General features: G+C 45.0%; 7 protein-coding genes and 4 non-coding genes across 23 annotated transcripts; 5 read left to right on the forward strand and 6 right to left on the reverse strand.

The window, feature by feature from the left end:
* Positions 1-948: 948 nt before the first annotated feature.
* LOC137789502 (hemoglobin subunit beta-1-like) lies at positions 949-1766 on the forward strand. The gene is made up of 3 exons (XM_068583163.1): positions 949-1117; positions 1217-1439; positions 1528-1766. Exons 1-3 carry the CDS (start codon positions 1026-1028, stop codon positions 1654-1656), a joined length of 444 nt encoding a protein of 147 aa, XP_068439264.1. The 5' UTR covers positions 949-1025; the 3' UTR covers positions 1657-1766.
* Positions 1767-4073: 2307 nt separating this feature from the next.
* hbae4 (hemoglobin alpha embryonic-4) lies at positions 4074-7398 on the reverse strand. Of its 2 annotated transcripts, XM_068583564.1 has the most exons (4): positions 7348-7398; positions 6099-6222; positions 5214-5418; positions 4074-4348 (listed from the first exon to the last, which is right to left on the reverse strand). In XM_068583564.1, exons 2-4 carry the CDS (start codon positions 6188-6190, stop codon positions 4220-4222), a joined length of 426 nt encoding a protein of 141 aa, XP_068439665.1. In that variant the 5' UTR covers positions 6191-6222; positions 7348-7398; the 3' UTR covers positions 4074-4219. The 2 variants fall into 2 exon arrangements, with proteins under 2 accessions (XP_068439665.1, XP_068439664.1); XM_068583563.1 differs by lacking the exon at positions 7348-7398 and having other exon boundaries at positions 4075-4348; positions 6099-6396.
* A 4386-nt stretch (positions 7399-11784) lies between these two features.
* rhbdf1b (rhomboid 5 homolog 1b (Drosophila)) lies at positions 11785-42614 on the forward strand. 2 transcript variants are annotated; one of them, XM_068583035.1, is made up of 20 exons: positions 11785-12124; positions 29280-29418; positions 29612-29745; positions 30061-30207; positions 34782-34998; positions 35679-35885; positions 36735-36857; positions 37110-37252; positions 37347-37601; positions 37688-37799; positions 37930-38004; positions 38657-38818; positions 39202-39302; positions 39509-39572; positions 39765-39859; positions 39962-40037; positions 40286-40386; positions 40525-40678; positions 40771-40994; positions 41505-42614. In XM_068583035.1, exons 2-20 carry the CDS (start codon positions 29311-29313, stop codon positions 41698-41700), a joined length of 2694 nt encoding a protein of 897 aa, XP_068439136.1. In that variant the 5' UTR covers positions 11785-12124; positions 29280-29310; the 3' UTR covers positions 41701-42614. The 2 variants fall into 2 exon arrangements, with proteins under 2 accessions (XP_068439136.1, XP_068439137.1); XM_068583036.1 differs by lacking the exon at positions 30061-30207.
* On the forward strand, positions 27609-27702 carry trnai-uau (transfer RNA isoleucine (anticodon UAU)). Its single transcript has 2 exons — positions 27609-27646; positions 27667-27702. It is a non-coding gene; the product is annotated as a tRNA-Ile (tRNA).
* Positions 28547-28637, forward strand: trnai-uau (transfer RNA isoleucine (anticodon UAU)). The gene is given in 2 exon segments: positions 28547-28584; positions 28602-28637. It is a non-coding gene; the product is annotated as a tRNA-Ile (tRNA).
* On the reverse strand, positions 40082-40175 carry trnai-uau (transfer RNA isoleucine (anticodon UAU)). Its single transcript has 2 exons — positions 40138-40175; positions 40082-40117 (listed from the first exon to the last, which is right to left on the reverse strand). It is a non-coding gene; the product is annotated as a tRNA-Ile (tRNA).
* Positions 42615-42678: 64 nt separating the features above from the next.
* trnai-uau (transfer RNA isoleucine (anticodon UAU)) lies at positions 42679-42772 on the reverse strand. Its single transcript has 2 exons — positions 42735-42772; positions 42679-42714 (listed from the first exon to the last, which is right to left on the reverse strand). It is a non-coding gene; the product is annotated as a tRNA-Ile (tRNA).
* A 27502-nt stretch (positions 42773-70274) lies between these two features.
* Positions 70275-74564, reverse strand: foxj1b (forkhead box J1b). The gene is made up of 3 exons (XM_068583510.1): positions 74282-74564; positions 73476-74133; positions 70275-72826 (listed from the first exon to the last, which is right to left on the reverse strand). The coding sequence occupies exons 2-3, from the start codon at positions 74067-74069 to the stop codon at positions 71882-71884; spliced, it is 1539 nt and encodes a 512-aa protein (XP_068439611.1). The 5' UTR covers positions 74070-74133; positions 74282-74564; the 3' UTR covers positions 70275-71881.
* A 3962-nt stretch (positions 74565-78526) lies between these two features.
* ubald1a (UBA-like domain containing 1a) lies at positions 78527-95066 on the forward strand. Its single transcript, XM_068583212.1, has 3 exons — positions 78527-78775; positions 79518-79577; positions 94690-95066. The coding sequence occupies exons 1-3, from the start codon at positions 78668-78670 to the stop codon at positions 95008-95010; spliced, it is 489 nt and encodes a 162-aa protein (XP_068439313.1). The 5' UTR covers positions 78527-78667; the 3' UTR covers positions 95011-95066.
* Positions 95067-109084: 14018 nt separating this feature from the next.
* Positions 109085-132332, reverse strand: mrtfba (myocardin related transcription factor Ba). 11 transcript variants are annotated; one of them, XR_011077825.1, is made up of 19 exons: positions 132197-132332; positions 127334-127409; positions 124581-124819; positions 121283-121360; positions 120425-120490; positions 120192-120247; positions 119999-120074; positions 119612-119791; positions 119239-119432; positions 118955-119098; positions 118614-118861; positions 117922-118093; positions 116407-117426; positions 116171-116290; positions 115133-115282; positions 114873-115007; positions 114708-114768; positions 113702-114271; positions 109085-109776 (listed from the first exon to the last, which is right to left on the reverse strand). XR_011077825.1 is itself a non-coding variant. In XM_068582707.1 (18 exons), exons 3-18 carry the CDS (start codon positions 124732-124734, stop codon positions 113763-113765), a joined length of 3342 nt encoding a protein of 1113 aa, XP_068438808.1. In that variant the 5' UTR covers positions 124735-124819; positions 127334-127409; positions 132197-132332; the 3' UTR covers positions 109085-113762. The 11 variants fall into 11 exon arrangements, 10 of the variants coding, with proteins under 10 accessions (XP_068438808.1, XP_068438807.1, XP_068438805.1 ...); XM_068582707.1 differs by having other exon boundaries at positions 109085-114271; positions 119239-119429; positions 119630-119791; XM_068582706.1 differs by having other exon boundaries at positions 109085-114271; positions 119630-119791.
* Positions 132333-133131: 799 nt separating this feature from the next.
* On the reverse strand, positions 133132-138745 carry ercc4 (excision repair cross-complementation group 4). Its single transcript, XM_068583268.1, has 10 exons — positions 138471-138745; positions 137845-138025; positions 137002-137197; positions 136651-136858; positions 136047-136227; positions 135808-135939; positions 135580-135684; positions 134479-135142; positions 134265-134377; positions 133132-134142 (listed from the first exon to the last, which is right to left on the reverse strand). Exons 1-10 carry the CDS (start codon positions 138645-138647, stop codon positions 133403-133405), a joined length of 2697 nt encoding a protein of 898 aa, XP_068439369.1. The 5' UTR covers positions 138648-138745; the 3' UTR covers positions 133132-133402.
* Positions 138746-142098: the final 3353 nt, after the last annotated feature.

The following is a 142098-nucleotide window of genomic DNA, read 5'->3' on the forward strand; positions in this document are numbered from 1 at the left end:
GTTATTTTCTTCACTAAAACTTATGGTGAAGTTTGGCATCTGGTGCCAAGGGTGGATGGTGTGCTACTGGAGATAAAACCAGACTGGTTCGTCGATAAAACCAAACTAGTTTATCGATAAAAACCACACTAGTTTATCATGAAACCAGTCTAGTTTATAGATAACAGCTGGCATGCGACACTCTCCAAATGACAAACTCAGTGACCTTTGAAATGAAGCCTCATAGACACAAATGAAGACATTACACTTGTTTATATCCTTATCATATTAATACACTGCAAATAATAATACATTCATAACTACATGTATTTACCTATTAATTAAATAAACAGTGTTTATTAACTTATATGTTTTAATAAATAGCTATTTGAATAATTAACATGGTATAAGCATGCTGATACCAGGCAATACTGCTTTCAGTAAAATAGCATAAAATACCAAGATGAACAGATTAGTAATTTAATATTATTAATGAATGTCCTGACTGCTGATTGGCCCATCCTGCAGCTTATGTCCACAGTTTAGAAAGTTTTTGAAATGTGTCAATTTATAATGTGTTTTTCTCTTCAGATTTGTAGTATGGAAGATGTCACCTTCCAAGGAAACAAACGACCTAAATGAAGTGTACTGATATATTTCATTTTACCACAAGTTTGTGACCAAATCTCCTCCAGTGAGTGAAAAGGTTCATCCCGAAAACACTTTGCTCATATTGACTTATTTAAACTGAACCTTAACAGTTGACGTCAAACTTTGCAAATATATAATTTAATCAAGTAAAAATAATACATAAATAAAAAATTCCGTTATGATTACAATATCTCTTTTCCTGGCATTGAATAAACTTCTGGAGGGTTCTGCAGTTTATCTGACGCTCTTCATCTCCAGCCAATCACAGCAGTTGGGGGCGTGGCGTGCTGGTGACCTTAAAAAGACGCGGTACTCAGAAACACACATTACAGAAAAGCTTTCCCGCTTTTCCCCCCTCTCTATCAAGCCTAAACTCAAATTAAACAAGTGCAGCGATGGTGGTTTGGACTGCTGGGGAGCGCGCTGCCATCAACAGCATCTTTTCCAAACTGGACTATGATGACGTCGGTCCCAAAGCTCTGAGCAGGTACGGACGACTCCTGACACGCAACACTGATTTATTAAGTTAATAAAACAAACGAACTCCAGGAACATTGTCTGAACATCCACTGCTCTCACCCCACAGGTGTCTGATCGTCTACCCGTGGACTCAGAGACACTTCGAGTCCTTCGGCAACCTCTCCAATGCGGCGGCCATCCAGGGCAACCCGAAGATCGCAGCCCACGGCATCAAGGTGCTGCACGGGCTGGACCGGGCTCTGAAGAACATGGACAACATCAAGGCCACGTACGCTGAGCTGAGCATCCTGCACTCCGAGACGCTGCACGTCGACCCCGACAACTTCAAGGTACCTTTTGTCTCTCACTTTACGAGTCAGTGCGCGCGCACTTCCTGGACTTCAGTTTGACTTCAGCGGTTGTGTTGCCTCCGTATAGTTGCTGTCCGACTGCCTGACCATCGTTGTCGCAGCCAAGATGGGAGCCGCCTTCACACCAGATACCCAGTCGGCCTTCCAGAAGTTCCTGGCCGTGGTGGTGTCCGCTCTGGGAAAGCAGTACCACTAAACCCAGCAGGCAGCTCGCGCACCTGGACTCCAGGACGCAGATCTGACGTCTGTTTACCTGGCGCTTGTTTCCCTGATAATGAAATAAAGTCAAGCTGAAGCAAAGTGTAATGGTTGTCGTGCGTATTTTCCGCATAGCCATCGAGCCCTAGCACACAGGTTTGGTACCGGTTGACCAAAAGCAAAATTAGAGGCTCCAAGAAGAACTTTCCAGGATAAAAAAATTCAACAGTATTAAAAAAGCAACACAAATAGAGTTTATGATAAACTTTATAATTAAAGTATGCTCCAGTAGAGCTGTATTTAACGGATTACTGCGGGATGCAAACCAAATGATAAAGTCACATTGGCTTTATGTGATTATTTGGCAATTATGTAATTATCAATTAAGGAATGTTGCTTTGAACGTAAAGTGATATGCATGTACCACATGCAGTTGTATAATGCTTGCTTCTTTCTGAAAACAGAACATCACCTTTTTTCTCATCGTTTTAATCAAACTTATCAGATGCAAACAATTAAAAAAAAAAAAACGTCCTAAAAGATTCTATTGGATGAATATGGGAGATAGAATATGACAGAGTGCATTATGAAAAAATAATGTTTTTTTGTTGTTGTGGCAGTTAATTTATTATTCTCGTACCAAAAGCAGAGTCCAAGGTGTCAAATTCAAAGCAACAGTTGTGCCTTTTTTTTATCTGCCAGAAAGATTAATGTGAAAGTCCAATATTATCACAGAACCAAAATAAAGTACAGGTCTACACAATCCAGTGCTTAACTTATTTGATTTAACTGTCTTCTAGATTATTTGGATTGTCAACTGATCATGGGGTGCAATTACACAACTAAGAAAAAAGGTATTAAAGTTTTCAAAAGTATATGTTATTTTTGAGCTGGCACATGCGCACGCTGTTTATTTCAGCACCAAGGACAGCGTCATATTTACTGACGCAGCTCCCTTGAGCAGCAGCATTCCTTTCCTTTAAAAGGTGAAACATTTTGGACTATGGCCACCGATACGTTTTTACCGGATTGATTGATACTATATTATACTACATTGGATCAATGGATATTGATTCACCTCACACGTGTCCTTGCTTGCTTTGCAGCTTCCTCATTGGTTTAAGATTTGACATATTACTGCTGTTGTATTTTTTCAAAAGTATTGTCTGACTCGAAAAATACAAAGACATAAACGCATTATCTATGAGCAAAATATAGACATGCCAGATGTGTTTACATGTACAAGTAAATAATACTATATGGTGAACTGATGTGACCGCATCAGCCAGATTGTTATATTATCAGTGAGGAGTGTTGACGTACATGCTCAACACCACTACTGCTGTCACCAAATCTTAATACAAAATAACGCTCATTTCAACATAACTGTAAGTTATAAGTTGCAAATGCACTTTTGTATAATGTGTTAATTGTGTATGCTTTTTGTATATTTTAGACTCAAGTCTGTCCGGGGTGGATAACTTCTTCTTTGTATTTATTGGCGGCAGGAAGACTTCTTGGTGCCGGTTCATCCGGCTGAAGGCAATGCGGAAGTCTAACAGCATGCATTCTCTCCACTGGCCAGCAGGGGCGACTCCCTGTTGCAACAAGAAGTCTGATTGTATGGAAGTCGATGAGAACATGACTTTACTTCTCACCAGGCTTATTGCCTCAGTAACCTTTGTAAACATGAGTCTAATGGCTCAATCGCTAGTTTCAAGTCTTCTGCAATACAGCATGAAGTTCATTTAGGTCAATTATGTTCTAGTTTAGAGTTAAATAGACCACAAGCATGCTTTATTAGGGCGGGCTTACTGTGATTGACAGGTTGCTATCGGTGTCATCATGCCACCAAATGCTGTAACTTCCACTCATTGGTGGCAAAAAAAAGTCAAGATGGCGACAGCCGAATCGCAGATCTGGAAGCTTCAAAACGCCCACAAACCAGTGTGTGACGTCACAATGGCAACGCCCACATGTAGGATTGCTGCTTTACCAACACCGCTGAATTAGAGTGTGAAGCCGTAAATACAAAATTAAAAAAATACTCCAACTAATTTATTGAAATTTCCTTTTATTGCTTATCATTTCAGAATTGTGTATGTGCCTTCATCATGACGAGTGTCTACGGCCCTTTTCACAGCAGCCTTTAGAGCGCAGGATGAACACAGGTGTGAATCAAATTAAATATGGTTTTATTTTAGTTGGTGTGTCAGTCAGCTAATATATGCAATACCAGGTCCGTGGCCCACATACATGGAACAAGACCATAATTAATATCATCAATCACATCTGTGTTTACCCTGCAATGCCATGTCAGCTGAGAGAAGGCCTTATTTACACATAGCATACACTTTATTCATATATTTGAAAATGGGAAGCATCATTTGTAATAAACTGGATAAATCATGCAATGTCCTACAAGGCTGTATACAACACAACACAACATCAAAAGGTGTTAATTGCACATTTTATTATTACAAAATATTGTATTATGACAACTACAAGTACATAAATATTGAATGTCATATGGCATCATGGCTCATTTACGCAGCTGGGTCTTATCTGTATTTCTCGGCGAGTACGGCTGCGAAAGCCGACAGGTACTTGTCCATGGCGGCGTGCGCCACCGGCGTGAAGTCCTCCCCCATGTGACAGGCCAGGGCCACGAGCATACAGTGAGAGAAGAGCTGCAGAGAGGGCGGGGCTCGTTAATCACAACGCTGACTGCAGCTGAGGCTCAGTCCCCTTAGAAATAGTCAGATCGAAAAAGGTCAACTGGTTCACGGCAAAATCTTTCCATTCAAATGAATTTGCTTTGGTTTCATGGACATGACAGGATGGTGTGAAGCTATGAGCTGTTGGTAGGAATATGACAACGTGCTTGTTTTGAAGCTGAACAGATGGCGTCAGGTTGATCTGATATGGACTTGAGACGACGTCACTTTCAAACCGCTGAGAACGCAACAATGCTGGGAGCAAACTTCACCAACATTTCAATAAGCAGTGGAATGTAAATAAGTATATTTACTTAAGTGCTGCATCAAGTTACATTTGACACACTTGTACATGTACTTTTCTTCTCATAATTCTACTTTATTACAATTCAGAGAGAAAAGTGTACTTTATACTTCAAAACATTACGTGAAAACATTTAGATTATTACACACTAAACACAAGGACATGTACAAGTACAGCGACTACTTTGATAATCATTTTGTCATTTTTCTTAATTTATTTTTGAATAACTTTGAGGCTCGGTCTCTCGGTTAGACAAAAGAAGTATTCATAAAATAAATGTATACATCATTAGTTGCAATCCTTTCCAAAGTGGTAAGAAATTAGCTCCACCTCAACCTGCTTTTACAATAAGGCGTGAGTAATAATAATCTAATTATATAAAATATTTGAATTACAATCACAGGGGCCTTTTTTTTCTGTATTTGCTATTTTTACTTTTAATGTAAGTGCATCTCCCTGAATACACAAGTAAATACTAGTTTGCTGAATGGAGTACTACAGCTACAAATAGTCCCCTGACTGGCTCTAAGGCACCTTGAAGTTGGTGGGGTCAATCCGGAGCTGGTAGGCGTGCAGCGTCTGCAGAGGAGCCAGAGTGACGGTCAGCTGGCTGATGTCTTTGGCTCCCTCCGCTATGGCCAGGACGATCTTCTTCCCGTGAGAGAGCAGGTGAGCGGAGCGATGGCTGATGTCCAGGTGGGAAAAGTAGGTCTTGGTACCCGGATAAGAGGCAAACATCCTGCGGAGGGATTTTGGGAGTGGCGTTGCGATGACGTACATTTGTAATCGGAACACAGAAAACATTATCAATAATGTGGAGTGTGGCGAGATTGGCAACTCATCATCATCATCATCATCATCATCATCATCATCATCATCATCATCATCGTCTCTGTCAACTCACAGCCCTCTCATTTGAACATTTCACTACCGACCCCGCACTATCTGAAGTTTGATGAGTCAGCAAAAGTATGAGTATGCAGTGTCATGATGATGTTTATGTTTATCAATAGACAAACCAACCGTTAATAATCCATAATGTATCGATGCTTCATCGGGAATAAATGTCAATAACGTATTGATAAACGGTAATAAACCATCAATTATGTAGTACCACGTGTCGATTAAGTCATTAAAAAAAAGAGAGAGAACACGTTTTCAATTTCTTATAAGACAGGAAGTTATGACGTCATTAGCAAGGGCCCAAACGTACAGCGTATGTTTATTCTTTGAAGTTAGCAGCCACGATGAATGTATCTTTGGGACATTTCTAAACACACATCGGACCTTCGTGGCAGAGGGCTGGCCTCCATCCATCCCGCTGTCTCTCTCACGCAGCCATACTCGCTGCAACACGCACTTACTTTCATGTACGTCACAGTTGTTGAAGGAAAAGTGCCAAACAGAGCAAGAACCCACCTAAGAAGCGCGTCGGCTCCGATATCTTCCGCCACAGGAGTCAGGCTCCCCCAGATATTTGCAATGAGCTCTTTCTGCTTCTTTGAGAGCATCGCAGCCTGACGTTAGAGGATTCACTCTGGAGCTGAACGTTCAGATTCAGATTCACAGCAGGGGGGGGGGGGAGACAAACGTGTGCGCAAAAACAAAACAAAAACCGCGTTAGTCGACCATTTCATTATCCCCAAAACGCAGGAACGGATGAGTAGAAGTTCAGAAGATCTTTCTGCATGAAGGTCTCAGCGGCTGTGTTGTTGCCCTGCTGTGTGTTATCGGGCAGCAGACAGCAGACAGCTGGGTGGGGGCTGCGCACCTCTGCGCTATCTGCTGCTTTACGTGCGTCACGATGGAGATTTCTACCATAATATGGATGCATGTGCCCGGCCGTCAAAGTCCAACACTGTGAGAAGGTTGGAGTAGGTTGTACATGCTTTATAGGGCTGCACACTCAGAACTAAGTAGGTCAAAGTCAAGCTGTGAATTCATTAAATGTATCTCTAAATAAGTAAGTAATGTTTCTTTGGAAATAGAGCTGCTACTTCTTAGAGCTGAATTGTTCCACATGTCTGTGTGTCTCCTGACTGCCTCATCTCATTCTAGACTATGACAAGGAAGAAACATGTCAAAATGGGAGTCAGAGGTTTCCCTGCCAAATATATTTTACAGTTTATGAGGCTTTTCAGATAAAGTCTTTCAGCCGCTGCTATCTGCAGCTCCATAAGCTGCTGATCACCACAGTGGGCGTGAGGCCAGCTGGCTCCAGATACCATTTGGAGAGCCACGGAGACGCATTAGAGACACAATATGTGGTTTTATTAATGCATTTGAACACAATCTATAACCACTTTGAAGAAGCAACAGGTGGTTTTCTTTCTTGATACATCAGTAGTGCGTATTTCCCAAAAATTCCACCAAAAACATATTTTACATACAAAATGCCAGCCCTGGGCTTCTGGGGGTCTGGGGCTCCAGGACGGTTGCCCACCAAACCAGTCTAAAGGTTTTGGCTCAGGGTTTTGTCTGCATGGAGCTGCAGCAAACAGCCAAGGGACATTTTGATGAACACGTTTTTGTCACTTGGACCATTCAAACACGAAATAAATACTAAACATGAAACCACAGAACTTAAAAAAGTGAGTTATTCCAGTCGTGGAATGAACAAAAACTACAGAAACAGGTTTGAAGACACACTTTCAGAAGATGGGCTCACCGGAAATCCTCTTCCATCTTCATTCTGGACTGGAGAATAAAGGAGGGAAAGCTTCCGATGTCGTGTGTAACTTTTCATACATCTTTGCAATGCGCAATGCATTCGATCATCTCTGGTTATTAATGCGGCTTTTGTCAAAAGCTGCATGGATTGTCATGAAGTTGAGAAATTGCCAAAACAGGGAAATGGTGTTTCTCGTAGAGGGTTGTCTGAGGACGTCTGTGCAACAAGACGAGAGAGTAAAAGCTTTGGGGCGAGTGAGAGGTGAGAGAGGTCACTGCCAGTCACGTAGGACTTTGTTTTTTTTTATCATGCTTTGCCAGTTGTGTTTAATGCTGTATAATCTCACAGCGTATTCATTCATGTTTCATTCATATTCGCAATGACTGCGTCAGAAACAGAGATTCAACAGGTTGATCTTCTGAGTTGAGGTCACATGAGCACGTGAGTACAAATGAACTGCATGTTTCACCTTAAAATGTTTCGCTTGTATTTATTTGAATCGTTGCCAGACCCCAGATCTGTGTGGGCCGTCACCCTGATGAGGGCTGACTCAGCATTATTTAGAGATCTCTTGACCTCACATGCACTTCTGTAAAAATGCACTGTCATGCTGTTTGTATCAATGTGGGAGGCTGACGCAGCAGAACTTTGTCAACCAGCAACAAAACTGAATTTATATTATTTATCATGTTACCTATTCAACTTTTAAAATAATTCTGCTCATTAAGATGGTATATCACAAAAGAGATGCTGATCTGGAGTCAGTTTACCTGTTTGCAATTGTAGAGAAACACATTGAGGCGTGTGTTAACTTGCTGAGTGTCTGAATAGTGACACATCATCTGGGTGATCATATGTATTACTGCACTATATTCATTGTTTTATGATAGTGTTATTGTTTTATTCTATGTCTATGAGTCAAATCCTCATAGGTTCAACGTGCATTGGCAAATAAACAACTCTACATTCACTTCACCTGCCACAGGTAACGCTTCCCTGCTCCTGGAGGGACTTGAACTCACAACCTCTGCATCACTCTGCAAGTTACTGAGCCCATCTTTGGCAGTTCACTCTCTTGATTTAACCCACGCAATGAACGAACCACGCAGTCCCACTGAGCAACAGAGGATTAACAAGAGAAACGCATCATTACAGACACTTCCTTGCATTAAACGGGTCAAAACCTAAAACCTGTTGTATCTGCCACGTTCACTCATTAGATTGTAATACCATTTAATCTTGATAATAATCAATTTGCATTCGTCAGAATACAAACGAGTCTTCGTCTTAATTCACAAGTGACTGTCCAGAAAAGCCAGTCAGTGTAACATCGACCATGACCGGTGAGGCCTGTTGGCGCCTCCTGCTGTCACGCAGCCACAGATCCTCCAGTCACAGAGACACCAACAGCGTCGCCTGCTGGCGTCCCGCTGTACTGAACAAGTATTACTTTCTCCTAAAAGTTATCTTCATATGAGCACATGGGAATTTAACCACAGGAAGAGACCGTATTCATTCATCACATTGTAAACGAATACAACCCAATCCCTGTGAAGTATTGTCTGTTACAATACTGCCATTACTCCACAAGGTGGAGCTACGAGGTCAAAAATATCGTTAAAATATACACGTTTTCATATTTTCTTCTATTGTCTCAGTGTCTTTTATTATACTTAAAGGTGGTAATAAATGTTTTTCTGATGTTAAATTCAAAGCTCAACAGAATGATAGAGTTTGCATTAAAGTTTATTTTAGCTGAGTTTGATTTGTTGATTTGAGAGTTTAGATTACAGTCGTTCATCACAGTGATCATTTATTTCCCAAACAGTTCCCCTGTTATCATAAAGGTAAATGTAAGTGTCATTTATTTAATTTTCTTTAGAAATCTGCACCACACTACAGTTCATCAGTTTGTTGTTAATTGGCCAGCAGTAAAGTGTAATGAACTATAACATGCACACATTAACATGATCTCTGTTACTTCCTGGTTTCCCATTTGGATTAAATCCTCTGCACCCAACTTGAACCGACATTTATGAAACATTTATAAGGGGAAAAAAAGACCAAAAGCAGGTTGAAAAGGTTAATCAATTCCTCTTTTTAATGAAACCCTTTGATTCCCTTTGTCTTCCGGCACAGCTGATTATCCTTAAAGCTTATTTCCTGCAGCTTCGCATTGTAAGCAGTTCCTACAAAAGGAAAGCAGGTCTCTGTATGTGCTGCACGTAACGTGACTCTCACTCAGTGTGCGACGCAACAAAGAGCAAATTAGTGTTGCAGTTAATAGTGTTTAGAAACAAGCCTCAAGGCGCATGAGACAGATGTGTGTGTGTGTGTGTGTGTGTGTGTGAGTATATTTATGTCATTTATTCTGCAATTACCAACATGCTAAACACATTGAATGCACTACAGGCATAAGGGAGACTTTCAGCACACGTCTGCCCTCCTAAACATTTCCCACTGCATGACTTCTGAATTTTTATTTTAGAGTTAATTCATTTTTCTTCCTCACAATTCCTCCTCTGTCGGATTAAACAGGATGGGCTGTTCTGCTTTTACTTCCACTTAATTAGAAGCAGCTGAACTGGTTTTCACTTCAACTTTGTGATTTAAAAAATAGAAATGTAACTAAATGTATCTTCCAGTTGGACCCATGACAAGCTGCAAACTGCACACTGCCGGCAGAAGGAATCTAAAACAAATGTCTGCTGCTCTTTGTGTTTTCTAAAACGAGTCAAACGCTGTTCGACTGCTGCTTTTTATGAAAGGTCAAGCTTCTGACTCTTCTTGTGACCACTTCCTGTGGGCAATGGTTGAGCTGTAAGTAAGGGGTGTCATGTGACGACAAATGTGCGGGTTGTATTTCTATACTGAGACTAAAATGTTTGTGAGAAAGGTTTCACACCCACGCCATGAGCTCTGAGTTATCATGCAGCGCCAGTCCACTCACAATCCCACCATGCTTTCTTTCCTTCCCTCGGTCCGTCTTCCTTTTTTCCTACGATTGAAAGTCAAATATGGATCATTTGGAAAACAAACAGAAAATGTGCACGAATTGCTGAAAAATACTTGTGAAACCAAGGAACTGCATAAGCCATAAATGACATCCTTTTCCAGGTATTCCATCACCGCAGCAAAAGTGGGAATTCATCCCCACCGCGCCCAAAAGCACCTGGCCAGGCTTGTATGGAGCACAATCCAATCTCACAACCACAAATATGATGCTTTTGTGCCGAGCTGTATCCTGCGCGCTCTTTTCTTCTCACATCTGACGACCGCATCGCTGCACTGACTGAACATTTTGTGGCGAGCGGCGGCGATGAGAGCCGGTGGTCGGAGGAAGCCGAGAAAGGTTCCTCTTCACTGTGTGGTGGGTGAGGACAGTAAGGAGATATGTTTGGGCTGTGTGAGCAACCAGACACCGAGCCTGCAGGGGAAAACTGCTTCGACTGAAAAAGAAGGTCGTGTAGCATTTTCTAAAGGGCCAAAAGGACATTACTATAAATTAATACACAATGTTGCCTTCATGCACGTCCTCTGGAGCAAGCACATCAGATGTTTCCCCATTAAATCTGTAAATGTGTGTTTACGTGTGTGTGTGTGTGTGTGTGTGTGTGTGTGTGTGTGTGTGTGTGTGTGTGTGTGTGTGTGTGTGTGTGTGTGTGTGTGCGCAGCAGTCGGTTACTAGCATCTGACTGAAAAGTACCCAACTTGTACCTGCTCATCTGTTCAACATTACATCATGCAGAGCAAACATGGAGCAACAAAAACAGGTACTTCTTGTGAACATGTTGCGTGTGTGTGTGTGTGCATGTGTGTGTGCGTGTGCGTGTGTCACAGACTGCGAATAATGGAATGTGGGAAATAAATGAACACCAGGTGACCAGTGGACTCGGACATCTGTGTCTGGCTCTTTTTGTCCATAAAGCCTGTGTCAATTAAAGACCGTTTGGACAGTTTAAGATTACATTTTCATTCCTGTGGCTTTGAAGCATCTTTCAATAAGTGTAATATCTGAAACAGCTGAGGATTCAGCTTTGATTCAGGCCAAAATGTGGAATACACTATCTCCAGCGGAAATTCTTCAAACTCAAATTTGCCTGCAAGAGCAAAAAGTGAGAACTCATCCTGACAGCCTGCTGACCAACATATCAATACACGAGCTGCCATTTAAAAAAGTAAACGCGAACAAACATAAAATAAAATGTGACATAAGATATGCATATATGTATAATGCATTCTTGACGTTTACCAACCAGTATGGCCAGATGGGACGTCTTCGTTATCACAGCAAAGCCTGCACACTTGGACCAGGTTGCCCTCAGCCCACTTCAACAGCTCCCTGCAGGTACTCGGTGTCACCGGTAGGCGGCGCCGTGAGGTCGACCTGCGGACATGCAGTCAGGAGGCGAGCGGTCGGTCGGTGTTGTGACATCAGGCGGCGGCAGCGCGGGCGGACCGGGAGCCTCCGGTCACACCGACACTCAGAGCCGGTGCGGCGGGCGGACAGCGGCGGAGGACCCGCGGCGCTTCAACCGGGACACCGGTTCCATCCGGCTGACATTTGTAGCCGCCTCATGAAGAAACCTCTTTGAAGATACATCTCCGCGCCGCCCTCGCTGACATCTGGAGCTCGCGCTTGTCAGTGAAACTGCTCCTTCCTCGCGCTCGCGTCATGCGTGGTGGGGGCAACTTATGAAGTGACCGGCTGTCGGCAGCTCACCGGGAGGAGCCGTCGGCGCGGTGCTGCGGGAGCCGGAGGGGCTGTTGGAGGGTAAGTGCGGGAGCCGCCGGGTGTCACACCGAGCATGTCTCTTCCCACACCGGCTGTCGGTCCGTGCTCACCCCGCTGTGTGTGCGGCGCGAGCACCGGGCTGGCCAGCTTCAGGGTCTCAGCGCAGGTATGCAGGCTTTTAAAATATATATATATATATTTAACGGCGCTGCAGCACACAGGGGGCTCGGGCTCAGGGTGCGGGGACCCCGTGGGTGACAGTTTCAGGTCATGCGTGACGTGCACTCAAGAGCTGGTCACATCTGGAGTGGCTGAAGCCTTTTAAATGAAGTCCAATGACAAGATCAAGATTGTTGAAAATGAGAGCAACAAGAGTGTGTGTGTGTGTGTGTGTGTGTGTGTGTGTGTGTGTGTGTGTGTGTGTGTGTGTGTGTGTGCGCGTGCGTGCGTGTGTGTGTGCTAGGCTTAACTAGTTGGCTCTTTTCTGCTAGAGTAAGACTTGGATGAACTCTTGAACTTATTTTTTTCCTTCCCATGATTCACCTTGCTTTAATGATGCCTTGCTCTACTGCTGGAAGGTCATGGCAGAGGAAACTTCATCAATGAGGGATGTGTGTGTGTGTGTGTGTGTATGTGTGTGTGTTTGTGTGGCATTCCATATCTCATGACCCAGAGGCAAGATCTCATCTTCATATTATGCTCCAAAAGGCTAAATCAAGTTGCATGCATGTACATTACACAACACACACACACACACACACACACACACACACACACACACACACACACACACACACGCGCACACGCGCACACACACACCTGGACGATGGGTCCTGAGGGAAACAGGACCAGTGACCAGGTTTGAACCTGTGTCTTGCTCCAAAATGAATAAAAGTTGCTTCGAGCAAAGGAGCAGTACTTTGACAAATTCCAGCTTTCTCTTCTTTTTCATTTCACACCACTGTAGCTGGTGGAAGCATCTTGTCTGGTAGACTCATAGGATCTCGTGAACCTACAGAGAACGTTCGCTGTGAACTGAATGCTTTTAGTAAACATTATTTGTACATCTCACTATAAAGCAAGTAATCCACGTCTGCATGTTCTTGGCATATCTCAAGAACTGCCCACCTGACCTCACACGTGGCGAGGTGTTTTGCATGGGGATCCCCATGGAGAGCTGGTCAACGGGTGCAAATCGCATGCAACACATTTAATCTTAGTGAACTGTGATGACACGAGCACCCGCTGTGCCGCTGCAGCTGGGGGGCGGAGCTTCAGGGCTCTTCAGCATGTCATCATCATCATCATCATCATCATCATCAGATCAGCGCTCACTGACTTGCAGCTCACGTTGGCTGCTGCATCGTGGATGTAAAGTTCTGCAGGAATGAGTTCTCAAACCACAACGTGAGTAAGTATTTTGCACTTCTGCTTCCTTCGTCTTGATGTCAAAGTTCTTTTTTTTTGTAATGGGTTTTGGTTAAATAGCTGAAATAAGGTTGGTGGTTAACACAGGATTGTTGTGTATTCTTTCAGGGCTTCACGGGCCTTTTGTCATTTCACGGTACAATGAGTTGGATTCTTAATATTATTCAATGCTTATTATATCTAACCATAATAATTCCTCTATAGCTGTTAGGGCGCAGGTCGGCTCTGGTGTTTTTATTTTACTGTGAACCAGACTGCAGGTGTATTTCAAAGGTGTTTATGAGTAACTGCGGCGACTTGGGTGTGTGATGGTGTATTACTCAGAACCAAAGGAGACGCAGTGTTGTGTGTGAAGTGTGTGTTAAGTGTGTGACATATTTCAATAGGGTCATCAACATTTTATGGTATACAGTAATTAATTGATTGGACCAAATTCAATCTCTTATCTTCTGCTTTTAGGAACTAAATGATTGAGGGCTTTTGGAGCAAGCATGTAAAAGGCGTGACAATTAATGCTGTAAACTGACTATTATTTTTATTATCAATTAACCTGCTGCTGATTTTCTTGATTAATCTATATTTGTGTATGTAAACAAGTAAAAAGAGGCCAAAACCGTAGAGATATTCAAAAAAACAAAACAGTCAATCCTCTCATTTGACTTTGATAACTGTAATATTTTGGTATTTTTTGATTTAAGATTCCAAAAGGAGTATCAAAGATTTAGAAAATACCTTTTAAAGAAAAGTAAAAACTCAGATCACAGTAAAAGTAGAAATGGTCCTTTAACCGCCCCTGAGTGAACCTAAAACTCTTCTTGATCCTTTTACCCGTAAACTGCTTTGCAATAAAACAAGTCCTGACTTTGACACGCGAAATTACAAGTGAAAGTGCTTCACATGGTCTGAGGTCGACACAGACACACACACACACACACACACACACACACACACACACACACAGCTCTGAACAGGAAGTTGACGGCGTCCTGTAAGATGTTAAGTGTGAACACGGTATCTGTGACATTTTGCAGGTGTGTTTTCTTGACGTCTCCGTCTCTCTCCCCCCTGGCACACTGAGGCTGCCGTGTCAGCGTGTTGCAACAGGCTGGATAGAAAAAGCAGCAGTGACAATAGCAGGTTTATTTCTGGGCCGCTGCTCTGAGAAATGAAACGCACCTTCATGTTTACGTGGAGCTCTGTAATGTGTGCATCCGGATGGAAAACTGGTTGCTTTCCCCAGGAGCCCTGCGGCATCTTTCACAATGGCCTTTTTCATGGCGGTTTGCCCACGTGTGGATCTTCTCCAGCGCCTACGAGCTTGTCTTCCTTGCTTGTGTTTTAGGACAATGCTTGTCACTGCACAAGTAGTTCTTACATCTCAGGATGCTGTTCAAAATTTTGACAAGTGATCGCAACGAAAGCAAGGAGAGCAGGAGACAACAGCATGTGGAGGATTGTACTGAACTGCCATGTTGTGCTAGTTCCAACTTTAAACTGATGCTTGTACCGGGTTGTTGACAGAACTGAGGCTTTTGGATGATTATTTCATTTTCTTTGAGTTTGTTATAACGAGGTCATGTTGTCAGGCATTGGAAAATAGTGAAAAATGGCCATCACAACTTCTGCAGGTCCAAGTTTTTTAATCTCTCTAGCGCTGGGATTTATGACCCAATACCAAAACTAGTGGCTTTCCCATCAGCCGCCTCTGTAGTTAGCACTTTAGAGCTAATTAGTAGATGTTAGCGGGCTTACACACTAATCTAAGATGGTGAACCAGATAAACATTGTACCTGCGAAACATTAGCGTCCTTAACATGTTAGCCAGCGTCGCTCCAGGCGAAATCTGGCCAGACCTGCAGATGGCACAGTCACGGGCAGTCCTGAGGGAGAGAGGGAAGTTTGAATTGGCTCGTGCAACTGTGTGAACTATTTCCCAACGTATCGGGTTCCAACAGGCTCGTTGATTTAAAAGTCCATTGCAAACAAACACAGCATCACGGACCCCCCGGCAGATTTGCACATACGGACGGAGGTGTCTGTCGTTATCGTGCAACCATCTGGTGCCGGTTGCGCAAGATGTATCACTGTCACGGTGACATCAGAGCTGCGGTGAGAGAGCGCAGATGGAGCAGATACCTGCCGCCATCAGACGGCTGCGGAGAGAGTCACCAGTGTGTGAAGGAAAGGCAGTCGCTTTCGCTGTTATCAGCTGTCGTGGACAGCACATTGTCGGGCGGATTCAAAACCAGGGCGGCCTTATCAGAGGGGCCGATACACGCGTGTCACACGTGATAGAAAAGGACAAAAAGCAAGTTCGTACTTGCTTCCTATTTTTACGTTACAGGACAAAATAACATGCAAAAAAAAAAAACAATGTGTCAGGATCACACTCAGTTCTGTTGCTCTCATTGACGTGACTTTTCATTTGCAGTCACACTGATCCCTCTTCCAACAGCCAGTAGCGTTTTAATTCGTCCTCCGTGTCCTCGAGACAGAGACATACATATAACTGTAATTTAAGCAGATTGTCGAGGGTTCAACAGACTGAAGGATCAGCAACAGTGGAAGTGTGCGCCGTGGGGTCGCTGAGAGTTCATCAGTGGATCATTAAACCTGGGTATGATGGAGGATATGGATAACGAGCAGATTTACTGTCATTCAGTTACTTTTTAACATCCGCACTGTGAATCTTTTCGATAAAATGCAAACGTGGTTTTCATCAGCTGGGTTGAAGCTGCATGAGGAGGTTTTGAGGGAAACGTCAGCGAAATCTGTGCAGAGTTGATGTCCACTGGGAGAATCTGCGTCTGAATAAGTCAGCTGCTACTGGAGATATTTTACTGTCACAACTAATGTTTATACAGCCGAGCGGCGCCACCACAGACCCGCTAAAGCAGGTCGTTCTTTTTAAAAGACCCATATTTGATGGATATTTTGTCGAGGGAGGTGTCTGAACGCTGAAGAACCGTTCCAAGAATATTTATTTCCAACAAACAAAACGAGGACCAGCTTCAAAACAGACTGGGTCCAAAAAGGCGAAAGAACAAAACGGGAATCAAGATGGGACTCGAACAGAAATTAAAAACTGAAATACGACAGGACATCTCCACCCAGTTCACACAGCAGCGTAACACAGTGCAAGCCGACGAGGGGACAGGAGACAAACAGGGTTTAAATACAAGGAGAAGGAAATGAGACACAGGTGGGAACAACGAGGAAACACAGGTGACGACAATCAGACAATCAGGAAGCATGCACAAGGAACAAGGCACACAGGGGCAGGAAGTGCAGAGACACAGAGGACAAACTACAAAATAAAACCGGAAGCCACCCAACACCGTGACATATTTGTGCATTTTAGTTTTTTCCTCAGGCAATTGGTTGGGCGGTTGGTATTTGCTTCTCTCTGCTTTATGTTCTTACTATAAATGAGTCAATGTTTGGATCAACCATTCATTCATTACTTTAACTGATAATATATCTGCTTGCTTGCTAACTAGTTCATGCTCATGAACTCCAAAATGCTAATAAATAAATTGCTCTGGTCACGCTGAAGTTGATCTTTTCATGTCGACCCTGGCAACTGCAAAAGTGTCACAGATACAATATAAGTACTGGCTGTTTTTAAGAAATATACTATTTTACTTGTGTGTTCCCATAACATATTACACATTAATTCATCAAAGCAACAATGAAAAGTGTTAAACCATGGATGAATTGTTCCCATATATGAAGCCTGACTTCAGTGAGCCCCATTGTTGCACAGAGTGACTTGTAATGTAGTTGTTGTGTGTATATCCTTCACTCGAGCCCTAAATACAAAAGTCCTTTTCACTCCTGTTTCAGTTTAAAACTACGGTCTCCAGGGGGAATTATATGCCAGTTGAAAGTAGGGAGATCCAAAAGAAGCATTGTTGGTTTTCATGGTATTTGTCGACTTTAAGGAATGAATCAATCTGGAAGTTTGTCATCAGAACTTCTTGAATGGGAGCCCTTTGTCTTTTTCTTGAACTTGTCCCAAAAGGTCTGGATGAATAGCAAGCTGTCTATCAAAAAGGAATTTTAATCTGCCCATTATGTGGCATACACTGGTTTCCAAACTTTAATGTCCGCTTGATGACAATGCTGTCCGCCGGCCAGAGTTCTCCTGAGGGACTCCAGACTCCTCCATGAAGATCCTCAATGACTCTTTCTCTTTCTCTGTCGCTTTGAAACCGCAATTATGATCTCCATTTTTCCCTCTTAATATTCTTTTCAGAGCCAATTCTCTACCCCACTCACTTTCTTGCCTAATGTGGCATCTGTGGGCAATTACATTACGTTTTCATACAAGGCCAGCCAACACAGGAAGCTGTTGTATTGGCGCTCTCAGCAGGAGTTTGCTGGCTGCGCCGAAGGACGGCAGGAAGGAGGGGCGCTGCGAGGCATGGATGGCAGCTGAGGAGTCTATTCATGTCTCCAGGCGAGGCCGTACTTGAGTAGACTCTCATTGTGGCGGTGCCCTTCCTGTCACCATGCGGCCGACACAAAGCGGCTTCCTATGAGGGTCAGCTGGGCTGCTCTCTTTGTTACTCCCCCTGCCTGTCAGCTCTGTCTCTCTTTCCACGGCTCTTCACTCCGTTTGATCGATTTCTCCCCTGCACTATCTCTCCAGCAGCCATTCCTTCTTAAGCGACAGATTTAATTGACCACAGTGGGCTTTACTGACTTACATTACAAGACAAAGACCCATAAAATACATCGTAAAACCTTAACGAAGAGATCGTAGCGACATTTACGACTATATTTAAACCCAAAGAGTGGTTGCGTGACCTTTTCACTTTTTTTGGTACGGTAATCAGAAGATGACCGTTTGGGGTCTTAAATCTTTAATGAGAAATTCTTTTCATTTTTTTCTTTTGTACTGTGTCCTTGAGAATCTCTTCCAGTGGATAAATAGAGTTTGAATATGTTTGAAGCCTAACCCGTCTCTTTTAATGGGATGAGGAAAGTTATTGCGCCACAGGAAAAGGTATCGGCAGGTAGTCGGTGGAGAGGATGGTTGTGCCAAGCGAAGGACTTTGACACCGGAGACCAGGGTTTGTTGGAGCTCTGCGTGGCGTTTAGCTTTAGCTAATCACTCTCTTTGTCGCTCTGGTTTGGTCTCCACCAACTCCTTAAAGGAAATATCTGTCTCTTCAGCTGCTAAACGCTCCACTATGCTCTTTATCTGTGTCCCGTGTTCACCGCATTGTTTCTCTATGACTCATGGGGCTTATTCTACAGATGTGGTCAACATGTGGTCAATCAACTCCTCTCCTGTTATCGTTTAATAATTTTTAGTTTCAGAGTGATGCCTGTCCTCAACAAACACAATGTTGAGCTGTTGTTGATTTGATGGTTATGTTAGACCTCAGTACAAACAGCAATTCTCATGAAGTAAAAAAAAAAAGACTTAACCTCAATTGCATAAACCTCATGATTATACGTTTAGCCCTGTTTTGTTACAAAAGAGTTTTCGTGTTCTGCCTTTTCTTGGATGTTTTGGAGCTCAGTTTGTATTTCTTGGCCGCGCAGCAGCCAGAAGGTCGTGCACAGAGTTCAGCAGCGATCTGCAGGAGCAGTGATGTGTCCCGACTCCCGAGCAGCGCTCTGGAGGCTCGATGCTTGAGTGTACATCCCAGGTTTCAGAAGTGTATATATAATCTGGGAGGTTCATTAAATGTGCCATATTACACACTCTAGTCTCTCTATATCTCAGACTCTTGTCTAGTTTGCAGCTGTAATATAATCCATAAGGCCTGGTAAGTCCTCATAGGGCCCTTTGGCCTCAATCACTCGACTACTTAGGAAGGTTAATGCTGAGAATATAGAACAAAATGCCATAATGCTAACGCTGAATGAAGTAAGCACTAGAAGGCATTTCAAACAGACACATACATGTTTATTCAGGGCAAAGCTAGAAGGATAAAAAACTCAATCGGTTTATTATAACGAATCAGCTGGGCAGTATATCAATATTTTATGGATATTATTGTTTTTTAAGGCTGCATCACATTAAAGTGATGCATTTTTTAATGAACTTTCTGGACTGTTCTAGCTGTTTTATTGTTTGCCATCCCCCACCTTTCGTCATCATATCCACAACATAAATGATTATTTTCATCATATTGCTCAGCACTGCTGAGAAGTTTAAAAAAAGCGTGCATGTCTGAGCGTACTTTTACTCTTTCATGTCTGCTCCGTTAGTGCTGCGTCAGCACAAGGTGTGCTATGCTTGTTGAGGCCGTGCTTCAAAAGATTGAGTAAGATAAAGGGTGGGCCGGAAAAATGATAAAAGACGCGCGCATAGTACACAGAAACAAAAAAAAGAAAAGACAGAGTTCCTGTCTCTCTTCCTCTGCCGCTCTCTATCGTCCCTCATCTCCCACCACGCCATGCCGCAGTCTCCAGCGTCTACTTCATAAGAGACTCGACTGGCTGAAGGGAACCAGACGTTCTCTCTGCGGAGAAAACTTTCCTCTCAAGTCCTCCACCTGGCACAGCAGCTGAGCAACCGTTACTCTCTCCAGCGCCATGTCTGGCACTCAAATGTGCCATCAGGCGTTGGAACAGTTGGAGTGATGAATAGCTATGCTGGATTTTTCTTTAGGGACTTTCTTTCCATTAAGTCATTCATATTGTAATGCAGTTGGCGGTGATTATTGACTGTTTAACGATGCTACATATTCAGAGCATGCCCATTGCCTCCCACACACTTTTCCACTGGACAATGGGCTGAGCTAGCGGCTCGCGGCTAACGGTGGTAACAGTGCAAACAACGACGACGGAGCCGGCGGTGTTATTTGCTTTCATCTCATAGATTTGGTTTCGAGGTCCATTCATCTGTCTTTCCCCTCCACACAGCATCACGCTGTTTATCCTCCGGTGTGCATGCAATGGATTTACTTTTGTTTTTCTTTCCTCCTTGCTCCCTTCATCTCATCCCAACATGGCATACACGTTTCTCTGCTTTTTCCATCACCCTCCATGTGTTGCTGTATTTTCCTCTTCCCCCGGCCTCGACACACGTCAGGTCATCTGCAGACGAGTCGCGCAGTGCGGCCGCAGCTTTGTAGTCATGTCAACACAGCGGTAGAACATTTACAACTTTTCAAACCTTTTTTTTTAAACTTCTCCGGAGTTGATTGTCGACATTTTTGTTCTGTTGAGCTCTTTACAGAAGACAACAACAATAACCTTGAGAACAAAGCCCTGCAAAGATCACATTACTTTCTTTTCTTGTCGTCCGGTGCAGGCTGCTTTGGAAGACGTGTGTGTGAGAAACAAAGTGCCGTGGGCCGTGGTGTGAATGTTATCAGCAGCTTTCCCACAGGCCACACACCAATCCAGAGAAAAGGAAGCACATGATAGCCTCTGCCAGTCCTTTTAACATCTCTTAATTTCTGTCATGGGAGACTTCTTGATTTTGCAACAAACAAAAGTGGAGGAAAAGTTTATCCGAGGATAACTTCCGCTGCTTACGTCTCAGCTTCAAGTTGCCAATTAAATCTCCTGCTGACACAGCGGAGTAGTGGAGTCGAGAGAGAGAGATGATTGTGCTGAGAGACAGACGGAGAAAGCCGGCCTGACATCTCATCGGCTCTGATTGTGTGTGCTACTGTTTATCTCTGTGTCGTTAAGCAGCTTTTTATGCTGTGCCCTTATTTATTAAGGCCAAAGGACATTATCCCGGAAGAGAAAACACATCTTTCTTAAACTAATGCTTTTTAAAAAAAAATCATATTGCAAAAAGCATATACTGCAACTATTCATTCATATTTTCATTATCAGCTAATCTGGCATTTATTTTCTCTCTCAATCAGTTCATCTATGCAGCAGTACTGTATCATGTATTATTCACTATCAAGTTGAGCAGACGGACCCAAAATGGACAACCATAACAACAAAGGGTCTCTCACATTCATGAGATGAAGAAGTCACTGACATTGTAAGCTGGATAGATAATCCATTGGCAATAAGTGACACGGCCCGTCCTATGGTTTAGGACTTACTGTGTGCATTGGCAGCACGGCCGTAGATCTAATCTTCGGGCATTCGACTTCTCGCACTTTGGAAGAAAAAAGAGAAAGTTACGCTAATGTTGCGTGTTAATTACTGATGATGTGCTGAACCGAAGTGCCACACAGAGCAGCTGATAGCAGACAGCACGTCTTTGTTATCCTGCAGCTTTTAGCAATAAACAATCACAAATGTTAGCGTCAACGTGAAGACTTGGAGCTCCTGCAACGCCGCCAGATTGCGGTTTTTGACTGTTTTTTTGTGTGTCACAGAGCAGAACAGGATGAGGGCACTGGTTCTCTCCAAAAGTGGATTTCAAGCTTTTGAGAGTTTCTCTCAATAGCAGATGGTGTTAGGATTGAAAGGCATGATGGAAAAAAACAAAACACTTGAATGAGAAAACCAAGTGTCACGAGGGAGCGCCGAGGGCATGCGGCGCTTCAAAGGCCTTTTTGTGAAGGCGCTTAAGAGGAGTCTTGAAAAAACACGAGCAGTGACAACGATACTGGCTTTTTTCGGCGTTGATTATACCTTTGTTTCACTTTTGTTGCTAAATTTAGGGAAGTAGCTTTAAGTAATCGCTTCCTGTGTGCGTGGTTTTGCAGTTTGTGTGTGTACGACAGTGGGTCGGCGCACCGAAGTGAGTCGAAGGCGTCGCGTCACAGCTGCTGATTGACGAACTAACCGCGCCCCCTCACTCTTTATCAAGATGGTAGACAGACGCCACAAGACAACCACAGCCGTTTCAAAACCTTTAAACTCCAGATGGATGTTCGCGTTTTGAATCAGGAGGGTTGTATCATGTATCATCAGACAAAGGAATTGGCTTTTCCAACATGAATACACAAAATGTTGCTATATATGATTTTTTAAAATATGATAATGAGTAGTCACGAAATCCTCAGGAAGTCAAGAAGTCAAATTGGACTTTGGATGAGATTTTGGTCGGGCAAAGATAAATTGAGGAGATGACGATTGCTATCATGGACTGCTCGTTTTGTATTATTGTTGATTTGCACACACACGCACACACACACACACTCATGATACTACACACATAGGATATGACATATTGTGCTGTGACTGTAACATCTGGCGCAGATGAGAGCCCAGAGCATACGTGGTCCTATGGTGGTGGTGGTGGGGAGCACACAGCATAACTCTCTTAATCTATGTGACCTACTCGTGCTTAGTTACATCACAGCCAACAGGATGATGGAGGGAGAAAAAATGCAGATGTGCAGTCTTTTAGAAGATCCCAACGGAACGAGAACAGATGATGAGAAGCATTTGATTCATTTCTAAATGCCCCAAATAAGTTCCTGTTGTAAAGCATTGTCTCTTCTCTGGAGACAATGAACTCAAATTTCGGAGGAGACTATCCTGTAACAAGATTACATGTTTCCCTTCATACACTTCACTGCAAAGCACCACAGATTACGATAGCAGGCTGCATGCAGCGTGCTTGGCCAGTGTGAAGTTCAAGACTCGGGCTTTCACCTGGAGCAGGCGGTCAGTTCCCAGGACCACAGCTTCTGAAAGCACCATCCTAAAAAGACTGCCTTCACCCTGAAGTTAGAAAGGACCCAGTGGTGTTGTCGGGCAGGTTGTTGAGCCTGTTAGAGCAGAGCAGCGCCGGCGTGATGAAGTTCAAACCGAGCTGAGCATTAATCTGCTGCTCAGTCCCCAACCAATTAACTTGGAAGTGCTCTGGTAATTGACAGTTTTACAGCACCTTCCTCTTAGAGTGCAAAAAAAAGAAGAGAAAAGACTACGACTCGTCCCCCGTTCACCGTTCCCCTAAATGACAAAACACATCAGTTTGAACCTCTAATCAGAGCCTGCTCAAATGAAGCCAGAGCAGCCAGGGTTATTGAGATTTCTATTGGCTCGTACTGTGCCTAAATCAGCTTTTTCTGTTGTCGTAATAAACAGATTTTAATCGCCGTTGCTGCTTGATGAGAATCCAATTTGACTAAATAGCTTCAGAATAACCTGCCTCTATGAGCGAGGTGGAGCAGGAACACGAGCAGACAGGAAGAGAAAGGAAGAGAGGAACAGGAGAAGGTTCAGAGAACGAAAGGAGACGGAGCAGAGATCACGTCGTTGACATCCATTCACCCATCCGCTGAATATCAAAGCGTGTTTACATGCAGTCGCAGTGAGTTTCCGTGCCACAGCGGCTGTGGGCCTCGGCTTCAAAGAGCAGAATCAGGGAGCAGCGTCGGGACAAGTCTCGCTCTGCTGCCGGAGGGATGCCTGCGTTTAATTGTGTCCTGGCATGTCAGGAAATGTACCCCCCCCCAAATGTGAAAATGATCCAATTACGCTGCTGTTCTGCTACAATCCCCGACAGGCACACGAGGCACACAAGATCCTTTCCTGGGATACTTCTCAATACATCAGCCATCACCCATTGTTCAGACATTAAAGCCCGGCAGTTGACTCCCTACCAGGCGATCGTGTGATGACTTTCACTTCTTCGGCGTTGAGTGTGAATATCTTCCCGCTCGGCAATATCGCCGTCCAATCAAGGGTCAGCATGAGCCTCTGTGGCCGGACAGCAGGAGCGATGTCATGTGGTGTACAGCGGCAGGGATTACAGGCCCTAATCTGCCTGTCATGAAAACCCAGCTGGAGGGGGAAAAAAAATGAAGAGAGATCATGATGTAGGATTTTGGAAACAAGACGAGATCCCCCCCCCCGCGTCATCTCGTCTTCAGCCGTATGGAGGATTGCAAAACAAGACGCTTGCCCCTGAGAGGCTGAAGCAAAGGCTGTCAAGTGAGTGTTGACTGTATGAGACTGTATGCGTGGGTGCAGGTTTGCATGTGCATCATGCTTTATTGTGTCAGTACATCTGAGTCTGCGCTGCTGTCACTGTGCACGTCAACACACACACTGAGTATCTCCAGCGCAGAGCAAGCAAAGGATGTGGTGATGGATTGTCCCGCTGAAGGTTTCTATTTGCAGGGGTGTGTTTATCCTCAGTGACCGTAAGAGGACGCACCGGCTTCCACATGTGGCCGCAGAGACCAAAACACACACTGACGGGCAGCCGAGAGGCCAAAAGGCTCACGGTGTTGTGCCTTTTAGTGTCGGTCTACGGGAATAATTCACATTTCTTTCTATTCAAAAGGTATTTGTTTCGTCAGGCCTCAGAGTTTACAGCTACGAAGCATATTTCTTCAATATATATACTATATATAACGTGTACCATGTTTACCATCTTAGTTCAGTGTGTTGGCACGCTCAGATTTGGAAAATTAGCATTAAACTGAAAGTGCAGCCGGTGGAAACGCATTTCGTCACAAACGAAAGTAAAAGTGCGACAATGTCGTTTGTGCGAGAGGAAGAGCGAAGGGGTCGCCACAGTCATCGGGAGAGTAAAGCGATGCGGTATGAAACGCTACACCTAAATTCACAGAGTCAAATCCATTGTCGACATTGTAATCCACACCCACCGGTAACCTCAGTAGATCAGTATGTAATGAACAAGCCGTGATGTGTTTGACAGCTTTGCTGCGCTGCTGGGTGGAAACACACGCTCAGCTCTCGCTGTGCGCTACTGCTTCCGTCCACAGCTGAGTAATCACACCTCTTATTTGTCCCAACACCCACGTTTCACTGAGGGCTACAAGTTCACACCTGTTCTGCAGGCATTGCTGCACAGCTTGCTGGGAAATGTAGGCGATGTAGGTCCAACACACGAAAAAGAGAATGATATCACTTATTGCACTCAGACTGATTGTACTGTATTAAGTGAGAGAAATCGTTTGACTCGGCTGACGCCAGATGTTTAAGTATCGCGGCTCGTTTGACGGAGGAGATGACTGTTCAGCTGAAGATGGCTTTTTGGAAAGGGAGGGGAGGGCCTGTAATTTCTCGCAGAGCAATGATTGACATTGATTCACAGCTGAGGTCTACAGGAGCTCCTTGTTGGCGCTCGGTCCTAACGTCTCGCCAGCGCCCCATGCAGATGTCCTGTTATCCAGTAAGAGCCCCCTCTCTGCTCAAGGACTTCCCCTTGGGCCATGCGCTGTAACCAGACTACTGCAGCACAGACTGCTGCAGCACAGACTGCTGCAGCACAGACTGCTGCAGCACAGACACATTGTTTCACACTAAATGTCATTTGAAAAAAAAATACTCAAGACAAGACACGCTATAAAACTACCAAACAAGGCTTTTATTCACCACCTCAACAGCCCGTAGCTCGAGGTATAACTGCACCTTTTGTCTGGTCCATGACCTGCTCGCCTTAAAGAAATTGAATTTACAATTTTCATTATTTGATCAGTCGCTTAAACTGACAGCCAATATTTGCTCATTGCAGGTATATTGATACGAGCTATGGCTGGTTATTAAAAGTAAACTGTAGCACAGACCAAATATGAGATTATAGAAACACTGTCACAACTCATTAATAACCACATTTAAGGCATTTGTATTGAAATTGTTTCTGTGTGATGTGAAATGTGTTAAAGAATAACGGCCAATTAATCTTCATCAGATTTTCTCAAATATGAATACTGTATTTATTATTGGTTTCAACATGTAGTATTGGTCAGGCTATATGGAAATTATTACTATAATCCAGTGATGTGCTAAAATGCTGATGATAGCACGCCCAGCTCACGAGCTAACAGTGGAAACTGAGCACTACTTTCAAGCCTAAGGAGCCATATATTATGTTAGCGTGTTATTATTTATGTTGTGGGGTTTTTGGTGAAGTTAGAAATCAATCCCTTCCCCTGTGTTTTTATCTCCTATGAGAAATATGTTCCAAGGTGTTATGACTGCAGCAAAAATGAACAGCAATCTTTCTTTTTCGACTCGCAACCCCGACCAAAGTCCCAGCTGCATTATGTGCCGAGTAAGAACGGAGATGATGGTCAATTGGACTTCGTGTTGGTCATTGAAAAAGCCTTTTTGTGTGGTGGCCGTCAGCACTTTTGGCACAATAAGGTGAGGAGCTGTTCAGTGCATGATGAAGAGCTACTGATACCACAGGAAGGTGCTGAGGTTTGGAGTTCGTGCCTCACCTGACCAGCTCAGCAGCTTCTCAGTGCATAACCCCACAGGAAAAGGAATGATTATTGTACGTGTTGGCACTCCATATTAAAAGTTGCCACTGCAAACTGCCTCATTTTCACTGCTCGCCTCTCTAGAGATGCAGAGATGTCTCACTTCTGCTTCAGCAGAAACGGTGAAGCAGGAAAACCCCTTTCTCTCTCTTCTACCCTTAAACCAGGAAACAACAGGACGAGTGCAGGCCTTGGATTGCTATCCTGTGGTTTTCCCTTTATTCATGTCGCTCACGTGAAGCTCTCTCTGTCTGACTGTTAGCATGTAGCTCGCTGCATTTAGACCACTCGCACTCGGATATGAAGTCTGGTTAAAAAGCATGTGAGCACACTCATCAGCGAGTAGCAGCATCACTTTCTGTTCTGTCTGATTGGTGTGTGTGTGTGTGTGTGTGTGTGTGTGTGTGTGTGTGTGTGTGTGTGTGCAACAAGACAGCCCTGCCTTTGAGAATCCTGACGCCATCTCGTGGTGTTGACGCTGCACTTCATACCTTCCAAACCAAACCTCAATCACCTGCACCAAAGAGGCTCCAGCAGTGTGTGCTACTTGTTATTGTAATGAGTACCTGGCAGACAGGTACGGAGGAGATTGACAGTGGATTAGAGAACAACAGTGGACACATTAACAGCAGTTTATTCCAAACAGAAACGCTGCAGTCGTGAATGTGGATGTGATGAAGTTCCACCTGTCTCTGTTCATTCAGGCCATATTTCTGCGTGTCTCTGTATAAGAAGAAGGTCTTTAATATGAGAATGCCATCTTGTGCTGTTGAAGATGCACTGCTGCTCTTCCAAAAACTGTGCGAGATTGTCCAATTTGGTCCAGCTGTGGCCTGCAGCACCTCAGGGGCCCCTCACGGACTTTGACTATAAGGGCCGAGGTGACGGGCTGAGTTACTGCAAGGCGGGCGTAGCGAGAGGCGCTACAGGCCGCAGGTTGCCTCTTCTCACATTCACCTTGTTTCAGGGCTCCAGTGGCGCAATCGGTCAGCGCGCGGTACTTATATGACAGTAACCAGCAGAGTGATGCCGAGGTTGTGAGTTCGAGCCTCACCTGGAGCATCATCTCTTTAACCAGTGGACACTCGGCATGTGATGGCGTTCCACATTTATGATAGCGTTCAGACTTGGTCGTTGTTGAGGAAAACCACGCAGATGTCAGTGCACATGTGTTGCCCATAACACTCATTGAACCCAGCTGCACTAAGCTTTATATCTGGCTAATTTTCCATATTGTCTACTTTTTAAAATAAGAGCCTATTTGTGAAGACAACGCATCTGGATGTGTTTACAGAACAAACAACAAGCTGCTCAATATATTGAAACCGTATTCTTTTTTATTGAGTGCCGGCCGAGTTGGCTCAGTCAACATGTTGTATATCAATCCGCTCATGCTATCAACCACCAGCTGTGGATATATAGCAGCTTATCCTCCTCCAAGAGGAGCTGCAGACGTCGGGTTTTCTCTCAGACCCCTTAAATTACAACATGCTGAAAGCTTATTATGAAACATTTGCCCTTTGATGGCGATAAAAAAATGTCCGACCCCAGCTTTAATGCCAGTACGTGAGGAGCTGTTCAGTGCATGAGGAAGAGCTATTGCTCCCACAGTATACGGCACCAGCGTCACAGTGAGCAGCAGGCAGGTGCTGAGAGGTTTGGAGTTCGTGCTTCACCTGATCAGCTCAGCAGCTTCACAGGAAAAGGAAAAACCTTCACTCTTTAAATGCTCACTTGTTTGATCCATCAGCCGCTCTCTGTCTCAGACACCTTGTACTTGGATGTAAAGTCTGTTTAATACGTGTGTGTGTGTGTGTGTGTGTGTGCTTGTGTGTGTCTTTGAAAATCCTGACGCCCTCTTGTGGCGTTGAAGCTGCATTTTCGCCCTGTAACTCCACTAAGCAAGGCTCCAGTGGCGCAATCGGTCAGCGCGCGGTACTTATAAGACAGTACTATGAGTGATGCCGAGGTTGTGAGTTCAAGCCTCACCTGGAGCACAGAAGCTTTAATCTTAGCCCTCCATCACAGGACACGTGCTGATCATCTACAGGAGGTTATTCTTCATGAATCAGAGAAGGCAAGAACATCTTTTTGTTGACAAACTCCTGCTGCGCAATGCACACATTAATTACACACATTCATTCAACCTGGATTCATATCAAAGTGCGGGTTATACATGGCTCAATATTCACATTGAGCGTCTTTGTGAAGGCGCCATTCAAAATATTAAAGCCATATTTTTTTCAGTCACATTCTCCCTAATCCACGTCCATCAGCTCGTGCCGTGAAACACCGTCTAGACGCGTTCATGTTCAGCGTCAGCGTTGACACTCCGCCTTGTGAGGCAGGTTATTTGGAGAAGATGCAGAGGATGGCAGGAGACTATAGTGGCTTTAAACATTTGGATCAAGCAGTCTGTTTATTCGGGCATTTTGCCTCCACACTGGATCTGTCTGAGCCCACAACAGGGAGATGTGGATTACTGCCTCACAGTCTGCCCGCTGTCTGTAATTACTCAACAAAACTGGTCAGTTTTTTGGGCTTTTGATTGTCGCTTTTGCCGTTTTCACGTGTCCGCGATCGTTTTTTGACTCTGTGCGTTGTTCTACAAACCCAATTATTCTATTTGTGCCGTCCAGCTGGCAGGTGTAGGGGGGAGAGCTGGCAAGCATGGATGAGCCGGGAAGCTGGGACAGCGGCCTGCAGAGGAAGAAGCCGCCATGGTTCGAAATTCCCACCATCAAGCTGACGCCGGACGACACGCCCACACTCACCCAGGTAGAGCACTGCATTTAGAGTAAAGTTTGGACGAGAAGAGGAGGCGTCTCGACACAATTTGCCGTGTAAATTTGAGTTAATTTGAATACAAATTTATTCTCAGGCTGTTAAGTTTGACATCAAATGCACACAACTTGGCACATGCATCATCTGTCTGTGTGTGTGTGTGTGTGTGTTTCTGTGTGTGTTGCAGCCGATAAAACGTCAGCGCAGTGTCAGCATGCCAGGTGAAAACCCTCAGACGTGCATCGCTGCCTTTGAAACTTCAAACAACTACCTCAGACCTCCTCTGGAGAGATTGCCCTCCTTCACACAGTCCATCAAGAGGTTAGACACACACACACACACACACACACACACACACACACACAGGCTCTCTTCTTTCCTCTTTGCTGGTTTCCTCCGGCTGCTAATTTCTTATGGCTTCAGCCTGTCGTATTACTTTTCTTCTCTAATAAATCTTTAACAAAACTAATTTAGGCTGCAGCCTCCTTTCTGATTCAACACTGATTAATCTGGCTCTTTTTTCTTCTCCCTTGTCCTCCTTTTTTCATGATTTTCTCTTTCTTCTTCCTTCATTCTGTGGCCTTTCCTCTCGCTGCCTCCCTGTCCTCTTCTCTACACGCTGCGATGTGCGTTCAGTGGGAAAAGGGTGCGCTTTGAGCGGGTCAACACAGTTCCCCCGAAGGGGCAGAGGGGGCGCAGGAGGGAGTCCACCCTCCGAAGGCGGTCCTGCATCCCCAAAATACTGACCCGGCGGCGTTCATCTATACCCAAACTGATCATCAGGTACAGGAGAGCTGGATCAGGGAGGGAGGGAGCTGATGACGGCGGGCTGAAGGTGTCCGGGTGTGGCTCTATTGACCAAATGCTTTGAGGCAAAGTGAGCAGCCAGCTAGTGAACATAGTTGACTAAAGAGTCAGCTATAAACTGAACTAAAAGGACAGCCAATATTGGACTTAAATTCATCAGGTGGCCTCCAGACACATGACTTCAAATGAATGTGCTCCGTATTAGCTTGATGTGTAGTTTAGGGTATACGTCAGAATAAAGGCGACAGCTTGTCAGTGCAGAAAACAGCATTGTTGAACATGAACTCATCATATAAAGGGCCGGTTGAGGGAAACTGAATCGACCAACAACACAAACTGTTTCCTCCAACACTCTCCCTCTTGATGTCTTGAGCTCTGCACAAAGACCCATCGCAGCCTCTTTGTGCCACAGATGTGAGGCCGTGAACAAAGTCTGTGACACATAAGCGCTCACACACACACAGTGTATCAGTATCAGTCCAGGTGGCGCACAGGACCACATGGTTTGAGGCAAACAAAATAACACAATTACTCACACAGACTATCTATGTGCCCCGTGCAGCATGTTGGCCACATCAAAGCAGTAAATTGAATGTAAATGTTTGAGGACTAAAACCTAGAGACACTGACTTCAAAGGCGTGTCTTAATGTCTTAACTCTATCAGGCCGAGGTTTACTGGCCTCGTACGTGTGTGAGAATGAATGAGTTTGATGTTTATTAGAGAATATCGGGACTTAGAGAAAGTTTGCGTGTGTGTTAGCTGAGCGACCTGATCCTCCGAAGAGTGCAGACATACCGGACAAATCCTCAAGTCTTCAAACAAAGCGTGATGTCAGTGGGTGGATCGCTGCAAACGTTTGGTTGTAGAGTTTCTAGGAGGACACGCTGATGTTTGTTGATCTGACAACAGAAACTAATTCTCTATTGTGGCAGATGTCACAGAGTTAATAATTTATCTTTGTCCCGCTGATGCCCGTAATGATAGGTGTTTAAACCTACAATCACACGCGCCGATGGACTTCTTAAGTGCTGACACAAGTACATCGCTGAAAGCAAAGGTGGGGTTGAAGCTGTGGTGTGTGAGCGTGTATAAGTGTGTGTGTTTCTGTGTGTCATGTCCCGGCATGTCCCAGTGCCCTCCCTCCGTCCCTCCTCCCTCCTAATGTGTACGATGCCCCATCCTTCTTCTCGCTCCCTCCTTCTAATCTCCCATTTCCTGTCGAGTGCTGGTGTGCAGCTGATGTTTGGACACACTCCTGCGAAGCAAGGCAGGGAAAGAGAGAGGAGGACCTCACTGATAGTGATCGTTGGGGCTCTGAATGGTGTGTTTGGGGGCTGGGGAGGGTGGAATAATCATCTTGACAAGGACCAGAGCCGCTGTCTGCTTTGCCCAGTAGGTCACATCCTTTAAAGCGAGGAGGGATACTAGGCGGCCTGCCAGCCACTGGCACACACTCTCTCTCTCTCTCTCTCTCTCTCTCTCTTTCTCTCTCTCTCTCTCTCTCTCTCTCTCTGTCTCTCACACACACACACAAGCCGTATTGTGTTGTGTGCTGGGGACACAAGGTCAGAAAATGTGAGATCCTCCCGCTCATCAGTGAGCGAGTCCAGCTGGTGGAGGACTGGAAGTCCTCTTTAGGGCAGTCATCGCGGGGATCAGATTCCCGTCTGACGGAGGAGCTCAACGCAGGCTTTCCTCCAACCTTTGATTAACCAGGAGATCACTGAGCGGGACCGGGATGCTACCAAGAGTCTGGACATGTGGTGATCATCCTCTCTTTGCGTAACAGCGAGTGTTACAAGGTACTGCTGGCCTGAATATTAGGAAATCCCCTCATGGAACATTGTATGTGATCTGCAGAGGATCAGTTTGCATTCAGCGGCTCAGGGCTTAATGCCGGTCTGGGGGTAAGTGGGGACAGTATGCTAGTGATGCTGGAGATGGAGCATTTGCAGCTCCACAGTCCCTGCCCCCCAAAGGTATGACCCAGACCTTGAACCCCTCCTGGAGCTCTCTGGACAGGTGAGTGTGCCCTTTGGCTTGAGGATGGAAATGTTGAACAAATTCCCTGTTGATGGATTTCAGTTATTGTGGAGGGATTAAGGTTTTCTTTGATTTTGCTGAGACTGGCAGCTCGTATTCTAACAGCGTTTAGTCTGCAACTGAACTGGGATAACTGGGAAGTCTTTTTATGAGTCTGTAATACAGTATTCGGATACCTCCAACACTACGTAACATACAGAAACACAGTATATGCAATTAGCAATGACAGGGCCGACATTTTAAATGCAACTTTCTACACTGTGTAGTGTTGTTTTATGAGTGTAATAGATACAAAATACATTATTTTTTGCATTCATTTTGATGTACAAAAAAAACGCAAAGTAACTGTAGGAACTATAGCTGTGCAATAAACTAAGTTTGCCTCTTTAAAACTGGAGTAGAAGTATAAAGATGCAGTTAGAAGTTCCTCAAATTAGTTTTGTAATGATTGTACTTGAATGAATGTTGTTATGTGCATGCCGCCATTATTTGAAAATACACTGCAGTGTTTCCATAAGCAATAAAGATGGTGTTGGGCTGAAGTCAGATTAATTTGATTTTGGATTATTATTTTGCCAAAATAGAAATAGTACGAAACAGCATTTCCGATCAGCAATTATTATTAATTGTTTAGCATTACTCTATGGCAGAGAGGCCGTCCATACATATCCAGTCAGTAGGAACCTGCTCTTAGAGGAAGAAATACTTTTCAAAACAACCGTCAACTCTGGAAAAACATATCACAACAGTTGCGCGTGTCCTTGAAGGTTTTTGTTCAGCGGTGAAGGAGCACCTCTCATCAGCGGATTTAATCAGAAAACTCAGAAACGTTCATCTCCATCTCTCCTATTTGCTCAGTTATAGTGTTTCTGTGGATTGTTGAAAAGTTGTGCCCGTTGGCCTTTTCCCCCTGATGAAATGAAGGCTGTCTAAGCCTATAATTACTCGACGGAAGATTGCTGCTTCATTTGCAGCAGCCTTACCTCCGGGATATGAAAGCTAATTGATGTGGCTTAACATTCGATTTAATCTTTGATGCGTGATGGATTTGTGCTGTCGTCAGCCAGTCGTGAATCCTTTATTTATGGTTTCGTGTGGGCCAACATGACATGCTCGCTTGTCGGGACGTGTGCGCACAAAGCCAAATACCTGCTTATCTAAACAAACACACACAAACAAATGTCGGAACGTTTGCGTCATGTTTTACCGTCAACAGCGGATGTTGTGTTCATCTCGATTGATATCTGTATTTTACGAGGATTTGGTTCCTTCTTTTCCTGTCCTGTCAGAGGCCCAGTTTGACTCCCATCTTCCTCAAACATTCCTCTTGGGGAGGACAACAACAGCCACCCCCACCACCACCACCACCACCACCCTCCCCTGCCCATGTGCAGCCTTAAAAGGCTTCCCCAGCTGGCGTCTTTCTTGGCGATGAGGGCTGAGTGTTTATTACTGAGTGTTCTGCTCTCCAAACAGTTTCCCCCCGTGTGGCCTCCCCTCTTCCCGTCACAGAGGCACTGTTTCACCAGGGGAGGAAAAAAAAAGGGGGACCTGGATGCACATTTTTTCAGATTAAATGAGAAACCACGCAAACAGTGTCAGTTCATGAACTGCAAGGCTGCAACATCTGCTTCTCCGGCACCAGCTGAACTGAGAGCAATGGGTCGTGTGAGAATCAAGACAGTGTTTTTCATCCAGGCTCTCTAAGCTGGAGACGCAGCGTCCATGTAATCAAACACACACATGCACACAAAGAGAGAGAGAGGGGATCAAACATTAAAAAGGGAGCCGAATCAGTGAGGATTTGTTCCTCTGTTATGTTGCAGAAGACTAAGCTGCAGCCCGACAACGCTGCTCACTGTGTGCCGTTGATGGCGGCCCAAACCTAACTTCATCCAATAACTTCCCTGTCATCCACTGAAAAGCTGAAGCTGCGCGATTGAAATGAATCTAATTTGGTTAATTTTCCCCACACAGCCATTGTTTTTACTACAAAAACTAGTAGCTCAAGCTGGTCAAAGTTTCTGTCTTTTTGCTTAAGTCTTGAATTTGTTATTAACTATTCGAAACTGTGCATTTTGGCTGAAGATTTATTGTTCGCGCTTCCAAAGGAAAAATTGTCTCGCGTCTGAAGATGCTCTGTCTCTTCATCACTAAGACAAGAAAGCAATCAACAAATGAACCAATTAAGCCGTCAATTAATCCCCAACAACCAGCTGCAACCAATCAAGTAATCATGGTATTGTTCTGCTAATCAGGACGAATGTACGGCTCAATCTGTCGACGACTATTGTGTGTGTGTGTGTGTGTGTGTGTGTGTGTGTGTGAGTCAGGATATGACAAATATGAAAGTTTTAGTGGCAGTGTTTCATCAGTAAAATGCAAAGACGTTATTTTATTCTTTAATAATACCTGTATTGTAGAAAAGAGCTCCAGTGAACGTCCGTGAAACTCCCCACCAAGACCAAAGAATATTCTGTTCTCACGAGTCCATCCTCTCCCCAGGGGTACGGCTGACTGGTTTGGCGTGAGCAAAGACAGCGACAGCACCCAGCGATGGCGGAGGAAGAGCCTGCAGCACTGCAGCCATCTGTACGGGGGCCTGAAGCCGCAGGTGATGAGGGAGATGGAGCTCCACAGCCAGGACAACATCTCCCTGGCCAGCACTGAGACCCCTCCTCCCCTCTACCTCCCACCCCACCACCACTATGGCATGCAGAGGGTAGGGCAGCGCCGGGGGCACGCTGAAGCACGGAGGGAGAGACGTTCACCTTTTCAGGCCTCACCCTTTCACTTTCTTTCTTTGCGTCACATTAGGTCTTCGGCGCTTGCTTTACCTCTTTGCTTTGCAATCTGACCTTGGGTTCAATTGATGGCTTTTTTCTTACATTAATCCAGTTTTAGTGTGTGTCTATGTCATGGTAATAATGTCCAGTTCACGCATTATCCCCCACTATAGACGATGAACAACTACTGTTGCACTGGTAGCATTATTAAGCGTTTATGTAATCTGATTAAAGCACTACAATAAACTTTCATTTTGTGTTGATTTAGGGGAACTAGAGGACAAAATAAGTCTTGTGTCGAAAACATCTGCCTTCATTTGAATGAATATTATCAACTCTCCATCACTAAAATCTTCTGATTTATCACTTTGGTTCTTAAAGAAAAAAAAAGCATCTTTCCATAATCTGGACCATCAATTCAACCCTAGTTTAGATGTGTGTTATCCTGCTTTTCACTCCTCTGTCGGTGTGTTTATTGCTGTTTGTGGCTTGAAAAATGAGTATGAAAAACAAACTGTGGTGAACCAACACAGTGTGTGTGTGTGTGTGTGTGTGTGTGTGTGTGTGTGTGTGTGTGTGTGTGTGTGTGTGTGTGTGTGTGTGTGTGCGCGTGCAGATCGTAGACCCCTTGGCTCGGGGTCGTGCCTTCCGCATGGTGGAAGAGGTAGACGGCTTCAGTGTGCCGCAAACCCCCATCACGCCCGGCACCGCCTCCCTCTGCTCCTTTTCCAGCTCCCGCTCCGCCCTCAACCGGTTGCCACGTCGACGCAAACGGGAGTCAGTCGCAGTCATGAGCCTCAAGGCCGCAGCAGCTTTGATGAAGGTGTTTGTCACCAAATATTCTGTGTTTTTGCAAAATCTGTGCTTGTCACTTTTTAAACTACTGTTAGCTTCTGTAGTTTCAACCCAGCTGTGTTCCTTTTACTCTGAAAAGGAGAATAATCTCTGGATATATAAGTACAATTATTTAAAAGACCAAGAGTATAGTCAGAAAACAAGGAGTTTTCATGCACAGACTATAATCTCCATAATCTTGTGCTATTCTGAGTCTCTGTCTCTTACACACGTGGTTGGAAGGATTTGATCTGTACGTTCAAGTGTGTGCAGGCATTTTTAAAAACAAAATAAAATATGAGATCAGCTTGTCTTATCTCGGATTAAACTCAGGGGAAATATTAGTCCAGGACAGTCGACTCTCTTGATGTGGCCCTCTGGTAACAAACAGCTCATGTAACTTAAAGGGATGAATACATGTGAGGGTATCTGAGCGTTACTGGGTCTCACAAGCCAATCAAAACACACCATGATTTGTTTTTATCAAAACACCATAGAGAGCAACAGGGAGAAATTCTGGTTTAAGTGTCTTGCTCAAGGACACATTGACATGGACTAGCAGAGCCAGGGTTCGAACCACCGTCCCTCTAATTGACAGTTTGGCTTGCTAACCATCGAGCCACAGTCGCCCATGCCGAAAAAAAGCTCAACTTTCTACTGGATCATAAGACTCCAGAAGTGCAGAGCTAATCCCCTGACACACAATCATCAGATAAAGTGTTGGGCATCTTTGCCCCTCAGTCTGTTGAAAGTACTAATGTGTGTGTGTGTGTGTGTGTGTGTGTGTGTGTGTGTGTGTGTGTGTGTGTGTGTGTGTGTGTGTGTATCCGCTCCTCAGGGCCGGACATTAGCCGACAGCGCTGCCGGGCGATGTCGCCGGCGGAGTTTCATGCCTCCTAGTTTCCTTGAAGACGACACCGTGGACTTCACTGATGATCTGGACACTTCCTTCTTCACCAGAGTGAGCCGTGGTCACACTGCCACACAATGCAGCATGACCTTTCAACAGTTTCAATTATGAAAGAATTACAAGCAATCATCCACACTTTCGCTCAAAGCACTCAGTGAGAGCTTTTTGGGCTGCAAAACATCAATGTGTTGGTTTTAAGCACGTTCTTGTGCTCTAAGCACACAATATATATTGTTTTTGTATGTATTGTCTTGCCGTATCAGGACACTAAGCTTTGAATTCCTCCTCTCTTTATCTTCGCAGGAAGGGCTGCACGACGAGTTGTACAGCTATGCAGACGAAGTTTTCGAGACGCCGTCGGAGGCCGACTTCAAACAGCTGGATGAGAGCGAGCTCACAGGGAGTGCGCTGAATAAGAACGAACTGGAGAGGAGTCACCTCATGCTGTGGGTCTACGCTTTCTACGCTTTTACTTACATGCATTGACGTTAACTGGTGACATGCTGCAGGGGGTACAAACTCAGCTTTTCCTCAATCCAGACCCTTAGAGAGAGGATGGCGGAAGGCCAAAGATGGCTCGCTGGTCCAACCTAAGGTGCGTCTGAAACAGGAAGTGGTGAGCGTCTCCAGCCATCAGCAGCGGGGACAGAGGATCGTGGTTCCCGTTCAGAAGCTGTTCGCCAGAGAGAAGCGGCCCTACGGCCTCGGCATGGTCGGTCGTCTCACAAACCGGACGTACCGCAAGCGCATTGACAGCTTTGTCAAGCGGCAGATTGAGGAGATGGACGATCACAGGTAAGACGCCGTAGTATATTGTTCTGTGGAGGAACTGATATATAAAAAAGAGTTGGGCCTGAGTTGTCCCTTTCTGTTCTCCCAAGGCCTTTTTTCACTTACTGGATCACATTTGTCCATTTGCTCATCACCATTCTGGCTGTCGCCATCTTCGGCATTGCCCCTGTGGGCTTCTCACAGCATGAAACCGTCGACTCTGTAAGTTTTACAGCGTTACGATTATGATTCAATCGATGTCCTGTCTGTGAATGAATGTCTGGAATTTCCACTAGAAATGTACCATGAATGAGCAATAGTAGTAATATATTGCTGTTTTTTTTTTCTTTAGGTGTTGAGGAATAAAGGAGTTTATGAAAACGTTAAGTTTGTGCAACAACAAAACTTCTGGGTGGGTCCAAGCTCAGTAAGTATATTTATCTTCTATTCCTGGTTGTGCTTTTTACTCAGCTCTTAAGTTCAGCTCGAGTTGTTTAGATCTGTGATCCTGCTCGCGGTTCTTACCCAGGGGGGCGTTTGAAGTTTCAAGAGTTACTTGAAATATTTGCGTAGTTGAGAAGCTCAACTAATCGGGGGGAAACATTGATGAATAAATAGTTAATTTAGCAAGCTAGATTAATGGTATGGTTTTACATATCTAGCTTCTGCCGAGTGGTTGTAGAAAACCTGACCAAACCGTTCTAAACATTCACTTTTCACTTTGATGAAATGTCACAATATCATCTTTTTCATCAGTGTTTCAACCTTTTTTGATCCACGGCACATCTTCTACAGTAAAAGAAATCCTGTGGCACACCAACAACCAAAAAAGTTACAAAATGTCCCATTGTAGCGTCATATGATAGGTAATTATTGCCATACTGGCATAGAAGAGTATCTCATTATGAGGCCAGACACTATATTTCTGGCTCAAACGCTCACTATGGCAAATTACTTGCAACTGAATTATCTGTTTTTTGACCGAGTAAGTGAAATTGGACATTTCCCCACAGCACACTGGTGGTTGCAAATCACTATTTTACATAACCCCGCCTCCACCCTCACCTGCTGTCCTGTAGGAGGCGCTGATCCACCTGGGAGCCAAGTTTTCCCCGTGTATGCGTCAAGACCTCGAGATCCAGAAGCTGATCCAGGAGAAGAGGGCGAGAGAGAGGGAGTCGGGCTGCTGCGTGAGGAACGATCGCTCCGGCTGCCTGCAGACGTCACAAGAGGAGTGTTCGGTCAGTGAAACCGACCGAGCCGTTTCACTCACAGGACGTCTCTGATGTTCCACGTGATGGAGGGATGGATTCAGAGATATATTCAATAGAAGTGTTACATGGGACCACTGGACGAGCAGAATGAAACGCTGCCTTTTCCCTTATGTTTCATAAACTGGGTTTATATTACTGTGTGTTGACAGATTTTATCTCCCTGCTTTATGGCCCCATTTCACGCCCTCTGGTCAGATGTGGCGTCATGAAATTTGTGTAGGACAAAGTAATGGGAAGTAGTGGGAAAGGGATCCTTGGTCCCTCGACTTTACACCCCTGGTCTGTTTTTGGCATCGGGGCCGGTGTGATGGTGTCAACAATGGTTTCTCTCCCTCCGTCCCGTACTGCAGAGCACCCTGGCAGTGTTTGTGAAGTGGCCTCAGCATCCCAGTGCTCCCTATCTAAATGGCACGCTACGCCAGCACGGTGCCGTCTGCCATCAGGACCCCAGGTAACTTCAGCAAAAGCCTTCACGAGCCTTCTGTGTTAATTACACACAAGGGTACACATTTAGTTTCCACCTCACAGGGGCTCATTATCCAGGCGACAGCACCAGCTGACTGACTGTCATGTAAATACTGAACTGACATTATTTTACTTCACATGTGGACTGCATAGTTGTTATTAATTCTTTGACTTTTGCTCTTGATTTTGTAGAATTTGCCTGGAGCCAGCCTCCGTTTCACCTCACGAGTGGCCGGACGACATCGCCAAGTGGCCAGTGAGTACATGTACACGTTAACAGTTCAAGCATTGAAGATACTTTCCTTGTCAGCTGTTGTCTGAAGGGCAAAAGAGAGAAAAAGGCTAGCGTTGAGTTTCACCCTAGACGGCTTGAATGCAGCACTTTCTTCTCCGTACACATGGTGACTAGATGGCTAGATGTAATGTTTCCTGTGCTTGTGGTCTGTAGGTTTGTACGCGGTACAACTCTGGGAATCACACCAACCTCCCACACATCGACTGCACCATCACAGGCCGGCCCTGCTGCATCGGGACCAAAGGAAGGTAAAGAGGAACACTCATTGGATCACATTGAAACAAAGACGTATTCATTTTAACATCCTGATAGTGAGTAATTGCTGATGAAGCTCATGTTTCATGTTGTAGATGTGAAATCACTTCAAGAGAGTATTGCGACTTCATGCACGGCTACTTCCACGAGGAGGCTACGCTCTGCTCACAGGTAGGACAGACGTTGATTTTCCAGTTTCAAATCAGTAAGACATTTGCTCCAGGTGAGGCTCGAACTCACAACCTCAGCATTGCTCTGCAGGAAACTGTCTTATAAGTACTGCGCGCTGACCGATTGCGCCACTGGAGCCTGAAGTAGCAATGATTTGAAAGCAGTTTGGAGTCAATTCAACCCTCACGTTCCTCCTCAGGGCGGCGATGGGTCTTCAGGCTGACTGATCTCGTCCCTCTCTCTTCCAGGTGGCTTGCATGGATGACGTGTGCGGCTTGCTGCCGTTCCTCAACCCGGAGGTTCCAGACCAGTTCTCCCGACTCTGGCTGTCTCTCTTTCTTCATGCTGGGTGACTGAACCTTTTTTGCACATCTCACAATAGGCCTCAGTATTCAAAGCAGCACCAAGAGAGACGCTCTCAGCAATAGAACGGCTCGATGCGTTAAACCAGTGAAATGTAAGATGATGTTTTTTTCTGTGCCTGTAGGATCCTGCACTGCCTGGTGTCAGTGCTTTTCCAGATGACGGTGTTGAGGGACATAGAGAAGCTGGCTGGCTGGCTGAGGATCTCCATCATCTACGTGCTCAGCGGCATCACCGGCAACTTGGCCTCGGCCATCTTCCTGCCCTACAGAGCGGAGGTGCAGCGGCGCCCTCGCAACCTAACGCCAACAAGATGCTGCATTTGAGGCCACGTTGTGTTTAAAACAAAACAATGTCTCCTCTCCCTCAGGTGGGTCCCGCAGGCAGCCAGTTTGGCATCCTGGCCTGTCTGTTTGTGGAGCTGTTTCAGAGCTGGCAGATCCTGGAGCGACCATGGCGAGCTTTCGCCAAGCTGCTGGGCATCTCCGTCTTCTTCTTCTCCTTCGGTTTGCTTCCATGGATTGACAACTTTGCCCACATCAGCGGATTTGTGTCGGGGTTCTTCCTGTCCTTCGCCTTCCTGCCATACATCAGGTAGATGAAGAGAGAAAGAATCAGTCGGGGACGTTCATGGCACTGTTATGTTTGTACGGTACAAATGAAGCGAGAGCCTGCAGCCGGTTGTCCTTTAGACTGGGAGCAGTAGGAAACAGTCCAAAGAAGGAATAAACTGTCTACCTACACCTCTGAATCTTAATGGTGTTTTCCTCTTTGGCTAGCAGTTAGCTGTAGCTTCATGTTAGCTGTAGCTTTATAGACTTATATGAGAGAGTCATCATAACTAGACTCAGGTGTGTAACGCTAACTTAAATTTACTGATTGTCAAATTATTCCATGTTAATTGTCTGACAAAGTGAAAAAAAAACACAGGACAAATGAAAAAAAATGAGACAAATCCACATTTAATTACGATGCTGGCATAATCTGTGTAAAATACAATTATTCATCAGCAAGGTAAAGAGCAACATGAAGGTGAATCTAATCAGATGTGTTTTATGGGGACTTTTAACTCCACTGTGATTAACGCAGGTTTCTTCTCTTCAGCTTCGGGCAAACCGACATGTACCGGAAGCGGGTCCAGATCTGCGTCTTCCTGCTGGTCTTCCTCGGACTGCTCTCCGCCCTGGCCGTCCTCTTCTACGTCTACCCTGTGAAGTGCGACTGGTGCGAGTTCCTGACCTGCATCCCGATCACGGACAAGTTCTGCGAGAAGTACGACCTGAACGCCCACCTGCTCTGAACATCAGCCCACGAGGTGAACGTCTCAACGTCTCGACGTCTCCAAACGCTGGAGGCTGATGGAGATGGACGTTGGATATTGAGCTGCTGCGGTGCAACTTGTGACACTCCTCCTGGAAAAATGAGCAACAGCATCATGAAAAAAGGCTGTGCATGAAGGCCTTCAGGCATGTATTCTCACGCATGGGAACAAAACTATCAATGTAAAGTTGACTGAAAAGGACTAACAACTGATTTCATGTGTCATTGATCTCTAGCTGGGCTAATCAATGACTCACAATGGAAGAGAGCTACAGAGACGACTATTTCCTGCCAAATTATTTACCTCTCTTGTGTGGTGAAAATGGACTTAACAGCACTGCTTAGTGGCCAAGAGGAGCAGCACACCTCCCCACCGGTGGAGGATTTTAGTTTTGTACTTTTTTTATTGATGCCCAAACAGTGTTGTCCATTTACTGGATGTGCTTTTATTTAAAACTTGCCAAGAAGACTATAAAAGGTGCCTTATTGACACAAAACCACACACATGATGTCTTTTCGGGCCGTGTATCAGCTTGTGTCTGCAGTTCATTGACGTTTTGGGGTTGTGCTCCTCAACCTCTGTAGAAACTCTGTCAACAATCTGACCATCTATGACAAACTATTATATGTTTTTACTTCAGCATTTGGTGGCTGTATTGACACTTTTTCTTTTTTTTTTTACCACACAGGAAGCGTCAGTTTCCGCCACAGCCTTTAACAAACTTTAATCACAGATGGATTGTTTTTTATACTCACCCTGTTTCACCTGTAAATAACTCACTTCTATGTTAATCTGCTCCATCGAGAAAAGATTGTACTGAGGTGAATTTGTGTTTTTATTCAAGCTGGTGGCGTTTTAGCTACTTAACAATATAATAAACACAACAGGATACAATACTGTGTGCTGCTCTTCATTCATGATGTGACGTCCTCATTGAACCACAAAGCTAAAGGTTCCTGCTCCAGGTGAGGCTCGAACTCACAACCTCGGCATAGCTCTGCAGGATGCTGTCTTATAAGTACCGCGCGCTGACCGATTGCGCCACTAGAGCTGGGAAAGACTCGGTGAGAGTCATCTACAACCCATCAGCTCGTGTTCAGGAAGCAGCGCGCCTGCTAGTTTCCACATGTCAGGACCTGCTGCTGCTTTGTACATTTGGAGGCCGCGCCGCAGTTTGCGCCTGGTTGCCAGCAGGCTTTGCTGTTGCTGTGACTAACGCAGGAGGCGGCATCGGTTCCTCACCACTCATGGCAGCCGTTTTGTTTCCTGGCTTTATTTTATGCAGGGAGATAATGGCCCTAAAGATGTCAGCCTTCTCTACAATGCATGGGAAATGTGAGCTTGTGGTGCTCAAAAGCACCAGAAAAATAAAAATGAAGCGTGAAAAAAACCTTCTACATGAAACCGCTCACGACAAGGTCTTTGGATTGTCTTTCGTAACGTGGTCGTTTCTTTCTGACACAAGAGACGGTACCGTTGAATTGATCGATCAGGAGCCTCGTGCCGTGTAGAAGGCAGACACCTCTACGGCCGATACCTCCAACGCTCGACAACCCAAAACCAGAACAAACTACCTAGATTCCCTTTACACTACAGGTAGGTATATGCTTTTTTGATTTAGGGGGTGAACTATCCCTTTAATCTCTGTTTGACCTGCAGCAGGTCAATAGTGCAAAGTCTGCTCAAATTGCATTATAACTCTATGACATCATTTTAACTACCTATCTATCTACCCACCTATCTATCTATCAATCTAAACTACCTACCTACCTACCTATCTATCTATCTATCTATCTATCTATCTATCTATCTATCTATCTATCTATCTATCTATCTATCTATCTATCTATCTATCTATCTATCTACCCACCTACCCACCTACCTATCTATCAATCTAAACTACCTATCTATCTATCTATCTATCTATCTATCAATCTAAACTATCTATCTATCTATCTATCTATCTATCTATCTATCTATCTATCTATCTATCTATCTATCTATCTATCTATCTATCTATCTATCTATCTATCTATCTATCTATCTATCTATCTATCTATCTATCTATCTATCTATCTATCTCATTATAGCATATCTATAGCAATGCTCCTACATAACAGTGGATGTCAGTCTGCCCCTGCATCTCTTATATGACCTGCATATTCTGAACAAAGACGTGCTAAAAGCAGGCTGGTTGTCTTCTGTTGTTGCTCCACTAGGTGGCAACCCAAGACCGATGACTCCCCGCTCGGCAGGCTGTCTGCTGCTTAAGGGCATGGAGCTTGAATTGCTGCGACATTGCTGGGCTTGTTCTTTGGGATCTGAACGTTCATTAATTCAAGCAGGAGGTTTATTAGCGTGCAGAAGTCTTGCCGGTGCTCCCGGTGTGCTGTGCTCACCGTTCATTCTGCTCTTTGTGCACACGCTCACATAATTGCCCTGGCATTCATTAAGTCTCGTCTGTAATTGAGTCGAGATAAGTCGGTGCTTATGCTAGAGAGGAGGTCTGAGAGCACAAACACTGATCTGCATACAAAATACAACAGCAGAGCTTATTCTATTTGTACATAGCGCCGCAAAAAGTTGTTTCTCACAATGTAGTAATGTCTGAAAAGATCATACTTGCCCCCTCCTTCTACACGGGGAGGTCAGAGGTCACATGGTCACAATATTTTATAGGAATACAGTAAAGAAACACTGCATCCTTCTCTTTCTCCTTCCTCCAGACATAGAGAGTGATGGGGACCTTTGCTATGGCCAGCCGGTGTTATTGATTGTCAAACTACTTGACATTTTGGTCCTGAGGTTGTTTGAGGGCAGAGGAAATTTTTTTGCGGTGACCTTTTTTGTGAAGTCTTGTCATTCGTGTGTGCTGAAGAGTTTTCAGCCTGTGCTGACATTTTACTTTTTAAAAGAGAAACAATTGGACTTTTTTTTTTAAGGAAAAGTTCGACACTGTGGGAAATACACTTATTGACTGTGTTTCAGAGAGTTCATGGAGAGGATCAACAGCCCTGGTGGGATCAATCCGCTCTGCTGAACAGCCCTGTTGTCCTCGTTATACCAGGAACATTGTAGGTTGTACGGTATTAAATAAACTGGCATACTAGCGTTACATTATGAGTGTAAATGTCGTAGACTTTGGCTTGAAGGTGACTTGCCTGATAATTTAATCAGCAATCCCCAAAAGACTTGTCCACTGCATTTCAGTCCTGCCACAAAAGGACCAGGCTGTGTATTGACAGTATGAAATGTACCAATGCCAAAGCTGATCTGATCAACTAAACGACACGGCGGACCTGAACACTGAAGCTGCAAACTGTAAATAGCAGAACGTCTAAAAGGACGTGTCGCATTTAACTGGATCGTTTTACGAGAGGAGACGGTTCTCCTTCACCCAGCACCTTCTCATCACCTCCTCATCAGCGCAGCACTGTTGCACGGAGAGTTGTTCCCACAACAGTGTGACGTTCCCTGCGGCAGTGCTTGAAACAACAGTGGAGGCAGACCCCATGTTGAAGCAGGCTCAAAGCAGAACTGCCCCTCTATGGGAACTAAGTTCAAGGCTTGCAGTGATGCAGTGCAATGTACCGGTTTTCATGGAGAACAACCTTCAGAGCACCTTCACAGAGACCGTCAGTCTTCTCAGGATCCTCATCACCACACCCACGACAACAACTGATCTAAGAGGTGTTTCTCTCCTTTGAAGAGGACCTAGACCTTCTGGAGAAACACCACCACACCGGATTGCTTCAATGCTCTGGCTCTGCTCCCCATGGAGAAGAAACTTATCAGGGGAGATGCCTTCAATCAGAAGGTCTAAGTTAAATAGAAGGAACGTTATGACAAGCAGACTCTTATGTAAAAAAAATAAATAAAAGGTCTGGCACAAGCAGAGATGTGTATATGACGGACATTAGCGGGTAGGGATCCGGCTTCAGGCCTTCTGGGTAGATTTGTTGTCTTTCTCTGTTTCGGTTGTGTTTTCTGTCACTCAAATCCCTCAAGTTTTAGGCTCCTCCCTCCTTGTGTGTCCCCTTCCTGTGTGATTGCAAGCCCCGCCCTGATTGTTTCCACCTGTGCCTCGTTAAGGTCTTCAACACTAGCTGCTCCACTGTGTTTATTAACAGTTTTTTCTTCTATTTGCTTAAAAAGTTACAAGAGCAGTGAGAGTGAAACAAAACAGGGAAGTTGCTTCAATGCTCTGCACAGCTGAGAGAATCTGCACTCAGGTGATAAATCTTTGTGTTTTTTGTCACTTTGACTGAGCCTTTTCGCATTGTCATTTGATGCATTGTTTCAATAGAAATATCAATCATAGCAGCGTTAAGCAAGATCTATATGTCATAGATTACACATACAACACTATGTGATCTAATATTCTCTGGCGCCCTCTTTTTTTTGTCACCATAAAAGCTGGTGGAGCAGTTAATAGTGACAAATTAATGACCCTGCCAACATACAGACCCTGACAAATCATCTCAGGACTTCTTATTCTGTCATCTACTGGGTGCTCAGCCTAATAGAGGCAGCACCCGAAGCCATTAGACCCCCTTCCCCCACTCACAGCCTCCATCCCTTGCAGCCTCCTCGTAGGAAATTATCTCTCCCCTCCACTCCCACACCTTCCTCCCGCCTCCCCCCACCTCCCACACACACACTTGTCCCTTCTCCAATCTTACTCGATCCTGTCACGTCCTCCTCCTCCTGTCCATGTCATGCCTCCCAATTTCCATCACTCATTCATCATTTGGTTTTTCCAATCCACATCCCCACTAACCCCCCTCCCACCCGACTCTCCATCACAGCTCCTATAGAGATGTTAATGTGACATGAAGAGGAAGGTATCTACGAGCCATTGATCGGCATCAAACAAGACACACTTAGATACTCCACCGACCACCCCTCCTTCTTCTGCTCCTCATCTCATCTTTTAACAGATGGTTGGCTTTTTTTGGAGACTAAGATTAAACTCATGTTCCTCCCATGCCAATGGCAGGCAAAGACTAAAGCGGACTAAAGATTCTGGAGAAGGATGGCTCATGGTAGATGGATGGATGGATGGGTGGATGGATGGATGGATGGGTGATGTAGCTGCTGTGGTGTCTGCAGGGAAAGGCGACCCTGAAATGGGACCCTGACAGCTGGCCAACAGGTGGCCGCTGACAGACCCTTCTCTCTTCATTGTGCCTGGAATAACCAAGACACACACACACACACAATACACACACACACACACACACACACACACACACTCCTCAGACTCAGCACCCAGGCCATCAGGTGAAGGAGGCCGACCCGGAGGGGGAGGGGTGTTTGTGTGTAAATGAGAGTGAGGGGGGGCAGGCTGGAGGGGGGGGGGGGCAGGCCCCGCACCTGTCTGATGATCCCACCTATGTCAGAGTTGATGGAGAGTAATGTTATAGGCCCCCTAACACCACATGGCCCCATTCACCACCTGGACTGACACTGACAAACCTTGTGTGTGTGTGTGTGTGTGTGTGTGTGTGTGTGTGTGTGTGTGTGTGTGTGTGTGTTTCTGTTCAAGCGTTTAAGTCATAATTCTTTTTCCTCCAGGTATTTAAGCTGTTAAGTGCACTCAAACCTCCATAATTTGTACAGATTCAGATAGTATTGACGTAAAAACATGGTAACATTATAAATCATGGATCATAAGAAGTAGTGGCACTCTGACATTCTTGAAGCCAAACATGCACGCGTCTCCTGAAGGACTGCCATTACAAAGGTTGCTGAACCTCTGATTTCTATCCAAGCCTTCGTGTTTTCCTCGGGGAAGCTAAGTTACAATCATTAAATTTAATCTCGCTATAACCTCAGTTGCAGTTCATCTGCATGCGCTTTACATCTCACGTTGCTTAACGAGCGTCAAATAGGACACAGTGAGAGACACTATTGAGCGTCTCTTCCTTGCGTCACACTTTCTAAACAAAGGAATACACCGCCCTGAATCCATCTTGATAAAAGATGCTTTGGGCCTTGTTTGACATGAAGCAGCTATTACTGAGTTCGTCATAAGCAACACCAACACCAGGTTGCACAGAACTCTTTGGAGATTTGCGGCAACGCGAGGAGAGTCAGGGGACATGTCTTAAACAGTACTGTAATATGACTTACTTCCTGAGTGCCCCCCTCCCTCCAAACAAACACATTTCCCTGTCATCTCCAGAGGACAATCCTCTTCTTCCTTGCCATGTGTCCTCCAGCCGTCCTTAAAACCTGCTCTTATCCTCCACTCACTGGCTCGCAGTCACTAATTACACACGCACACACACACACAGGTGCACCTACACACACCCACACACACACACACACACACACACACACACACACGCCTCATTAGTGATCACTCTAACAATACTCTTCCTTCGATGCCCTCGCAGAACTCTCTGATGGTTCGTAATTCCCTCTTTCTCTCTCGCTCTGTGCACGCCACGTCCCCCTGTGTGGGTTGTGTCTCACTGATTCATCTTCATGGAATTGTTGTCTGATATTCACAAAGAACATTTGTGAGCCAGAAAGCACAGAGATGAGAATGTAAGGCTCAAAGGTTGTGTTAACCAAACATGTTTCATTGTCAAGTCCAATGCAACCAGGTGAGCTGCTATAAGCTAACTGCTACTATGGAAAGGATCACACGGTGGATTAGTTTTTATATTGTATAAAAGACATGTTTTCTTACAAAAAAACAATGTTCAACCCCTTAATGTTGACATTTTCATTTTAAATATCCGGCGTAATAATGGATCCGCATCTTAAAGTGAAAAAAAAAGTATAAATAAATATGACTTTCCAAATTTGAGATAAATGAATCACTCTGTTGATGCAGCCTCGATATTCATGAATGTCTATAATCCTCGCCCACATGTCCTATCATATTAGATGTTGGGAGCAGGCTGGAGAACCACTAAACCACTCAAAGGAACATTTCCGGATAAAAAGTACTTTCAATATCGTAAATTACCCTTGAACTGATCTCAGGACCCATCGGCTGTTGGTCAGGTGACGAGTTGACCTCGGTGGCAATATTTCTGTTTCGTTGCAGCCGTCCAGATACCTGAGCAGCTTCAACGCACTGGCTATTGTTTACTGTCCGATTAGCGGCTGCTACTTTTAAACTCAGGTGCAATACATCAAATGGTAACATTTAGGTTCAGTAATATTCATGTTTCCTTAATTACATATCTTCAGAACAGCCACAATGACATGATCCCTCACAGGCTTCCCACCAGCATTGTAAATGCAGCACTGTCAAGCGGCCAATTTGTAATAGAAACCACTTGAACTAATTTCCTGCACTGGTTGTTGTTGTTGTTGTTTCTTCTAAGACTTTTTTTTTTACAATAAACCTACTAAATGACGTTTTTAAAAAGCGTATATATGTTTTGTAGGGATAGCATCTTTATCAGACTCCAGTCCAACTGAATGTCTAACATAAGAAAGTAACTTTACTTTAACTTTACCTTTACTCTTATTATTGTTATTATTATTGATCGTTACCCCCTTATTTCTTATTTTTTAATTACATCGCTAATTATTTACTGTATATTTACTGCACCTTACTTATTTACTTACTTGTTACTTGTTCTCATCCAAAAGTTATTTTATACGTTCTGTTGTATAGTTAAATGTTCTTTGTTGTTGCTGCTCTTGTTGTTGTTGTTGTTGTGTTGTGATGCACCTTCCGCCAGGACAAATTCCTCGTTTGTACTAACTCACGTGGCAATGAAAAGTTTCTGATTCTGGGATGACCCCACGTAGCCAGTGTCAAGGGAAGATTACCGAGCATTTCCAGCATCGTACCCGGTCATTACAGTCATCGCTGGAATGTGGCTTACCCACATTGAGCTTCTCTTATTATTCTTTATGAAACGCTCTGGTTCCCCCTCTTCGTTTCACTCTCTTCCAATTAGTTAGCAATGGGTCAATAGAGATGCAAAGCCTTGAGGAAGGGACCATTGTGTCCGGTGTAAGACAAGCAGGACTAATCATTGTACAAGGCAAGTCCAGGCCTGCCTGGACGGAGGAGCGGCTTCTGGCTGTCACCGGTACGTCGAGATGCTGCGATGGGCCTTTATGACTCAGCCCAGGTGGATGAGAAGGACACGCGAAGGTGAAGCTTGCAATTACAGTGGTTCACCTGTCATGTCATGTGTCAGCTTAGATCAACTAAAACCGTAAAATGCACCATAAATAATGTAATACTCTAACACTTAAAGGTTCATCATGAGGACTTTGATATAATAAATACTGCAAAAACTGGGGTATTAATGTTGTTACACTTGGTTTACAAAGAAAAGTGGACGTAGTTGTATAAATAAATTAGAAATAGACTCTCTATCTTCTCACTTGGACAATTGCTGCAATGGGTGACTCATGAAAAGTCACAAAATATGAATCATATAAAACTTAATCTAAATGCAGCATAACTTCCCGTCTCACAGCAGGACGTGGTGTTCCACTTCCCCGAGCGTGGCCGAGGGACATTTTTTGCTGGTCAATCATCAGCGTTTTTCTGTAACAAGACAACCATGAAATAGGATCAGATTATGTATATTTGCTTTGATAATTATTAAACAAATGTATGCAGAGCGAGAGCATTCATCCTGCATTTTTGTGCGGCTCACAATGCGAGTCAACCTCTATTTCAGTTCTCCAGAACATTTTGAACATCCCGTCTCTCCTCCCTTCAGTATCCCTGCAGAGCAACACATCAGAGCCTCCGCGGTCCAAAACACCATTTGAATCAATGCCAAATCAATGCCTCATGTATATTTCTGGAAGGCGCCATAAGATGAGCCCAAACAAGACACTGTCATCAACGTAATCTTCCAAACTCCATATGAAGTGCAATTTTCTCCCTGATTTTCAATTTCTGAAACTTGCTTGCATATTTCTGATGTTGATGGGCCACACGGCATTGATTGGTCTCCTTTGTGAAAATGCCATTTCACCGGGAGTTTAAAATTGATCTCCAACTTCAATCAGCTAATCATCCTCTGATGAACTGAGAATCAGTCTGAAGCGTTAGGCTATAATAGAACTTGCTATGAGCAGAAAAGTCTTGACTTTACTGTGTGAAACCAGTGGAAAAATCCAGCAGCGACCCCACGCCTCCAATAGATCGCTCCCTCTGCAACAGCTTCTGTCAATACGTTTAAACGGATTAAGGGTTAAATCAACAGCAAAAGCTTTCCTCTCATTGCTTGTCAGGTGACATCTGTAAACTCCACTTTAGTTTGTTGTGTAATCATTTTTCCTCATAGGACTTCGGCCTATGTGGAGGTCGAGGAAACACACACACACACTGCATACACAACCTGTACTGGTCATCTGTTTAATCTTAAACTCTCCCATCTGTTTACTGTGGGTCACCTGCGTCAATAACGGTTGGATGCAGCTCTTCCTCGAGATAAGAAGCTCGCTCTTTGTTTCCTCATCCGTCTCTAAACGGCGCGTTAAAAGCACAGATTCTGTAACAGACAAATTCCAATAAGTGTGGCCGTCTCATATATCAGCTTTTGTGTGGCGGTTGGCTGTGCGTTTGTCCTTATAAGAATCACTAAATATCCTTCTTTGCTTCTTGGCTCGGTGCTCCCATCATCTTTCATTTCTGACAGGCTTTGTGGCATCGCGGGGCAAGCTTGGGCTTGCACAGCCAGCCCTCCCAAGGTCTGAGGCATGCACACACACACACACACACACACACACACACACACAACCTCTCCTCCAATCACATCGAGGCCTCACATCGAATGCCCCACAACTAAATTGCTGATTTTGGAGCGAACGCAACTCTTCAGATGAGGCCAATCATGTGTGGCTTCTGCTAAAGAGGCGACAATCGGCTGCTAACCCGTCTGACCTCCAGCCATCGTCAAGGAGAGGGGGGCAACATTTTGTGGCGTTTTCTTTTTTTCTCTTTCTAATTTGGCAATCATCAGCACAAGACTGAATCCTCTCTTGAATCTGTGCAGCGCGCCATCGCCCTGCACCGTGTGCCAAGGCGGATACAATACGTCTATGTAGCGTTGGTTATGTAGCGACCATTAGCAACTTCACACATTTCACCTGTAACGCGGTGAAGCTTGCTTTCCACTCCGAAGGTTAAGGCTTCAACTCGGTGATGAAAGTTGAATTTAGTTAGCTTAGCTTGCTAAAGTTAGCGCTGACTCCCACTCGTTGTTACTTATCGTCCGTGCTAATTCAACGCCTGCTTCGTCTTTTGTCTACTCCGTCCTACGTCGGCCCGTTCCAAGGCACCCTGTGTGAGTCGCACCAAGACGCTTTCAAGTCACCGCAATTTACATCCATGTCATTCGTATCTGACTCTACTATTTTGAACTGTTTGTTTCACGTTACGTTTTCCGCATTTTTGTATTATATTTAGTCCTTTCTGTGGACCCCAAGAAGAGTAGCGGCTGCTAAGGCGTCAGCTATTGGGGTCCAGTAAATAAACCATAAACAGTTAGTAGAAGTTCAGGGAAATTTGTGAGTATGATGACATAGTATAAAGTCAAAAAAAGAAGAGGAAAAACAATGTTGAACCCACGCCACAGTCTCTTTTCCTAAACCTAGCTTAGTGGCTTTATTGCCTTAACCCAAACAAGTGTTTTTTGTTTTATTTAAACCACGAATCTACTGCAACAGCAGTGCCGAGTTATAGCTTTGACTCGCTGCGTGAGGATCTTGACCAAGCGTCACAGGGAGAGCTTAAAACCTTGATGATCGCCTACAAAGCAACAGCTAAGGTCCCCAGCTCATTAATATCCGGTCGTGCCGTCTCAGCGATACAACAGACTATTTTTAGTGTCTGCCCAAACAGATATTGATTCAATTGAATCACTCAGTAGCTTAATGAGGGTGTCAGTCCAAAACCCAAAAAATGTGAGGGATGCCGTCACCGCAGAAAGCATTAAACTAAAATGCATTTATTTTTAACCTTATTCAGACCATCAAGGATATATACAATGACTTCTTGTTCCACAGTTGAAGGAAAACACAAACGGACACGCTCACACCCAGCACTCAGACTGCTATTACCATGTCTGGTCGAGAAACAATCTGGCCATCCACCATTTCCTTTATTCTTGCTCTCGAGTTAAACGCTGAACAATTTGTCCTTTACACTTTTCCTGTTCATTCAAAGTGCAGCTCTATCCTATTGGGTGCATTAAACCAAACTCCTCCTCTGTCACCCCTGACATAAACCCAACAGCTCCAGCACCCTGCCTCCTTCCCCGGTAGTGTAGACGGCAGACACAACAAGTGTGGTGCAGGCTGTTTACGGGGGGGGTTGGGGGGGTAGCCGGTCCTGCCAGGCTCTTTATGGTCCAGGGTGGGTTGCAGCAGTGAATGGGCCCCTGCCAGTAGCCAGCGGTGGTCAGGGCAATACATGGGAGAGCGTCTCTGCAGGCAGCTATTGTCATGGTAAACGGGGGATTGAATGGAAGAGGATGGGCAGGACACACACATAAAACAGAGGAAAACATGAGGAGGGGAGGCAGAAGAGACAAACACCCGACCACCTCAGAGATGCCACGTAAGCTAGCAGAGAGGCCTTGTGCCTTGAGGGACACAATACGCTATACACACTCCTCGCCCTGTACCGAAAACACAAACCCGTGAAGCCAAGGTGGGGACGAGCAAACGGGAGCATGATTTCATGAAATTGTCCTCAAACCCAAAAAGCTGTTCCTGCTAGTGACCGTTGATAAAGAAGCATGTTATTATAAAGGAACAAAAATAATAGTCTGGGGAGATTTTTTTGAATATCAACCAACCTAATGGGGCAAACTACCTGTGTTATTATTACCATTACATATTGTTTATATATCAAATTATGAAAAGGGATTAGAAATCTCACAAATACTCTATGAATGATGAATATGCTATTTGATACTATACTGGTTGGCTTTTGAAATGCAATTCTGTGTTTGTATGTGTCAGAAAGCTGTTTCATTGATATTCAAGAAGCCTTTTATGTGTTTATTATTATATATGTTCTATATTAACACTGCTGATTCAATGCAGACATTTTATATTTTACATTTGCACATTGAATATTATTGTTAGCTTCATAAGAAATGCCAGATCTATGAACGATGAACGGCTTGCGAAGCATAAAATTACCACATAAATAACGACTGTAAACGCCTTTAACGTTAAACCCATTCTACATACAGTCGGCCTTTTCTCTGTCACTTCCCCTTCAAAGTCTGTAAAGGAGGAGCGAGCCACTTTATTTCCTTCTGCTAATACACACTAAAACAGTAGTCTGCTCCATCTACTTAGCATACAGTCTCAAGCGCTGCATATTGCACCTTTTTGGATGGAGACGCTGGCGGAGCGTTTGTCAGCTGCCTGGTCGGAGCAGCGAGGGCAGAGAAAGGGTTAAAAGGCTCCGGCTGCCTGATAATCCTCCTCCGTTAAAAGCCCTCCAGAAAGACTTCATGTGTGTGAGGTAATCAGTAAAAGACTCAAGTGCACCAGAGAGTGCGTACACACACACACACACACACACACACACGCACACACACATAAGCACATAAGCACATACACTACTGAATGGCCAGAAAGGGAGGGAAAAGACTGAGTAGAGGAGGGAAGGAAAAGAGAATAAACACTCCTCCTCTCGCTCTTTTTCTCTTTCTCTTTTTTACGCTCAGCCCCTTCCTCCTCATCTTCTCTCCCTCACTCCCTGCTGTGTCAACACAATGTGACAGAAATGTTCACTGGACTTCCCTCTCGATAAAGCAAACACACACTGATATGACCTTTTTCCATTCTTCCCGCTCTCAGTATCCCTCTGTTCTCCTCTTCCTCTCCGGTTGTGGCGTGGACAAGGACGGCCCAGCTTTGACAAAACACTTTCCTATAAACGGCGGCGATCAGATCATTTTTTTCGATATCCCAATAAACATTCAGAAACCGCCATCACCATAATTCTCCCCTCCCGGGCTCGGGCGGGCCAATCCGTCTCTGGCCAACGATCTTCAATTGCCCTCTGTGTCACAGCATCAAGCATTCAGAATTTGGCATTTAGGTGTTTAATTGACTGTCACCGATAATGGGATTGTGTTCATTCAACCAGGCTGCTGCGAGGGGCGGCACAAAGCCTGCGAAACCGCCAGAGAGAGAGGGAGGGAGTCAGCGGTCGGAAGAGAGACACGCTGACCCTCGCTCTGAACATATTCTGTGAGTATCTAAGGAAGCAATTCAGTTTGTTATGTTGGTAAGTGGAGGGGGAAAAAAAGCCCAAACAAGAGTTTGTGGTCGTTGTTATCGTTCCTCTTGTCTGTGTGCGACCGCACTGGGTGAGATTGAGGACAAACTCCAGCGTCCTTGTTCTGTGCAAAAGGAAGAAGCAGCGGAGAGCGGCGTTTAGGTACTTGTTTCTTTCTGCTGATGGTGGAACTTCACATTTTGTGAGGGCAGAGCGTTTATCTTCGTCTCATTCAAGAATCCTGTTTTATTTCATTCATGTTGTGTTCATTGTAAAGAAAAGGATTGAACAATAATCCAGTAACTCAAATAGTTACACAATTCGTAAAGTGTTTTTAATGTAGGGGAAGAAAAACACACAGGTTGACCAAAATCCCTTTATTACCAACTTATTATAACGTCTCAACAACATGTGATAAAAGCATTATTACTGAATACAAAGGACCAACACCGGAGATTTTCCATCCTGGTAATCTGGTTCCAGCTCAGACTGCTGGTTGTTTTCCTCTGCTGATCCAGAACTAACCTCATTGTGCCGTTGCATATACCCATCAAATGTAAACGTAGCGTAAGTCAAAGTTACAGCAGCTGGTCAGGTGGCAGACACTCGCTCGCCTTCCAGCGTTTTCTCTTTCAGACTTAAGAGCCAGACGATGAAAGAGAAGAAGAAGAGAAGCCCTATTTAACTATTTTACTCCTGCAGGGAGGGCAGTTTATGCGTTCCTGGCCAATCTCTATTGAGGGCCGGCTGATGTGGGCAGACGTACGGTTTCACCATCCTCTCCCCAGCATTCCTCTGTGTGTCTGCCTCTCCATTAAGGACATGTAGTCTGGCCATTATGCGCTTGTGTGTCTGGCTGGCACGGGCGGGCTAAAGAGACGTGTGGGCAGAATGCTAACTCCCTCTGATTGTTGGGTAGTATGAAAGCAAGTGAAGGTGTGTGTGTGTGTGTGTGTGTGTGTGTGAGACTGTCGCCACGTCTGAGGACATCAAGGTCAAGATCGTGAAGATTTCAATTCGAAAAACGACTTCAAATTGCTGCGAAAGTGTCGCTGCGCCTTCTTTCCGTGATGCAGCGAGAAGCCTTGTGCTCGTCTCACGCTGGTTTGTTTGGAAGTCTGCGTTTAACGGATAAAAGAAGCAAACACAAATGAGGCAATGACAAACAAACCCCCTCAAGCTTTTCGGGAAGACGTGAAAGGATGATGTAAGAGAATCGTTTAGGGGAGAAAGAAAAAAGCAGACAATGTTGACGGAGGACAGCGGGGTCAAAAGAGACAATCACAAGTGGCGGGGACAGAGGGATGTCTGGGAAATGAGAGGTCTTTATTCTGGCTTTGGTCATCTCATCAATATATGTGAATAAAACTGCTGCTAATCTTCTGTGGATGTTGTTATTTACACAGCTGTAATTACTCCAAGTGAAGTGGATTGTTTGTGTTTAATTCAGAGATAATAAATGGCATGAAGTGATTCACTTCCACTTGAAACATCCAACATCAAACACAAATCAAACGTGAAGAAAATGCAGTGAGGGTATCTTTTCCCCGCTCGTGATCACAAACGCTGGAGCCCGGCGGCGGCGCGGTACATTCACCTGGCGAAACGCGGCACTCTTCATTTTCTCGATACCCTGTCAGCAAACAAAGAGGAAAGCTCTTTTGTCGGAGCTCCGGTTCCTCCGCTGCACCCCTTCTGTGCTTCCCTGTGATTAGGAACAGAGCACATCATGGGGGTGAGGGGCGTGAAATCATTTGTGGTTGTAATTATGGGCTCCCCCTCTCCAGAGTAATCATGAGCTATTAAAAGCCACCCTCAGCCCAGCCCCCCCAACAATGCCTGTTAACATCTCTGTTCCTCTGGGAGGCTGCGGGGAAGAGGCCAACTACCCGCAAACTGCAGCAGGCAAGGAGCTGCGTGTGTGTGTGTGTGTGTGTGTGTGCGTGTGTTAAGCCAGAGTTTGTGCCTTTTGTGTGCACAGAGACATGACATTCTAGCGTCTAAGAGCGGCCTTTGTGTCTGTACATGACTTCTTGTACTTGTCATTGACTTTGTATACCAACGCCATCTTTAAAATTCTCTTTCCGTTCAATCCGACAAGCAATAGATAGACCAATAGCTCGATATTAAAGGTTGTGATCAATTACAATTCACTTCTGCAGCTTTTGTTGCGACTAACAAGCCCAGCGTCCACCAGAGACGACGTAACATCGACGGGTCAAAGTCAAAAATGTGTTTTAATTATCTTTACATTTAAGGTGCTTTTGCTAAAGAGTTCTGCAACGCTTTTGACATATTTTTTTTAGTTGCGGCGCTTGAATTTATATTTTGCTAGTCAAATAAAATTGTTTACATAATATTCAACCTTTGTTTCATGAAATACCTGACTTTCTTCTTTGTACAGGGTACAAAGGCTAAAAAGTAATCCATACATGGATATGAGTTGACAGACACGTACGATCCCTCCTCATCATCGTGGAGGTTGGTTTATGTCGTTTTGACGGTTACACCGACAGTTTATGGGCACATCTCTGGGTTGCACTCGTGTTTTTGATTCTTCACCGTTCATTTTGTTTGTATGACCTCTGGCGATAGTTTAGAGTATAAACAGGTCCGTTCAGACTCTGAGCTCGCAGGATGTCTTCAGTTCATACAGCTTTTATAAGCAAAGCTTGACTGGTGTTGTACTATAGAGGGTTGTACTTACTATTTCAGGAAATGTGGCTTTGAACGAACGTGTCATAGTGAACAGAAAGCTAAGGCGCTGCGGTGTAAAAGGATGACTTATTAGAACATCTCACCTTGTTATCACAGTCATGTTTCCCACGTTGGGACTGTGAATGTAAAAGTCAGTTTTGGTCAAGTTCACATGCTAGTGGCCACTTATCTTTGAGCTAACAGGTACGTGTGAATCCTTGACCCAGGAGTCCTGCGAGTGCTTCGCTCATCCTCTCGTAAAATGTGTCCAAAGCCATTTCACTCCAAAATGCTGCGGCAGCGCCGCACGCTGATGTCAGACAGCGCTGCATCAGTTCGCTTCAAGCGCTGGCTTTTTAATTTCAGAGCGACGTCCTTTGTAACACAAGAAACATTTCGTCCCACATTTACCTGGTTAACATTTCCCATGATGATGCTCTGCGGCCTCCGTGTCCGAGGTGTCCCGGCGCTCTCTGCAGCTGATCGCCTGCTGCTTCCCGCCTCCACTAATTGACCGTCGGCCAAAGGACGAGCCTCCGGCCCTCGGCTGCGTCCCTCCCCCGCCCCCCTCTCATCCTCGCCTCGTACAGCGCTCCCTTCCTCATCTTGTGCACATCGCTCACTTTCATTTGCTTTCTCTAAATGTGTCCCTTCGTCTCTATATCTTCATTCCCTCCCCCCGTTTCTCTTCTTTTTAATGTGATCTTCTCCGCTCTTCTTTCTCCCTCCCCCCTCCTCTCTTCCATCCCTCTCTGTCTGCCATAGCTGTCTGCAGCCGCGCATAATGAGCTGGACCGAGCGGCCGTGGGTCTGGTCCAGGTCTGGCTCAGGCTCAACCCGGCTCATTACAGAGAATACCCCTGTCTGTGCTGTCTTCTCCTCCCTCTGCCTCCCTCTGCTCTCCGGGCCTGTGCACTTGGGGTGAGCGTGTCGATTCAGATGGGAAAAAAAAGACACAACCAAGCGTCTCTGCGATCAAAGACGAGGAGACTTTGGCAATAAACACATCAAAACTGACCGGGTACCGAGTTTCACCCTAAAAACACTCAATTGTGATTTGTTTTTCAAGACTATTTGGTCTTGGATTACGTTTGCTTTTGACGTATCACAAAGAAGTTCAGATTTTGGTGTATTGCTAGTTGTTCTGTCCCGATTTGGACACGTTGACACATCTACAAATAAGACATTTAAATCAAAACCTAAAAACCCCAAAGCTGAGTCTTTTCTTCTCATTTATTAGTCAGTTGTACTGAAATCTCTGCTGGCTCCACAGACGTCCATCATGGCCTACAACCAAGACAGAACCTCAGCATTGAGCACGAGAGCCTGTGAACGCAACCAAGGACAAAGAGATAAAAGGACAGAATCAGACAATTACTTTGGTGATTCGTGCTCTTGGACTTTTTTTTCTTCTACAAAGAGTCTAACCGTGCATGGTGGGCTTTGATACAGGTTGAAGAAACAACCACTGTGTCTTTCTCATGTCGTCACAGTGGACTTTGTGTGACTTCTGTGTCATGTTAAGTAGGCCGTCCAGCACAATCGCAACACGTCTCTCTCTCCGTCCTCTGTTGCTCACCCCTGACTGCCGGGGTCAGGCGGCAACCATGTTCATCTGCAGGGTTTTTATTTCATCTTTGCATTATTTTACATTTTAAATGTGTCTCAAACAGTACAAAATGTGTGTTTTACACTAATAATACTCTATTACTACAATTATAATTGTGCTAGTTGTTCTGTTGTGAATTGAACCTATAGGTAAGCCAAAGAACATATATATATATATATATATATATATATATATATATATATATATATATATATATATATATATATATATATATATGATCAGCATGATGCTAATCCTATCCTGGGCACATTGGGCAGTACTTGTTCCTCCTCTTTCCTCTCTCATCTCCATCTCTCTTTCTTTTTCTCATCTTGTACACTGTCTATTCATGAACCCAAAAGCTGAGCTTTGATTGACAGGTCGCTTCACGTCTGTAAGTCTCTGTGAAGAGAGTAATAGCTCGTCGGCCGTATAGGAGTGAAAGTGAGGCTAACTAGCTGGCATCACTGGCTCGCTGAAGAGATCTGTCTCTGGGATAACGACACGCAGACCACGAGGAAAACCATCTAGTTACATGAACCATGCTTTGCATGAAATGAGCTCCTTGTCCAGTTGTTGAGTAAAGATATTGATCTAACCACGAGATCACCCACTTCACCATGTCAACACACACACACACTCACACACAAAGAGACACACAAGCAGTGATCAGATGAACAGGTTGCAAAGAAAAGACAAGTAAGTAGTATGTGAATGTATACTATACTCACATGATTTATGACCTTAGTAAATATCGTAAACATTAGTTTATGGTCTTGATTGATAGTTTCAAGTCTTCTTCAATACAGCCTGATGCTTATTTAGTAAGTTATCACCTTTTAGAGTGAAATAGACGATAAAGCACGCTATGCTTTAGGGCGTGGCTGCCTTGTGATTGACAGGTCGCTACCACAACGTTGTCCAACGTTTGTCCTCGAACTTTAACGCCCTCACAGTTTATTGTAAAATCTTAGTCGCCTAAAAGTGTCCTTTTCAGCGCTCTGAGCTCTTCAGCGTGACGTCTGGGAGCAAAACTTTAAGGTGACGCTCAAAAACCAAGACGGCGACGGACAAAATGCCAAACTCGAAAGGCTTTAAAACAGCAGTCCACGAATCAATACGTGACGTCACGACGACTACGTCCACGGCCGCATGTGCTCTCCACCACCACCCTTCATGTGTCTTTTTAATAAAAACGTGAAGTTAAGAACAATAAAAAAAGATTGCCGTTGCGACAACACTCGCTTTCAGCTCATTGATCCCTTTTGTTGTCGTGGGATCGTGGCTCGTTGATTGTGGTTGCTTGTGAATGTGTCACGCAAACTCATCGTGAATTTGGACAAATTGGACGAGTAATGCACACGTGAAAAGTACAGCGATTGGCTCAAGGGTTCAGTGCAGTGCCAGGTCCCACCAAGGTTACATTTGGTTGGGCCGCTAATTGGCCATGAAGGGCACGCTGCACCATGAGGGAGCGCTTGTTTACTCTCACCTTGTTCTTTATCTCAAGTTATTCTGTCATTACTGCCGATGGCTGCGGACATTCTCTCAGAGCCCCGATCTACACAATCATCTCCATTGTGTGGAAGATATCGTGACATTTGCATGATCTGTGTTTTCTCTAATCTTTTTTAATATTATTATTAGGTTCACATGTTCTTGCTCAGCTTCAAATAACTTGAACTGTACATCAGCTGAGTTGTCCCCTCGGTGCTGCGAGTTTTATGGTTACAGCGTCATAATGCACATGTCCCCTTGTTACACCACCTTCACCCCTCCACCCTCACTACTTTACTCACACTGGCTCACTTTGCACGTCTTCCCTCAACTACGTCCTCTTCGTCTCCCATTTACCCCGCTCTTTATTTTTTCAGACTCGTTTACAACTCTGTCGTGGCTTCGCCTCACGGTGCTGCCTCTCATCTTCCTCCTCTCTGTCATGTCCGTGCCGTTCTTTCTTCACCTCTTCCACCCACTCCATCTCTCTCTCTCTCTCTCTCTCTCTCTCTCTCTCTTTCTCTCCCCGTTCTATTGCTTCTTTCCCCTTCACCTTTTCCCTGCAGAGTTCTTGGATCGGTTTGTTCTCCAGTGGCTAATTTGACTGTTCTACTTGCCAACCTAGCAGCGGGATCCGAGCGCGCGTGAGTGTGCGTGTCTGCGTGTGTTTGTGTGTGTGTGTGTGTGTGTGTGTTTCTGCTGCACCTCTCCCCTGCCAGCTGCTGTTATACAACACTGGTTCTTGCATCTACACACAAACACCTCACTTGCCAGCAAATACACACACGCACACACACACACACACACACACACACACACACACACACACACACACACACACACACACACGCTTAAAATCGCAGCCGTAATGCGGGCCATCATGTTTTACATCACTATTTCAATCACGCATTTGACCACTTAGCGCGGGCTTCTGCTCCATCAGCATCCGTGTGGAATGCAATAACCCTCTAGCGGATGATACTTTGTGTTGTGTTTGGGATCCCGGCGATGGGGAAGGTGGTGATCTGAGGTTTAAACTGTACGTCTCCTCCTTCAACGGCTCTCAACGTGACAGAGAGGCAGACAGGCGTGAACTCAAAGCAGAGCAGCGATTGGTTCCAGCGAGCAGAGTCTAATCAGCACATCAAGCGTGAGCCCCTTAAGTGGCTCTGCGAAGAGGGCACGCGCACAAATGAAATGCATACGTATCCGCCGACACACATCACATGCAAATTCAGAGATAAATGCTGGAGGCCACACACAGATGCGTATGTCTAAACCAACAGACACTCTGATGGCTATCATGGCGCTCTGATGGGACCGCTTCGAAACGCAGAGCAGCAGAGCACATGATGTGCCAACAGACTGATGTGCTAAGCACATATCATCCGCATAGAGTCACACGCTGCTCGTATGAGCCCATGCCTTACCTGTCAGAGGCAGGTGTAGTCTCAGAGGACCCAATCAGTTTTAATTAACCCCTTGTGGTGGAGGGTGGACGGGGGAGGGGTGTGGGCGAGAGGCAGAAACACAGGAGTGCTGGATTAGAGAACAAGAAATGAGGACGGGAAAATCGCCGCTCATGGTCATTGGAGGAGACTTGAGTGTACGAAGGCTGCTTCTGAGCAATTGTAGGTGGTATTGTAGGTTAAAACATCCAAAATAGATATTCTGAAGAAAAATAAGCTGAATACTCAAGATTAGAGTTGTACATTTTCAAGGAAAGATGTGGTACCTGAAGTCCCCGAGGTCTGTGAGCGAGACAAAGAGCCTGATAGATACGCACTTTTTCTTTGTTCTTTTATGTTCTTTTATGATCATAATGCTGCCATTCGTATGCATTGAACTTTCACGGTAGACGTGTTGTAGGTTTTATTTGGCCAATTGGTTTTCAGATCAATGCTGAAGATGGTTGTTTCCAACGTCCAATACAGTTTTTCAAATTCAGCACACTACGTATTGCATATCTTATCGGTCATTGTCAGACTCACGAGGGAGAGTTTTTAAAAAGTATCAAAACGGATGCAATTTATTCCACTTGTCCATCTTCCTTGTTAAAAGCTGAATCACTCATCCACCATTCAACTCGACCGCTGGCAGTTCAGAGACGAGGAGAGGGTTGGTGAGGTCTGGTCGGATCACTTCTTTCTCATCTCCAGATCTTTTTTCATTTTTAAACTTGTACTCTTTAGCACAAACCAACAATAAAATAAACGTGTGCACATTGCATTTAGCTTACGCGTTTATCCAAAGCGACTTACATGTCGGCTCTATACACCGTGGACACACCAATGGGGAGCAATTTGGGAATAAGACGGGCATGCTAACCACTGAGCCACTCAGCCAAATACACTGTTCCTTAATAAAAGCAGCTTACTGGTTATTCCTAACCACCAAAACACACAAAAAACATCAACTCCAAGACCATAGTGTTCAAGACGGTGTGTCTCAAAGCATTGTGGTTAAGTGGCGCCTTCGTGACTGCTTTCATAAACTAACTGTGAGGTGTTAATTAGTTAATACTCATAAATACTTCTCATTGAAATACATTTTGAAGGTAATGCGTGAGAAAAGCGGAAAACAATCCAAAAACGTGTCCACGAATCAATAGATTAAAACATTGTGACTATTTCACAAACTGTGGTCAAACAACTGTTGCTGACTCAGCACACACCTTCTCATCGGTTTCCTTTAATCTGTCACCTCGTGTGCATCCTCCCTGATGAATGAAGGGAACACAAAGCCACATGGAGTCCGACATTGACGTAAGGACAGCCGTTGTTTGTGTCCCACACACGCACCCTCACCAACACATTGACCTGGCATTCATTATTGAAGGAGGTGGTTAGTGCGACTAAGGCCCAGCAGATAGGGTATCGCTCCACAGTCATCCTTATGTAATCAGAGGTGATTTCCTGAGAAGGCTGGAATGAGGTCATGGCCAGTAAACAGACGCTGGTTAGTCACCGCTAAAGGAGCTGTTTGCGGTGAACGCCGTGGCCCTCACATGTCAGGTCCACATGTTTCCAGAATGGGATTTGTTTCTCAAGATCTTCCTTTGTCGCGCTCATGTCCATAATAATATGTTTCTGTTCCTTTATTTATCATGTATCCTGTATGTGTCTTTGTGTGTGTGTTGCCTGAGAACCCCTGCATGCGTCCGCCAAAGTGTGTGTGTGTGTGCTGTGTACAGCTCCCCCGGTGAGCCCAATGCTCCACTGCTTCACAAAGCAAATCGCAGCTAATCAAATAAGAGCCCTCAGCAGCGTGCAGACACAGGGCGAAGAATGGGAGAACTGTGTGTGTGTGCGTGTGTGTGTGTGTGTGTGTGTGTGTGTGTGTGTGTGTGTGTGTGTGTGTGTCTGGAGGAAGGGGTGGTGGAGGCAGTCTAGTGGCTTGAAGAGGTCCTGGATAGCAGGCGGGGGTGGAAGGACACACACATGCACCTGCACAACCTTGGATTGCTGTCAAAGACACACACGCATGGATGCACACACACACACACACACACACACACACACACACACACACACACAGACATACAGCAGAAATGAGGCATTTTAGCATCTTTTGTATGTCTTATCTCCGTCTCTTTGCTTCTCAAGGAATATCCTTGTCTTTCTCGGCCTTGTGGTGGAGAAAGACATTTTTGATTTTAATGGTGAAATAGTCAAAGACCGTTCTCTCAAGCCAAGGTCTAACGGCTGACTTTAGACAATGTGTGGATTTATTCCGTCCTGTGAAGTGAATGCAATGAATTAAACAGACATTTCATCTAGATCCATGATTCCTAACACGGAGTAAATGTACTTCTGCAGTAATGCGTAAAAAGTAATGAATGAGCAGTCAAAAATAATTAGCTTGAAGTAATGAACAAACAGTGGAAATTATTAATTTAAAGTGTATTGCTAGCCTAAAAAAAACAAACAATTTAAATAACTTAAAGTAATGGACACACAATTTAAATAATTGACTAAACATAACGGATAAACAGTTTTAAAAAACTGCTTAAAATTAATAAATAAGTGGTTGAAATAGTTAGCTAGTTATAATGAATTAACTGTTAAAATAGATAGTAATTTATAAACTATTTGAATAGCTAAATGTAAGGGATAAATTGTTGAAACTGTTAATTTATCTGTATGAAAACATTACAGTACCAATATCCACTCTTAGTGTTAACATCCACTATAAAAATCACTTGAAATAGACGACTCGATGGGCCTCTGCATGCAGACGCTATAGTTGGAATCCACTGATCAGACGGCACAACACGTTCAGCTGCCTCTGGACAAAAAGTTGCATGTATCTTGAACCTGGCAAGAGTCTTTGTGACCATGAATTCTGGAGCTCGACGGCGATCCGACCAGGAGGTTTCTGGCCGGGAGTCAGCCGGAGAGCAGCAGGCCAGATTGAGGAGGTCGGTCCAGACTTGTTTTCTGCTCCGCTCCTTGGCGCAGAGATCGACGCTGTGTGAGTGGCCGAGCTCCAGCGCTGTCCTGGCTCGCTGTCTACGCTCTCGTCCACGCTCACTCTCCTGACACGCTGCCCTCTGGCTCGCCCTCTCATGTGTGGGCATGAGTGTGTGCAAGCGTTTGACAGCGTGAGGGGTTTGTGCACTTGTATCTGTGAGCCTGAGTCATCTGTGACTGGCTTGGGTCTTTGTGCTCAATTGTCTCTATGCTATGCTGTGTGTCTGTGTGTGTGTGTGTGTGTGTGTGTCCGTTTGTGTGTGTGTGCCCTCCTCCTGTCTGCCTGTTGGACAATCAGCCGCTCCCCGCGACCACAGAGACCGAAGCCACGGGGCAAGAATGTCTTTCAGTGACCGAGCGGTGGATGCCAAGATGCACACATACGCATACACACACACACAAAGCCAACTGGACTCACACACACATACATGCTGATATACGCAGGTTGCTTTCTTATTTATACATGCAATTTTTCAGGCCAATTTCGCGGGAATAGATATTCTTCAGGCTGGGTCTGGCCAGAATTAGGTGCACTTTGACAGCCTTGACCAATAACAAGGTGTCTTGACGGCTGGGAAGGGAGTGATGCGATGTCAAAGGAAAGGGCTAGCTAACGCATCCTATTAGCCGTGTGGCCTTGTCCACTTTTATTGAACTCTTTGCTGTCAGAGTGTAAAGTGCTCGACAAAAACGAATAGCTTCAGAGAGTTCACTCGGGAGTCAATTAAACAAATAACTGACAGCTAGCTAGCTAGCTAGCTAACTAGTAGCTAGCTACTGTCTTTTACGCCAACTTTGAGACAATTGTCTGCATACATCGCTCCTTGTTTTTGAGTCTGAATTAAGTGTGTTTTACAGTCTGTTAGTGTCTCGATTGGGGGGGAAGCCAAATGATACTGTATATACTATATACTATACCATATGTTAAAGTCTTCTACGTGCAAATATCACATGTTGTGTGCTAATGGGGGAGATTAGGACACATGACACCGTCTTGCCGGTGGAATTTCAGTTCACAACACCAACACAAAGCAGCGGTGCACAGGAGTGGCCCGACGTTTACAGTTAAACGATCCCTTTGCTCGACTGACTGAGTGATGCCATCGGAGAAGATGTGCAGAGTGCTCTGCAGTGGACACTGAGTGTGTTTTCCACAAGGTTGACCTAATTGGAGTTCCTTATCTTAACTAGCAGCAGCACTGTCCCTAAAACGCAGAAAAATGTAAAGGTCAAGGCCCTCATGGGAAAGGCACTCTGAGTACTTAGGAGCGTAACAGATGTAATGGGAATTGTTCGTGATGTTTTTGCCCAACCCTGAGCATATGTGCCACAAGTCACAGAACTGTAAGAGAAACAAGGCGAGAAGAAAACCGGTGCAGAAAGAGAATGTTACATTTAAGCCCTGAACACTCCTATAAGGGTGCGTTTGGTTTTAAATAACCTCTATACGTATTCCTAATTGCCATCTGTGAGTGCAGTTGTGTTTGCACTCATTTGCACACCTGCATTTGTCTGCACTACATGCCCCCCGAATAAATAAAATTAGCACATCAAAACAAAATCTAGAGGGTTTCTGTGTGGGTTCACGTGGCGTTGGCAAATTGGCGATCCAGCCTTCATTAGTCATTCCCACATTTGGAAGCATAAAGGTTCTCCGGGACAAAAAAACTCCACCAAGAAGGCTTTTGTGGGAGGTTAATGCGAGGAAACATTCAGCTCTTGGAGTAATGATCCTGTCTTTTTTTTATGTAAACATGGCCATGTGCACACTTTTACCAATTTCATCTTCAAGTAGGTAAAACCCCTAATCTCCGTAAATAAAAGAAAACGCCCTCACCGGACCGCGCCGCAGTGCTTTTATTCTAATCGACCATCCACAATTCCTTTCAAAATGGAACAGGCAATCTAAATGGAAACCTCATTAGCATCTTATACATAAACAACAGCCTGTTGGAAAGACTATTTAGGTGTATTTCCTGCTTGCGTCGCTCCTCTTGTGTCGCGCCAGTCTGGAGAGGCATTAATGGACGGTCGGACCACTGAATATCATCCCAGTGTTTTTCCCTTATCAATATGTGATGAGGGCTTGGAAACAAGAGACGGATGACAATTTCCCGCCAGTTCAGAAAAGGTGAAGGTTACCCCCGCTGAAGGTCCTTTCCTGACACGTGTGTGATTCTTTGCTTTGATTCATGAGGAAATTGCATTTATCAGTTATTTGTACATGTAATCGCCCGCTCTCAGGGGTTCCTCTGGGGGCTATGAAACCGGCTTAGGGCGTATTTCCCGCTGCCACTTTTTGCTTTGTGCCACAATGAAAGATCTAATTAGTGAGGGACCCCCATCATGTCTTCTATTCGCTTTTCCCCTTAAAGAATAGCTCCGTGGCTATCCCCAATAAATGAACAGTTGAACCCTCTGTCTATGTCACGCTGGGAGGGGCGCTTCTTTAGCAAAGCTGGTTGACCCTGTTCATGCTTGAGTCTAATCAGGAGCAGTCCAGAGGGTGCCATGATGGCAATAAAACACGGAATACACCCTCTTCTTGTCTCTTGCCCTTCTCTGTGCAACCCTCCCGAGCTCACACGCATGATGCAGAGCCCCCGAGAGGGGCACCAAGGAGGAGGTTATAAACCATTATGAGCCAGGTTAGCCTACGGTGACAGCCCAGCTTGTTCCTCCTTCTTTGAGCAGGTCCGCGTGCTGGGCAGTCCCAGCCTCTCATCCAGCGCGCTGAATAGAACCACGGGGCTCTGGCTCCACAGAGATAGTGTTATCTGGGCCGCCACGGGGCTCAGATCGCAGCCGTGTACACACACGCTCAGCGGGCAGCGCACACATCAGCGAGAGTGCAGACAAAGAAGCCTGTGGACCAACACAAACATTATGGGAATATAATGAAACCGCACACAAGCACATGTGCACGCGGTCACAGCCAAACAGAGACAAATGTGAAAGTTCACACAGAGACACACACGCACACACACTCAGACACGTTTGGGGACAAATGTTGCCTCTTTAGCCTTCAACTTGAGCCGTCGAGTGACACTGATGATGCTTCTCCAACTTTCCTCACATTTCCTCTGGAAATAGAGTTTGCCTCTTGGCCTTCAGCGGTGGGATAAAGTGACCCGCAGCTGCTACAGGAGCAGCTCCTCCACCAGCTGGGGCGATTCTCTCCATGCATGGTGGCCAGTGGTCGCACGTCTCGGGCCATGAATCAGGCTGTAGTCCCTGCTGTTTTTAGGAATCTGAGCTATTCCACCCATTCCTGGAGATCTCCACACATGACCTGTCGCCGCTGGGAGCTCAGAGCCAGAGGGACAGGGATAAGCCGCATTTCTGCCCATTTTCCTCCAACAATTTCAATTAAAAAGAGATTTGAGGTGGAAAAGCACATTTTCATATACAGGGCATGCTACCAAAACCCTAGAAAAGGTGGAGCGGGGGTGTGATGGTGAGTTTTGAGAGCAATTTCTAACAGCTATGAGACGTGTGTTTGGATTTTTGTACAGAACGGTTTCCTGCTTTAGTGCTATTGTATGCTATTGCGATTGTATGCTAACATGCAAAAACATCAGGGTGTTAGCATTTAGATCAAAGCACCACCGTGCCCTCACTTTTTTGTCAACATGGGGTCAACATGTGGAGCGAGAGCACGAAAGTGTTACTTCTTCAGTGCATTCATTTGAGTTGACAGAAGTGTTGATTAGAGAGTTGTTCGTCCTCTCATTCGACTCGTTTGATCCTGAAGCACACGATCACAACTTTCAATCAGCAGTAAAGAACGTGAACTCGCTGCAATGGAGGTATGATTGCACTTTGCGTGGCTGAGTTGTCTGTTTAAACTTCTGGCCACTCAAGAACTTTGAGGTCCTCGGGCAGAGATCTATGTTTCTGAACTTATTCACGCTGCACAGTTTGGGCATCCTGCCAGAAGACTATGATTCTACACTCACTTGTAACACTTTTTTGCATGTTAGTCACTGCATGCTTCTCATTCGCTCTCATCGGACTTTGTGACGATGACAATATTGGTCTGATGACGGCCAACACTTTGGTTCAGACTGAAACATCTTGACAGCTGTTTCATTGATTGAAATTCTTTCCAGACGTTTATTGTCTGCAGAGGAGGAATCTTAATGAAGTTGTAGATCCCCTGATTGTTCCTCAATCGACATCATGAGTTTGACTTCTGCATGAGCCTCTCAAAGCTGCTAGCATGGCTGTAGATTGTTAGTCTGTGAACTTTTGTATTCTCATGTTGTGTATTGCATATATTTTGATTTTTCTACAAAAAGGTTTTGTGCTTTAGGGCTATTTTATGCTAGTATGCTAACACGCATACCATCAGGGTGTTAGCATTTAGCTCAAAGCATCACTGCGTCAAAGAACAGCCCTCACTTTTTTTTGTCAAGTGTGTGCAAAGCCCAACATTTAACAAATGCCAAATCATTGTTACTTATTTATTTCCTTAATTAATGTCTGGCTAATTACTAACTAACTGATTTTCAACCTTTTCCTCCTCAAATGTTACCCGCTTCAAGCCACTCAGACCTCAGATACTCATGAACGTGAGTGTGTATTGAGTGCAATTATAGCTATTGTTGTCCCAACAATGGTCATGGTTGAATACACATTTCTCTAAATCAGTTTCAACAATCAAAACTCATGCTTACGGAAGAATTTGCGGACTAATGTCTCAGATTGCATTTTATTGTAGTTTGCTTTCATATCTACCTGCTGTGTGTTTTAAATACCAAGCGAGTCCAGACATGTCTGTGCTGAATAATGATAAACTGTCATAGACCTTTTATCTCCTGATTGCACACACACACACACACACACACACACACACACACACACACACACACACACACACACACACACACACACACACACACACACACACACACACACACACAGAGCTCGAGCTCATATAATTGCCCTGCCTACAGCTTTATACTGCATCGTGTTTTAATCTCACATATTTCACAATGACAAGTAAACGATTTGTGTTGTTGTTATTGTTCTTCTTTAATTGACACCCTTTATTGCATCAAGGCATGATTGCATTTTTAAACAGCTTAAAAAAGTACAAATGAAAATAACATGGTGGGATTAAAGAGCTCCTATCAAACTTGATCAATGTGATACAATAAGAAAATCTGGCCTTTAAGTGTTGAGTTTATGAATCTGCTCATCATTTGTCTCCTCAAAGCAGCCGAGTTAATATATTCTCAAACAACAAATAAAAAAGGACATACAGCAAAGTAATCAATAAGGACAAATCCATCACCCAGTGACAGAAAACCCAACTGTCTCTTTTTTCTTATTAATCAACACAGAAACACCAATGAACTGCATATTCCTTATCAACAAATTTGGCGAAATATAATCAACAAATGCCCAGTTTTGTATATAATTGGAAAGAAAAACATTATATCGCAGCAAAAAAAACAACAAACAGAAACAAAATTGCCCACTTGACTTATTGCAGTGTTGAGTTCATGTCCAGAAACAAACTGATATGGTCAAGTCCAGCATATGCATCACGGTCATTATGGTCAGTAAACTTTTAGAAAACATCCTTTTAATATGATAAAAAATGTAACTAAGCATCCTGGAAATCATCGCTGTCTCGCTTTCCTAAAACTGCTGCCTATCAAAGTGCATAATGTTCCGATTTTCATGACGAGAAAGCGATCAGTTTTCCGCTCATAACTGTAGACAAATGGCAAATATTCCTGCCTAGCTTCATGCTATATACTTTAGTGAATATATATTAAATTGACTATTTAACGAGTCATAAATGACTGATTTCTAATCTTAGACTATGAATTTAAAGTCTCCGTCCTGCTCCAATAACTTGATGAATGGGTGATTTTGCTGCATGTTAGTAAAAAAGAAAAAAAAGTAGAAGTTAAATGCTAATGTAGCAAAATAGAATCCTGCGTGTTGCCTCCGTCCTGTGACAGTGCTCGTGGAGAGTGCCTCGAAGGAGGGTGGTCGGGTTATCTTCACTTTGCTTCTGTCATCATTTCATCAAAAACCCTCGAGTGATAAATAGCTGCAGGTCAGCACTCATTTCCACACATTCTCCATCACCGGCCGTCTGACATTTCAGCTGTTATAGTTCCAGGGAATCCAACTTGAAGGATAAATTAGTCCCGTTTTCTGCACGCAGTCTCGTCATTGTTCTTCCTTCTGAAGAAAACCTTTGCTGCCTTTTATTCTACGCAGTGCGATAATCCTCCGCGTGCCACGTGAAACTTTAATTTGCTTTATTAACGTTTCTCTGTGGTATTGTCATATCTTTGTGCGCGATACATCACTGCTGTGTCATGTTACGCACTGCTGTCAATCACCTCAGGAAGAAATGTGCATCTCTGCCAGGAAACAAGCCTGAATAACTTCATCCAACAAACTTTACAGTCACTGTCTTTTCTAACGGGCATCTTTGTTAACTGGGTTCATAGTTCAAGATAGATTGATATGACCGTGTTTGTAATGTAAGAGACGTAGCCGCGCCGTAGTTCTAACCAGTGTTACCCTTTTGGTAGTAATATTGGACCAGTAATCAGACATGCTCAGGTCATCGGGAGAAGATAATGAGGAGTCAATGAGGTTCGGGGTCAAAGGTCACAGATAAGCCTCCACTCGTTCCCATGGCTGCATCTCCGTGAAGAAGCCCTCGCACAGGCCGAAGCCCTGATCCAGAGTCAGAGGAATCGCCTGCTCCTCCTCTTTAATCTCCTCCCAGGGCTGCAGCACCGCCTCCTCGGGCTGCTCCGGGAACAGAGCGGAGGCCTCGTCGAACTGCTGCAGGTGGTGATGACTTTGGAGCAGCTGATCCGGGTCCAGCTGCTGCTGCAGCGGATGCTGCTGCTGCTGCTGCTGCTGCTGCTGCGGCACATGGAGCTCTCCCATAATGCCCGTGCAATCCATGGACGCGACGCTCAGCTCCATGTAACCGTAGGACTGGAGGTGGCTCAGGTGCTGGCTCTGACCCGGGACGTCCCCCCCGCCGCTGCCGCCGCCGCCGCCGCACCACCTCCCCAGCCCCGCCGAGTGCTGCCTCCCCTGCATGGAAACCTCCATCTCGCAGCCCAGGGAGCTCAGCGCCGTGTTGATGTCCAAATCCTCGAAGGTGCTACAGTTCCCGCTGAGAACGTCGTCGAACACCGAGGCCAGGTCAAAGTCCCCCCTCAGGATGTCTGCCTTGTGGGCCTCTGTCGCTAAAAGAGGCGACTCGGTCGCCCGCATCGCCTTGCTGTTGCTCTTAGAAGGCGGGTGCTTCCGTTTCTCGCCAACCTCTTGGTACGGGCAGCCATTTTGTGTGCTGTGGTAACCCTGAACCAGTTTGTTCTGTCTGTAGGGGCCACCGCCGCCGCTGCTGCTGCTGCCGCCGGCGCCGCTGCTGCTGTAGTTGTTAGCAGAAATCCTCCTGCGTTTAAAGATGCCATTGACGAACATATCTGCATACTGTGGATCAATCTGCCAGAAGCCTCCCTTCCCCGGCTCGTCTTTCTGTCTGGGGACCTTCTTGAAACACTTGTTGAGGGACAGGTTGTGACGGATCGAGTTCTGTGACAAACACACACAATAAAAAGGTATATTTAACATGAACACATTTTAGTTTAGTGATGCACAACAGAACGTGTCTGCTTGTCTTTTTAAGATGAGAAGAAGAGACGGGAAGAGGGAGGCAGGGGGGGTATTGTTGTTGTTTGTATAGGAAAGCAAATGCACCTAATGAGGCTTTCTAGTAACAGGCAGCTCTGTGAATCTCAAACATGATCAGCTGTGCTTAGCTGCCATCTCTCTCAGGAGCCCTCATTAACACACACACACACACACACACACACACACACACACACACACACACACACACACACACACTCACGCTCGAGCGTTTGGAGTGCTTTCTCCACCCTATCAACGTTCCCCTCAGACAAAAACCCATATGCACACTCTCATAGAAAATGGAAATTTCTAAGACTCTTGCTTTAAGAAACACTTGTCATGCTGGAGTATTTAAAATATGCATCTACATCTGATGTGTTTTGTTTCTTCCCGCTGATAAGAAAGAAAGAAAGGCCTTGTCTGATGCCCTGTGGCATATCCATGGTGTCTGATGCTGACACTGGGATCAATTGCTCAAACTTCTCTCCCTGCCTCTCCATTTGTCTGACTCATCAATAATAGAAGGGTGAGCTCGCCGGGTCTCGGTTACCTGCCAGCTGGGCTCCGCGTGTTTGTAGTAGCAGAAATTCTCCGTTATCCAGTTGTAGATGGTGGACAGAGTCACTTTGGGCTGTTTGCTGGCCTGCATGGCCATGCAGATGAGAGACGCGTAGGAATAGGGCGGTTTGACTTTCGGGTTGGTTTTGTAATCGACCTCCACGGGCGGGCTGGCCTGGATGTGGATCTGTGGGTAGGAGGTGTTCCCTGGATGCGCGCAATCGGCGAACCTCGGCGCCGCGGGGGGGCAGTGGCTGCCGGAGGTCACGGGGCTGCCGAGGTACAGCGGCATCCCGGTGGCGGCGGTGTCCCCGGCCGGCGGGCTGGACGGAGAGTCGGAGCCTCCTCTGGGGAAGCCGAGCCGCTTCAGATACAGGTTCTGCTGGGAGGAAGGGCAGCCGGGTCCGGGCCCGTTGGGTCGCTCCGGGTCCGCGTTGAGGATGGAGAAGTTCTGGAGCCAGTGGAGGCTGGTGAGGCTGTCGTCCAGGGGCGCGGAGTCGGACCCGGTGACCTGATCCTCCGGGTACAGAGACAGCCATTTCTCCTTAAACTTGTTGGCAATGTCGGGGCTCGTCAGAACTGGCATCCTGGCTATGAGTGAGGAAGACGGCCAGAGGAGCTTCAGATCAGCATTTAAAGTTGTGTTTTATCTTCGAGCCAGCGGAGTGAGAGAGAAAAAGGAAAAGGAAAAACATTTTTTTTTTAATTACAAAAACACACCACGGATGAATTTATCTGGGTAAAATATCTCTAAACAAACAACATATTAAATTGCCAAATGATGAGTAATATCCCTACCTACTGAGCAGTCGGTTTTAGGGGAAGATTATCTGCGTGCACCTGTTGCAGCCCGGCCCTGCCTCTCTCCCTCTCTCTCTCTCTCCTCTCCAAGGACTCAGTGGCGCATCCAGTTTTTACGCAACAAGTGCGGCGGGACGGGGAGGGCGAGTATCATCCAGCGGGCGCGCGTGTGGAGGGAAAGGGAAGGGAAAGCGCCACTCAGGACCGATCCATGCCGAGTCAGGAGAACCGCACTGCTACTCATCCAAACGCTGGGCTCAGCTGCGGTGTCTGTTGGGAGGTTAAGATGTGAAAATGTGTGCAGGAGGTTGTAAAATAAGTCGCTCATAAAGCCCGAGAGACTGCCCACCATCCCTTTAATCGCCTGAGGGGATTTCTGATTGGCTGGCTGTCCTTGCTTCTCCAGGTTTCTCTCTCTCTCTCTCTCTCTCTCTCTCTCTCTCTCTCTCTCTCTCTCTCTCTCTCTCTCTCTCTCTCTCTCTCTCTCTCTCTCTCTCTCTCTCTCTCTCACACGCACACACACACACAAAAGGGGCACTCAAATGATTGTCGAATGAGTGCAGGTTTCGCTGCAGTGAGAACAGTCGCTGCCTTTAATCTTTCTCTCCATCCCATAAACGGGGCTGAAGTGTAACGTGACCTCTGAGGCGCGTCACGGCCCCCCGCGTGGCGCTGGAAAAGACGCGCCACAGGTCCCGCTTTGGAGCGCTCTTTGGCACCTGCGGGGGACCGCCCACTTGAACTGCGTGTATAATGCTCTCACGCAGCGGCTAATTATTGTTTTCTTTGCAAATGTGGAGGGAAAAAAAGGCAAGTGTTGATTGAATACATGTGTAATTTCTTCTCGGTATATTTGTCCTTTGGTGGACATCAACAACGGTATTTTCATATTGTAGTCCAGCCATAAGATATTTGATGAAGTACAACTTTTAAAAAGTTTAGTGGCTCATGATGAAAAAAAAAGGTGTTGCAGTATTTTATTTGGAGAAGCATGCATTTTGTAAAGCAAAGACGTAATACAAACAAATACTACACATAATGCAAAAACTCAGAGAGAAGAGAGGTGCATCTCATGTTGAGCAGAGTGTAATACATCTATCACATCATAATATCACTACAATCAACTGATCTCCCAATATATTGTAAAAGCCCCATTGACCCTCTGATTGTGACCCCCATTGATTCCCCATTGATCTTCACATTAAAATGTTAAATCAATCATGTCAATTATTTCTGTGACCTTATATCAGTGGGGCTGCCAGAGCAGCAAAAGCGACATAATTACGTTTGAGCATATTTTTTTTAAAGACAGATGTTTGTCATGCACAATACAAATCCCTTCATTATTGATGTCCACAAACTGTTGGTGTCAGTACACATGTTCAGGTAAAACAGATTGTAATCCATCATTAATACTGCGTGTGGAAGTGAGCGGCAGAGGCAATGTGAATCATGAGGACACACTGCCACCCAGTGGATCAATACTGCATTGCAGTTTTACCAGCGTTCCCAACCCTGCATGAAGGCACTGATGGAACTGATGACATGGAGGCCTGGAGGCTGACAAATACTCCCTGCATCTTGAAGAAAGCCCTGACTCTTTCCAATCGGTGTGTGAGGCATGTGCCATGCAGCGCCCTGTGTTCACAAATGTTGTTTCACTGCATATGTCAAATCCGCCCTTTACATCATGTTTCTCATATGTTCTGCTCTATTAAGAAGAAGGAATGTAATTAATCATTGTAGAGGAACATATGCCCCTCGTTATATCTTTGTGCTGTTCATCCCTTCCTCCGATCACACAAGCCTCAGCACCCTGATGACCAAACACAGTTGAGATGTCATTGGCCTCTGAGTGAAAAGATGTGGATTTAAAGACCTCACATTGACCTGCTCATGCGGCAGCAAACAGGCCTTGCTGTCTACGCATGTGGGATACACAAAGCTACCATAGTCAACACGCGGGTCAAAGATTGCACACTGAAACCAACATGCATGCACAGACGAAGAAAGACTTCACAGGAGTAAGTGTGCCGGAGCTGAGGTCCACGTGCATCAGCGATGCCTCTTCCTCCTGATGCCCGAGGATGCCTTCGACAGTGAGCAGCGCCAGCCATCTCCCTTCCTCCCCTAAACCGATTTTCTCAACACATCTGCCGAGTTTAAAGGATTTGGAGTGCGGAGGCTGACAAGGGCTGGCATTCGGTGGAGGGCACCGAGGATGGATGAGTGGCACAATCAATGCTGAGACACTTGAAGAACCTGGATACCAGGATGCCAGCTGCTGTAACCTTTCAAGGAGGTTTGATTTTTAAAATGTCTCCAGGTTTATTCAGGTTCTTGACAAAAGGCTTGCTCGGTAAGGCGGGCAAATGTTTGAACAGCTGTTCTTATTGTTGCCAGGCTTGCTGCTGTCCTTCAGCTGCAACTAAGCACATACAGTATCTCTAATGGGTTGAAAGAGGTTTGCTAAAGAGGATTGTTGCACCTTCAGGCTATGCATTTCTCCTTTATAGCACCGTTAAGCTCTCGAGGGGGTTTAATTAAGAGTAAATGTATTTAATTCTCTTGGCTACAACTCACAACTAGAGAATTGTTGAAGGCCAACTGATGATCACAAGTTATAATAATAGAGAATGGCTACTGATGTGACATCGAGGTCCTGAATACTCCCCTTGTATGTTATTGGTTTTTCCACATTTTGTTTGATCTTTTCTCTTCCTGACAGCACTGAAGTTCAACAGATAATATTTTCACACACAATAATAAAACAAGAGAAACACAACATGGTTTTAAACAAAATTATATCCATGAGGAATAATTTGATACTTTGGTCAATACGTGTATTCGCCTTCTTGTCGAGAGTTCGACAAGGAGAGTGATCACATATTTGTGTGGGAACAGGCAGGGAAAAAAAGGTTTTAAGGCTCTTTCAATGTTTTTTCTGGCTTATAATAAGTTATGGCAAGTGCCAAGTCTTTCAGGTGCCCTGTCTTTACCAGCAGATGTCACTATTTCAAATGTTTTTCCTTCATACAACAACATAGCGGCTACAAACTGTACTTGCTATAAAACATTTACAGTTTGGAGTTACCCACAATCCTCAGCGGTGTGTGTTGATATCAGAGGACTCATTTTACACACAGCCTGCAGTCAAACTGCTGCTTTAGAAGGCGAGATAAGTCCACTGATCCTAATCCATCCACACGCTACGTGTGAATTGAAAAACAAGGGATTTATTGTTTGCATTGTAATAGTATTGTCAAATATAATAATCCAAGAGGGTGTAATTACATAACTAATGTAACTCTATTGTATTATACTGTTCATTCATATCTTTGACTATTATTATTGTGTATAAGTGACCACACATAACTGCTCTTTTTGTTATTTAATCGTATGCCTCATTAAAACGAATATATGGACCAATTTCTTTTTAAAGATATGTTATTATATGCTCATTCATTTCTTCACGACTGCTGAATGAAGCTGAGTTTTTCATGCAGCGTTCTTCTTCTTCTTCGCCATACCTCGGTTTTGAACCCCGTGAAGTCAAACATCCTGCCGCAGTGTCTTTGAGCAAAGAAGACGTAAAAGCCTTACTCTGACACGACAACAAAGGACAAAGGGGGCTGTGAAGATGTGTAACGCCGCCGCATGCCGGACTGATGCGTGCAGAGAGGATGCGGTCCTGGTGTGACGCGCGCACGCGCCCGCACGCGCGCACACACACACACGCACACACAGAAGTGGTACGAGAAGGGCGCAGAGCAGACACGACTGTCGGCTGTCCCCCTAATTTTACTCCCAGCGATGTAATTGGCGATGGTGGATTTGTTTACCATATTTGGCGAGATAGTGACACAGCGCGCCTGGGAATTGGACGAGAGCGGCCGTCATTCACAAAAGTCTGCCTCCTGGAGCTTTACAAACAAAGCGGGTGCTCACGGGAGTTGTAGTCCAAAACAAACCCCGTCTGAGGTTACTCGACGAAAGGAGAGGGGGGTTTGCTTCCCCCTGCGGTGGTTTCAAAGCCATACGTGTCCCACACTTTTAAACGTGCAACTTTTTTTCGTTTCACCGTGTCTTCGAGGACACGAACAAGCCCGCGTCTGTTTAAAACACACGACGATCCGAGACCCTCCGCGCGAGCGCATACAAATCCCACCCGGCGGTGCTCTCTTGTGATTGGCCGAGCCGGCCTGTCAATCACGTTACGCTTTTTCCTTCCACTACCGCTCCTACAGTAAATATTTGTGTTTGCTCGACCGGCTGTAATGGTGGACGACTGAGGCAGAGAGACGGAATACAACTAGAGTGAAGACAGAGAGGAAAACGGTCGAAAGTCTGCTCCAGAGCCAAGGACACGGGCTTCGTCGAAAAATGGAGGAACTCAAACATCAAGTCATGATTAACCAGTTCGTCCTGACGGCGGGTTGTGCGGCGGACCAGGCGAAGCAGCTTTTGCAAGCGGCACATTGGCAGTTTGAGGTACAAAAAAGAAGAAGAAGAAGAAGAAGAAGAAGAAAAATAGAAAATTAGGAGGTTTCAATGGTCGAGTCGTTGGGTGACGTGATTTAAAACACGGCTCGTGTTTATGTCCGACCGAGCAGTAGTTTTCTGCCTCGCGACACTTTTTTTTTTTGAAGGCTCTCTCGGAAATTCAACACAAAACAAAGCGTCAGTGTGAGCAAGCAATGTGTCCCCATATATATATATATATATATATATATATATATATATATATATACATATATATATATATATATATATATATATATATATATATATATATATATATATATAAAGTCGGCCCTACTTTCTAACCAGGAACTTTTGCAGCATTTCAAGTAGTCGTATGCGCTTTAGCCAGACGACTTAACCCCGGAGAGAAGCCGCAGCTTCGCGTACATCAAGTACATCTAATTAGACTTTACTCTAGATTAAATACTATAATCCGACACATGACAGCGGTGTTCAGGCGAGGCCGATTACGCAACAGAGGACCGTCGTGTTGTGTCGACGAGCCGCAAGAGAGTGAGATTGTTTAGTCTGCGGCGCAGCGATATGGATGCTAGTTCATGTGTCTTCACCGCAAGCTCTCTGTATTGTTATAGTTTGTGTTTAAATGTACATTAATAATAATGACGTGATGATTGGACGAATTAATTGTTATTTTTAAAGCATTAATCTGAAACACACTGCCATTGATATCCTGTGTGTTTCGTTGCAGACTGCCCTCAGTGCCTTTTTCCAAGAAACAAATATTCCATATGGCCATCATCATCAAATGGTGAGTGTGGTGGTGATAATAACACACGTGTTAATGCTCCGCGTTGGTCTGTTTATGTCTATGTAACACGCCGGACTGCGAGCTAGTGTGTCTTTAAGGCCACTGTGTTGTGTTTGGGTGGGATGGGGGAGGATAAGCGGCCCTTATAGGCCAAGAGGGATGATGTTGTGCTAACAATAACAAAGCACATGTCGGCCATGTTGTGAGCTTCCAGAAATAAACACAGGCAGCAGCAGAGTATATATGTGCAAGAAAGAGGGAGGGAGAACATGGATGCAGTTATATGAAATCCTTAATTTGTCTTTGCATCAACGGATGTGCTTAAAGGAGGTTAGGAAGGAAGGAAATCCCCCCCCCCCCCCCCCACACACACACACCCTTGTTTCTGGGTAAAACAGAAAGAAAAAAGTCTCCTTCCAGGAAGAGGACAGCTGCCTCTCAAATAGATCTTTGTGAAATTGCATTTCCCTCGGGTTATTGTGCTGTTTTACCCAGATTGGGTTGTTACCTCTTTACAACACCACTATTTGTTTTGTTTTTTTAGGGTCAGACAAAACAGAGTAGAAAAAACGATTTTAGGGAGTGTGTGTGCACACACACTCACACACACACACTCGACAGGGGTTGAACGTTATGAAACACTAGCAGTATTTTTGGCTTTTAGCAGCAGCAGCACACTTTGGCAGCACACAAGCCTTTGTTTGCAGCTGCATGCATGGCAGCATCTAGCAACAGCTGCCCTCCTGCAGGAGCCTGACAGAGATGTGCGGGGATTCTTGACGAGACAGTTGATCGTTTTTTAAGCTCACATTGCTTCTGTTTTTTTTGACTCTCTGTTTGGTTTGAAAAAGACGGCCGTCAAATTGCTGAACAATTTTGTGTGGATAGAAGAGGATTCGCTTTGTGTTTCGTGTTGTTTTATATAATATTGTGAATTCGGCAGAGGAACGGCTCTCTGAGTTCATTGTTACAGTAGCTTCATTATAAGAAAGAAAGCCGGCCCTTTTTATCGTCTGATCAGTAAATAAGGCCACCTCGGCCCTCTATTTGGCTCACGAAATGTCTCGTTTTAATTTAGAGAGTAAACAATCTGCCAAGAGCCGTTCTATTCAGTGTGCCAAACAGGGCTGAGCTTGATTGCCGCAGACACAGACTGGATAATGAAAGTCAGAAAGCGGAGCACCTACGTGAGCTCTTTGGTGTCATTTGTGATAGACGCGTCCTTGCGCAATCCCGCATTCTGCTTTTTTGCACAGACACACACACACACACCAGAGTGTGCATGCGTGTCCACGTACTTGACACGCCTGCATTTGTGTTTTGTACACACACACACACCGTGTGGTTGGGTGTGTGTGTGTGTGAGTCACAACACTACTACAGTAGGGTGGCGTGTCCAACCTTCCTGCAGCTTATCGGGCCTTGGTGTTCGTTGGTGTCTAATCCACTTTGCTGTGGCTCTTCGTTATTTATCTGCTATTTAGAGGAAACACGAGCAACATTCAGTTACTTTTCTGCCGCACATGCTTATGCGGCAACGTTTGGCGTTGCAACACAATCTGGACTCATCCTTGAGATTGCTGTTTTGGCTCGAGGCCTCGCACCCCCCACCGGCCGTAGAAAATGCAGTTCTTGGCAGCATTGCAGGTTAGGACGTCATGTAGGTCACTCGGTGTATTGACACTGTTCAACAGGCTCGTTTATGCGATTGTTTTTGAGGCCCCGGCGATGCATGACGTACCGAATCACTTTCCCCTCTAACCGCGGCATCATGAGAGATAAACTAACTCGGGTACAAAAGCGCTTTTGTTTAAGAAATTCAAGTTATCCCTCAACAATGTCTGGTGGGGATTTGTTAGTAGGATAGTTGTAAGCCACGTCGAAGCGGAGTTTGTTTACGTCTGCTTTGCTAATGCATCATTTGTGCGTTGTATATCAGAGGTTTATAGTGCGTATCACATATCAAGTAGTGAGGTGAGCGAGGCGACTCATCAGTTAAGTCTTGTATAAAGCTGTGCAGGGCGGAGGATTTAGATAAAGCCCTCGTCATTATTATTTCCTTTTAGTTGCGATCCTGGACCCGGGGGAGTGCCCGTGCTTTGGCACACAATGTAAAAAAAGCTACAATCTGTGCACAGACACGCAGTTAACTCTCTTGTTTGTTGTTGTCTACATCCGTGTGTATGAAGTATGCCGTTGGGAGCCGACTGTCCGTTTATCTCTTCATCGACTGGACGGTTCATGGTGGACACCTAAACTCAATCCAGCTTGCTGCTTTGTGCTTTTTTTGTGCAAACCCCTCCCCGTCTACTCCCAGTTTTTCTCCTCTCCACACACCCAGCCTTTACTAACACGGCGACCGCAACACATTCCTGCAGGATGCAACGCTCTCACCGGCCCAAAATGGACCCTTTCACAGCAGAGGGTGCCGGTAAAAACACAGCACCCTCTCTCTTACATTAGTTTACTCACTCTCGCTCCTCCTGCCGCTGCCTGGCTCGCTAACTCCGTCGATTTCTTTTCACAGATGCTAAACATGAGGCTCTAGATTGCAATTAGCTCTTTACGTTTCACGTTGGAGGATTTTTATCACGTTGCCCTGTCCTCATCATCGTGTTTCAGCATGAATCTCAAAGCGGTTCCCACCCCCAGAACAGCACAGCATCGACGTGTTCACTCACACTTTGGAACTATCTGTGTGGCTTTTGGCTGTTTTATGATAATCCCTATTGGAAAATATTACACCTATATTCTTGTACACCGGCCCTTTTTTTTAGCTTTCATACATATTCTAGGAAGGTGACATGAGCTATACTCAACGTCAGAGCTTTAATATAGCAGCAAACAACCAATTGCTATGTTTTGTGGAGTAATATCTCTCTGAGCAGATAATGAAGTCTCTGTATCCGTCTCTTTATGTCTGTGTGTGTCTGTGTGTGTGTATCCGAGCTCCTTCTTGCTTTGTTGACATAGCCGGGCTGCCCGCACGTGCTTTAAGTGCACGTGAGCCTGACCCTCTGGTTATGGGATGAGTGGTCATTTAGAGACCACAAGGTAGCCGGTTCGATCCCCGGTCTCCCCATAGCTCGTAGTGTCGTAGTGTCCTTGAGCAAGACACTGAACCCCCAGTTGCTGCCCGTATTGGATGGGTTAAAGGCAGAGACGAATTTCCCCAAGGGGATCAATAAAGGATACTTTCTTCCCTCTTTCTGCTCTGCTCTCTACGGGGTTTACAGCCGAGGAAGCCGGCTCAGGCGTCGCCATGTTGGGAGCCGATGGGAACCAATTGAAACGCTCTGAATCTCAAATAACGACACCTTTTAAGTCTATTTCTGATATTTTTACACAGTTGGTACGCAAGCTGTCAAAAATGCTCCAGTATGATCCACATTGTCAGAATGCACGTATACGGGGCGGCTGCAATTCACGATGATTTTTATTAATCTGTCGATTATTATCCAGATTAATCAATTAGTTACATCTATAAAAATATGCACATTTAGGAGAATTTGACTTAAAAAAGAAATACTCAAACCAATCACTTCATAATCAAAACTGTTGTCAAACTAATCAATTAATTGCAGCTGTAATAGACGAACCACAGTTTTTTTTGTCAGAACTATCGAAAGAGATTTCCTTTGAACAAGATGCACGTGAGCCACTGAGGAGAAATACTCGTCTGAGTTGTTCGCTGTGCGTCTCTATGATTCTCGAGGGGGAAAACACGGATCCCTAACACCGGTATCAGTGTTTCCATGATTATGATCTCTCCCCGTGGGGCACAGACGGCACACAGCAACATGAATGAATCCGCATGTGACCAAACAAGAGGAAGCCGCCTTGCTGGATGACTTTTACTGCTGTCAGGAAACATGTGACTCCATCATGTGACTAAGCAGGGAAACGACCTCACTAAGCCACAACGCTGCTTCACACGCGTGTAATTTCCGAGTTATGGCTGTTAGTTTAATATATATTGATGTTATCATGTGGCAGCCCTGCAGTAAAGTTAGGACTCGGTGGTGTTATGTTAAAGTATGTCAGGGCAATGAAAATAATCTCCTCTAGAAATATTACACATTCTCCTCTTCTTCAATCATATCTGCACTGGAACAGTTTGTCTACCTCGTGTTCTCGCTCTGATCTGCTTTTTATTGGTGTAAAAAAAAAAGAAAGAAGAGAAACCCTTCTAGTTCTTGTCTTTGCTCCTGTTTCTTTTTCCTTTTCTCAGCGCTCTCTTGCAAAGTCCTACTACACCATGTAACAGCTGGCCTTCTCCTTCTTCATCCTCAAATGAGCATATTAGCTAAATATACGCAGTAAGTAATCTTAAACTGGATCCATTTAAAGAACTTTTACAGTTTCCTCCTACTGAGCACAACCCAGCCTGGCCTACATACTACAGCCCGCAGAATCACCAGAAGAAGAAAAACAGCTCCGTGGTTTGAATGATCACCTTTTTTTATTGTCTTGTAATTGCTATTTGTCACTGGCGTCGAGCTCAAGGTGAATGAAGCGAGGCTTTTATGAAGGGCAACGTTCAGCAACTAACTGGGTACAAAGTGACGTAGCAGAATAGTCTTGAGCATTAAACACTGTTTCCTGGCAATATAAACACCCAGTAGGATAAAGGCTGTGTGCGTGTGCGTGTGTGTGTGTGTGTGTGTGTGGGTGTGTGTGTTTGAGGGGGTGTTTCTGGTAACTACAAACATTTGGTTTTGGTGTCCGGGTGTGGCTTTAAAAAAAAAAAAAAAAAAGAGGAATTTTCAAAATACTCACTTTTCTCATCCGTATAAGATCTCCCAGATATTTAAAGTGTGTGGTGTGCCCATGCAGAAGAGCAGAGGTATAATTACCTTCATAAATCACGATGTGACAACACGGACGGCTGTCTGCTCCTATTTCTCTCTCTGTCACGGCCTCTATCCGTCTATCACCGCAGTGCGAGAGGCGGAGGGCGGCTAACAAAAGGGGATACTTAAATTGTGTCTTAAATAGCAAGCGAGGCAGGGTGTTTGGCGAGTGCTTGAGGTGTGTCTCAGCCACAAAAGAAACAAGGTGCTCTCTGTCCTGCTGCACACGTTTGCTGACAGAAGTGCTGCTCAGCGCAGAATGAGGTGAAATCCAGTTTGTTGTGTTCCATTGTTTGTATGGCAGTGTGATTTCATCAGCACGTAGGGGTGTGTGCGCGGAAGTCTCCTGGGTGTGCATGCAGCAGGGCGTCTCAAATCTAATCACGTCTATATCTGTTCATGTTGTTAATGAATGTGCATCTGTGCCTGGATATGTGTGTGTGTGTGTGTGTGTGTGCTGGTCTGTAATAGGGTCAGGCAATCTCTGTTTTTTCATACTGTATTACCTCCCTGACATTTCACCGGGGTGTACGGTATACGAGTGTGTCTGGCACACCGTGGTTTGGGGCAGGATAGCTGCTCAATCTTAAAAGCCGGCCCGCCGTAAGAGCCTTGTGACTAACCTCGGGGCTAACACCCGTTCACGTTAATCTGTAGGCTGAGACGCGCGTTGAGCTACGGGTCACACCATCGTCTCAATAATTGCTCCGCTCCGCTCTTACAGTCGGTAGCGACGGCACCGCGTGCTGAACAAAGGTGGTGGCCGGGTGAGGGTGGAGGCGGCGGCGGCGGCGGCGGACTGCTGTTGTAGTTTGAGGAAGATAAACCCAAAGCACTCGGACGCCATCTTTCTGTGCTCGGCTGCCTGTTCCACCGTGACGTACACCAGACTCTGCGATCGTCTGCATTTTTGACGCTATTATACACCATACTGTCAGGGTTTGTGAGTATTCTGGCACCGTAACACCGCCTAAGCCTCGTCTGTACCGCGCTGCCTCGCCAAGCAGTTAGCCACATCTGAAGAGGCTTGGCCTGCGCTCTGCATGTTACGGCGTGTTGCTCTGCATGTTTCCAGGAGCACGGCTTCCCAGAACCCTAACCACACACGCACACACACACACGCACACACACACACACACACACACACACACACACACACACACACACACAGAGAGAGACAGGAACTTTGTTTCAAAGGACTCTAAGAATGGGAATCCATGTGGGATGGCTGCGAGGACCAGATGTATTTATGAGTCTTGGAGTTACATTGAGTTTCACACTGATTCTTGCAGTTCCTGAGTACACACAAACACACACACATACGCACAGTGTTGTCACATTGTGTCTCCCTGACCTCAGGTTAGCTGTAGCGCTGCAGCTAGCCTCAGGTTGTCGCTCTACCTCGTCTTTCTATTCCTGTGCTGTCACCCTCCTCAGCCATCCATTTCCTGCTTCCCCCACTCCCACTCTTGACCTTTGTGTCATCGTTTGATCCTTCTCATTGTGTCATCGTTTGATCCTTCTCATTGTGTCATCGTTTGATCCTTCTCATTGTGTCATCGTTTGATCCTTCTCATTGTGTCATCATTTGATCCTTCTCATTGTGTCATCATTTGATCCTTCTCATTGTGTCATCATTTGATCCTTCTCATTGTGTCATCATTTGATCCTTCTCATTGTGTCATCATTTGATCCTTCTCATTGTGTCATCATTTGATCCTTCTTATTCAGAATCATGATTGTTTATTCGCCAAGTATGCTGAGCATACGAGGAATTTGACTTGGTGACTCCGGGCTTTTCTCTTCCCTCCGACACAATACATCAGTCGCTCTACATTCTGAGTTGTCAAACAACGAGTCACATGTGACGTGTTCAGTGGTTCAGATTGAAACTGGGAGCTGAGCCTAAAATATGGCGTGCATGTAAAGTGAAAGGAATTTGCTCTTCGGTGTATGTGTAGCCTTAAGAGACATATCTTGTGTCTACGCAGTGTTTACATTGTAGTGTTTTTTTGTTCTACTTCACGGTGACCTTTGGCCTGGTAGTTTCTGTTGTCAGACTGTTACCAGCCGGCAGGCCAAACTCCCTTTTTTCCAGATATGAGCGTGTCCCTGAACACCTATTGTCGGCCTGTTTGCCGTTGTTGTGAGCAGTGCAGTGTACAGTTGGTCAAACAGAGCAAACCACTCAGCCCCCGTTCTCATATCTTCTGACGCCTGCTGCTTTCCCTTTCTTTCCGTTCTTTTCCTGTTTTCCCGTCCAGGCTCCTATCTTTTTTTGTTCTTCATTCTCTTTCCTTCGCGATACAGTGCGACGGTACACTTGAAAACAGAGCTCAGCCCGGCTAATGATCAACCGAGTCCCTCGTGAGCTCAAATCCAACCGCGTCCCTGTGCGGTTGTGATATTAACTCAGACGTGGACACGCAGCGCCTCGCGGCTCAGCTGCTGGAAGCCGGGTGAGCTCGAAGGAGTGGAGGGGTCATGGGTGAGGAAGGGAGGAAAGGAGGAAAGGAGAAAAGGAGGGGCCGGTCACTTGAAACGCTCAGCAGCACCTGTCAACCTCTATTTAGTTTGGAGAATAAACTTTAACTTCTGACATCCAGCCGCTCCCATAAAAACCTGCCTGTCACCTCCTGTTGATGAGCTATGTGACGGGATGATGATGATGATGATGATGATGATCAGAAACACACACAGTTGCCTGTCTGGTTAGATATGATGTTATTGTGTTGTGTTGGTGACACTAACTATTGTCAAACCTCCGCTTTGTACTGACGTCACGCGCCGCTCAGACTGGATTGTGACTTTTTCATTTTTTTAAAAAAATCCTTACCTGGAATCTATCCGGGGTTTTTTCTGAAATATTGATACGTTTTGAAGTATTTGTGAAAGTATTGTCAATTTGTCAGCGGTTTTGTTTTTTGTTTCTTTAGTTTTGCGTTCAGTTGTCGTAACAAAAGTAAATGCTCACTTTATTTCAAATGGTCTCATCATCTGTTGAAACACTGAATTTGCATATAATTCCCTGCTTTGTATACCGCAAAATCAGAACAAACCAATGCAAAAATACAAAAGCAGTCCAGTGATCAGCAGCAATGTGTCTGCAGACATATTCTCCTCTGACTGTACATCCTTCATTTCCTCCTATTTTGATGCGTTGCGGGCATTTCTGGTGGTACATTTTTGTATTTAATTTCTCAATCATACAAAATGCTCCTGCGATCAGTCAGTTATTATCTAATAATTCATCCTTTTGTTGTAGTTGGCATGGTAATAGTGAAACATGGCTGCATTGGGATCCAACTGCAGGGCGGCAGCTCCAAAAAAAGCTGTAAGAAAGAAGAAGAAAAAGCCGTTCAAGGCTACACACCATAAAAACACTCCCTCTTTAAACATTTAACAGGCAGGAAGAATCATGTAGAGTTAATTCAGCGATGGTTTATTCAGCCTGCCTTCTCTCCTTCTCGTCAACCTTTCCCTGTGTACGTCACGTCAGCGGCTGTGCGGCAACACGAGCATTCGATTGTCGTCGCAATTAAAAGTACGCCTATTGTGCAATTCTTCAATGGAGACGTGTCTTTTGTTGCGTGTTTGTTTGTAGTTTATTGAGGCCAAATAACAAGTTAATCGTGCCACGTGCACTCACGAGTCGGTTGTTTATTTTACAGGATCGTGGTCATGTGTTGAGGTCACATGTTTGGGAAGCATATTGTCAAAACAAGTCGTTCCAGTAATCTTAGCTCAACATGGACTCCTTGGTGCTCTTTTCCAGTAATTTGATACATTCAGGAGGCATTTCATCTCATCATTGGCCAAGTTTAACCTCCATATTTCTTTTTCATCTTGGCTCGGCCAACATTCGTCTCCTCTTTGCTTCCATGGCTTCACGTCAGTTGAAGTCAAACGCGCTGCACGCGTCGCACGCTGGACGCAGACCTGCATTGTCAGCGATGCCAGTTTTAAATGGCACTATCCTCCCCAAACAAATAAAAGGAGTGAATATTTCAGAATGCTTATTAAACATGCATGACGTGAATGCACCCAAGACTAGCCCAGACCTGATGTTGATGAAACCTCAGCATCCTCCCACAGACCAGCACTTCGGAGCAGTAAAAAAAAAAAAAAAAAAAGGTGCAGTCAAGGTTTGTATCTGCTGTCCGTATCTACTGTTTCAATCGTAATTGATTTCAATACAACCCCATGTTCTTTTTCAGTATTGCCAGCTTTCCCCCCCCCGGAGCCACACTTTAATTAATAGCCTCAGTTTCAGTGCGGCAGTTGGATTACGTTGGATTACGCTCCTCTTTGACTTGGTCCAGCGTTACGAAGTCGGTCACAACACCGTCGCTGGAAGACGAGCCGTCGTTATTGAGTTCAGGGTCGTGACACGTCCCGTCATGGTGGAATTTTGTGATTTAATGTGCAACACAATGTGGAGCCGTGACTCCAGGTTATCCTATGAATTTGTCTCTAATAATAGCGAATAGCAGAATTCCTCGAACCATAAATCGTCTTGGGGTTCACCAGACGGCCAAATAAAGATTTGGAAGTGCGCGTGCCTCGAGCCATCAATCCAGACACCTCGCCTTGTTTTTGCAGTTGCACGCCATGTGCAAGTTGACCGACTCGCCGGAGTGAAGAAACAATTTTTCTGACAGTCACACTGACCAGTCACCGCCAGCATGTGTTACTTTGAATAATGACTCCACTTATCAACGTTTCATAATCTTCTTATCCTAAAAAAGTTAACGAACTGGCTGTAAACAAGTCTGCTGATATCTTTAGTTATTTATAGAGCGAGACTAGCGTCATTTAGAATAGTCAGAGTAATGGCGGCGAGCAGAAACGCAGCATAACACGTCCCGCTGACGGTCAGTTTGTCCAGATACTTCATGTATGCTTCATACCGAACAGCGAGTTAGGAGCCGCATGCCTCTCCGTGATCCTCATGTCTCACTTATCTCAGCGCAGTTTGCTGCAAAAGCGATCTGGCAGTGTGTGAAGCCACGGACCGGAGGGAGAGGTAGACGGAGTGGGAGGTGAGAGAACCACGGAGAAGGAGAGAAAACAGACATGTTGTCGCTTCATACTGATGTCCACAGCAGAGGGAGGAGGAAGACATTTGGTTCCCATGAATAAGTATTGATAAGGACCAATAAGCGTAGATATGTACAGCAGTATGTGATCAAACGGACCCAACAAATGAAGCAAATAGACAAATAAGGTATTGATGTAGGTATGGTGCACAGATTTGGCTTTTGGATGTAATTTTAAATGCAAATGTGAAAATTGACCTCGCTCAGTCTTCCTTGACTTTAACACTTTTGGTCTATAAAAAAGTCTGTTTGTTTGCGTCAATCAAGTTAATGAAACAAGCGTGTCCTGTTTCGCGTGTGTGCGTGTGCGTGTGTGTGTGTGTGTGTGTGCGTTGAGATAAATGTCAGTTGGGGTCACGGGACGTAACTGGACCCTCTGCCCGAAGTATGCAAGAAAATAAATAATACAATAAAATCTTCTCTGTCTCTAGTCTGACACACACACACACACACACACACACACACACACACACACACACACACACACACACACACACACACACACGATATTTCTGAGGAATGTAGTCGTTTGGACTGGAAATAACACCGTCTCATCTGTGTTTGTGGACACACACACACACACACACACACACACACACACACAAACGGAGGAGTGTTTCAGGCTTGTGGCGCCTCGCCGCAGGGCCGGGCCGGGCGTGTTTAGAGTGGTCGCTGCCTGTCGGCCTCGTGTCCCTCCGCAGCAAACAGACTTGAGAGCGAGCGAGCGAGGACGAGCTCCGCGGCCGCTGTGGCCACGGAGCTCGTCCCGTCAACGGGAGAGCTGCGCCGCTTCCTCGTAACAACAGTCGCCATGGCGATCCTCTCTCTGCAGGCTCTGTTTTGAAAACAAACCCGATCTCACTGTCTGCTCCTCACCCGCCTCTCCATCTGCACACCTCGAACGCACTTTCAGTTGTATGTGCTGCTACGTGCACTTATAACACACACTCACACGCGCACACACGCGCACACACGCACACACACACACACACACAGCCATAGAGAAGGTCCTCAGTGACGCTGTTGAGCTGCTGCTTGTGTTTCTGATCTGTTTCTCGGCAGGAGCAACATGGCGGTGCAGTTTGTGTGCGTTAACCGAGCTGACTGCTCCGGTTACGAGTCGTCGTGTTTTGGAGACGATTAACGGTGTCACAGTACCCCTCAATCTGAAAACAAGTTCACCTCACCGGACCTCTGCCGTTGACGCTCAACAGCACCGAACTAGTGTGCACCCGCAGCATAAACAGAAGTTACATTCACTGCTTTGTGTTTCTTGTTCTTTGTTTCTTTGTCACTGTATATTTAGTCCATCCAGCACACGGGGAATTCACCGCTGATGGTCTCCTGCAGTTTGATACCATGTGAGAACTGCGTAAGATTAGTTCACATACGTTTTGAAATGACATAAGAAAAACATCAAATATATTGTACACAGAGAAATGCTGCAAGGTTAAGTACACGTTTGTGTCATTTCCACTCTTTCGCCAAGTAACTGGCTAATTTCAAGGTTTAATACTTGACAGCCAACTCAGTCAAGTAACCCATTCAGTAACTGAGTGACACTCATCTCCTCGTCTAGTGAACCTCCCACTGTTCACAACACACACATTGGCAAGTGTGTGTATGTGTGTGAGACAGCTGCAAACCTTCTGGAGACACCGTGTGTGTGTGTGTGTCTATGTGTGCGTGTGCCCGTGTTTGTATGTGTACATGCGTGTCAAAGTTATTGATTTTTCTTAAATTAAATATTAACTCTCGTTGCAGGCATCAGGCTTTGAAGCAAATTTTACATCGTGGCCGAACCGAAGAATCACAATTTCTGGGTCCGTCACATGACGCCATGGAGCATTTGGGCTCCGTACAATATAAAAACACACATTGGGAAGAACATGCATGTAAATCAGAGAACATTTGTTTTCCCGGTATATTAACTTTCCAGTAAGAGCAAATCCCTTCTTTTAAATCATTTCCTAAAAGTTGAAAAATTCACTAATGGCTGCATTAATCGTTATGTTTCCTCCTCTATGGGCCAATGCTTTTGGAAAATCCCCAGACTATCTGGATAGTTGTATCTTAATCTCATACCAGGAAGTAATATTTAGTTTTGCTTCATGCACCATTGAGCAACTTCCACATAACTGAAAGGAAGCCACGCCCCCAACACGGTTTACAGTTCTCGTTTAGAAGTTCACGGTTGCAGCCCACGTGCGCGGCAGTTGTCCAACAGCCAATCAGATTCGAGCTGCAGTCCAGGAGCACAGGTCTCGGTCCTCAGTGGAGAACACAGGTTTTAGTCTTTTTACTGGTGATACAGGACACAGGTCACGTGCTTTGATTTGTACAAAACGGCAGAATGCATTTTCCATCTTTGTGGCTCGTTTGTTTGGGAGTGGAAGTGTTTCTTTGCACACACGCGGGTCATCATTAATAAACGCTGAGCTCCGTTGAAGCTTTTATCAAGTGTCAGATGAGCATTAAGATCCAAACTCTGACAGAAGTGTCGGCTCTTAATCGGTCTCTTCGGACCAGATCCTCTTTCCCGTGAGTCGATCCGGTCTAATGCTCTGACTCTGTCCAAGGTCCCCTGCAAAGACAGACGCACACACACTCGCATGCCGACACTTGGAGGTGTGTTGTGTTATTTAATGACTCGAGGAGTGGGAGATGTGCAATTGCGAAACCCAAACTTGGTGTTGGAAGTTCATTTCGTTGCCAGCGTCCCTCTCGCATCTTTCCTGTAGAGTACGAAGCAAAAGCCAAACAAGTAAATACGTACACATATGAAACGTGACTGCAGGATGTGTGTATTTATACCTGCTCACCGGTGTAGTTCAGAGGTCGAGTGTCAGCATGTTCCATTCCTGGACTGTACGCAAGGAGGCAGGTGTTGGCGGACCCTGAACTCATGTCGATGTTTAGGAAACCCGAACGGCGGCTTCCAGCGCCGCTCGCCAAGAACCGGAAGAATCCCAGAGGTCAACTTCAGCGTTCTCGAGTGTCTCTTTTCAGCAGGAAACGGCCTCAGAGACATGAGCCAGCGTTTCCTGTCGCCGCGCTCAGTGGACACGCTCGGCTTTCACAACAGAGCGCCGCTGCGAGGAACCTCTTCCTCGGGCCGAGCCGCGCGCTGTGTATTCAGAGGACTAATCGCCTGCCGCAGCACATTTAGGGGGCACGGCGGTCCGATTGCAACCCCAAGGGAGGAACGGTGTTCCTGTCACGCTGCTGTTTTTCTCAAGGCTGTCGTGCACTAACGCCGTGTGTCACAAGCTGAGCGTCCAGGGCGGCAGAGCCGAGGGTGGATTATGGCTACTAGACCCCGAAAGGAGAAGTTAAAACAGAGAGAATTGTCACAAGTCAACACTCGCCCGTCAGGGGACATCCTGCAGAAATAACACATTTTAAAATGGCCGCAGTATTCGTATTCACTGCACACAACCAGCACAAGCACTCGGTTCACGACGCTTTACCGTTGACAAAGTGCAGACGTTTCTCTGTCTGCTGCCAACGAAATGATTCAGAGAGCGTCTCGGTGAAAAAAAATGATATCACGTCAATCGGTCCAGAGGGAAACGAGAAGGAGCCCAGAACCCGGGACCAGAAGTGACTGCAGTCGACCCGCGCAGTGGAAATGAGGCCGTGGACACCGGAGGTCGGCCTGAGTTCTGGTTGTCAGCAAAGGAAAATGTTGCCTTACAGATTCTTCCCCTTTCAGCACGTTAACATGTTTTTCTCCAGTACTCATGTGTGACTGCAGCTGTTGTTCCCCTCAGAGTTGATTCATAGAGACTATGACTCGCAATTCCAGAAAAATGCCCCCATTAAATCAACAAAACAGTCTGGCATTCATCCTGAATGTGAAGAAGATGTTATCGGGGACCTTTTATAGGTTCAACTGCTCAATAGATGGTTAAATATTGTTGATGCCAGTTCTTGAATCATAAGTACAGTTTGTATCTTGCGTAATCCTGGGAGTTGCCACACAGTTTTCTTCCATTGTTGTGGCGATTTGGGGTTATTTTGTCATGTAGGGCAATTATTTTTAGATGACAAGCCTCCTGATTAAAACAAGGCTCCACCTCTGCTTCCCTATGGACATGCAGAAGGTTGTTGTTGTTGTTTTCCTGGTCACAAACAGAGCGGGACGTGTAGGAAGCAGCCACAGCAGCACCGTGTGAGACGTTAGTGAGGATGAGGACGAAGGCTTGCTGTTTCTGAGCAGCCAAACATGTTGTTCACATGCTGTTGTTTTTGGCACATGGTGAAGTGTGTGTGTGTGTGTGTGTGTGTGTGTGTGCTGGTAGTAATAACAATGCTGGGGCAGAAGAGGGTCGTGCCGGGTTAAAGCAGAGCCGCTATACAAAGGCCAAGGAGACTTTGTGTGTCTGCATGTGTTTCCTTGTGTATGTATGTGCGTCCAGAAAGCAAGCGCTGCTGTTATATGTCTGCCTGACCAAGTGGATCTTGTATGTTAAGTCATACAGGAACAGGAAGCGGATGTAAACAAAGGACTGAAATGTCTATGTCAGGACCCTCTGGGGATGCAAAGAGTACCTTTTGGATTCCCCTAAATTCCCCTTCATTTACACAACCGCCTTCAGTTTGCTTCCTTTAGAGTGAGATCCGCTGGTCGACTTTGCTGAATAGAGTTTGTGGCGTTTGCTCGTCAGCAGCACATCATGGTGTTTACCACTGCAGCAGCGTTGGAGTTTGATCAGCCAGGGGCTGGAGTTATTATCTTGTTATGAAATGATAAGAATAAGAGACAAAACTTCCTTATAGCCTCACAATTTGAAAGTGAAACCGTCAAATTTCTGATTATTGACTCAATAAAGCAAGTTGCATGTTTCTCTCTTCTACTTATATAGTAGCTGGTTTCCCAGAGTGCAAAGTGGCATCTTCAGATTGCTCGTTTTTGTCTGACCGACAGTCCACAAACACAAACATCTCCAAGTTATTATCAGAGATGTCCACGAGAACCAGCCAGTATTTACATTGGAGGAGCTGGAACCAATGAATATTTGGTATTTTTGTTTGAAAGTCAAATAATCATCAAAATACGTGTTGATCAGATGTAGACGTGGACTCTGCATATGAAGGAAAAGTGTGTAGAATATTTGATATAACCAGTAACCATCCTCTTCCCCTCGTCACCCTCAGATGTGCACCCCGGCCAACACACCAGCGACGCCCCCCAACTTCCCCGACGCGCTGACCATGTTCTCCAGGCTGAAGGCGTCCGAGAGCTTCAGCGGCAGCGGCGGCAGTCCCATGAACGCCTCCATGGCCACCTCGCCCCCGCCCCCTCAGATCGGCGGCTGGGGGGTCTTACCGAACGTACCTAACGTGCCGCAACCCTCACAGGGACTCTGGACTCACGTGCAGCCGCCCACGCAGCCCTGCCCCGCGTGGCCCACGGGCGTGAACCCCCGCGCAGGCACCGAGCAGAAGGCCAGCGTAGCGATGGAGGCGGAGAGATGAAGGGGCGGCACGGGACTGAAGAGCCCCGCTTTCCACCCCCGGGGGAGGGACGGGATCGGGGGGATGAAAGCCGGGCGGGAGGGAGGGAGGGAGGGAGGGAGGGAGGGTAGGTTGGGAGATGATAATGGGTAGAAATGGGTTTTTGGTCTTTTTCCCCCAAAAGACGAATGGATATGGAAAGAGATGGAAACTACGTAAACCAAGAAAACTCAACGTGGACAAATTAAGAAGAGGAGAAAACCAATGCAAATGTCGATACAAATATATATATACATACATATATATGTATGTATACGTATGTATATGTATATATATATATATTAAAAAAAGATACGCACACACATAGTAATAAGAGAGCAACTGAATTATTTGTTAGCTTTTCCTAAGTAAATGCATAGATAAGAAAATATTATTGAACTAAAAAAAAAAAAAAAAAAAAGACAAAAAATTGTCACGCCCAAGGATTCTATGCGATGTTCCAGGACATTCAAGGCAGCAAACTTAATTTTGTGTTTCCTGTTTAGTTTTTTTCTTCTTCTCCTCCATCTTTTCAGCCAGTGTTTTTTGCCGCTGGCGTCTCTGTGTTTCTGCAACTGTTTGTTCTGCATGAGGAGAGAGGAACTGGCAATGCAGTGTTTGAGATTGACTCAAAAATCAACACGCACATGAGTGTGAGTGTGTACGCATGTGAGCGGGTGATCAGTTTGTAATCAAATACACACACACACACACACACACACACAAAAACACACACATTAGCGTTTAGAGGAAACGCCTCCATAATGTCATTCCCATCGTTAAAGGTGGGACTTTTCTTACCTCACCTGGTGGTCACCTGACTTCTTTCAGCCAATCAGGGATTCTTCTAAAACCAACTGTTGCTGCCACAGGACATGTTTTTAAAGGTTTTTTCTTAAAGGCAGCAGTCACTCTGGTTCATGCTACCTGATCCTTGCAGCGATGGCTTTTCTTGACACAGTTTTAAACCTGGACTCAGACAACAACTTTCCACTGTATACCTTTTTTTATTATTATATATATTTGGGTTATCACAAGAAAAATGATAAATTGTGGTTTATATAATATTGTTTGTAATGCTAATTGTTCTGTTTTTGTTGAAAGGTTAAGGGGAGGTGGCTTTGAAAAAAAGGGGGGAGGGATTTCATGTGGATCTTTATGTTCTTGTTTTTCGCAGCTAAAACGGCTACAGATTCAAAAGAAGAAGAAACAACACGACTGCTCCCATCTTTGTAAACAGAATTGCCACTTTGCATGATGTGTTCATAACATGTAACTTCTTTTGTAGCAAACATACATGAGGTCAAGACATGTTTATTGGGGGCGGAGTCTCCTCCACGCTAATGTAGATGCAAACAGTCAAATCAGCAGCGTGGACAAAGTGTCCGCTTGGACATGAGACGCATAGATGTGTGTGGGGCAGCTTTGGGGACACGACGGACTACTTTCAGATACACCATCTGATACTGTACTGCAGAGGGTTTTTTCAACAATTAGGAACGATGTTTGGCAATATTTAAAATGCTAGGTCTGCCCCTTTTTAGTTTCATTCTGTTTGGATATTTTTTTTCATTTAATACAAGAAGAAAGTGTAATAAGATAGTTTGTATAGCCGAGAGCCTTTTTTCACCTAAAATGAAAGAAAAAAACAGAAATGGGGAATTATGCATATAATTAACCACAAATTAGCAACTTCCTTTTTATTATTTAGACTAAACTAATGTTTGACTTCATCCTTTTCCATGCTTCATACTTTATTTGGTTAAATCAGAGCGTTTCTGGGTGGGCCTGTTCCTAAATGGTTTCTCATGTATGTTTCCCCACTTGTATGACTGTATGAGACCATTCCCACAATATTTGTGGACTACCTGATAATTAACTTATCATTTTTGTGAACCTTAATAAATATTGTATGTCAACCAAATCGGCATGGTTTACTGCAGAGTGGGATTATTGTTTAGTTCTCGTGTGTGTGTGTGTGTGTGTGTGTGTGTGTGTGTGTGTGTGTGTGCGTGTGTGTACTAAGAGGTCTGTCTTATGTTTTGATGTTTGTTTTTTTTCAAAGAAGTGCCGAAGACAAACGCCAAAATTGAGGAGAAGCGAGAGAGAAACTTTTGAAAGAGGGTTTGGCTCTGCGGCTCATCTCAGGCTTCGCTTCCCTTTCTCACAAGATGTAAACACCAGCTGTCCACATGCACACAATCACCATACATAAACGCCAAACCCACACACACACACACACACACACACACACACACACACAGTGTGGTGATGATAGTGGGGGTGTCTCCGAGTTCTCGCTATCCTCAGCCCAACCCTCCATGACCGCTTCCTGCAGGAAATGAAGCAGATTCCAAAAAACTTACTCTTTAAACCAGAGAAGAAAATGTGTAAAGTATCAATAACCAGCACAGTATCATATAGTGTACATACAGTATCACACAGTGTACTGTTGCACAGTATCATATAGTGTACATACAGTATCACACAGTGTACTGTTGCACAGTATCACACAGTGTACTGTTGCACAGTGTCACACAGTGTACTGTTGCACAGTGTCACACAGCGTACTGTTGCACAGTGTCACACAGTGTACTGTTGCACAGCGTCACACAGTGTACTGTTGCACAGTATCACACAGTGTACTGTTGCACAGTATCACACAGTGTACTGTTGCACAGTATCACACAGTGTACTGTTGCACAGCATCACACAGTGTACTGTTGCACAGTATCACACAGTGTACTGTTGCACAGGATGCTGCTCTGTTCACTTCATCCCTGCTTTCACAAGAGCAGGGCATTGTTTTCCGGGTCAGCGATGGTGTGGACACAACACGGCCTCACAGATGGCCTCATCAGTTCACCTGTCTCGCTTCGTGGGTAAACATTTCTGTATTGTAGCGCCGCTGTAGGTCACGTGGGGTTCACCACTGGAACATTAGTTTAGACGTTGATTTAGACTCTTTCCCGTAGAAGAAGGGAGACACTTGAGAAGAGTTCGAGCCTCTTTGACCTTTTAAAGCTGATGTCATTTTAAGATACCGGACTAGATCTTATCAAATCAGTGCCTGCCCACATAACACAACTTCATAAAAAGCCAGTAAAATTCACTTAAAGGTGCCCACCATGTGGAGCTTTTGACCACTAGCAGCGCTTTTGAGCAACGTTTTATTTTCATGGAGCGCTGCTCTGTTGACTGCAGCACGATACCAACAAAAGCAGTGAAGAAGATGAAGAAGAAGAAAGAAAACATGGGTTTAACTAATGCACGAGTTAAAATATTTGCAGATGAAAGAGGAGGTACGATGTTTGGCCGCGGCTAAACAGCAGCTGCTTGTTATAAAAAAGGTCCAATGAACACCGGAGAATGTTGTTGATCCCATTAGAGCCTGCAGGCGTAAATAGATGTTCCTGTTTGTACCTCTTCATCATATTTATCAACAGAGAAACTCGGCTTGCAAGTAGCGACCAGCATGAAGCAACACCATGTTCAAGTAGCATCACATTAGCAGCTGCACCGTCGGACACCACTGTGGAAATGTACGGGGGGGCTTGTAAAGTATGGAGGACACTGCACCCTGTGTGGAGGAGGGCAGGGGAGCAGAACGGACAAGGTGACATCGGGTGCGTTTGTAACTTGGCACCTCACCCCCCCCTCTCCCCCCTCCACCACCCCCATTGATCGCCCTACAGGTGGAGGCTGCATGACGACACCAGACAAGCTGCAGCTAGCAGCAGGAAGGTGAAACACAGACACACACACTGTACATACGTGACAAAGGTTCTGGAAGGACACGGGGGACATGCATCATGGCAGAGTGTGCAGTGAAATCAACCAAATGAAGGTTTCCTATCCAGGAAGACGTTGTCACCTGAACGTCACGTAAACGTCACTGAGCGTGACTCGGGAGTCAAGAGCAAATCAGAAAGCCCCGACATTCATGGAGAGTACGATGCATCGTGTCGGGTCAGAGCCGGTCAGTCAAAGTTCAGAGTAGAAATGAGCGGCTGTGTGTGAATGAAGCCGCATCGCTCAGCCTCACTTCTGGATTTGGGTTCTCGTTTCATCTTTCTGGGACAGATATCTGTTATCAACAGGGGAATTGTTGGACTTCACGGTCATCTTTAAACTAAATCTCTGCTCCTGTGAAAGCGCCCTCTGTCATTGCACGTGACCAGTGGCTAAATGCTACATGTAGCATGATTAAAGCAGGACATTACTCTAAAGCTATCTTAAAAGATAACTGTAAATGATTCATGTCCCTTTGTCGGCCTTCAGTCCTCTCCACCTCACTCTACGGCTCCTTCAGCGGGAGGAGAGAGGGCAGGACCGCCCTCGATGACCCAGACGGCTGCTGTTACACAGGTTAGTCCCCGCTGGCCGGCAGCCAGATCTGATGCATGACTGACTGACTGACAAGTGCACTGCGGTCATTCACTATCAGTGTATTGTCATTGTACAACGCAGCGCTGTGCAACACAATGTAGGTGCGGTCACGTTTTTGCTCCACCAGAAAAACATTGTGTTCAAATATCTTTTGGGCTCTTTGCAGGCGCCTCCCCGCACCGATAGCACAGATGCTAGGTGGATGTTCTGGGTGGTTTCAAACGCCCGCTGCAGAGCCCTCCTGTCCTTGGCCGGATCCCACCTCCAGAGAGGAGGAGAGCCGGCGACCAATCCGGTGTGTTTGTGAGGAAGTCTAATAACCAGCACAGTGAGGCGCTCGAGCCCGTTGTGTGCTGAGTTTACCAATCTGTTTTATAGGAGGGGGGGGGGGGGGGGGGATTGTGTTGAATACTGAGCTGAAATCAACACTCAGATGTAGGCGGTGTGTATCAACCTCAGAGGCTGATCAGATGTTTGGTTCTGAGTTTACAGCTTGCGCCTCAATCTGCCAAAAATCGGTGCAGCTTCGACCATCCAAGAACAGCAGTCTTTGTATTTTCTTTCATCCTTGACATTTCCAACGAGGGACGACACAATGGCTGCCAGTCAGTTGGGTTCAATGGTCTTGTTTGTTTACAGTTATTATAGCAATGCCACAAAATAATATGGCAATGATTCACCAACGTTAAAGTGTTGCAATTGCACCTTTTATATCTGTGGCTTCAGCCAGTACTGTTGCTGCTGCCACCAGTGAAAGAGAGAGTGTGTGTGTGTGTGTGTGTGTGTGTGTGTGTGTGTGTGTGTGTGTGTGTGTGTGTGTGTGTGTGTGTGTGTGTGTGTGTGTGTGTGTGTGTGTGTGTGTGTGTATGGCCGCAGTGAACCTGTGACAATGGCTGTGTGCCATTTCAGCCACTCTGTATCCGAGCTCCTGAGTTGGGCACAAAGCCGGCTTTATCTTTGCTCTCACTGTTGTATCAGTGCTGCCTGGCTGGACGCATTAGCACCGGACTTAGCAGCCACACACACACACACACACACACACACACAGTACTAAAACAATACATTACACTTATACTGGAAGCAGGGGAAGTTATGTGTGTGTGCAGACGTGAATCTGCGACCATAAAGAGACCACTGACGTCAGGGGGAAGTGACAGAGACGCTTGCTGCTCCTGTTTCCCATGTCATGTGGCGCTGTCAGGAAGAAAGTCATCTATAAGTAACACGCTGCATGGCCGGTCTGTGTGTGTGTGTGTGTGTACACTGTGTGCATGTCAATATACCATTACCGAGTCCTGTCGCTGTGTGTGTGTGTGTGTGTGTGTGTGTGTGTGTCGTGCCTGAACAGAATGAGAATGTCATGCATTCAAAGTGTTCCTCTTTGTATCTTTCTTTCTTTTTCACTTCCTTCTCTCTCTCTCTCTCTTTCTTCACCACCCCTTATCGTCCATCTTTGCAGACATGCACAGTCTCACTTTCTGTCTGCCTCCAAACCCTCTCACTCCCGCACAGAGAGCTTGGAATGTGGAGAAAAGACATTTCCAAAAGACACGGGGGGGTAATCGGGCCATAAAACCCGTTTACAGGTGAGTTAGCTGGTTGTTGCACTGCAGGACAGCACAGGAACAATGAATGTGTCGCTTAACCCTTTGTGTTTCAGATCTACTCCACAGCTGTTCTGCTGCTTGGTAATTGGACACAATGGCATAATTCCTGAATATTTATACAATTGTGCATGACTCCGTATGAGCTGACTGCTGTCTGCTTTACTTCAAACGTGAGGTTCGGTTTCATTGCCGCTCTGCAGCTCCGTGGTGACAGCAGGAGTTCGATTAGATTAGATGAAACATTAATGATCGCTGTGGGGAATCAGGCTATTGCAGCGAGCAAGCGCCGACTGTGTTCAAAGGAAAATGGGACGCAAAGAAGACGACGAGATGCGTTTGCAAACATGCAGCTAACAACTCCAACAAGACATATTCATATATGAATAACAATTCATACATTAGCAGTGGAATGAGAAGACATTCATGTTCACACCCATTTGAATGGGTGCACCATTCCAACACATGGAAATATTTGTGCATCACTTTAGACCTTTCCCCTAATATCCTTCCCCCTAAAAAAAAAAGACCCTCTGTGTTTGGGACTAATTGTGAAAGACTTCCATCAGCAGAAGGAAACGGGCCGGGGGCCGAGTGTAACAGGCGGGGAAGGCAAAGTGTTGAGAAATGGACTAAAATACTGTTGGTCTGGTTTTTCTTATTTTTGACCAGCATGAACGAGATTAAAAGTGGTGTGTGAAAGGCTGGGCTTTGTGTTTGAGCTTCAAGCTAAAGCTCACGACGGTTTAGCAACGATTAGCATGGTCTCAATCTTAGTGTGATGTGACAGCATGCTATCATTAATGATGGGTTGATAATAATAACCATAACAATGAGCATTAAACACAAAGTGTGTGTGAAGCGTTGGACAATTTTGACCTGATAATGAAATGATCGCCAACTTTTTTTTTTTTACAATTCATCCCGAGAGGAGAGAGACATGAATGTTTGTACCAAACTTTATGGCAATCCATCAAATAGTTGCTTCACTAAAAAGCACAAAAGTCGCTAAAGTTATTTGAATTAATCGGACTTAAACGGACATTTGCACTGAGAACAGAGCCCTTTGTACCCAGATGGAGGATCATTCTGACAGTTCTTGTGTGTCCTGTATGATCTCAGCATCACCATGTCTGCGGCGCGTTAAAACGCAACGTGTCTTGCTTCTCTCATGCGAGCCGAAGAGAGTGCAGATCTGTTGACGAGTCAATCCACCTGAGATAAACGAGGCACGCCGGGGTAACACGGCGGGGAACTCCGTGGGATTTGTCCCCGTGATCTATCGTTGTCGTGCGCTTTTAATCTGGGATTTTTTTTTCACAGCTGGATGATGCCGCACAGAGATTTTAGGGAAGCTCCGTTGCGTAACCCTCTTGTTCCAACAGATGACTTCCAGCAGCGAGATGTGTGTGAACATAACGCGTGTGCAGAGAGGCGTCTGTGGGGAAAGTGATGGAGTATCTCTGAAGCAGAACTGGATCCATCCTCTCTCGCCTGTCGCTGCGGCTGCAGCCATCGTTTTTCATATTGGACCTGCATGCTGGCATCGTGCCCGGCGCCCTCTGTCCTCCTCTTTTCTCTCCTCTTTTCTTTACGTTCCCGTCCTCTCACACCTACTGTCCCCCCACACAAACACACTTCTCCTCCTCTCTCTGATCGGCCTGAATGGTGCAGTGATCGCGCCCGTCTGCCCGGCCAAGCCAAACAAACTGAACAAAAAAACTGTCCCAGTTTGATGACATCATCGCTGCCACAGCGCCACTCGCGCTCGGCCAACATGTCCGAGGACATGAGTGAGAGCGACTGCTGCGAGTGTGTTTGTGAATCCAGATTCTCCTCCCATTAGTCACCGTGAGAGTCCAGCTGCAAGCTGCTGCACAGGAAGTGATTCGAACAAAAGGTTTTGTTCAGACAAGAGAAGAGGAACAGCCAGACGCACAAACACCGTCATACCGCACGAGTGTGACAGTCATCACAGGCCGCCTTATCCAAACCTGACGCCAAGCTTGACCCTAAACTCAGCATCCTAAATGAATGTGTTATGAAGACAGGAAGAAAGAACAGGGAAGGGGGAGGGTTGTTAATGATTGGTTAAAGACATAACCAGATGAGGCATTATTGTTAAACATATCATTTAAAATTACAACTTGAAAGACATCCGAGACACACGTGTTCTAGTTTGTTCCTTATAAGTACAGGAAGACATCAGCATCAACACACACTAATCCTGGCATGACGCAACCCTCTCAGTGACTGGATGTCATCATCAGCGTGAAGTCCTCTGGCGGGCAGCGACCCAGTGCAGCATGTTGCCTAATAATGGACACACTGGGCAGCGGAGTATGTTTACACCATCTGTACAGTGCAGCCAGCACACGGGCTGACACGGCTCACTGCGCTGAGGTATTGCAGTATTGTTCTGCCGAAAGATTAAATGGTTTGACGGACCAGCTCAGTGTCTCGGTTATGTAAGAGGGCGATGTTAGCGTACACAGCGCCGTTCCAACTCTGTGTCAAGGTTTCTGACATCGGTGTTGATCATACATTTACCAATTTACGGCATTCAGAACTAAATGTTTCTGTTTACAAGCTCAGCACCGCTGCTGCTTGAAAATATGTACACGCTAGCTAGCATGTGAGCTAACAGCTAACGCTCGCCCGGTTAGCTTGACCGTGATGACAGCACAGCGAGCTGGGAGCACAATATTTATGTATTTCACCTGGAGATATCATCTAGCAGGTTGAACAGGTTAGTGTGACGTCATTTCCAGCTCTGCAGCACGTGTCAAAAAAAATCGGAAGCGACACATGTTGAAACACAGTACATGTGTATAAACTTATGATACATAGGTCTCAGGATAAGATATCAGTACATTTCATAACGATATGTTTGGCATTGAAAAGGGTTTTGAGGAAAAACAAAATGGCAGAAATGTGTCAAGTCTTTACAAACAATGGAAAATGTATCTGTGCGACTTGAACCTGCAATATTTTGGATACTGTGGGCAAAGCTGGCATCTCTACTGTATAAAATGTATCATCATTTTTACATTACCAAGCGTTGCATTCATATTGAATTGTATTTCTGGCCCCTAAAGAACACAAGTCTCATTCACTTCATTTTTAGCTTTAGTTTTGGTCTCCAATGATTAAAGAAAATCTGTCTTTTTATCTACACTATGTTCTCTCGCTAGTGTTTACTGTGTTTAGGGCAAATGAACTAACTACAACTCTTGGGCTGGTCCCACAAAAGCTACTGTTAGAATAGTGTTACCACCTCGACCTTAATGTGAAACATTTACTCTTTTACAGTAACACTTGTCTGACGATGACGTGAGAAGTTTTTGTTGCTTCATAATAAAGCTCTTAGACGATCAATGTGTGTGTCCTTCACCCTGACAGGTGGTACTCACACATACTTTGCTGTTATTTGATCTGTGTGCATCTAAAACACACACACACACTCGTACACACGCAGTTAAATAAGCAGCTGAGTAATTCTGTGTGTGTGTGTGTGTGTGTGTGTGTGTGTGGCGGGGGATGGGGGCGATGAGCTTGCGCACAGCTCCTAAATATTTCAGGTTGGTAGACGCACCGAGGGATGAATGAAAGAATAGATGGGTCGATGGATGGATGGACGTCTGCCACTGCAGGACTGGTGACGTCAGCTCTGTAAACTAAGGACTCGGCCTGACCCGCTCCGTCACTGTAAGAGACTGACATCTAGTGGTGAAATGCTGGAACAACACACACACACACACTTTAAGTTTTGCTCCCCCTCATACATAAAACGCATCATTTCTTCTTTCCTCTTTGACCTTCACGCTGCTTTAGACACATGCATGACAACCCTCATCAGACTGTGAAGTGGTGTAAGAAACACACACTACAAAGGAAAAGCGGTCACAGATAAGGCTCATGAAATACATATCTGTGCGGTTGCAATCACAGTGTGTCGGTTGTTGGGGCCGATGTAAATGTACAGAGCGATCGTGTGCGTGTGGAATGTAGGTCAGACATCATCTGCTCTGTGGATGTTGCAGAGCGGCTTCGGGCTTTATTGATGCCACGGCGGCTGTCTTCTCTCGCATGGGGCCAACTGCCGCATTTCACAGTTGAACAAGTCGGTACGCTGTGTGCTACCAAAGACCACGAGGGTTATTATTAGACCAATAATCGACCGCTACGAGCGCCTCTATGAGAGCACTGGCTATGACCTTTGAACTCAGCTTTTTCAGCAGAACACCTAAATTCTTATCAGGGGTTTCTGGTGGTCTGGGAAAAAAAAAAGAAAATCAACATTATGTGACCTTATGGATATTCTGTTGGGCTTAAAGTCACATTAAGACTCTTTTTGTGCCACTGATTTTATTAAAAAGTCTTAAAGCTGCGCTGATGAGTGTTTTTATTCCAATATGGGATCAAAGTACTGCATGTAATGTGAGAGGAGCTGCTGGTGATGGACTCGCATATCGTTATCAAACTTCCCCTTCAGCTCTACAGAGGATCTTTAGCACCTTAATACACACAATACTCTGGAGTTTATTAACTACGCTGGACTTTGACCCTTTTTGTTTAGGTCAATCCTTCCACTGCTGCATTGTGTTGACAAAAACACCTCGCTAAACAAAGATGTGATGAATTGTGCCAAATGTTTCCGCAGTAACCAAATGAGTGCAATCCGTCCATGTGCAGTCTTCCTGGTAATGTCGGCTACTGTCCATTGTCCTGTTTGTGGTCCACGCTGTCGACATTTGCATGTTTTATATCCTCACCTGTGTATGCGAGTCTTGAAAGTCAAATCTTCGCCAGAACGATTCGAGCCCGCAGTTGGATTTGTTTTGAGTTCGTGGTTTACATTCAGTTTGAGGATTAAAACTGTCAGAAAACAGCTGGATTCGTGTCTCTGAGGCGGGATGGAGCAGGGCCAGGTGCCTCTTCAGATATTAGGGCCAGTACACAACTTGGGGATGAACACAGACGCCAGTTTGGAGCCGATACCCGAGCAGCAGGACGGCTCTGAACCCGACACCCCGTCACCAGAGCCGCGGACCGGACCCCCGTCGCACGCCGACATCGAGTTTCGCATCAAGGAGCTTCACAACAGACGTTTCCTCCTGCTGCAGATGCAGCGCTTCAGGAAGAAGATCCAGGGAGATGGTGTCGGGACCACAGAGGGAAGTGAGTCCATGAAGCACTCAAACGATCACTCAGTGGTTCTCCTTGAGCCTGCAGTTTAGACGTGTCAAGTGAAGAACTATGGAGCTCCAAATACAAGCAAATATGTAAAATGTTGAGTAAATATGAAGCTTTGTACTTGTCTTTCACTATTCCGTTTGTAAAATAATTAAACTTAATTTAATTTATTATTTTTTAATCTTTTACAGGTTGATGGTATTTTTGCCCACGAGCTGTACCCAACAGCAAAACGTTCAGTTGATGAAATTGATTTATTTTACATTGTTTATATTTTACTTGTTCATTTTGGTTTTCAACAGAAAAGTAATCCAGTAAACTGGCACCAACCAAGTTAGCTGCAGACTAGAAGCAGTTATTTATTTCCCTCTGATGAACTTCCACGTAAACCATGAAGGGTAATCATTAGTAAAAAAAAAGGAAACGTTGTGTTGGGACAACATGGAATAAATGATGTATTATAATGTTGAGACCTAAGAAATACAAAAACCATGGAGTAAAAAATATACTGAGTTCAAAAGAAACCAAATAGAGGAGTAAAATAAATTGAAGAGCTCTTTTCCCTCCATTTTAACATTTAAATGACAATAATACTCAATCATATTTCTAACTGCCTCATAATGTTTTGCCACATTTGGTTAATTTGTGGCTCCATGAAGAACCACAGCGATAGTTACACATGAGGTGCAGTAGCATGCGTGATCTGTACGGCCGTGTTAACGTCCTCTCACGTGCGTGTGTGTGTGCGTGTGTGTGTGCGTGTGTGTGTGTGTGTGTGGCAGTGACCTGGGAGGACAGCGACCACCTGTGTGAGCTGGAGGCCATTCAGCAAGAGCTCGATGAGCTGCTGAGGAAGAAGGAGTTGAAGAAACAGAGAAATGGCTTCAAAGTCACAGCAAACAACGGCACGTTTTCCTTTTTTAATCGTCACGTTAGAGACTCTACGTCAACGGAAAATATACGTGAACATTATTACTTTTAAAGTGCAGCATTGAGCATTAACGTAGCTCGGTCATGGCCACCCCGCTTCCTGTGAATACTTTGTTTTCTGATGTTGCTTCACGCATCCGTGAAGGTCTCTGCTCGTGTTTTAAATCAGGCCAACAAGGCGTCCATCCCACCGTCTATAAACCGGAGCCGCCCCGTGGGGGCATCTACATGCTCCCGCCTCCGCAGCCGGCGGACGACGACTTCACACTGGAGGCCAGAGAGAAGATGAGGCGTGCAGCAGAAGCACTGGCTGACTCAATCGTCCCAGGTGAGTTACATCCATGTACACGTACGCACACACAAGTACACAGAAGTACACAGAAGTAACGGTCTCAGGTAAAGGCTGGGCTGTAATCAGCTATTCAACTTTGGAGGAAAGGACTGAAAGCAACTATATACAAGCTATGACTTTTTTGTGTGCGCTACAACACAATGAAATACTTCATGAATGTTATCCTACGACATACTATAATACTATGACGCGCTATATTATGACTGGTTTTCTCCCCGATGACGTCTGACTTCATTATGGCTTTGATATGAATGTCTCTCTCTCTCCCTCTAGTGGACTCTCTCAGTCAAACGCCTGCGGTCACCAGGTGTCCGTCCTGTGACGAGGTCGTCGTCACAGAAACCCGCAGCAGAGTGGGCGCGGCGTCCTGGACGATTTGCTTCTTGTGCGCCTTGACAGGGTGCGTGGAGCTGCAGACAACTTCCTCTGTTTTCAAAAGCGATTCATAGTATTGAAGACAAATAGTTCTGTTGGGGGAAGAGTTTCATGACACCTCCGCTATTGCGTCACCTCTCTTCCAACATGGACTCTTTCCTTCCATGTTGTCCCCACACAACAATTCCCATTTTACTAATGATTAGCCTTCATGGTACTAAGATGAAAGTACATCAATGGGAAATAAATAACAGGCTGAACAATGTATTCAACCAGTTAAAAGTACAACGCTTCATATTTATTTTACATACAGCTGGTATTTGGAGCTTCATAGTTCTTAACTAGGACATCTTCCTCCCTCCCTCAGGTGTGTCGCGGGCTGCTGTCTAATCCCTTTCTGCATGAGCCGTCTGAGTGACGTCCACCACCAGTGTCCCAAGTGCCGAACCAGCATACACACCCACCAGCCAATTTGACGCGCAGGTCACTCACCAACAGCCCCGGAGCGATGTGTCGAGCACGATCCACGGCTCCGATACTCCAGTGACGGCTCCCTCGCGGCCTCGGAGCTGTCTGGGACTCGGCCTCGAGTCCTGGACTCCACAGCTGATCTTGGCGATGTTCCCGGAGTCGACTGGTACGATCTGCAAGAAGGCTCCGAGAACCTAAAAGGTCTCGTGTGTAGGATCAAACTGAAACTTCTCCCACGAGCCATTTCTTAAATATTATTGGACATTTCTGCCAATTGATCCCCCTTTAGGACCTTTATCTTTAAGGACGTCAACCGTAAGCTCACACAGGGAGAGACATGCGCAGTGGACCAACCAGAATATCTTAACAGGCCCTAAATAACAATAGCTCGCTTTGTCAGATACGAAGAACTCAATTTGAAAGGATTAAAGCCTTTTCCCGCTGATATTAGGATGCATCTTTCTGGCTTTTCTGTCAACAGTCTCGTGGCCTTTATGAAAGCTTTTCTAGGTATTCAAGTAACATATCTGGGACTATCTGTTATCTCAGGAGGGAAATGGTAATATTCAACATATGCAAATGTGAGTCTGTAAAGCGTCAAGTGGGATTTACATACACGGTCAGCAACAACAACATTCAAATGTAGTGCCTGTACAATGCCAACTGCTGTACATATTTTAAGTTTGTGGTATTCTGATAACAAAGGTGTGTTATTCTGTAATGGACTTCTGTAGAGGTGTTCACAGTACACCAACTTTATTGACACAGAAAGGCATACAGTACTTATATACATCTTTTTGAGTATTTACATTATAGAGACCCCGTGGATGTTACACATGTAGAAAAATATGCATTACATCTATATAAATATGTACACAATGTGCAAAACATATGGCATACAAACAACAAGAGGCATAGCATGGGGTGGTGGAGGTCGAGAGGCGACTCTGCTACAATGGAGGATGGAAACGTTCCCCAAATACATCGACTGAAATGAAACGTCTTGCCTGCTCTTTACGTTGTGCGTCTACGCGGCGATACACGTCGCCGCTGAATTGGGACGAGTCCGAGCCAACACCCGCTGACTCCAACTATGAAGGTGGAGAAGCCGACAGGACCCTCGGGGGTTCTTCAGATGGACCGGGCCTCCGCACACCTCAACTTTAGAAGGTTATTCAAACAAACCACGCGGTTATGAAGTGCTTTTGAACGTGGGTTCTATGATTAATACAAATCAAGGCAGGATCACACAGAACAGTACATGGAGCGTCTGGAGGGAAACCCACAAGGTGTGAAACTCCCTCAAGATGACTGAGGTCAGGCGCTGACCTTGAAGGGTGAAGGTCAGTGTAGAGGTTTTTGCACCATCAGACATGATGGTGTGTATCGAGGGAACAGTGTTGCTTGAAACTGTCCCGGTCCGGCCAACAGCTGTAAGTGGTGTCACATGGAGCGACACACACACACACACACACACACACACACACACACACACACACACACACACACACACACACACACACACACACACACACACACACACACACACACACACACACACACACACACACACACACACACACACACACACACACACACACTCTTACTGCAGCCAAGACAATTGAGCTTGTCTGATATGGAAAATAACATGGAATCAGATTTGTTTACATGGGCATGAAATCAAGATGTTTTTAGTTTGTTTTCCTCCTTTAAAATGTTTACCCAGCAAAAAAAAAAATACAAAAACAACATGTGATAATATGTCTCACTGCCTTTTTGGCAACAAAATGTCAAATTTGTCAACCTTAAAGCTGACTCAGTGAATAAAATCATCTCTCATAGGAAACACAGGAATAAAATAGTGATTGTTATCCTCAGGGTCCAAAGTGCACCAACCAGGGCTGAACCAGGACCAGGTCGTCTCAGACCGGTTTCTTCGTAGGAGAAAATAAAACTAAAACACAACAAAGTCCAGGAGCCGTAACTCCTTCAATGGTCCCATGTTGGTTGGACTTTGGGCACGTCCATCAGATCTGATGTGTAACTGCAGCAGGAAGAGCACCACAGTTCTTTGACAAGACAGTGTTTACACGGAGGGCCCTGCATCAGTTTGCTCTGTCACCCACCGGATTATTGCTGATGAGCAGCAAGTCACAATTACACAGTTGTAAAAAAAATAATAAAAAGGATTTAAAATGCAAGAAAAAAAGCCTCATTTAAATGTTTTCGTGCTAGAAATGCCCCTGAAAATGTGCCACAGCAGAAGAGAGGCAGCGCCCTCTAGTCTCCGTGGACGTAATTTAAGTTAAAAATGTGATTTCACTGGACATGACTGAATGAAAGAAAAGACAAAGAATTAAAAAAATCTACCTTATTTCAAAGTGCTGTACAGTGAGACTGCATCTAACCCAAATATATATAATATATATCCTTAACTGAGACACTAAAGCAGGAACTCAAGGTTTAGGTTTGAAAAGAAACTAGTGGGATACGAAGCAATCTGTTAAAAAGGGTGATCTCGAATGCGTGACGGCTTTAAAAGTAGCTTAGCCCTCTTCACTGTGTATCTCGCCTCGTCGCCAACACGGATAAGAACAGGAAACAGTCATCAGGAGCCTTTTCCAAGAGTTTAGCTTTGAATAATGTCGACCGAGTGATTTGATCTCATAGATATTAGTTACATTTCTTCAGACAACTTGTGGGCGGCGGATGGGAAAGAGCTCGAGGCGGCCCGTGATGTCACACGAATACAATCATGCACACAGAGTCACAGGTGCACATGCAAAAGACGGGAAGACAAATCAACACACACACAAACACACTCAGACTCACAACATGCGTGCTTGCTTCTCTCACACTTGGTCAGGACGTTCGGCTGCAGGCTACACGAACTGATGCACCACGAGAGAGTATTTCCTCTTCTGAATCGGACTGGACTGAATGTCTTCGAGGTTTTGGAATGAAGCTTTAAATGTCTGTCGTCTTATCAATACTAAAAAAAGAACATTGTGGTCATATAAATGTGAGTTTAAGGTGCTGTAAGATTACTGCCACACAGCCCCATTAATACAGGTAAAGTGTTTTAGACCACAGTGGAAATGGTTTTGAATGGCTCAACGTCTTATTTATGTCATTACATTCATCTTTGCATGAACATTTTTATAATCTGTCTTATTTCCAATGAACAACAGCACAGAAAGGATGCATTGTGCCCATGTAATGTATAACTCTATTCACTTTAGTGTTGCTTCCTAAAATGCTTCTGTTTTTGTTCTGTTTTCCCACAGAGAGAGAAAGCGTGTGAAGCGGCACCGTGATGAACGCCTATCTGCTGTTCAGTAAAGAGCAGAGGCCGAATTATGTGGCCGAAATGAAGATTAGCGGTTGTGCGGCGGGAGCCCGATCTCATTGATGTTGTCCTCTTTCCACAGTGGAAGTCTCTGTCCAAAGATGGAAAGGCTAAATACTACCAGAGAAACACCTCCACGCTCAGTGGCTCCCTGACTGGACAACAACAACACGTGTACAACTCATGTTAACGGCAGCATGCTAGAGCTCATGAAGCAACGTCACCGACAGAGTCTTGTTTTTACCCGCTCGTGTCGGACAGAAAGTCTAACGTCTTTGTTTATGGAGTAGAGAGAAAGAGAGACAGGTCCCAGGCCACCAAACCGGCTGAAGGGAAGACAATATCGCCGAAGCTCACAGCTTGTTATTATGTGAAACGGGATGAAAACTGAAATGAAAGGCTCATATTGGAATAAGATAGATCATAGATAGTCAATGTACATAGAACAAGATGTTCTACCAAGTCTTAGAGGATTGATCAGGGTTTTGGTTTGTTTATATTAAAGCATCTACAATGATTTTCTGACTTAATGCTGTCTGGATCATACCAGCTGGAAACAATCCTATGCAGCCACCAGTGGAATCTAATTCTACACATAGCGGACCAAAATACTAATGTTAGCGCAGCCTAATCTGTGTCTGCAGCTGTGTAGAAATACAGCTGAACGTCGAAATTATGAACTAAACTTGAAACCGTTTAGTGCAGCCCTACTGAAGAGTATTCTGATTCATTCAAATGATGGTTGGTCACTTAATGACACACACACGCGCGCACGCACACACACACACACAACCGTTTTTTGTCAGTTTACCATCAGAAGAAAAAAGATAAGCTGCCAACTTTGCGATTAAAGTCCCATTTGTTTTTCTAAAATTACATTCAAAGTAAGATACTTGGACAACTGCAGTATCTCTGGAGCAATTGGCCACATGATCTTGAAGTCGATCACAATCATATTGATCCCTTCATAGTATTGATCCCCTTGGATATGCAAAGTTCGCATTCCCTTTGTTCTGAGGTGAGGCGCATCGCCAGGTCTCTCCGCCTCTCAAGTGCATAGCTCTCACGTGGACGGAGGAGCTTCCTCCTCTCGCCATCCGACCGAAGTGAAGTCTTTGTTCTTTACAGCCATTGGTTCGTCAGCCTAACTGCGGGGTCATGAAAGGTCAGAAGAAAACAGTCGCGTCTGATAGAACATATCAGATCAGTCAGCATACATGTAATGTACAGTATGTGGTTGACTGGACCAGTGAACTGAGGCTTGACCTCCTCTCAGTTAGAAATTCCTTTAAATCATTGCAGTGACTGACTGAGCACATGCAGCTTCCTTTAAAGGGACCAAACAGACTGGACCGTCCAGCACCTCAGACTAGTTCAGTCCGAGCATCCTGGTGGAGTGGTCAGTAGCTGACGTCCCAGGTCTATGTATTGTTTTGTGAATATGAAGTCTAGATTACATCTGCAGCCTGTGAGCTGTCATTTATTGTGTTGTAATGACCAGCGTTTATAACTTAGACTGTGCTCCACTTTACCCTTTTACATTCCGCTACTGTGCTTACACGGTAAAATAGATGCAGTGTTCACACTGAAAGACCACCAGTCGATGCTATCAGCCATCAATGTCATTCTTCATTCAAGTGAAGTCGTTTTAGTGTGGTTTAAAGCGTATTTACAAACAGTCCATGCTATTAGAATCAACCTGGCTCCATCTCTTATCTCTTTAAGTGATCATGACTTCAGCCACTGTAAAAGTCGTTTTTAAATCCCTTCACCACTGATATGATCGGCGCTCTTGCCTTAGTGGTGATGCTATTTTGGCTGTTCAGCCGTATGAGGCCGTCTTTTAACGCTGTGCAAACTCCTGCTTGTAGTTCAACTTGAATCAGTGCACTGTCGTCTTTTCACTGTAGTAAAGTGGGAATATTACAGATGGTGTGGATGTACCAATGAGAGTGGTTTGGCACAAAATGCCATGTTTTCTCCTTATTGAAAATGTAGAAACTCAACCTCTGCAAGGCTGTCGATCCATTTCCTGTTCTCTTCCTTCATCCATCCATCTATCCGTCCGTCAATCCCAGTGCAGGTGCAGGTCTTGTGTATCCAGGAAGTCTGTTGGGATTCCCAGAGGTGTGAGTGCCCCAGCAGGACCCGGTGGCATGGTGAGGTCCAGCCACTCCATATTGTCCAGGCCTGGGTCAGACAGGCCCATGTTGAGCGACGAGGGCGAGGAAGAATCGCAGAAGGACAAGTCGGATGTGTCCATGGGCGAGTAGGGCTGCTGTTCCATCAGCTGGGCCTGCAGCTCCTCCATCAGGCCCCGTGTGCGCGGGTCTGACGCTGGCGCCGCGTCAGCCAGGGTGCCCTCCAGAAAGGCCTCCAGCTGATTGTCTGTGGCCAGCGAGGAGAGGCTGGACAGGCCGGGGCCGATGAGGCTCAAGGTGGGAGGAGGGGCCAACTGGATCTGTGGAGGCGGTCTGGAGAGAGCGGTGCTGACCGGCAGGGTCGAGATGTGTGCTGTGACCGGGAGGGTCTTATTGTGAGACACATGAGGGTCCTGCTGGATGAATGGAGTGATTTCTGGAGAAAAAAACATGGATTATTATAAGTGTTCAACCGCCGAAGGATTAAAACCGGTACTGACACTGAGACTTTAAAAAAAATAATCTTTTCTTCAGTTGGACAATACAACTTTTAGTGAAAACCTTTTTAGTGTTAGCAGCTCATAAACCCCTTAGTGGACATCATAACCTTCACGTTCCACGAAATTAATTGAAGCAGAAATTAAGTGAACTTGATACTAATACTGTGTATGATATCAAAGTGAACAATAATGTTTTTCATGTATTTGTTTGCATATGTTGTCAGCTTACTGTCAACTCTTTATTCTTATTTACTATTTCACATGTTATCCATAACAGTTAGCGGATTTAAATTTTGTGTTTGTAGATTTTGGCAGTGCCTCTGCACTCAAAGGAGGTAATGTTTCCGAGTCCCACGGTGTGTGTGTCTTTACCTCCACTCTCTATGAGGATGTCGAACAAGTCATCCATTTGCTGGCTGGTTGCTGTGGGAACCTGAAAAGACGGACAACAAGGTGAAGCGACTGAAGGCTGCTTATCAAAAGCAAAATGGAAAATAGTTTGTAGTCTATGCTTTGACTGACTGATGCGCATCTGACCTGTGAAACGTTGTTGACGTGCAGGTTGCGGCTCTGCTTGATAGCCTCCTCATAGCGGGGGGGCTCTCTTGTCTTGGGAGGCTGAGCAACAAGGGAGGTGGGTTGAAGGATGAAGGTGGGCTGAGGAGAAGGAGACTGAAGGATAAGGGAGAGAGACGGAGAAAATATGGGCAGAATTAAGAACCGTCAAGTTGGGAAAGTTAACATTAACCAGTCAGCATGATGGTGTAACGCCCTCTGGGGTCACTCAGCACTGATACCTTGTTGAGAGGTCCGTTGGAGATGCCATGGTTGGGTGAAGCTCGGGGAGAGACTCTGTTCTCCGGCGTACTTCTCAGGAAACACTGTGGATTCATCTCAGGCCGAGTCTGGTTCTCCAAAGCGGTCGTATTATTGCACATAGTCAGAGTCTGTCAAGACACAGGGGAGATTCAGACGGATCAGTGGAAGGAACTGGAGTTACAGCAAATGGGATGAGGGACATGCACCTCCGTCGCTTTCACTGGGCGTGAGATGATATGAAAGTGTGAAGGCAGAATTATTGCGGCTAAAATCATTTTTAAAATCACACTATTATGCAAATAACCATTAAGATATTCTTGAAACTGGATGAAAATGTTGTAAAACATATTGGAATCACTTTACATTACATGTTGTGGATCACAAATAAGACATCTTTCTTTAGTGAACGTCATTTTTCTTTGTGAAAAACAATGAAATATTCTTAAATAAGGTAATCGTAGCTCATAAGGACACAGACCTCTAGTAGAAGGGAGGGGTCGTCACATCATACATCAAGAATTAATTTAAAAATAGCAACAATGTGACAGTGTTCCTTCTTAAAAGATAATTCCCTGTGTTTATTTTTAATGGTCTCTATTATCCACTTTTCAGTCACGATGGTTTGTTTGACAGCTTTTTCAAGTCACTTTTGAGAATATTTTACAATTATCCTGATGATGGAAACTCAGCACAATCAATTCAGTGTTTATTTAACACAATCTGCAATACAATCCTATATTGTTCCATCCTTAGCGCTCACAGACGGCTGCTTCTGTTAAAATGTTAAAACAAGCTAAATCTAAAAGTAAACACATTGTGATCAGGACTAATACACAAGCTGTTGACAGTAAACATTACACCTGACACTACACAATAGAGGTAAAAGATAGCATGACTCATATCTTGCATGTCATACTGCAGAAACAATTAGAACATTTATGACAATTGAATTGAAGTTATTCAGTTATTTTTGTAAGCAGAAATGCTCAAATACTCTGGTTATAATTTGGACTGACCTGAAGCAGTGGGTTGTGGTTGGATAACTGCTGGTTGGGTGCAGTCTCCTTAGTGGTTTGCCGCTGAGGAACTGAGGCCTGGACCAGGCCTGGATTTGAGACTGTGGCCTGAAGAACAGGCTGAGATGAAGGGAAAAGGTGTAAGAACATAATTGTGAGTCTATACATGCAGTTTTATAATTAGTAAGCCTCCAAAGCAAGCAAGGGAACTACCACTATTCTAACAGAAACCTTACCTGCAGGCTAACATTGGTGCTCGGCAGCTGGATTGCTGTAGCACTGTTGGGCAGCGAGACTGGTAGGAGGATCCTCCCAGCTTGGCCTGTGGTGGTCAACAAGGTCTGAGGCTGACCCAGCACCTGGGACACCCCGCCAGTGTGGCTGATGAAGAACTGCTGCAGGCTCGTGGCTGCAGGTTGGGGCTGGGTCTGGAGTTTGGGACTTCTCCGTGACTGGGAGAGGAGGTGAGGGCTGTTGATTATTTGGGGCTGGATCTTGGTGATAATCTGGTTTTGGCTTTGGAGCTGAAGAGGCTTGCCAGAAGACACAGTCACATCCTCCAACTTGACCACAGTTGGCAGGGGGGAGAGAGCCTGGGAGCCAAGCACAGCGTTGGGGATTGTTCCAGGCGAGGATGAACAGTTTGACAGGACTGTACCCTCCATTTTTACTACATTTGAGCTGAGGGCAGTAAGAACAGGGCTGATGGCAGGTACAGAATTGAGTTTTGGAGAGGCAGAGTCAGCGGCGCAGCCAACCTGGCCTCTCTTCTCCACCTCCAGCTGCATCTTCAGCTCCTCCACCAACCTCTGCTCCTGCTCCAGCTTCTTCATCAACTCCATGATCTGCTGCTCCTTTTCATGGAGCCGCCGGTCCTTTTCCTCCGGGACTTGAAAAGACGCGAGAGGTGAGGACTGCGAACCTGCCCAGCCAGAGTTTATCATTTCAGACAGAGCGTCAGACATGCTGAGATCCTGCTGGAGGGTTGAGCGATCAGTGGGAATGGGTGAGACGGGTGGTGTCGGGTTCATGTTCTCTGAAGCCACCTGCTGGACTGGAAGGACTATGGCAGGGCTGCCAGTGGTGGTGGTGACGTCCATGGTCATGGAGGAGAGGGTGGTGACGGCAGCGGCAGGACTGGCGGTAGGAGCTGAGGTGCAGTGGTCCTGGAAAGGCTTCAGTCTTTCTATCAGATCAGTTTTTGTTCCTGACACAGGCAGACCACGCAGCTTTAGCTCCAGTTTTAGTTCAGCCACCTAGACAAAAGACATGATCACATAAGCAATTTTGGACTGGTGCTGGAGGAGTAATGCAGCTGATGCAGATTAGTTTACCACAAAGACAGCCTTGCTAAGTTCAAATTTTACACAAGAAAAAATCTGCCATCCATCAGTTGAGCAACCATCACCAAGAGTCAAAGATAAATAGAAAAATAAAACCAAAACTTTTAGACTTTTTGCACAAATTAAACAGACAATATATATGTCTGTACAATTAATGTGTGTTGACTGTGCGAGCTTGAGAGGTGCTGTTAGGCAGACTTTGGACAGAGCGGGGTCAGCTGCTTCTCCTGCTTTTATTGTTTTTCAGTTATCAATTTCAAATTTTGAGTGTGCCTAAGAAAACGGCAATTTCTGGCTAAATTTCTTTCTTTAGGCTACAATCATAACTTTAATTTTAAAGCTGCTGGGGTCTGACATTTTAAGCTACAAGGACGAGGGGTTTGCTAGTACCAGTGGGTTTTCAAATACCTTCATCTCCTCCAGATTGGCAGGCAAGACTCCTGGCTTGCGGTTTGAGAGCGAATTGTTTGGACGAGTCAGAGCCGGAGTTATAGAGGGAGGTGGAGGTGCAGTGGGCAAAGACACCATAATGGAGGTTGGCAGGCTCCCAGCGCTGCCGCTCTGACCCTCAGTTACAGGCCTTCAGTGAGAATGAGACACAAAAACATGAGGTCATTATCGTATCCCAAAATAATTCACAGTACTTGAGAAACAGAAAAGAGGGAGGGGAAGTGGGGGAAAGAGGGATGGTGGACAAAGGAGTATTAATGGAGAGCTCAGAAGAGAAAGAAATAGGCAGGAAAGAGAAAGAGAGGAAATCTGTTCCCAGTATGAACAGACCATCCATCCTGTGCCCTGCGCCTCACTAAGAAAGCCAGTCAACCAAACCACAGTGCAGCAGTTCAAAAGTGAGCTTGGTCACGCCGCGGCTGTGGGACATTTATGAAAACAGCAGCGGGGGAAGCAACATCTTAGTAGTTATTAATACGATTAGATACAGAGTTGTTATTGGAAACCAGCTAATGGCCCTCTGGGTCTTTGAAAAACAACAGTACTTGACTTGTTTTTCAGATACAAGTTATGGAGCGAAGCCAAAAACACAAATAACGCAATGCAATTACCACATTGCTATTGCTTGTTCCAATGTTTTATATACGTACTTCAGTGGTGCCGGTAATATGGTCTGGTAGTTGTAATGCTGCTGTTGCTGGCTGAGGATCTGCAGCTGGAGGAACAGCTGCTGTTGCTGCAGCAGTCGGGCGTAAGAGGAGTCCATGGGTGCTTCACTGGCCTCCAGCTTCTGGTCTGGGGGAACATACTGGTGGTACTTGAGCTTTTTCACCCGGGACTTAAGCTCTTTGCTCTTCTTACTGCGGCTCTTCTCTGAGGGTGACTTCTGCTGACTTTGCTGTTGTTGGAGAAAAAAGAAGAAGAAAAAAAATCACCAATGGTCCAGCAGTGTTCAAATATTACATTTAGCGGTGGAAATAAATGCTCTTACTTTCACCAGCGTTGGGCCCGGTTTTACAGGAGCAGATGTGGTGACCGGCTGTGCAGGAGTGACCGCTGGGCGGCTGGCAGGCTGTTCGATCGCAGATTTTACTTTCACAAAATCTGTTGCTGCTTGTGTAGCAACTGGGAAGATCTATGGATGCAGAACAAAAAAAAAAGACACCAATAACTGCAAAGCAAACACTAAACTTCGAATAAACACTTATATTTGAAGACCTGGGGCTATTAGGGCAGGCATACACAAACACTTGTTTTACTAGTCCAGTATCTGACCTGCATCAGGGTGTTGGGTGTTGGTGGTGTTGGGACTAGAGAAGGCGTCTCTGGCACTGGAGAAGGCGTCTCTGGCACTTTGCTCTCCGCGGGAGAGGGGACACAGGTCTGAGGCTCCTGGCTGGCTGGATGCTCCGGGGACAGGGCATCACAGCTGTCTTCGTCCAACACCTTCGGATAATTCACCTCACCTACTGACAGACAACCAAAAAAAAAAGTCCAGCACTCAATCACTCAGTTTTTTTGTATCTGTGCAAGTAATGCACAATGTGACGCACAGCCAAATGACGGCGTCTTCTTCCTGATAGTGTCCAGCGAGGCTCTAAAAAGCACTCGCTGTCTAATATGGCAACATTAATGGTTTCATCATCACCGTTTATCTGCCCCTCACCGATGATCGCCTGTTTAACGGTGGAGTCCACAGGCAGGATGTTTTTCTCCACCAGCTCCAAGGGGCCGGGTCTCTGGGCGATTTTCTCATTCAGGTTGTCAGCCAGCCGCGCCCTCTTCAGTCTCATCTGAGTGGCCTGTAATGAGGGTTCTGCTCCGGTCTCTGAGGAAGAGAAATGATGTCACTGCAAAAAATGACAGCTTGAAGATTTCTTGTTTGCGGTGCTGGCTAGAAAAATATTGGTTTGTTTATAGTATCGTGTCTGGTGCCAATTGTAATTCTACGACGCTTATAAAAAAGTCCACATGGAACACTAGACAATACAGTGCAGCACTGTTTGTATTGAGAACCAGAGGATCCTTACAGTACCTTGCAGGATGTGCATCCTGACCAGCTCTGCTCTCTCTGGACGACTGCGGATCTTGTGCTTGAGGAAATTTTCGGTCTAAAGAGAAAGACAGACAGTCAGTTAATTGTCTAAATGTTCATTCCACACAACAGTCCCCGGAGAGTATTTCCTCCGCTTCTCAAGTCCGCAGTTAGCACTTTATTTCCAACATACCCTGGCTCTCTCCAAGCTGCGAATCTGCCCATGGAAAGCTGCCGGGCTCTTCAGAGCTGCAACACAATACATAAATACACAAGTCTGAGCACAATTTTTAAAGACAAACGATCTGGAAAAGGGCAAACGGGTTTATTATCTCAGCCATCAGGATCCTGGTTGGCTATCATACATCTGCACACACCACATCAGCTTTTCAGTGAGTGACACCTGGCAGTGCTGCAGATACTCACGTGGCATGATGCCCTGGTCCGCCAGCTGCTCCCGGGTTCGCCTTTGCTGAAGCCTCAACTGCAGGACTGCAAACAAATAAAATATTATAAAAGAAGAAACACTGATTTTGATTGCAATATAAGTAAATATACTACAAGTTATACAAGTAGAAAACAAGTGAAGTAGACAGAGAAACAACAGATGAGGTATTATGTACAAATAAAAAGGAAAAAATAAAACAGGGAAGTAAATGACATCAAGCTGAGAAGGTAACCACATAATAACACCTCCCCACCTCCAATACATCACTCACGTCCTGTTTGTTAGTCATTAGGTTGACAATATATGATAACATAATTCTATAGGCGACATTTGGCATACAGGACGTAAGTTATCCTGCCAGTCGACCTCCATTTCTATAAACATTGGTTGCAAACATAAGTGCATGGTAGGTAGTGTGGCAAAACTATACCAGCTATTCCTGTGCCAGCAATAAAAGCCTGAAGGAGTCTTATCCTGTGGGATTTTACATAACTTCACTCCTGAGGGTGACCTAGTCCTCAGTAGCTGTTTCAGAATGCAATGTTTCATTCTGTTTCCCCATAAGCATACTATATGTTCACCAGGGTATGACAGTTCACATGACGTTTACGCTTGGACCACTGCTACAACATCTAAACAACGGCACAAGAAGCAGACGGATAGCCGGCACTACGTATGGGTTCATTATCCTTTATTTCATCCCTTTATTTCCATCTGTTAACAAAAAGGTGGACATTGTAAGTGATCATTTTGATGAACTCCTGGACAAGCCTGCAACAGCATATGCCTACTCGAGTTGAGGAATAAGCATGAGAACAAAGAAGAGGAGTGCTCACCTGCTCTGAACCTAGTGCAGCGGTCACTGGGGGTCTCTACCTCCATATAGGCCATTGTCTGAGTCTGAGAGTCCTGGCCTAAAGAGCAGTCCAAAATACAACCGAGTGATTAAGCCATTTGATCGCACGGTGACAGCCTTGGTTGTACTAAAGCCTAAAATATGTAACTCATAGTCATATCCTCCCGCAGCCGCGGTGTAACATGTTCAGCCGAATGGTAGGAATCCACAGCTTCTAAGAATTAGAGAAGCAGCATTAGCCCCGTCCTACACTCCTCCCCAACATTTTCTTTCATTTTTTTTACAGCAGGGCCACAACCCCCTCCTGCCAGCCTACTCTTACTTCCCTCTCTCCCTCAGCCAGCTTGGGATGCCTTGTTTTCTGGCTGTACGCAATCCCAACACGCACTGGTTCCTTGTAAATTTTGAGGAACAGTCAAGAGTCTGAGTCAGCACTGACTAAGGACAAAAACAACTAAAAAGATGGACTTGTGGCAACACAAGTGTTGTTTAGCTTTAGTGTTGCTTTGTCAGCGGGGCCTAAACATGTGGATGTGTCATATTAGGGAGGAGGGCTTGTAGATTTGCACGAATTAAATACTGACTGAGTACAGACACTTCTCCATTCACAGGAAGGGATGCGTCAAAATTACAGAGAATGCTAGCTCTCTTGGTCCAACAGGAAACATTGTCACATTGGTAATCTACCTCATCTCTTTGGTGATAAACATAAACGTGGTACAACTCTCCCAAGGTCCGCAACTGACCACAGATTGCGTCACCTTTGTGGCTATGCAAAACAGCCATGCATCAATATGTCATAACCTTTTGCATATACGGCACACTGCAGGTTTCTTTCCAACTTGGGCTGAGGTTAAACAATTACAGAAAGAGTCAGACTCTGGCTCCTGTCGAACAAACATTTTGTAGGGTTTGTTGCAACAATTCAGACGCGTCGGGCGATCGTTTCTCATAACGACCAATGGTGGTTACATAAAATTGCTGATTGATGGCAATTCGAGTGATTATTTTAATTTTGATCGTAAAATGTGTTAAAATTGTCTCAATATCGGCATAGAAAAAAACAACCAACGATCATCCCTTAAATTGTTGATATACCAGTCGACGCAGGCCTGATTTGGAGCTTGGCTACACTCAGTAAATAGTTGGAGAAAGACTTGCAGAGGAGGCATGTTAGCTTAAGGTGATATATATAGACTTCCAGTCAGTGGCATTGTCCTACATTCCTACGGGAAATACTGTTCAGCCTGAGAAGCACATGTTGACCTGTGAACTAAGCAGACGGAGCAGAGAGGTGGATGACATGACGGAGCTGTTGACGCACTGTGAGACAGGCAGGCAGTCAGCGGGTCAATGCAGGAATTACAGGCTAGCATGGAAATGTGTCCGTTTCAACTACATTTAACAAGTAAACTGTAATTTAATCGGGAGGTAGATTTAGAGGGTCTTATATAACGCTTAAACTAAAGACACGAGGCAAAACATAGCTGATGATGTGTGGGAAACAAAAAACAAGCGGCATGAAAAGAACCAAAAGTGACATGTATATTGACATAAGGAATAGTTTTGACATTTTTTGGAAATACAGTCATATGTTTTCTTGTTGATCGTCAGATAGGAAGATGGACACTAAATCAAATCGGAGACCAGCCTTCATAGTTTAGCATGAAGACCGGAAAACCAGAGGCAACAGCAGCACATGCTGTGGCTGGAAGTTTCCATGGATTTTGCATCATTTTTGTCTTTATTTTTTTTTGTCTTTCCTCTTTATTTCTGGAGCGCTGATGGCATATGACAGAATGCTCTCGTTACCGTCATTATCGGCAGATTTTCATCTTTAAGAGGGTCCTCGAACACATCATGTGTCAGGAACGCTGACCTCAGAAAAAGCAACCGCAACTAAGCTTAAAATTGTGATATTTAACATTTCATTCTACGTGTCTCGTTTAAAATCTCGCCACAAAGAACTTTAATTAATTACAGACAACATTCGCTATTTATAAACTTCTCGAAATGCTGCAGATTTAAGTTGGTCTCTTACTTTGGGGAAGTAACTCGTAATCATTTGAAGATCCCATTTTAGTCCAAAACTTTTTGCTATCTTTTCTGCGGTGCACTTCTTTATTCTCTTAGCCTATTATGTGAAATCAATATTATTATCGATGACAGCAAAAACATGCAATCTCTTTGTGGACAGACTCTTATTCCCTGTCACAACAAACCCCGTAACGCAAGTCTCGAGGTTCTGGTCTGACAGAGCAGGTGTCCTCTCTCACTACAGCCTCCTGCTGTACACAACTGAAGTTGTCTGAGACACTCAGACCTGTCACCATGCTAGACAGATTAACACCTGCATGTTAAAACCAATATGTGAGAGGGGTACTCTGCGGTTGGCGGAGTGCTTGGGATGGCTCAGAGGGGTGGAAAGTATGATGTGTGCGTTCTCACAGGAAGGGAAATGACAAAAGCCAAGATGATGAGCGGGAGCCGCTACTGTTGACATTCCACAGAAATGTTCCACCGTGGAGTCGCTTTCATTCTGCTCGGCAGCAGACGCCGCGCACGAATACACAAAATCCCACAACCATCCAAAAAGTGTATAATCCACAGCTCCGGCGTAACACTCTGCGTTTTGGGGACTGTATCTTGACAAGCTTGATTTTTTTTATTTATTATTAGTATGGTGACCAATATCACAGTGGCTGCACTGAACTGAACTGATCTCCCTAAACCGTCTAAGCCATGATTAGGAGCTGGCAAAGGCAGCGGTGGCTTTACCCCACTCCTAAAGCTCGGTAATCGCATATCCATCCACTAGTATCTGAGTCAGTCCCTTGTGGCTGCCAGAACACCACCAACATTGTGAGTTTAATGAGAAGCCAACATGCCGGCCGGCTCGCATGATGAAGATCATTTGTTGTTGAAATAATGTTGCGCACTGCACAAAAGAAAAAAGCTGATGGAAGTTTCACTCACTGTAACAGTTGATTTATGCTGTACGTGCCTGTGTGCACGTGTACATGCATTTAACAGTGTGTGGGCCATTTAAGGGTATGTGAGGGTATTTAAGGATAGAACGGGGCTGCCATAATTGCCACCATGCAGGAGGAGGAGTTGCAACACAGGAAAGGAGCATAAATGTTATATATGAGAGACAGTTGTTCATTTTGACCCAGAGTCATCTTTTTTACTTGCAATCTCTTTCACCACGGTGGCCTGCCTGATGCATCTTTATTCTTAGCATGCCATGACCGGCTAGTTCGGCAGTATTTCCTCACCGTTTTTGCGTTCATTGAGCGGAGGCAGAGGCTGCAGCGACAGCTCCTCCATCTCGTGGGTAACCGCCTCGCTTTGCGGACTGGGCAACAGCAGACTCGACATCTCGCAATCCCCCTCTGCTCCCAGCTGCCCGTAAGACGCCTGGAGCTCCATGTTGCCTCTGGAGGGCGCGGCAAGCAACAGGGAGCGGGGGGTGGGGTTATGGGTCACTGACCCTCGGGTTGTGATTTGCTGCTACCTGTGTGGACACAAGAAACAAGGGAGAAAGCGTTTGAGTCGTCCAGTAACTGCTTTGCTCATCTCACTGAAGAACTCGACAGGACGACTACACTCAAGGATATTTCGTGGGCTCCTCAACAGTATTTCATAATAATAACCATCATCCTGTTGGTATGACTACTTCACCCAACTGGTGAAATGTGAAGGGTGGCATTTCATTTGGGCCATCTGGAAGAGCTCAGTCACAGCCCAAATTATTCATTAAACGAGCTGGGCTGGCCATTACACTGAATAATCGCCTCAAACCGCTGCGAGTGAGAAACAACGCCAGTTTGTCCATGAATGTTCTCTCTGTTCAGACATAATCTGGAATATGACGTCGCCATGGTGGTTTCAAACAGGGGGAACGGAAACATTTCGGGGAGCAAAACAAACAGTTTAGTATCCATGGCTTCCCCACAGCCTCTTTTAAGCAGACGACGGACTGCGCAGTCTGGACGTGCATGCCATTTATCGCTCTTCAGCAGCACCCACAGGACCTCAGCACTCTTTACTAACCACCCTGATGTTGCTCTTGGCTGAGAACCACTTTGTTCCTATGGCTGCTTTCATTTCTCCCTGTAGGTCCTCAAAGTGCCAAAGACATTAGAGGCCAAGGGAGACTACGAGTTGGGACCGAACTGGACTCAGACACATTTGTTTTCTACACGTCCGAGTGTTGTCCATTCTGGTGGCTGCATGCTGATTGACGTCATGTGTCCAAACACAACAAGTCCCAAAGCTCATGTTTTATCATCTCTTGTTATGCTTTGAAAGATTGTACAATAATCTTTGAAAAAAAAAAATCAAATGTGATGTTGCTCAGAGCAAGAAACATAATTTGCCAGAAGCTTCTTTTTTACTATTGATTTGCGCCCTTTACACTCAACGTGGTCTTTCTCAAAGGAAAGTTTATCATATCTATGTGAAAATAATGTTTCTTTTATTTTAATTTTTTTAAAATATATAATTGATGTGCCATACATGAACCATTTCACACGTCACAAAAAAGTACATAAAACTCTGAAAAACTTGTTATAACTAGAGACCATCTTGTAATGGTTTACAGCAGACGTGACTCCAAATAGGGCCACGAGGGTTAAGTTGAGACGGCCCTTCACATCTTCCTCCCACATCTTCTTCATGAGCCCTTAACCCGGACCACACACACATCGTCAAACTCAAATTTTAATGGCAAAGTTTTGTGACTCCAAATTAGGGACTGGAGCATAAAGTGGAGGGGACAACAGCCCTTTTGCTTAGCTCCTTTCTCAGACCACGCCTAACTTCTTTTTGACCTTAACTACACACCTGTGAAGTTTTATTGACTGCTTCTTGCACTCTTGGGACATTGTCCAGACACAGAAATATAAACACTGTCCCAGATGGACTTTACATGACGACTGTAACTGGAGGAATTATTTCAGTCAGTTATGGACGCGTCGTCTCTGTCTTCTGGACTTTCTGGTATACTTTGTAGTAACTGCTATAACACCTGTAACATTTCCGGAGTGTGAATTCAGACCAACCAATCAGACACCGAGTCTTGATGTGAGGGTCAAACACAGTTCACTTGGCATCTACTTGAAGTTGAATCTGGCAACCACTGCAAAACCTCCCAAAAACTTGGCTTCTGACCGGCAGCCACTTTCTGGCACCTTAATGATGATGAAGTGTCAGTAAAACACTGGGTTACAGAGATTACTCAGGCCTTTATGGTCAACCTCAGTTGTTCTCTGTGACTCAACTGCAGCAACGGATCTGCAGTGACCAACCAGAGACCGGCTCTGTAGCATGTACTTCCTTCAGATAACGATCAAAAGATGCAACCTGTGCTGTGAGCCGTTTACTTTGACTGTTCTAGGCCAATCCAACACATTTAGACTGAGAGTCTCTGCATGCATGGACTCTGGTCAAGAGTCATCTCTTCCAGGCTGTCTTTTAGGAGAGGTCATTAAACAGTGAAGTGTATCCACTCTGCAGATACTGGATTTCAATCTTCACCGCAGAACCATCTTCCTCCCCTTCAGTTTCTTGAACAAAGGAGGTAGAACAAAAACTGCGATGGAAAGATAAATAGCACCTGATTTCTGGCCCCTCTTGCAGAACTAATATCCTAGGTTAAATGATGCAAGTCTGCCTCGTCCCCATTTTTATTGTGATCTAAATAAAGTCACCAACTTTGATGTTTGGTGTGATGGGATAAGCGGATCCCGGCTTCAGTCACATTTACAGATTTTGAAAAGGGAAGTTTGACAATATTGGGTTCACCCAAGATTTTTGCAAAAAAGTAAACAAATACAGAAAGAAAGTGTTGATGAATTAATACAAACAAATATATTCCAGAGTGCATCACAACCTCCGAAACAACATGGTCAAATGTATTTGCATGCTTGACTGTATATGGGCGAGAGGCCCAACTATAAGAAGGCTTGTGTACCAGTTGTTGATGAATCAATAATATTAGTCTTCCAGTAGATGAGTTGACGCCTACCTGTAGGGGCAGAGGACCGCAGAGACGAAAGAGGGCCGGTTGCTGTCGAGAGTCACGCTAAGCCATCGAGTTGAACCTGGTAGGACAGAGAAAGGATTTTACCTCTGTATGCATGTTCAGTCCTGCAATATCTTCATTTTCTGTTTCTAAAGTTGTAATACACAAAAAAAATGCATTTTACAAAGTACAACAGAAGGGCCAACTACAAGAAACGGTTGCGATAACAACTTAAATCAATAAGAAAATAGTGAGATAAAAATACACAGTGCCAAATCGGACACCGCTGTGCTTGAGGATAAGTGAAGAATAAAACAGATGATGAGTACCATTAAAAGATGCCTGAATGAAACTGGCCGCCACTTAGGGCTGCATCAAGGTCTGAGCATTGATGTTCACAAGGTTGCTAGGAAAACCTACAGCGGTCTCTATGACAATGGAAGTGGATCGCCAATGCAGAGACAATGAAAGCTCTTGGTACGGATAACTAAAGCACCGTAATGCAGCGTCACGCTGCAGTGTGAGGGAGAGACTCCCAGAATGTAATTACAAACTGCGCACACAGAAGCTTTCGAGACTCTTTGGGAAATGTGCTTGAAATAAATACGTTAGGGTTTTAGTGATGGGTCAATTTACTGGCACTATACTACATATCTGATGTGTATTTCAATATGTATTTGTTTAGAAAGGTTCTTCCCTGACCACACTATAAATATTGTTTGAAGAAATTGCAATGTTTTTTTTCTTCTTTTTTGGGGCGGGGCTATGATTTCCAGAAGCTGTTTTAGAACATTTCCTGAAGAAATACAGTGTTATCACCAGTACATAGCATCTGGAAGGGCGGGAGGGAAATCACATATTGACCGAAAGAGTATGCATTACTGAATGCCAAATGCAAAAACAAATAACCCACATCAGTCGAACCCTTGGTTTTGATGGTCAAATAATTTAAATTTGCGAGAACGAAAGACAATAAAGTCAGTCAAATTCCAATAGTCAGAGCACGACATATTGTATGTATATTCGGTGGGGGAAACGAGGGAGAGAGAGGTGGGGGGAGAGGGTGACGGGGAAAGGGAGAGAAAGAAGGAACAAACAACTGTCACGGCTGACAGGGCGTTGTGGGATAAACAGCAGAGCTTGCCCAGCAGAATCAAAGAGCAGTTCCAGATGGTTGGCGGTGCCTGTTGCCCTCGACTGCTCTTTTAATGGCACAGGGCAACAAGCACCATGTGTTTCATCAAAGGGTAGTACATACACACACACACACACCCACAAACCGGTGAACACACAACTGGAGTCAGATGTGGGCTCAACAGTAGAGGGTTGAGGGTTTGCGTAGGTCAGCGCAGCACAATATATTGTTCTGCTGCGAGGCAGTGTGGTCATTTTCTGCCGTCATTTGAGATTCCAAACCTGACACAGGTGATGTGTTGGGTCATTGCAGCGGCCCACACTCTGGCAAATGATCAACACTGTGCAACCACAAACGAACAGACCCATCCCTTTCCTGCCGGCAAATAGTCTGCATTCTTGCTAAATGCGTTGTCAACAACCCGCGATCAGGTTGGCCTCAAGATGTCATGAAGACAGAAAAAAGATCCCCTTTGCTTTTATTATTCTTGAAACCAAACAACACCGGTACGGTGTGACAGCGCCACACAGACAATGATTGTCAAAAGACAACAAAAGTTAATCTTCAATCAGTATTTACCTCCTCGCTCGCTCGCTGTATAACAACGAGCGAGGAGGTTGGAGTATCGGTCAAATAGTGGGCCGGCTACACATTCAACCAGAAGAGGCAATACACTGACGAACCAGGCCATCTTCCTATTCCTGTGGGCTCACTGGAATAGCTCAAAATACTTTGTTATTGACACTGCAATGACCCAGACTTCAGTTCGATGGTGGCTTGAAGGTATTCTTCCTCATTAACAAGGCTTATTGTGGAGCTCACTGGAATGCTAGAATATCGGACCGTGCCACATTAACCAGGGTGGATTCAATGATCAACTGAAAACAAAAAACGGGCTTCAGGGTTTTATCTGCACAGTATTTCCTGCTGCACTAGATGATCAGTCAACATTTAGATAGCAGAATGACAGTATCTGGGTGTGTATATGCTTTCTGTATCAAAAACCCTATAAAATGGCTTGGCTTAAGACATATGCAGAGCAGGTGAAAGGCATTATGACCTTCTACTGCAGTGTGAACCGCCACCTGAATGTCTTAAGGCTGACAGGGATTAAAGAAAAACAAATAACCTCACATGTGGGTGTGGTGGATTCAGTATGTAAAACAATGCTCAAAGTCTAACCAGTATTTTAGTTTCTCTCTTTACCATGTAAAAGTGCCTTTGAGTACTCTTTAAAGTGCTATGCAAATAAAATGTACTACTATTCATAATATTTCACGATTCTGTTTTAGCAATAAAAACAAATCAGCAAATGATCTTGAGACCAATCAATAGAATAGATAGTATGTATCTCAGTAAAAAAACACACTTCCCCGTCTCTGCAGACTATGTAATGGGTCAACTTCCCAACAAAAAGGCCTGCCTGTGAAGCCTTCACGTAATAAAGTACCCACAAGCCCTAGGGCTGCACAATTAGTCTAACATTAATCGGGATCGCGATTTTGGCTTCCCACGAAACTGACATTTAAAATGTTCATTCTACTCTGAGAACATTCTGCTGCAAGTGAAATTAAGCACTTCCTAAACTAACAGGAAGCCACCAGGTGGGCAATCAAGCTTCACATTTGGGGAGCCATCGTGCCGTTATGTGTGCACCCTTCCTATGAGTCTGTGAAGGACGTTCCTGAATGTTGCAGAGAAGAAAAGTACTGTGCAATAGATTACTTGTTTTGCCAAATAAAAACGCACTGACCCTTTAAATAAGAATATTATTTTAAGTCTCATTTTGAAACAAAGACTTCAGGAATGTAGCATGAAGCGAAAGTGAAATCAGTGCTCTGTTTTGTTTAATGTTAGGTTAACATGGTGTGTACAATTTGATTCTGCTTTTGGAAAGGCCCTGTGAACGACAGCATGACATAACTGAAAACTGCAGCCTTGGTTCAAGAGCTAATAAATCATAGACTACATGAGGTCTAGTTTCTGTGAAAAAGAAAATATGTAAACATACCAATGACGATTGTCTATGGAAAAAAGAACATTTGATGAAACCCTGACACAGCGCATTTGTAAAATACAAATAGGCCTTACTTTCTTAAAAGGCAAGACCTTTCTCTAAAAACAACATATTCTATGTCCTCATTGACTGTGAATCTTCCAAGAAAAGAAAGAATAATAAGTCTTGACAGCCAAATAAATATGACCTTGATTAATAAACTTTCTATTATGAGCTAACCCTACAAGCCATTAATGCTGTAATTAAGTGAGAAATGCGAAACAAATGTACCATACAAACACAAGCACGAGAACTACTCCATGCCAAACTACAGCTTGAGTCTGCAGTGTTCTGGGCCTTAAATAGACCACGTCTGGTTCCAACAAAAATGTCCTCTTTTATCCCTGTGATAAGACATAAATGATGTCATCATTGTTCTGCTCTGTTCTGTTCCCACAGACACACACGTGTGGTGTCGTTTCCTTCCTGGCTGTCTTTGTGGACTGGGCTGAAAAGATATCTACTAAAAAACAGAACAAAAGGTTCAAGGGGTGGAAGCCAAACCCCATGGGACTGCCTCATCCAAGAAAAGAAGCTACATGGCCAAACTTCTACAGCGAGTGCAGCCTGCAATGAAGAGTTATGCAAGTTTGGTAATGTAAAGTAGATTCTGAGGAACATAAACAAATCCAAATGAACTGCCCCGGGTGGAGTGCTTTTATGAGGGAAAGTAACTCGAGCATGACAGTGCTATTAACTCAATCCGATTTACCACAACCACTGCAAAGGGAGGAGAAAAGGAAAGTCGGATATTGCAACGTTCAAAAACGATTAGTCAAAAATAGGGTATCACAAAATGTTTGTTTAGTTGAAATTTAATTCGCCAAAGGGAGAGATGTGGAAACTCTAGTCTGAAGTGGTCCTCCTGCAAACTAATATCGCACCCAGGGACACACATTGCTGCCAGCCTGGGGGATAACGACCTCAGCATCCGACCATAAGCGCAGGGTTTAAGTTGACGCTAATTATTCAAACTTGTTTTTTTCAGTGACAGACTTTGACAGCACAGGGCCCCCTCTGAGACCACCACATCCCGTCTGCCTTTGCTGCAGCGCCACGCTACCTCGCCTCAATCGATCGGGAAGGGCAATAAGAGATCACGTCATGTGCGCCAGAGGAGCCTCGGTCCACCGCGCGCGTGGTGGGTAGTAACGCGGCTGCCAACACACTCCTCCAGTAATGCCGCAGCGTCAGAGAGCCTCCCGGCTTTCAGATAAGTCTGTAATGAAACACGCTGCACACACACACACAGTACACGCGAATAGTAACTTGATAACTAGCTTGAACACGTTTCCCCCTCGGGAGGGAAAGTTGTTATTGACCGACATGGCCCAGCCATCGTTCCCGCGGTGCTGGAGGTGGGTGGGTGCGCGAGAGGCTAACGTCTGCTAAGCTAACGTCACTTTAAATCTGACAGGTGAGTGACAATATCGCTACCATTGCGACGACGGCGTCTTTCCTCGGGGCTAAAGAGATTTGTGACAGCCAAACCCTTGTTGTCCACGCTCCCCCCGTGCCGACTCACGAAGCCTCGTCTGCTGTCTCGTCTGCATTGCGCGAACAATTCTTCAACAACAACCTCCTCTCAGCTCCGCCAGTTAGGTTAGCTTGGTTTGGCTCACGCGGGCTAACTGCTAAAAACAGGACCGCGTCGCGCCGGAGACTGTCGTCTTACCGAATTGCAAAGACTTGAAGTCCAGATATGTCCGAGCTCTGGTTCACAACGAGGTATCCATTGATGTCAGCGGAAATTGTCTTCGGTGTGTTGTTTTTTCACCCCCTAGCTGTGAGATTGAAGTTTATTTCGCTGAGTAAAATGGCTGCGACTAGTCTAGTTCGGCTGCGTAGTGACGTCATGACGCTGACGTTGAGGAAGCCTCGGAGAAGGTGTGGGGGTCCACTGATTTATATTTTATAACAATGTTCTCCCAACGAACAACGTTTGTTTTTGTTGTCACATTATTTGGGAGCATTAATGTTGCATTATAATAAAATCCGAGAAAAAACTAAAGCAATCCACAGCCGAGTAACTACAAGTTGGCATTTTGAAATAGACACCTGGTGTTATATAATTACTGTGTTTTCATTTCTTCTATATTAAGAGTTTACTAAGATATCGCAAATGTACGAGGAAGAGCAGGATTACTCATGTGTGCTTCACTATTTGCTGCATGGAAAGTACTTCAAGCTGAAGTGCATCAGAAACTGAGCACAAGGGCACTGCCATGCTCTGGGATTTGTGAAGTTGAGTGTAATTCAGTACTTCAGGAAGAAATCCTTTTAACATGAATACTTGAGCAAATACCCACAAGTAATGGTAAAATAAGGCAAGTAAATCGATGCAGTTAGTAAAATACAGTTAAGATTAAGTATAAAGTACAACTGGTTTGTGTGGTTTCATTTAGCAAGAACAATTTTTTTTAACACTTGAGTAAATTGTAGTCACCCAATAGATACAACTTTACATTTGTTTCCTTTTCGGTAATAAAAAACAGTGTTGTTCCTTAAATCCTTATTTTGAAACATAGGTTATATAAAACAATTACAAAATGTTAATTCATATTTATTAATATTTTAAAAAATCATAATAAATACCATTTCAGAGTAGTTAGCAAAATACAATAGAAATAAGCTGCATTCTTTCAATTAATTCTGTACAATAATATTAAACACATTTCACTTTTGTTGTAAGTGTAAGATGTGAATTCAGTCTGCAACGTTCTACAGTACCGCTATCGTCATCTAACTTTAAAATACAAAACTGTTCCTGACGCCAGGAAAAATACATTTATAAACATGGATGTTTACAGTCGGATGCTTCAGAAGAAGAAAGCATACTATATTAATCCATCAGAGGGAAACTTCATTTCTTTACTGTCTTTCATGTCATTTTGGCCTTCAGCACAGGAGCAGGGACATCAGCGACATTGTGCAGAAACTCGTACAGCAACTTAGCGTTGTGAGTATTCTCTAGGATTTCTGCGAGCTTGTCCTGACTGAGATTGCATATATCTGCCAGGTTGTCTGCATTTTTTATGACAGACCTGTAGTTTTTTATATTGACCCCGGGCATTTTCAACAGGAAGTCATAAGGTCCGGGGTTGTAGAGTCCTGCCGATTCAGCCACCATGTCTGACTCGGCTGTGACTGCCTGAGCTGCTGCGGCATCGGGTTCGGAGCGACCTTGCTTCAGATCAAGAAAGAGCTCAGCTGTGGTGTGTGGGGACGGGCACCAGAGTATACGGAGCCGCGGGAAATGCAAAGTGAGCAAGGTGAGTTTTGAAGAAACATCCGTCGACGATATCTCGTGACGGAAATCGGATCGGGCCATCAGGGAAAACGGTTTAGCGGGGTCGAACTCGATGAGGAGCACAGGTTTCTTGTAGTACCGGGTCATGGAGAGACACTGGGTGTAGAGGCGCCCGCTCTGCAATGAGCCAATCAGATCACTGACACTCTTGCGTTCCACGCATGTGTCCGGGGTCAGGATGTAGTCACCGACGTCTAAGGTGACGGGTTCGATGTCCAGCCCACGGCGGTGCAACAAGGAGGGCAATTCACTGCGGAACTCCCGCATGTCCACAATGACTCGTGACGGCTCTTTGGGCTGCTCCTGGCCTCCTGGTTATCGGACAGGAGATGGGAAACACAAAACAATGATATACTTATTCAAGAAAACGTGAGACTTTCTCTTATAAGGATAAATACAGGAAACTGTCCAGGAAATTCAAAGACAGACGTGCCTGCTTTGCGGGTGTTGGTGGTGGCATTGGCAGGCTCTAAATTTCTAGCGAGGTCTAGGTTGGTGTCTTCTCGCCCCTCCCTCTCCTCTGGGATGACCATAGTAGCCTTTTCCCTGCAGAGAAACACACACATAAGCACCAAGGAGAAACAGACACTTCAACATACCACAAATCAATGAATACGAGTGCAGCAGGAGAAAGAAAAGACTCTGACCTGATCAGGTGTTCAAAGGCTTTCTTTTCTTTGGACAGCGCCGTCAGGTACTTCTGTTCTTCTGTTGAGCCTCCATAGATAAGGAAATACACCCGTAGCATCTTTCCGGGCCGGCTGGCTTTGTAGATCTCCAGCTGGCGGACAAAACTGATTTCAGCGTCGTACAGCACCACGAAACTGGGCTCCACCTCATGCAGCACCCGCGTCAAGCTGTGGGGGTCAGTGAGACCTTTTAGTGGGTGAATGACAGTCAGCGGCTCCTTTAGGACACCATAGTAGGCGTCCGACGACAAATCCAGCTTCAGCTGTTCTCCCTCCTCTCCTTCCTCATCCTCCATTGGGTCACCATCATCTCCACTGCTGCCCATCTTCGCTGCCCCATCCATCTCTTTATTCCCCATCATCTGAGTCAGGGTCAAGGATGGCCTTTTTTTGCTCTTCGTGGACTTTTTCTTTTGTGCAGGCTCTTTTCCCTTGGCTCCATTCTTTGGCCGGCTGTGGCCCTTTTTGTGCGACTCAAGGTCCATTGCAGAGGCTGCGGCGGAGTCCCGTTTGCCGATTGTGCGGATGTATAGTCTGTTGAGCATCCAGACGGAGCCGTGCCTGATGTACTGCTGAAGCTGAGCACACGTCCTGTCATCACTGGCACAGATCAGCACACGACCTAGGAGACGGCATGTCAGTCAGTTACACACACACACACACACACACACACACACACACACACACACACACACACACACACACACACACACACACACACACACACACACTCTATTTTTACTTTCAAACTACTCCACAATCTTTCCGTGTCTCCTTTGGGATACAATGTCCACCTGGTTCAGAATCACTGGCATCCTTAATATTATTCTTTTTTTAATCTGGGCTTTTCTTGGCCTCTCTGCTGGTTCTAAATTTAGAATTAGATTACATGTGTGTACTTGTAAATTTTAATGGACAACAAAACTACCTTTAAGAAAAGGTTGTTTTTAATGATACTCTGTTGCTAGCGATCATTATATGCAAATCAGTAGAATAGAGATGATATTCACTGTTGACACGAGGGACTCTGATAGCGCTTTAACAGAACTGAGCTCTAACCTGGTTCATGTTGAGAGCTCTCGTTCTCCCTCTCAATCTCCTGCAGTACCTCAGTCAGAGCCTCCCACTTGGGGCTCTTTTCCAGCATCAGTTCCCGCTTCACCTCTGAAACACACACATACACTCAGCCTTTAGTCATTCCCACATCAATACACATACAAGCAGGTGCCGTTGTGGATCTCTACTCTGAAGAACTTGTTGTCAGAGATGTGTTGGTTGGTCAGTTACCTAAGGCAGAGGACGCCTTTGGTTTCTCTGCCTCCGCTCCCACTTTGAGTTTCTTCTTGCTCTCAGGGATGCGGTACACTCTGCCCCTGGCATTCATAAACATGGAGGTACTGGAGTCCAGGAACAACCACCCTGATGGTTACAACACCAAGTGCATGGCATCAAACATGGCTAAGGTGATTAATCAACATACTTCTAGTAGTATATACTTACTTAATACTAAACTAGTTCTCGTTTACCTGAATTGGATCCGAAGTTCTTTTGGCTGGTCCGCAGCGACTCGAGCAGATTGAGGAAGGTGACACAGTCGTACTGTGTGAGGTAGAGCAGGAGAACCCTCAGCACTTTCAGGTCCTGGACCAGCGCCTTGGTCTTTGCTCCCAGCTGGTGCCACAAGGGGTCCAGGTAGTGACGGATGGTCTGGTTGGGAGAGGGGAAGCCCCCACCGTAAAAATGAAATCCACTACAGTTGTTGGACACCAACAGAAGGTGTGTTGTTAAAAGTCTCATTTATTCCTAGCTCGGGTTTCCTGTTATTTGTAATGATTACAAAAATCTCCTGTGTCCAAGTGAATCTGGCATGACCTGGAATACTTTGGCAAACACAGAAGTAATCTGGTAATTTGAGCCCTGTGTAACAATGCAGCTATAACATTTTTGGGTGCAAAATTAGATGACTCATCTCACTATTTAGCATTGACATCCATTCAAAGAAATAGATCAGCCATAAAAATTACTTTTTTTCTTGTTCCCGAAACAATATACTAGAGAGAAGCAGATTGTTTTCATTTCAACACAAAATTCCACACCAAAGCACCTTAATCTATGTCATTGGTGACAAACCTTTTCGAAGGCGTTGCCCAGCGTGTTCTCCACTGAGAGGTCCTCAGCCTCCAGAGTGGGGTTGTAGCGTTTCAGCTCCTTCAGACAGGCGCTCATGATGTCCAGGATGGAGCTCTGGATGGCCCTCATAGCAGGCGTCAATGACACATGGAGCTCCACCACCTCCGGCTTGTGCTTGTCCAGTGCCGTGTTTACTGATGCTTGAAACCTGTTGAAAGAAGCCAGTTAAGAAAGTGAATTTAAACAAGAATGAGGGAAGAATCAAGTCTTTATTCAATTACACATGAGCTGTTCCTGCTATGACATGTCTAAATGGCTGCTGTGGAAAAGGTCTATTATGTTCGGTCATACCTGGGCCAAAGGTAGAGCTTCTTGACAAAGAGGTTTCTCATTACGCGTTCCACCTGGCAGAAGCCAGAGGAGAAGGATGTGGCCTTGTCAGTGAAGGCCTTTATGAAGCCCGTCTTATTCTTCTGTCTGAAAAGACGAAGAATAAAGGCCTCCTGGCATGACTCAATGATTTTATGCGCACGGTACACCAGGATGCCTGAGAGGGTGGTATGGAAAGACAGTCTGGGTTATTGGTTAGTACTGAAAATGTAATGCAGTGCAACAGCCATCAATAAATAATACAGTTATTTAAGTTTTTGATGAAAATGGATGTATTGTGTAATACGTTTTATACCTCACATTAAATGTTTGTTTTAAAATGTATTTAAGCCAATCTGTAATTTTTTTTCCATAAAATTTACAAGTATATTTACATTTACAACTAATGAGTTATAATACATATAATAATACATATTTATAATAATATATATTTTTTTTAAAAGTAACAATATTGGCAGATTTGTTCTGGTAGTAAATTCTGAAAAAATATTAAACTTGTCTCTTGTTAGTCCCTGTATTAAAACACCTGTCAATCAAATTGTGAGTGACATCATGCTTGAAATGTTTATGTCTTTAAGCTTGATATTGCTCCTTTACAATACTGAAGCCCCTGAAACCAGGCTGAAGCCAAGAGATCCTATGTTAAAAGCCTGTTATACCAATTATCAATTCTGCATTAAGGCCGTTAAAATATATATTAGTAAGGCATATACAAATGTGTGATAACTGACATGATATCAAACGATGCAAATACAGTAACAACTCACAAAGTGAGTCCTTTTAGCCACTGAGCAGTGGTCTGACCTGATATGAGATGAGCAGGGACGCGGTCGGTGAGGAAGTCGACCACCAGGATTCTGCTGGTGACGAACAGCACCCCTCCATCAGTGTAAACATTATAGCGCTCGGTGCTGTTGACGTCGCTGGTCACCGTCCTGGGCAGGTGGGTCACTCCCTGCACTCGCAACTGCTCTGTGAAATACTCCTGGGATGAAAGGAACGAGGAAGAGTTTGTTAAAGCTCCTCCGAGTACTTTTACACATAGGATGCTGCAACAGGTATCTGCAAAACCTCAAAATGTTGATTCAAAACTGCAATATTTTGTCTCTGTCAAGTCATCTACTGTTGCCAGTCCAGCACACAGTGGTTGTGGGCCAAATGAAGCCCAAATGAAACGTACAAATTTGATAAGACATGTCAACACTAACACCAGCATTTCAAATAGTCTCATCTTTAAGTTTATTTCCGTTACACGAGGTTAAGTGTCCCAGTCATGAGTCAGCCACAGCGACACATGCTCGAGTCTTTTGAACAGGTTTCTCACACCCATACCACCTACAAATATGTTTGAACCCCTTGAGTCACGGTGCATTTACATTATCGATAGGAGCCACGTGGCGCCTTCATAAAGAGGCGCGTGTGTTCTTCACCTGTTCAGGTATGGTCGTGTTGAGCAGCAGCACCAGGCTGCCCTGCTCAGAGTAAACCCGCATGAACTGCAGCAGGATGCGGTCTATCCCCATCCCCTCCGCCGCCACCAGCAGCCCGTCACATTCAAACAGGCTGAGGAACATCTCGGTCTCGTACTCGAGCAGCGGCCCCGCCATGTCGGCGGTGGGAAAAAAAACTAACAGACACCAACACAACCACGTTTTCTCTTACTCCTGCTTATAAAAGTAACTAAAAGACAAGAGAAAACCACGGTTGGCCGCTCGCACCCGCCATCAAACCTTTGTTTTGAAGTTGCACATCCGGTCACGTGACACTTAAAAACAATCGAGACGTGACAGTGAGCGTGACCGTCAGGACCAGCAGCGCCGCCTGGCGGCGTGGAGGACTGGAGCAGAAAAACAGCGCATTCAAGCCTGCCTGTTGTATCTGGTGACGCGGATGCTTTATTGAATATTTCAACAATGCAGATGAAGTCTCTTTCATGCATTTATATCGTTTTGAATATATCTTTTTCACAATCTTATAAAATGTTATATAATTGGAAAACTCTTCCTTCTCGATTATTTTTGTGAGATTTGAAATTCGATAGATGAACAGATAATATACTTTGTTTAATCCTTTTTGTTCGTCTCTACTGTTTGTATTTCCCAAACAAACAACGCATGTAACAGTTCAAGCTCTCCAATGTATTCAAACAGAATGATAACGTAATAAAAATAATGTACCTTTATTTCCAGAACATAATGGAATTTACAAATTAGGAAAATATGTGGCATACATGACTTATGTGGTTAAAATATGAACATAATTTTTGTCTTAAAGCATTTTCTTCCTGACAAGAAGATAATCAATGAGACCTTGAATTGTTTTGCCGTCAAACACGATATTTAAAGTTATTTAATATCATTGATGGTTGTGATCTGTCGTAACGACTGTCAATCAGAGGCATCAGTGTAATGACATCAGTATCAGACCTGCTAATCAAACACTAATCAACTTTCAGTTAACTGCAGCAATAAGAGACACACTAACACACAATCAAACAATAAAATGGGCCAAGAAATGTAAGGCAACGTCCCCAATAGCTGTTTTGGTGACAGTATTAACGGGTATTCGGGTGGATTATTCCTATAAAGCACCAACAGGAACAGAGCTGTAATGTGCTTGCATAACAAAGCCTGCCAGCTGGGTTTCGTAAAACTCACTGTTGTGTCAGCCCACATTTCTCCGCCGTAAGAGAGGATGGGACCAGAATAGGTCTGTCTCATGAACGACAGCAGAGGAGCAGGACGATGCTGAGCACACCACCACCCCTCTTCACACACACACACACACACACACACACACACACACACACACAGACACACACACAAACAAACAAACTTGCAGAGGTTTTGTTACACAGAGGCACGGACATGACTCACCACAGTTGAGACTTGAAACTTCAGGCTTGAATTTAAACACTTTGATGTTTACATCTGTCACTCATCCGCTCAGACGTACGGACTCCGTGTGGAGCCAGATTATGTAAAACAACGCCTCTAGGTGGGACTTATTATAATGAGATATCCGGACAATATGTTCTTCTTTTTCTTTCCTTCCTTTCTGTCCTACTCTGCAAAGTTAGTTCAAGTTATCCTTGAAGTGACACAGGATATTCTGTGTGTGTGTGTGTGTGTGTGTGTGTGTGTGTGTGTGTGTGTGTGTGTGTGTGTGTGTGTGTGTGTGTGTGTGTGTGTGTGTGTCTGTCTGTCTGTCTGTCTGTCTGTCTGTCTGTCTGTCTGTCTGCGTGTGTCTGTCTGTCTGTCTGTCTGTCTGTCTGTCTGTGTGTGTGTGTGTGTGTGTGTGTGTGTGTGTGTGTCAGGAAAAATTACTTCTTTTAGAATCCCAAATTTGAGTAAATGAGGGGTGAAGGACTGACGCAGTATATTAATTCAAACTCACATTTCAGTGACTCTTCCATCACTAATGAGTTTCATTAATGCTGTCAACAAGTGAAGTAAGACTAATATGGAAAGTCTAATGCCGCAAAATATAACATGGCCAAAGATATGTGGGCTACAATTACTGTAGTTTTGAGGTGCGAGTTACTTGAGTCCATCCTCTTATATCATTCTAATCGACTAAACCGTAGGGAGAAATATTGTGCTTTTTACAACATGTATTTGATCAAATACAACGATTAAACTAATGATTTCCAACCTTTTTGGCTCACTTTCCCCTTCAGAAGAAAGCACTAAAGGGAATGAGAACAAAAGTGCCATAATGTGGGTTTTCAGTCAAGTGTAAAATCCAAAGAAAGGTAAGAAAAGTCACACTGAAAACACGTTGAAACACTTGCATCTCCAAACTGTCTTTTACAGCCAGGTCAACCTGGTGTTTAGCTTGACAACGGTGCGTCTGAGTCAATTCTGCTGAGTGACACATGAGGGAAATGAAGTTTTTCTGACTGCAGGGACTTTTTAACGGCGAAACATTGCACAGACGCTGGAGTTCCTCCTGGAGGATGGGAGTGATGCACCGTCATGAAGAAACCTATAGAGAGCAGTGGAGCGCTGTGTTCTGCAAACACGCGTGTGTGTGTGTGTGTGTGTGTGTGTGTGTGTGTGAGAGAGAGAGAGAGAGAGAGAGAGAGAGAGAGAGAGAGAGAGAGAATGTGTGTGTCAGAGCAGCTTCTCTGCAGCTCAATGTAAGGATGAAAACCTGAAGCAGGCGGTTGGGATGGAGTGGTAACACGTCACATTACGACAAGAGAGAGAATGAAAAAAATGAAAAGACGTAATTGATCCTGCTATTAGTACAGTTTATGGTACATGAAATTAAATAAAACTATGCATAAATGTGCTTGGAGGAACCAGCAAAATTTCCACAAAGGGAACGTCAGGTTACACAAGTGAAGGATTGTGAGGAAAACTCTGCTTCTCTTTGCACCGAGCGAGAGATGAGCGAACGATTCGGCAGCTGATGAGCGTCCCCATGGTCGCTGTGGCATTATTGTAAATGAGAGAAGAAACAGCTTGAAATTGATGGCAGGCTGGAGGATAAAATAAGAAGAGATATTTAACACTTCCTGCCTAACTGCGATGTAGGAGGGAAAGAGAGAGAGCGGGAGAAGATGAAACAGCTGAAGGCCCGATACGTCCCTCCAGCCCTCATTAGAAAAAGAGAGAAGCAGCAGGGTTTTGTTGTTAATGGAGGGCTAAGCCTGAGAGCCGACTTGGCTCCAAGGGCCAAACTCAACGCCTCTGGAGGTTAACACACACGCACGCACGTACACGCACGCACACACACACACTTTAAAGCAAGAGCTCGACATTCTGGGAAACACACTTATTCGCTCGCTACCTTGCTGAGTTGCATCCACTCTCGTGTTTGTACGTTGAATATGAAGCTCCAGCCGGCAGCCAGTTAGCTTTTTTTAGTTGAGCACGAACACTGGAAACAGATAGCATGGCTCTGGCCGAAGATAACAAGGTCCACCTACCAGCATTGAGCTCACTTATTCACATTTGTATTGAATGACCTGTGGTTTTATGGGTTGTGAGGTGCCGGACTATTTTCAACTAAGCTGGTATATAAGTCTGGCATGTAACTCTCTGCGAAACC

The sequence above is a fragment of the Clinocottus analis genome, unplaced genomic scaffold, assembly GCF_023055335.1.
Source record: "Clinocottus analis isolate CAN_PGR_092001 unplaced genomic scaffold, fCliAna1.0.p SCAF_19, whole genome shotgun sequence".
Lineage (NCBI taxonomy): Eukaryota > Metazoa > Chordata > Actinopteri > Perciformes > Cottidae > Clinocottus > Clinocottus analis.

Coding starts and splice junctions, on each gene's coding strand:
- rhbdf1b (XM_068583035.1), top strand. CDS start 29,311: ATGGATGAGCCGGGAAGCTGGGACAGCGGCCTGCAGAGGAAGAAGCCG. Junction 40,038..40,285: donor AGGCTACGCTCTGCTCACAG/GTAGGACAGACG, acceptor TCTCTCTTCCAG/GTGGCTTGCATGGATGACGT. Junction 40,679..40,770: donor TCCTGCCCTACAGAGCGGAG/GTGCAGCGGCGC, acceptor CCTCTCCCTCAG/GTGGGTCCCGCAGGCAGCCA.
- mrtfba (XM_068582702.1), bottom strand. CDS start 124,734: ATGGAGCTCCAGGCGTCTTACGGGCAGCTGGGAGCAGAGGGGGATTGC. Junction 120,491..121,282: donor CTGCACTAGGTTCAGAGCAG/GTGAGCACTCCT, acceptor ATTTGTTTGCAG/TCCTGCAGTTGAGGCTTCAG. Junction 120,075..120,191: donor GCAGCTTGGAGAGAGCCAGG/GTATGTTGGAAA, acceptor CTTTCTCTTTAG/ACCGAAAATTTCCTCAAGCA.
- hbae4 (XM_068583564.1), bottom strand. CDS start 6,190: ATGCTCTCAAAGAAGCAGAAAGAGCTCATTGCAAATATCTGGGGGAGC. Junction 5,419..6,098: donor GGAGCCGACGCGCTTCTTAG/GTGGGTTCTTGC, acceptor ATCCCTCCGCAG/GATGTTTGCCTCTTATCCGG. Junction 4,349..5,213: donor TTGACCCCACCAACTTCAAG/GTGCCTTAGAGC, acceptor CCCTCTCTGCAG/CTCTTCTCTCACTGTATGCT.
- LOC137789502 (XM_068583163.1), top strand. CDS start 1,026: ATGGTGGTTTGGACTGCTGGGGAGCGCGCTGCCATCAACAGCATCTTT. Junction 1,118..1,216: donor GGTCCCAAAGCTCTGAGCAG/GTACGGACGACT, acceptor CTCACCCCACAG/GTGTCTGATCGTCTACCCGT. Junction 1,440..1,527: donor TCGACCCCGACAACTTCAAG/GTACCTTTTGTC, acceptor GCCTCCGTATAG/TTGCTGTCCGACTGCCTGAC.
- ubald1a (XM_068583212.1), top strand. CDS start 78,668: ATGGAGGAACTCAAACATCAAGTCATGATTAACCAGTTCGTCCTGACG. Junction 78,776..79,517: donor CGGCACATTGGCAGTTTGAG/GTACAAAAAAGA, acceptor GTTTCGTTGCAG/ACTGCCCTCAGTGCCTTTTT. Junction 79,578..94,689: donor ATGGCCATCATCATCAAATG/GTGAGTGTGGTG, acceptor CGTCACCCTCAG/ATGTGCACCCCGGCCAACAC.
- ercc4 (XM_068583268.1), bottom strand. CDS start 138,647: ATGGCGGGGCCGCTGCTCGAGTACGAGACCGAGATGTTCCTCAGCCTG. Junction 135,940..136,046: donor GAACTTCGGATCCAATTCAG/GTAAACGAGAAC, acceptor TGTAACCATCAG/GGTGGTTGTTCCTGGACTCC. Junction 134,378..134,478: donor GCCTTTGAACACCTGATCAG/GTCAGAGTCTTT, acceptor GTTTCTCTGCAG/GGAAAAGGCTACTATGGTCA.
- foxj1b (XM_068583510.1), bottom strand. CDS start 74,069: ATGCCAGTTCTGACGAGCCCCGACATTGCCAACAAGTTTAAGGAGAAA. Junction 72,827..73,475: donor ACGCGGAGCCCAGCTGGCAG/GTAACCGAGACC, acceptor TGTTTGTCACAG/AACTCGATCCGTCACAACCT.